Here is a 144179-nt window from a genome sequence, read left to right as displayed (position 1 = left end):
GCCTAATCTTTTCTGTGGAGCTATTAAAGATCAATTTGTAGCTGTTATAGGCTTCAGTACTTTTTATTACTCTGTAACTTTTCCATGCCTTCTTTCTCTGCTCATGTAATCTGGCAATTTCATTATTCATACAACTTGGAATCCTTCTCGTGGAGTAAGGTACATCTGTGATTAATGGTTTAAAGGTATTCATTCATCATCAGCCATTATCAATCCACTACAAGATGAAGGCATCTCCAGCAACTTTCCAGTTACTTCTGTTTTGTGCAATGGCCATCCATTTTCTACCCAGAAACTCATGAATTTCGTCTGTCCATCTCCGTCGTTGTCTTCTAGCTCCTCTTGGGTAACATTCCGTTATTCTCTTAGTCCATCTGTCATCATGTCTTCGAGCTATGTGTCCTGCCCAAGACCATTTTAGTTTTTTAGTTTTGATAAGAATGTCCTTTACTTGAGTTTGCTGCCTAATCCATGTGTTTCTCTCTTATCGAACAGTCTGATTCCCAATATAATTCGTTCCATTCTTCGCTGTGTCGTTCTCAGCTTCTCTTCCATTCTTTTGGTGAATGCCCAAGTTTCACTTCCATAAGTCATGGTGGGGAGTATACATTGGTTCATTATTTTACGTTTCAGACAAATTAGGATATTGCTCCTCAGTATGTGACTATATTTCTTGAATGCTATCCATCCAAAATTTATTCTTCCCTTGACTTCCAGCCATTTATCATTATTACAGCTGATGACTTGTCCCAGATAAGTATATGACTCCACCTTTTCAATTACTGCTCCTTCAATCATTATTTCCCTTTCTGTGGCATACTTGTTCATCATTACTTTTGTTTTAGCCATGTTCATCTTTAGTCCAAAATCCTTACTAACTCTGCATAACTGATTAAGATTTTCCTCTAATTCTTTGGAATCGTGGCTTATGACCACAATGTCATCTGCAAATCGTAAATGGTTTAGGTACTCTCCATTCACATTGACTCCTTTCTGCGACCAGTCTAATCTTCTGAAAGCTACCTCAAGGGCAGTAGTAAACAACTTTGGAGATATTGTGCATCCTTGTCGAACTCCTTTCTCAATTTTAAATTTGCTACTGTCTTTGTCTAGTCTAATAAAGGAGGTAGCGTGCTCATATATTTTCTTCAAAATCATAATATAGGGGTATCTGTGCCTTGTCTTTCCAGTGCCTGATGGTGTTTTGCCAGGCATAATGGTGTTTTATATTCATTTGCTTTCTCCATTAGCTGTGACATTACGTGAAGGTGATCAATAGTTGAGAATCCAGTCCTAAAGCCAGCTTGCTCTTTCGGTTGATTCTCATCAAGTGTTCTTTCTAATCTGTCAGAAATGACCCTTGTGAACAACTTGTAGATGTGGGATAACAAGCTAATTGGTCTATAATTTCCAATTTCTGATTTATCTCCTTTCTTTTGCAGCAAAAGAAAGCAGCAACCTGGTCCTTGAGGTTGTCACAGACATTCTCTCAGATATGCCAGACAAGCTGTACTTGCTACCTGGGAGTCTAAAACGCTGATGGAACTGATATTCGGGTGACACTCAAGTCAAGTGGATCCAATTTCGGCGAAGTCCGGACGGTCTGTGACAGCCAAATCCTCTGCTTGCACCTTCACGATGGTGGGACTGTTAGTAATCCTGGGTATAACCCCCATGCACAAGTACATGGTGGGTGACCACCCAGGTGTGAACCAACGTAAGCAGGGGTCGAGGTGTGGCGCCCACACCACATAGAGGAACGCCGCCCCTCTATTTTACCAGGCAGTACAAGGTGGAAGATGACTCTCATCAACCGGTGAAATACCACCACTTTGCTTATTGGAGGCTTGAAGTGGTGGAACCCATGTTTAGTCTCTAGAGCTAAGTTCCGGTCAACCCTTCCCTATCTCTTCCATCATGCAGTATGATTGATGACTTTTGAGGTTATGATGAACGTCGTGGCGAGATCCAATATTCCTTACATTTCGAGGGTACAGCTCTAAAACGGTGTTCGCAGGCTGGCCGCTAGTTAGTACACCGGACCGGACCTATTGGTAACTCTCTAGGAGGCTTCCGGATCAGCTAGTGTATAATCTTGCTACCTCTACTCTGCCAGATAGTGACTTTTTCATTCATTTTTTTCATTTATTTACACACCCAAATATTATGTACAATTTCAAGAAACATAAACAATAATCTATATACAATTTTATGTACATTTTCATTCTCATATATATAATTACCCTAGCATATATATATATATATATATATATATATATATATATATATATATATATATATATATATATATATATATATACTGTATATATATATATATTTTTTTGTTCACAATACAGTTGAGGAAACACAGTACAAAACACGTGTGTGTGTGTCCTGGTATCAAGGGTGGCCCCTAGGCATAGCCCATCTCCACCTAGTGGATCTGTATTGAATGTAGGACCTCTGCAAAGGAGCAGCCAATGCCTGTGCAGCTGCTGTCTGGTGCCTGTCCCCAGGCGCGAGTAGCCAGGCCTGGTTTTTTTTTTAAACCTTTTACATGCCAAAGTGCACGAAATCCCGCACCCACTGGAGGTAGTGCAATACCAGTGGGTGCCCGCTATCCCGCTCACAGGCTGCCCAGGCCTAGAGCCCGCAAAAAAAAAAAAAAAAAAAAAAAAAAGGCTGGAGCTCCAAAAACCCATTGAAGTCACACAGCCAAGACAAACATTTTTAAAGAGGCCTGCAGTTATCAGGAGCATTATGTATATCAGTTATCCTATTAAGTTTAGCATTAACAAGGAAATAAACTGTTAACATTGATTACACTATTTACATTACAGTGAGATTTACCAGTCTCTCTGTTGGACAGTTCTAGCAACAGAATTTGAGAATTATTTACAGTCGTTTATACAGCAATATTAGTTGTTACTTACCAATAGTTACATGTATTTCTGTTTTGTACAATTGTAAAGACTGTCCAGTAGTCTAACTGTTCAGGAAATATATAGTCTCATTTAATTTCTTCCCCGGTAGAATCTGAGTTTGTAGAGTAGGGCTATAGAAGTTCCTCAAGGCGATTTCCATGTAGATAGTTCACATAGTACTCCTGAGCTTTAGGCAGCAGAGGAAGTTCCCAGCATGCATTAAAGCACTCGCAGTAACACTAGCGTTCTTGCAGAAGGTTTTTCTATACGTGTAGCTATAAATTTTCTATACGTGTAGCATTACATCAGTCAGAGAGCAGAAATTGGAGTTTTTTGTGTTCAGTTGGCTTGATGGCATTTCAGATTATTGCAGGATTCATCCTATGGGGAGAAGATCTTATTTTATTATTATTTTTTTCTTTTTAAATAAGATTTCATGAGAGAGAAGCGTGTTGGGGTGCGCAGAAGTATGGGTATTCTTAACTGTACGTTAAGCAATTATTTACAATTCTTCGAGGTTAGCTTCCTAATAATTTAGGCCAGTTTATACACAAAGCTTCTTGGAATCCCATCCAGCATCACTTAGAGGAGAAAGGGGTCTACCTGTTATTTCCTGTTGCGTTGATGGCTATCTTCCTATATGTTCTTCCCAAAAGTGAGTTAATCTGGATCATTATGACACCACAGTAGAGTTTCTAACCGCAAGTCTTTTCTTGAAAACTGCCGCAGAGAACTGTTGAAATGTAGTGAAGACATCAGAATTTTCGATGAGCAAATGTACATTATTTTCTGAGAGATTATTTATTTTACTCAGCAGTACCTGTCTTTCATTCGAATAATCATTACATTCAAAGAGAACGTGCTGCCATGTCTCAGATGCTCCGCAGTGACAGAAAGGATCAGGCTCAAGGCTCCTTTCGAAAAGTTTAGCCCTGAGCGATCCGTGGCCAGTCATTAAATATGATGTAGTCATGCTAGGCACAAACCATTTTGAGACTGTGGGTAGTGATGCGAATTCAACATTTGAAATGTATCTTCGTGTAACCTCACCGTGTTCACTTTCAGTCCATCTTTGCTGCCAAACAGCGGTGAGTTCCTTCCAGAGTCTTCGTTTTTCCTCATTTATTCTGTTCGTAGGATCTGTTACAATGTTAAAAATATTTACAGAAATTCCTTTTTTGAGATTGTAGATCATACCCCTGTAGGAGATATAAAGGTCCAGAGGCAGGGTTCCTGCTAGAACGTGTAGGGCATTATTCGACACCGTCCGAGGAGCTTGTAGAAGTGTGAGCAACACCGAACGCTGTAATGAAAGAAGTTTAGTCCTGGTCTTAGTTTTTGAGACCCTCCAGAACCAAACACCTGCTGCGTACGCAGCAATTGGTAGGAAGATAGTCTTATAGTATAAAGACAACGTCTTTTTGCTGAGGCCCCATTCTTTTCTGGAAATCCTTGCAATTCCAGCCGTGAAGTTTTTAATTTTCTCAGAAATTTTGGATACGTGAGTATGAAAGTTTAGTTTGTCATCGATTGTAAGTCCCAAGTACTTGGTGCTGGATACGTAGGGGATTTGTGAGCCATTTAGGATAACTCTGGGAGGTCTGCCATAATTGAATTGCTTTCGAAAAACCATGAAATTAGTTTTTGTAGGGGAAATTTTGAGCTTATTTAGATTGGCCCAGTTTGGATAAATCATCCAATATTGTTTGGATCTTTTGTTCTAAGATTGTTCTCGACATTCCAGTAACGCCAACCGCCAAGTCGTCTGCATATGCAATTTTTTTGCAATCTCCATTTTTCTTTGTCAGCCATTGGTCTAAGACTGCATTCCAGAGGAGAGGCCCCAGGACTGAACCCTGCGGGCACCCTCTGGAAGCAGTCGTGCTGTAAGTCAGGTGTTTGGCACAAACCTTGATCTGTCTGTCTTGAAAGTATGATCTCATAATTTGGTAGATATGATTATCACACATGGCTGAACGTAGCGACCCGAGGGCGCTCTCCCACCAGAGGGAGTCGAATGCGCCCTCGGAGTCCACGAACACCACCAAGACATACTTACTGTGAGAATCCTGGATGTATTTCAAAAGAGAAAATATAGCATCTTCGGTCGAGTGACCCTTTTTGAATCCGTGTTGATGATCTGAGCATAATTGCTGGTCCGATAACATGCTTGCAATTCTGGGAGAAATTAATCTCTCAAAAAGTTTCCCTAAGTTAGCCAGGAGGGATATTGGTCTGTACGCCCTTGGGTTTGTTTTGACTTTTCCAGGTTTATATAAAATTTTCAGTAGAGCTAGTTTCCAGGGTTTGGGAAAAAGTCCTTCGAGGAAGCATTTATTGTACATATTCAGTAGTATATTGGGAAACAGTTTAAAAAATTTCACAATTACCAAATTCTCTAGCAAGTCAATGCCAGGGCATTTTTTCTTATTGAGTTTAGCAGTAGCAGCTCCTAGTTCCACGAGAGTGAAAAGGCAAACATCGGCAGATCCAACATAATTCTGGTTTTTCCTCTTGATCTCTGCCTGTTCTGGAGTATCACAGTGAGGTAGATCCTTTGGAAACAAATTATCAACGATCGTTCCGACAGTAGAGTGCCAGTCTGTTGTTTCTAGGTTATTACTAATTACAGTCTGATAGATATCTGCACTTATCAGTTTATTCCTCATTATTTTATATATGATCCCCCAGGGGTTGGTATTCCCAACATCTTTGACCAAGTTTTGCCAGCAGGTCCTCTTACTTTCAGATATGGCTCGATGGAATAATTTTCTTTTCTCTCTATAACTGTTTTTCAGCCTTTCAACGTCCTCGTTAGAAAGATGTCTACTACGCTCATATAAGCGTCTGGCTTGTTGAGTTTGAAGCCTCAAAGCAGAAAGCTGAGCGTTCCACCATGGCACTGAAGGCTTTCTTATATGTTTCCTTTTACTTGAGTTTGGCATAGCTATATATAGATGTTGCTGAACAGTGTCTACATATTCTGAAGCCGATAGTTGGTTTAATGCTGCAGCATCCTCTCCATTAAATACTGTATACAGATAATCCTCGAATTTTTTCCAGTTGACTTTATCCGTACGGTATCTTCTTAAGTCATGGACAGTCAAGTCATTGTGTTGGGAGTTCTTTGATATGTTGAACGTGATAGCCCTGTGATCGCTGTTCACCAAGGAGGGTTTCACGTCCCAGTTTCCAGTTTTTTCATCTATCCTTATGAAAGTAAGTGTGACGTCAATGTTTGATTCTTCGTTGGTAGTGGAGAAAGTAAATGGTTTATTTTGTACATTTTTAATACAAAGGCTGTGAGCCATAATTAAATTTTCAAATTGGGCTCCCCGAGGATCAGTGAAGCCACTGTTCCAGAACGTCGATTTGGCATTCAAGTCCGCCGCCACCACCAAGTTATTATTTGCGAATTTATCACAGATCTTGTCCAGTAGATGCAATGCTATATGCACATCATCTGAGGGGGGACAGTATAGTGAAGTTAGGTAGAAAGAGATGGAACTAGAGGATACGAGGATACAGGTAGCATTCGCTGAGCATTCTCCTGTAATCGCAGTAATAACTAGTTCGTTATTAAACACAACAATTGCAGTTTTGGGTGGAGGATCACAAGTTGCTGTGATTCTAGTGGAATTGGGGTAGCCCATGATTTTATGCGCTGTTCCACCTACTTGGGATGAATAATATGGTTCCTGTAGACAGACAATATCATAATTATGTTCTATGGCTACGTTTCTGATCTCATCAGCTGCGGCTCGAGAGCGCTGTGCGTTTATCTGTAAAATTCTAATTGTGTCTGTATTTTGAGAGTAGCCAAAGTTATTTCTGCTTGTAGTTGTATTATCCATCAACGATACGCTTATTTGCTAGTTCCATCGCTTTTAAAAACTCGGGGCACTTTCCATCCCTGACTGAGTGATTGGAGTCCTTGTTCTTGCGTTTACAATTTATGCATTTTGGTGATTCTTCTCTGTTGGGGCACTCTGCGAAGATGTGACCCCCATTGGCACAGTGACTACATGACACGGTTTTATGAGAGCAATTTTGAGCAGAGTGCCCGTAGGCCAGGCACCTGAAACATTTGTTAACTACGGTGAATTTTCTCAACTTATGCGATGTAAAGCCTAAATATATTCGATTGTTTTGAAGTAAACAGTGGAGAAGTTGAGGATTGAATCCAATCACCCACTTAGTAATACTATTTCCAGAACCTGAGCTGAACCTAAATGTTGTACCCTCGTTTACCTCCTGTTGTGAGAAGGAATAATCTTTTAAATTTTTATGATACAGGTCGTCCAAGATATCTGCCTTACTATAATCTTTTGGAACTCCATAGACTAGAATTGTTGGGTTTGACATTTTTGGCTTTTCTATTGAAAGTCCTGCATTCTTGAGTGCAGGCAAGGTACAGATTTTGGTGCCATCAGATGAGTTTGTAGTCTCTACTAACGAACCCTTGTTCCGGAGGAGTCTGATGCTCTTAACTTTCATTTCTTTATACTCGGTTTTGAGTGTGTTTGTCACCGCATTCCTAGTGACTGGAGGGAGTCTGAGCAGTGTGTATGCGGGGAGCATTGTCGAGGCCACGTTATGTCAAGGATCTGGGTATATTCTTACCACATGTACGCCATATCCAAAAATTTCATTACTTCATACAGCATGTCCCACCCACTTTTTCTTACTATTGAATACACCATTAATTGTCAAACTAATAGAGCAAGCTTATCTGCGAAAAGATCTAAACCTCCCAAGGACTTCCGAATTCATTTCACAAATATACGTGGTCTCAATTCTAATCTCAACGATGTCCATTTCCACTTGCAGTCTGCCAAACCTCATGTACTTTTTCTGACAGAATCTCAGTTATCGGTTGATTCAACTACTGCCCATCTCAGATGCCCAAATTATTCGCTGTATGATTCCTTTCGCCTCAAAGGTGGTACTTGTGCATATGTCCGTTCTGATATTCCCTGTCAGAGACTTGGCAATTTGGAATCTCCTCTCTTTGATCTTCTCTGGCTTAAAATCTCTCCACCTCATTGTGTCAAATTCATCCGTTGTCTCTACCGTTCTCCCAACTCGACTAATCACTTGGAGCTCTTTGACTTCCTCTCGTTGCAACTTGACTTTCTCCAGTCCAACTCTCCTAACAGTGAGGTAATTTTCCTTGGTGATTTTAATGTTCACAACCCCAGCTGGCTTCCGTTTTCTAGTCACACCGACCCAGCAGGTCGAGATGCTGAGGCTTTTGCAATTACTAATGACCTAGCACAGATTGTTCATTTACCTACAAGAATACCAGACAATCCTAATCATACAGCCAATACGCTTGATCTTTTTCTCACAAACAACCCTTCTAAGTACACGGTCGAAGTGAGAGCTCCTTTAGGCACTTCAGATCACAACTTGGTGATTGTCTCTTCTCCAATGGAACCTTTATCTCAAGGCTATTCTCAACCTCGTGTTGTTTGGCATTACAAGAATGCAAAATGGGATGACCTGCGAGACTTCTTTTCTTCTTTTCCTTGGTCGGATTACTGTTTCAAAAGTTCTGATGTCAACGTTTGCTCAGATCGTGTCAGTGAAATTATTCTTGCAGGAATGGAATCCTTTATCCCACACTCCACTTTAAAATCTCGTCCTTTATCTAAACCTTGGTTTTCCAATAAATGTGCTAAGGCTGTCCAAGAGAAGAATGTTGCATATCGTAATTGGCTTGTTTCTAATTCTTCAGTTTCATTTTCTGCCTACACCAAAGCTCGCAACAATTGTAAAGCAGTTATTAATCAGTCCAAACTAGAGTTTGAACATGCTAAGAGCAGAAAACTTGCTTCTTGCTCTAATGGTAGCCGGGCATTTTGGTCTCTTGCCAAAGCTATTGGCCGCAACTTTTGCCCATCTCTGCTCCCACCTCTGTCCAAACCAGATGGTTCTGTTGTCACTTCAGCCAAGGATAAAGCTGACCTGCTAGCATCCCATTTTTCTTCGAGCTCATGTATTAATGATCTTGGAAAAACACCTCCCACCATTCCCAACACACTCCATTCAATGCCTCCTGCGGTCTTCCGTCAAAAGGATATCAGAAGAATTTTGATGAATCTCGATGCTAAGAAAGCTCCAGGTCCTGATGGTATTTCTCCACATGTTCTCAAAACCTGTGCTCCTGAACTTACTCCTATTCTTTGCCGCCTTTTTTCACTTTCTTATTCTAAAGGTATTTTTCCTTCTGCTTGGAAATTTGCTCATATCCAGCCAGTTCCTAAAAAGGGTGACAAATCCCTCCCATCCAATTATCGTCCCATTGCAATTACTTCTACTCTTTCTAAAGTAATAGAGAAATCAATTAACCGCCAACTTTTAAACTACCTAGAAACCTTCCGTCTGATCAACGATCACCAGTATGGATTCCGTCAGTGTCGATCCACTGGTGATATTCTGGCTTATATTACCCATTTATGGACTAATTCAATGGAAAGGTTTGGTGAAACACAATAGTTGCTGTTGACATCTCAAAGGCTTTTGATCGTGTTTGGCATAAAGGTCTTCCTAACAAGCTTCCATCGTATGGTTTGCCAACTGTTTTTAGTAATTGGTTATCCAGTTTTCTTTCTGATCGCTCACTGAGGGTGATAGTTGATGGCTCTCTGTCTTCTAACTTCTCCACTAATGGAGGTGTCCCCCAAGGTTCAGTTCTTTTCCTCTTGTATATCAATGACCTTCTTCCATTGACTGGAAATCCTATCCATAGTTTTGCCGATGATAGCACATTGCATTCAACTTTCCATTTTGAGAAACCTTGTCCTGCTCAATCAGCTTTAACTTCTCGAAAATCTGCTACCAATTCCTTAAATGCCGATCTTCAGGTAATTCTCCAGTGGGGCAAAGACAACTTAGTTGATTTCAACCCTTCTAAAACTCAGTCTTGTCTTATATCTCGCAAAAAGGATTCTTCTGCTCCTATGCTTATCTTTAGTGACACTCCAATTTGTAGACAAAAGGATATATCTCTTTTGGGGATTACCCTGACTTCTTATCTCTCTTGGCACATTACAAATATTGCTTCCTCTGCATCTAAAAAACTTGGTTTTCTCTTTCGCTCTCGGCGTTACTTTTCTTCCAAACAGCTGCTCACTCTGTATAAATCGCAAATCCGCCCTGCCATGGAATATTGTTCCCACATCTGGGGTGGTGCCCCCAAAACCTCTCTCAGGCTTCTTGATTCCATTCAGAAGAGGGCAGTTAGGTTAATTAATGATTCATCTCTAACAGAATCTCTCCACTCGCTGTCTCATAGACGCACTGTTTCTGCTGCATGCCTCTTTTACAGATACTTCCATGGGCACTGTTCTTCTGAATTGGCTTCTATAATTCCCGCTCTCTCTCTTTCAAAACAGTCCGAACACGTGCCGCCACCAGCCAACATCCATTTACTGTCCAACTTCAAACCCACAGAACCAACTTTTCATCTTCCTCATTTATTCATTCAACTGCCGTTTTCTGGAACAACCTTCCTTCATACGTATTTCCTGAAAATTACAATCTACAGAAGTTCAAGTCCAATATCAACAAATATCTTCTTTCGTCTTCTCAATCTCCAACCCAAGCACGGTACTAAGTACTATAGGTTCTAATACCTCTCGTGTTTGGGGTTCACATAAAAAAAAAAAAAAAAAAAAGCAAAACTATGATTGCATTATTCCACTCCTTAGGCATCACACCTTTTCTAATGCATTTTGTGAAGAGTCTTGCCAGTTTTTGTGCCACGTCTCTTCCTCCCAATTTTAACATCTCTACAATAACTTCATCTTCCTTTGAGGCTTTCTGATTCTTCATTTTCTTCAGCGCATGTTCTACCTCATCAGGAAGGATATCGGGTATGTCGTATGTGTTACTAATTTGCGATCCGTCTTCCCCACTGCTGGGATCATTCCCTCGTTCCTTGTATAATTCTCTATAGTAGTCTTCTGCTATTTATAAGTACACTATCGCTATTCTTCAGTTTCAGTATCATTTGTGTTTCTGTATTACTGCTCATGGCTGCTGATTTAAGTCCTTTGTGTTCCCTTAATGCTTGTTCTACTTTTCTTATGTTAAATCTTCTTATGTCCTCTCTGAGTCTGTTTCTAATGGCTATGCGTAACTCAGTATACTCAATTTTCTCCTTGTCAATGTTTATCTTGCTCTTTATTTGTCGTCTTCGGTTCATCATGACAAATGTTTCTTGACAAATTTTTTCTTTGGATTTCTTTTTGCCTATAGGTTTCTTGGGCTTTATCACTTTCATAAAGTTGTAATATTCCTCATCGATATCTTGGTCCTGAGCCGTCTGTAGAAGCTCAAACTTGTTCTTAAGTTCCAGTACATACTGCTTTTTCTCTTCTTCTGTTATCTCAAAGACCTTCGTATTATTTACTCGAGTCAGTTTTTTCCTTTCTTTTCTTACGTCTGTATCAAGTGTGCATCTTACTATTCTGTGATCGATCACTTCCAACATTTACATTGTTGAGGACGGTAACATCATTCACAATATATCTTCTGTTAGTGACAATGAAGTCAATTTCATTAGTTGGTAATTCATTCAATTTCATTAGTTGGTAATTCATTTTGGCTCTTCCATGTTCACTTTCTGTTCACCCTTTTCTTGAAAAAAGTGTTCATTACTGACATTCCTCGAGATTCTGCAAATTCCACAAGTCTTTCGCTTCTTCATTTCTGCCGCCAATTCCAAAATTTCCAATAGTTCCCCTTTCTGCACTGTTTTGTCTCTTTCATGCTTAGCGTTGAAGTCCCCCATAATGATAGTGTAGTGGATTTTCTGCTCATCTAGAAGACTGTCAATTTCGGTGTACATTTGTTGAACCTCTTCATCATCATGGCTCGATGTTGGTGCCTAAATCATTATAAACTGTAGCTTGTACCTCTTAGAAATCCTGAGTAGTAGTCTTGACACCCTTGGTGATATACTTTTGAATTTCAAAATGTTGTTTTTTATATCTTTATGGAGGACCAGAAAGCCAACTCCACCTTCGTTCCTTTCACTGTTTCCATTGATGTGCAGCAGATTTCCACTTGATAAACTTATAAGTGATTCATTTCTTCTTCTTGTTTCAGCCAAACCGATGATATTCCAATTCACATTTTCTAATTCCTTTTCCAGCTCTAATATCCTGTCTTCACCGATGAGCGATCTTACGTTGTAACAGGCTAGTTTCCGTGCTTAACGGTATACCATAATTCAATTGTATTCGCTCTCTGTGAGATATCTACCCAGTTTATAGAGGCCATGTAGCACCTTAAGGCATCGTAATTTCCTTTCATGAAATTATAATCCATTCGTTTGCCTTTAACTACTGCTGCCTCTCTCTTCATCGTCCATAGAACTCCGTGATCATTTCCTGCTACTGGTTTCTGTACTATCAGCCCTATTGTGTCATCTGGTTCATGGGCGATAAGATCTAGAGCAGTGGTTTTCAACAGCATTCCAGGGTTGCCACGTAATTTGGGTTTAAGTTACTTAAACTTATTATTATTTGTTTAAATTTATATGTTTATTTCATTATAAAAAGGTGTACAGTATCTTTTTAATTTTGTGGTGATCTGTAATTGATGTTTACTTAGTGCCTCTATATAAAGAATAAAATTATATACTGTATATATATAAATTGTGTTATGAAATGTAAATTTTTATAATTATATTATTATAATAAATAACATATATATTTTTTAATATTATGTGTATATATACACACACAGAGAATCAGATCTAACAGGCAGAAAATTGAGTAGGGGTGCCGCAATATAAAATAACTTACTTGGGGGTGCCGTTATTAAAAAAAAAGTTGAAAACCACTGGTCTAGAGTATTGTTTTCCCTAGTACTTTCCCTGACATGTTGATACAAATAGCAATCATCTAGTTGATTTAAAAATTTTATTCCCCACGTCGAGTTTCCTTCCCATTTACTCCAATCAATTAGAGGCAAATTAAAATCACCCATAATAAGACATTGATACTTACTTGCCCATTCCATTTGCATGTAGAGGCTCTCATCATAATCTTCACAATCACCTGGCCTGTAGATTACTCCCACTCTCATACATTTTCTTCCAACTATTTCACACCATGCAGATTCTATAGTAGCATGCGAAACGTCTGAATCCGGGAAAGCTTTCGTTGCGCTCAGGCTACTTTTGATAAGAAGCATGACCCCACCGGACCTTCCTCAGTACATTATACATACAGTACTGAAACTCGTCATCCCCTATCTCTGGATGGCACCACTTTTTCGTAAGCCCAGTTATGTCAGCGTTGCTTGTCCTAACCAGCAGTTCGAATTCACTCATTTTATTGACGACACTTCTGACATTACTGTATAAACAATTAAGACTTAGTGTCCTTGTATAGTTAACTACCCTGACACAACCCGTAAAGTTATTTAAGCTCTCTTCCCTGGCATTAGCTACCCGCTCATTTGAAACGTTTCTGTCCTCAGAACACCTTGCTAATATGACCTTGTGCGGTAACAAACACGAACTCTTGAGGTACGTGCGTTACTTTGATATGTTACTTTGAAGAAGAACAGCTTCCCCCAAACCCTCAGATCATTTGAATAAGAGCCTAAAGGTGCTTTCAGCAAGAATGGAATGGTAGAGGAGATAGTAAATAAGTAAATTTTATTGTACGAGAGGATAAATACATCAATCCTTCACAGCGAGACTCCATGGGTTTTACATGATAAGATACATACATATATTGTCCAATTAAAACCTGGTAGCAAACGTGGCTCAGTGAGAACCGGTAAATGTGATACTGCAGTGCAGGCTCGTGGTATGCGGTCCATACGAATTACTTGATCGACATGGACAGGGGACGTGATCGAAAAATGGATGCTTGTTGAGCCAGTTGAAGAGTGGGAGTATTACGGAAACTGCGAACCTTTTGGGCTATTCGTGGTGTGTTGTAGTTAAGGTATTCCAAGGGTGGACGGATAGTGGAGAGCAGTAGTCGGCGGGAAAATGGCAGGCGCCCACACCTCATCGATGGACTTTGCGAACGTAGGCTGTCCCGCCTTGTGTGAGCCGGTAAACGGAAAATGGAATGGCTGACCACGGATTTGAAGATAAATTGAGGTGCGGTCATTGTGCAGGCGAAGAATATACATTTAAGGAATGTACAAAACAAGCGAGAGGCGCCTTTTTGTATTAACTGTAATCCTGACCATTCTGTGTTAAGTAAGGATTACCCAAAATATAAAAGATATGAGCTTTATAAAAAGAGAACGGTAGGTGTGTGGGTGTGTGGGTGTTATTATTTGGTTTTTAGGAGCATTAGCAACTAAGGCCATATTGCTCTGGGGATATGCGGTGATCATTCCCTGACATTTCCGCATCCTCCATATTTGGTGGTCACAGGCTCGAACCTTGCTGGAGGTAGTTTCAATATTATATATTTGGTGAGTCTCTAAGTCTCTATTGCCAATTTAGAGTTGCGATTAGCCCGTGCTTGGACCATTTAGAGAAAGGGAAAACTACGTTAAGAGGGAAAGCATTCTGATTGGCATGGACTCTAATACTAATTCCCCAACATGGGTAAGTATTTGTTCAGATGTGAGACAAGAGCAGTTGGAGGTGTTAATAGCAAATGGTCTGATATCTATATAAGACTCACCTCGTCTACATTAGGTGAGTTCTATATAGATATCACCGTGTGCAGTCAGTCTTTGCTTAATAGGACTATGAATTGGAAAGTCTGATAACTGGACCATTAGTGGTCATCGCTGTGTAGTGATCATTACAAAGAATAAGGTACAGAATGAGTCCAAGCAGGTTGACAGGTTTCTGTGCGAAACGCTAATTGGTAGACCTATAGGGGAAGTACAACAGCAAAAGCAGCGGTATGTACAGTATGTATACATGATAACAATGCAAAAAAGAAAATCTTGGCAAAGTTTCGTAGAAGTAAATGTGTCTAGAGATCCTTGGTGTTTGCTCTATTAGCTGTTGTTAGACAAACTTAAGCTTGATAGGATCTTGCGTACTGTTTTAAGATCTGGTGTTGAATCATCTGGGTTGTCTGAGACTATTGAAAGAAATACTGACTTCCCTGTTTCCAGAAGACTGGGACTTGAGACTAAAGCAAAGAAAAGTATAAAGAAAGACAATACATTACTACCAGTGCTTGGTAAGATATTTGAAAAAAACGTCTTTGATTAAAAGACTGGAGCATTATCAGGAGAATCATTTAAGTTAAAATAGGCAATATGGCTTCCGGAAGGGCAAATCTACAGCGCATGCCATGGCTTTTATGGTGGGGAGTGTACAGAATTCTCTTCTAAGTATGCCCTGGTAGTCTCTATAGACTTTACGGGTACGTTCGACAGGCTATGGTGGGAGATCTTACTACAAAAACTCACAGTAATGAAATGCCCTAATAATTTATATACAGTTATAAGGAGCTATTTTGATTAACGAAAAGTAATAGAAAGAAATAAATTCACTGAAATTGAAAAGGTTATCTCAGGACGAGTGCCGCAAGGATCAATTTTTGGTCCTTTTGAATGGACATATGTGATGGATGAACTTTTGATGGAGAAATGGGGGTGATACAGAGGTAATTGCGTGTTCAGATTTGATGATTATAATACTGTATATGGGGACTCTCGTCTGCAATTGGAACAGAAAGCAAGAGAAAAAAAAAAGAAAGAGAAGATTAAACACAAGAAAGACTTAACATTGACGTCAAAAACGTAAAGATTAAACTCTTTTAATTAAAGTGAAATGAAAAGTGTTTAATCCTGCTTGTGCAAAATTAGATCTTCAAGCTTTGACGAATTCGTGAAGAGTCCCATTCTCTCGGAAGCTTGAGAACGATATGAAGGAATTATATGATAGGAAGGGATTGTTTTGGACCGAATGATAAGTCCTTAATAATATTTGTGGTCTAGGTACGAAAAACTACCTAAAGAATGGCATTGAAAAATAATGGTCTAATCATACTAACCATTAGGTTAAAAGTGGCGTGATTTGTATTTCGAAGCCTGTTCATATTGAGGTAAAGAACAATGACCGCGTAGGAAATTTTCAAAGTAGATTACGATTAAAAATATTTCCAGAAGTAGTTTCTTTAAGACCAAAGTTCTCTGATTCACTGAAATTTCTAGGGATTAAGCCCATTACAGTGTAATGAAAAGTGTTTAAACTGACCTTTATCTGTTAATATAGAGAGCCGTAGTTTTTTAGCTGTCCTAACTTTGCTCGAGTGCTTTGGAAACTTTTGTGTGTTGATTGTTGTTCCTTAATGGTTCCTGGCTGTGTTTCTCATTGTAGGCCTGTATTGAACAATGCAAGAAGAAAAAATCAGAATTGCAACTTGGATGTGTTGATCCAATGATAATGGTTGGCGATGCTTGGAAATACTGTTCAGTAGGTAAGCAGTAGTAAACGTATAGAATAATTCACTTTTTCTTCTTTATATTTGTATATTCTGTTCAAAGCTTCTCAAACTGTTTATATATTATTAATACATTTAGATAGTTTTTAGTTGTATGGTGCAGTGATCATAATTAGAATAAATTCAAGGAGGATTTTAAGAAGTAACCCAAACTGGAAAAATTTATTTAGATGTTTATTTCTATTTTATTAATTTAATATAATAAATAATTTAAATTGTTTATATTCCGGGACGGAGTATATAAACAGAAAATTTATAAAATTTACACTACTGAATTACAGTCGTTTTGACTATGAGGCATATACAAATATGTAATGTACATATGTTGCATTCTAATTTTTAGCTCCTAGTCTTCTAAGGTTAGTTAAAAATTTATAATAAAGTACATGAATCGTACTTTAGTAGCCCAGAAGTTGCGGCAGATCCTGACGGATAGTGAAGTTAGCTGTTGCATAAAATTACTTCTTGAATTCGTCAGTTATCAGTTCTAGATCGCAATATATGCATAATTATGCCGTTAATCACCATATGGATTTATGGATTTGTTGGGAGAAATATTGAGGATGCCTAAACAGTGCAGTGAACTTTTATTCACCACAATAACTTGCACCATGCAGTTGCCATATTCATTAATTGTCATTTGCGCTCTCTCTCTCTCTCTCTCCCGTCCTAAATTTTTCAATTCTTGTATGAATGCGGAACTGAACCACCGAGTAGTCTCGACGCACTCTCGATAAAACATAAACATTTGATTGAGAGTACATCGTGTCTCTTGTGCGAACATCAGATACGCTCATCATCCTTGAAGGCTCTACCAACTTTAAGGATACCTAAGTATATTTTCAAATGAAGTTCTTCCCGAATTTTTTAAATTGCATCTAGATAGTAATGAAATGTTCCCAGAGGACAATGCCGCTGAACATACGGTATGGGTTATGCAGGGGTTGCTTGGAGGGTATATTTGATATATCCACATCAACTTTATCCTTCGGTTCCTGTATCCAAATCCAATTGAGAACATGAGTGTTGCATGAACAGGATATACAGCTGATTCCGACCATAGAATTGTTCTCGAAATGGGGGCAGATCAAATGCTTACACTTGACAAAGTGTTTAGTATAACTGTAATAGATGTTAAGCGTAGATAAGTACGCAAAGAAAACTTAATAAGCCTACTTACGTTTTCCTTACGAACAGCGAGTAAACTATGTGGATGCAATTTTTTATGAAATGGTCTCTAAAAACTGTTCAAGCTCATGGCCCTGAAAGTGCTAAATCTCCTTGCTAAACTTTTTGGACCATTTGGGCTGCCCGAAGGATGTGGGAAATATGGAGAGCATGGTCATACAACAATAAGCTACTCTCATCAAGGGATACTTGGGCACACTTCAGAATAAATACCAAAGAGACCTTCTGGAGCGCTGTCATTGCTGCAAAAAGAGAAAAACTCACTAAATGCGTTCTTCAATATTTTAGTGAGGCTGTGTATTAGAACTACACATTTAGAGGGAAAAATGTAATTATTCTAGAAGACTTTATTTTTATTTTTTTTTTAGGCGCATCAGCGACTAAAACCACATTGCACCGTATGTATTGTTCCTATAAATTGCGCGCAATCTGTGGTCGATTTTCTTTTTTTGCTGGACAAGTTTCCGTCAGAAAAACCATGCCACCCTCTTCTGAGATCGACTAACTCAGCCACTCAATGAAAAAGCCCATAAAATTCCCCCGTTATTGATGGATTCGAACTCGGTCTTTTTCATCCGGTATGGAGAGGATAGTAGAGGATTTATGCTCTGTAAAAGTGTATTGGAATGTAATTACTGTTAGAGTAATTAACAGAGGTGTTACTCTGAATTTCTATCGTTTATATTTATAGCTTACGATAACAAGACTGAAAAATTCTCTAAGGAGTGCTCCAGCCAGTGTCACGTGGCATGCCAGTAAGTTTCAGTTTCAGTTTCATTATTAATTTATTTTGATTTGATATATCAGTAACTTTATCAAAGGCAAAGTTACCAGCATAGAATTTTTTGTTATGTTCTCCACAACCGTGATATAGATTTAAGAACCAAATTTTTTCTCTCTCTCTCTCTCTCTCTCTCTCTCTCTCTCTCTCTCTCTCATCGTTGAGCTGCGTGTTTTTAGCCCAATTTTCGTCTGAGTATACTTTTAGTTCTAATATTAATGCACTATTAGTTCATTAATATTGGAACACTGTTCAGAATTATCTGCATTAAACAATATTTATTGTGGTACTGATGATGTTTACAATTTTCCGTGACGCCGACTTTCTAGTGAAGGTCATCAGCAGTTTCGGGAACTGAATAGTTTTGAATAGTAACTGAACTGCAACTGATCAGTTGTGAAATATGGGGAAATTTAAAAATGGACATTAGTATTTCACGATTATTTTCTGCAAATAAATACATATTAATTAAAAGCATTTTTGAATTAAAGGTAGTGTTATAAGACCTAGAATTTCTGACTTAATTTCCTCTAGGACGAAGTTTATATGTCACCCGTTAAAGATAATAACGAACTGTTACTGTTATCCGTAATGAAGTTACTTAGGGAATAAGAAATTGTAAGGTAGATTTTCAAATGAAATTACAACGAGAGTTAAGAGCAATAATAAAGAATTTTTGCTTATGTGCATATGCGAACACTAGATGGAAGAAAGCGAATTATACCGGTCCACAATAGGATAACTTTGGTAACATAGTGACAGATGATTCAAAGATGATGAGATAAATAAACTTTATCAAAGAAGCTTTTGATATTGTCTCAAGTGAATACCTCTTACATTAAATTGGAACAATGTGCGATTGGTAGCACGTTAGGTAAAAGGTTGGTTAAGTGATAAGACACGAAGGTAGCTATAAACGATTTGATCTGAGAAGATCAAAATCTCGAAAGGAGTTCCACAGATAGGGTTCTCAGTTGTTTTTGATATTTGTTAAGGACATTGATAAAGGCATAAGAGGTCTGATGTCAAAGTCTGCTGATGATACGAAAGTTAGGAGGACAGTAAACGACAATAAGTAAAATTCTTTGTTTCAACAAACCTCGATAAATTATTCCGGTGACTGACAGAATGATAATTAAGAAAAATATTGGGAAATATAAGGTTCTAAATTTGGGTAATAGAAATTCCAGATTTACTTGGGAAGCAGTAACTCCAAGTAGTTTAGTGATAATGACTCGAGAGCAATTGTTCCATACAACATGAATTTCTGTCCACAGTGTAAGCAGGCTGCTAGAACAACACGTGTTGTTTTCTCAGTGATTAACAGGAATTTTGGCAGTAAGGACAAAGCTAATTATGAGTTAAGTCACACCTTGAGTACTGTATACAGATTCAGAACCTCAGTTTCATGTAGAATGTGGACCTTCTGTGAAAAGTTGCAGCGAAGAACAATGTGGTTAGTGACTGATATAAAGGAGCATTTCTATTAAGAAAAATTTCAGTTTTGTGGTTTTCAAAGACTCAAAGATCACACCTATACATGCCGGTTTGATTATGATATTTAAAGGCTTTGATTAAATTATGTTGGGTGTGTGTGTTAAGCTCTAGAACAATTGAGCTATGGGGTGTCCGTATAGTGTGCTTGTAATTGCGTGTATTCTTCGGTCGTTCTATTCTTTCCTGGGATTAAAAACCCTAGTTTCTGCGAAAAAAACAATGCAACCCTGTCCGAGACCGACTAACTACTCAGCCATGAATTAGTTGTGAAACTCAATTGTGCAAAAAGAACGCAAAAATTCCTTGACGGTATTCGAATTCGGGCTCGTTAAAACTTTAATAGGTTTTAGTAAATTAAATAATTGCGTTTTTTTTCCCTTTTCTTTCTTTTTTCCTTTCGCAGTTAGCAAAAAAAATAGAGGATATGCACTTAAATTAATAAAGGTTAGTTGTACATCAGATGTAATTCTCTTTTAGCCTAAGAGTTAATAGCTATTTGTAGATTGCCACCTAATCATGTAGGACTGAAGCGCTGGATGGATACCTGTATGGAATCAGGCGACCTGATCCTTAGCCTAAATGTCATCCATTTAGGATCTTTTAGGCTACGGTTCTTTCTTTTGCGAAACTTCTCCCCTAGAAGGAATGTGTTTGTGGAATCCCGGATAAATCCCTTGAATATTCGTATCCAGTAGCGTATAAGCTGTCTTCCAAGAAATTTCTCAATCCACTGTAATCCCTTTTCTTGAAATTGCATCCGTTTTCCTTTTTGACAACAGAAATCTCTTTGGGTATTTTATGATATTGTGGTCACCACCCGCTACTGGTGATACAGCTTGGATCGCAACAACCAGGTTGAGGAAATTGGCGCCCCTTGTACTTTCTGTGACATGCTGAATAAATAACAGGCCATCTACACACTCTAGATCATTCTAAAACTTTCCTTCAAAATCTACTGGGTCCAAAAATCAATTTTCGACTGCCGATTTCTAATCAATAATATGAATGTTGAATTTACCATAATTTGAGCCCACTTGACTGCTAAATATGGTTAATGATCATTTTCTTGTTAAAATGACTGGTTGTAAAAGCCTTTGACGTATATATGCCATATTTCGTAGAGAAAAAAAGGAAGAGTATTTGAAAATGCATTCATTTTAACGAAATACAGTTAAAATCGATATAAAATTTTCTGCCAGATGATTCGTTATCAGTTTCATCTTCACTACATTTATAGAAAAATGGCAGTGGTTCGTCTCTTCTCTCTTCAATCGCATCACCTTTGACTCGACAATTATTTTCAAAATTTCTCATATGCCGTACACATTAATCACATCTATCAAATGCCACCTGATTTAAAGCTTCTTGCCATGCAGCACTTTGAATTGTTGTAAACTCCGTTTCTACCATTTTTTTTAATATAATTTTTCAAGAACCCAATGCAGCTCAATAAGATTAAATTTACAGTGTATGAAGATAATCTTAAAACTAAATGGCTTTGCTGTTATAAAAGTTCATCTATTAGGTAAAGTTTTGTTGCAAGTTTATTTCTTGCACGAGACTTAAAAGTTCCATTTCCAGTGCATTTGGTGGATAAGAAATGTTTTGATATAATCATAAGTTAATGGCACATTAATCCGTACACATTACTACCGTATTACTCACATCTATCAAATGCCACCTGATTTAAAGCTTCTTGCCATGCAGCACTTTGAATTGTTGTAAACTCCGTTTCTACCATTTTTTTTAATATAATTTTTCAAGAACCCAATGCAGCTCAATAAGATTAAATTTACAGTGTATGAAGATAATCTTAAAACTAAATGGCTTTGCTGTTATAAAAGTTCATCTATTAGGTAAAGTTTTGTTGCAAGTTTATTTCTTGCACGAGACTTAAAAGTTCCATTTCCAGTGCATTTGGTGGATAAGAAATGTTTTGATATAATCATAAGTTAATGGCACGTTTTTTTACATGCAGTTATTGAACCCCTGTTTATTTATTGCGAATGACAGGACGTGTTGTCGAAGGCGATTAGGCTTCTTTTTTGGAATTAGCATTAACATTTGTAAAGGCACATGATGCAAGAAAGCAAGCTTATACATTTTCAGCCAAAAAAAAAAACCTTCTTATTTCACCCATCCACTCACTCCAAATGTTTATCTAGTTCTGCCTTCAATCTATTTAAGCTGTCAACTTCTACAACTACAGATGGAAGTTTGTTCCAGCAATCAACAACCCGCTGGCTAAAGACAAACTTCCGCACATCTATCCTACAACTGTCTTTTCTCAATTTGAATTTATGCCCTCTCAGGCGACTATTCTGAGCAAGAGGAAGAATCCCATCAGCATTGAGCATGCTGAAACCATTCAAAGCCTTATACACCTCAACCAGATCACTTCGCAGGTGCCTAGTCTCCAGACACTGTAATTTGCAAAACTTAAGGCTTTCTTCGTAAGAGCAACCCTCTGTTCCGTTAATTAATCTTGTTGCCCTTCTCTGTATTCATTCTAACAGCTCTACATCCTTCTTAAAATGAGGCCTCCAGACCTGTTATTGTTATTGTTATTTTTGGTTTTTAGGAGCATTAGCAACTGAGGCCATATTGCTCCGGAAATATGCAGTGGTCATTCCCTGACCTTTCCGCATCCTCCGTATTTGGTGGTGACTCCAGACCTGTATATAGTACTCAAGGTGTGGCCTGACCATTGCCTTATACAAAGGGATAATCACCTCCTTATCCCTGCTAGAAAAATTCCTGTATATCATTGACAAGACACCATGAGCTACTCTTGCAGACCGTCTACACTGCTCAGAAAACTTCATATCTGCCTGCACAATTACCCCCAGGTCCTTTTCATTCTCTACCACTGTCAGTGTAGTACCACACAGTTGATACGTTTCTCTGGGGTTACTGCTTCCCATATGCAGTACTTTATATTTGTCAATGTTAAACTTCATTTGTCACCTCTCAGCCCATCTGCTCAACTTTTCTAGATCCTGTTGCAGTAGCATATTGTCATTAACAACCCTGCCGACCTTCGTATCGCCTGCAGACTTGGACATTAAGCCTGAAATACCATCATCAATATCATTAATAAATACAGAAATCAAAAATGGACCCACCACTGAACCCTGAGGGACTCCACTAATAACATTAGTCCACGATGAGCAGTGTCCATTGATTACCACTCTGTCTTCTCTCACTCAACCATTCCTTTATCCATATCAGCAATTTGCCTCCAATGCCACAATTCTCCAATTTGTACAGCAGTCTTCCATGTGCAACAGTATCAAAAGCCTTTCTAAGATCCAAATATATGATATCAAAATTATTCTTTGCATCCAGTTCCTTTGTGACCACATCATAGATTGCAGTCAAATTGGTCAGACAAGACTTCCCCTTAACAAACCCATGCTGTGTCCGAGCTCTAACTGAAGTCTTGTCTAGATGAATCTGCAGGGCTTCGTTAACCAGCGCCTCCATTAATTTCCCCGAAACAGAAGTTAAACTAATAGGTCTGTAATTACTTGTGTCACCCTTTGATTCTCCTTTGTGAATTGGTGTCACATTTGGTCATCTCCAGTCCATGGGTACCTCCCCTGAGTCCAAGGAAGCACTCATAATTATGGTTAAGGGTTTGCTTAGTTCCTTTGCTGCCTCCTTTAATATAACTGGATAGATCCCATTCACCCCAGGTGCCTTTTGACGTGAATACATCTTTAAATTCGGTCCGGAAAAGGGAGGCGTCTCTACGAAAACTCTAGCGACCAAAAAAATGGCAAGATTTGTCGCGCTTATATCTCGTAAACTATTAATGATAATCTTATGATTTAAAATTTATTGGATAGAGGGTTTATGTCCGTATCAAAAATAGTGGGTAGTGGGTGTGTGCAGCGGTGAGGGGGGAGGGGTAGCGCTTGCGCGTGAACACTGAAAATGGCGACGCCGCGCGGCGTTTTGGGCAGTGTAACTTTGGATTGCGAAGAGAGAGGACGTTGAAATTGGTGTCGATTTGTAGAGAATAACAGGATCTACAATATTATTTAGCAATAGTAACCGATAAAATAAAATTTGTAAAGTTATAAGACGATAAGTGTGCTGAGTTGAAGAAAATTTTCATAATGTCGAAAAAATTGGAAAGGAAATTGCAATTTTCCTTTTGAAATTGCAAAATTTGCAAAGAAAATTGCGATTCACGCCTTAAACTATTACGGTTATGTTTCCGTACACAACCCACCCCAATTTTTTATGTTTATCTTCAACAATTTCTCCTCTACTTTCCTCGCAGTTATTACAAAACCATGTAGCTCACTGCAAGAGTTTAGTTCACCTCTGGCATTCCCCTCCCTGAATAACTCCTCATGTGTGAATGTAGATGCAAAATATTAATTTAGTTTGTTAGCTACCTGAGCAGGATCATCAACAGTTGAACAATCGATATTAAGTGGACCAATCTGATTCATCCCCTTCCTTCTAGAGTTTACATAAGTAAAGAACTCTTTGCTGTTTTTCTTTGTATCCTTTGCCAAAGCTTTTTCGTGATCTGTTTTCGCCTGCCTAATCTCCTTTGTAACTTGGTTATAGACCAGCTTATATCTTTCATAGGCTTCTATATCACCTGTTAATATATATGCATCCCACGCATTTTCTTCTTTTCCACGAGTCTCATTGTGCTTCCTCCGTAGCCAGGTGGGAAGGAGCAGCAGTGCGTAGCACACGCTTCTTGATTAGACCGGGGTTCGAGCCCGTCACCACCAAATACGGAGCATGCGGAAAGGTCAGGGAATGACCACCGCACCGGAGCAATATGGCCTTAGTTGCTAATGCTCCTAAAAAAAAAAAACCAAATAACAACAACGAGTCTCATTAGTTCATCTGACATCCATTTAGGCCTAAACCTTGAACAGTATTTCTTAGTTGGTAGGAAAAACTTAGTAGCTTCCAAGATTAATTCTTTGAATGCTTCCCATTTTGAATTTGCTGTTGGTAACATCATCAGTTGGTCCCACCGTATAAAATTTAAATACTGCCTCAGACCTCAGTAGTGACCTTTATGAAAGCAAAACCCTTCCCTTTACCCTTGATGTTAGTTACCTCTTTGATTAAATTCCACTTGAGCACACTGTGATCACTGCCACCTAGTGGTTCCTTTATCTGCAGATTCTTAATGCATGAAGAATCATTACTGATAATCAAATCAAGAGTATTACTCCCTCTATTTGCCTCCCGAACATGCTGATTTAGAAAACAATCATCCAATAAATCCACAAAAGCCTTGCTAGTGTGTGACTGACCAACCCACAAATTCCAGTCAATAGGGAAATTAAAATCCCCCATTATAAGACACTGATTTACTGGCCCACTCTATTTCTCTGTACAATTTCTTATTATGCTCATCAGAGTCATTAGACCTATAACACACTCCTACTCTCAATTTTGCTTTCCCAGTGCTTATGTCACAACAATCTGACTCGACATTGCACTGTCCAGCCATGTCGACTGGCTGTACTTCCTTGGATTTTATGTGTTTCTTAACTAACAGCATAACCCCTCCTCCCTTCCTAACCTGTCTATCCTTTCTGTACACATTTTACTACCCAAATTCCAATTTTGAATTCCTTATATCTGTGTGACTCCACATCTCCCGTATCCCAACAATATCTGCCTTTGGGAAATTGGGAAAAAACTACTTTCTAAACCGTCACTGAAAATATTCAGCATTGATTGAATCGTGGTAATCAACCACCTTTTGTGAGCGAAATATCAAACTTGTACCTGTAATTCGACCATTTTCATTACCGGCATGCAGAACAATAACCGATGCACCATCACTACCATTACCATTTGCACACTTTTGAAATGACAGCACCCAGATTCACTTGCCAGCGCTTCAGCACATTACGTATTTAGACTACTGCCGTTACCATATAGGAAATAAAAATCGACTAACTGAAATAAATAAATTAATTATATAATTTATTAACCTAATTTATGAAAATTAACTAAAATTAAATAAACTCGATCAGTGAATCAGCCAAATTAATTAAACAGCGAAAACCTACTTTCAGCACTGGAAACCCTCAGCCCTTCGCGATGTTGGCCTGGTGCTGCTGTTTATGTTACGCAAAAATACCAAAGATATCCATCCCCAAAGACAAAAGCAGACTCCCAAATGAGAAATTAACTGAAGTCACAAAACCATAAAAAATAAAAGAATAGGTGTATCACAGGCATGATTTCTTCAGGGACGTACTCACACCTGCCGATACTCAGAAGGTATTCCTATGTTGAACTGTGTAAAAGTGTATTGATATCTAGGGGCACCAGGGGGTTCCCCCATCTCCGTGTTGCTTTCATTGTAGGTGTACCAGTTCACTTGAAAGGCCAGAGATTTAAGAGTGTGTGGGTTTTGTATATGTGTAGTGTTGTGTATCGTTGTTCATCTGGCCGTTTAGGCGCTGGATACCTACTGAGGCCCAACGTTGCCCACACTTGGCCTCGTGGAGGCAGGCCAAGTACACAGTAGTTTGAAATTTTACTCTGGCAGGCCCTGCCACCTAGTTTCCTGAGATTTCAGTGACTAGGGCCTAAAAAAAACTCGGTAAAGGTGAGCGCTGGAATTAGAAAAGCCAATTGCGGTTTAGTTTGGACGAAATTAAGTTTTTGCAGTTTGTGTGGGGTTATATGCTGGCGTATTAGGCAGAGTAGGGGGTGAGACCGAAGGCTGGGGGAAAGACAGAAGTATGGGGACGACAAAGAAGGCGACCCCAGGATGTTCAGTGAGGCAGGCGTGTGCCCCACCAGGAGACGAATAAGGGTTGGGACGGGAGGAGAGGAGACAATATTTTCTCCTCCTCCCCTCCAGGGGAAAGGGAGTAAAGGTATCAGGCAAGGGAGCCCGGTACAGATTGCCATCAGGCATTGGCAGTAGAGAGCACGTGAAGAGTCTAAGCAATCTGAACCGGATCAATGTAGGAATCAAATCCAGTCGTAAGGTCATACGTGAGGCAAGTCTCGTCCTATGGTTGGCCATGTAACCTGTTCAGGTCGCCCAGTGTGCATGTTATGATTATGCTGCCTCGGGTCCTGGTGATATCATTTTCTTAGTTCGTGCGTTGGCCATTTGGTTTAGCCATCCAGCTAATGGTCCAGTGCGAATAATTTGTATCCAGTTCATGTAAAGTCCTGTGTTCGTTTGTCTGGTTAAGACGTAGGTCTTCCTGGTTGTCAGTTTCCTGTGAACAAGGCTAGATGATGGTCATGTTCGTGGTTGTAGGTTATTTTTGTACAGTTTTCTTGTGTATTCCAGTTTTCTCCAGTCCTAGTTTTTTGATTCATCATCAGCTTCCGGGTGCTGTGCATGGTGGTTTGCTATAAGTGCTCTCCTAGCAAAGAGTTTCTGTGCAAAGATGGTATAAGGTATATTTGGGTCAAAAGGTACGTGGGGTTTCTCCCATCTCCGCGTATGCACATTGTATCGGAAACAGAACACTATGAAGCCAGAGATTTAAAAGTGTGTGGGTCGTGGATTGTGTAAGATATGCCCATTGTTCCTCTGGTTTGGGGATGACTCAACCCCTTGCGTTTGCTGACGATTTGGTTTTGGTGGTGCATGGTGACACAAGAGCTGATTTAGAGGAGAGAGCAAATTGTGCACTAACTAAGCTCCAGGATTGGACAGCCATTCACCGACTAAAGATCTCGGGAGAGAAAACCAAATCTATATTGCTCAAGGGAACGCTCCAACTACGAAGACCACCGGTTATCAAAATTGACAACACCTCCATAAAATTATACCCAGAAATCAATTATTTAGGAATCGTCTTAGATATGAAGCTAAATTTCCATCCTCACTTGAAATATATGTCACAGAAAAAAAAAATACTCGGCCATGATCATCCGTATAAGCCGTGCAGACTGGGGCCTAAAGCGCCGGGCTCTGGCCCTCATCTATAATGCCATATTTGTGCCAATAGCTTGCTATGGAGCCTCAGTATGGTGTACTAGGGCCTCCCTCGACCGAAATCGCCGTAAACTAGACTCCATACAGCGTTCTATGCTCCTTGCCGTAACAAAGGCGTGCCGTACAGTAAGCACCCCAGCTCTGCAGGTGCTAGCTGGATGTATACCCCTACACCTGGAGTTAATAAGAAGAGGATTATATCAACGATTGAAGAAGAGTATTCCCACCGAAACAGCAGGCATCACTCTTAACCTTGATAACAACCCCAAACAGGAAAGGAAGAGAATCTCTGAAATTATATACAGGACCTGGCAAGAGACATGGGACACCACAAACAAAGGATTGATAACCAAAACGTTCATTCCCTCTGTGAACCTTATCAGTCCAAAGCCTCCTCCCTGGTACTCACCAGGCCTCCATACTACATTTCTATTTACAGGCCACGGACCCTTTAAAGCGAAGCTAACATCCCTAGGCATAGAAGAAGATCCGCTGTGTCACTGCGGGGCTGAAGAAACGTGGGATCACGTGATGTATGATTGCCATGAATATAACGAGTTCCGGCTAAGGTTTGCCACTAAAATGCAAGGAAATCCCCGGAATTGTGAGCACCTGATTATAATGGACGAGCAGCGCTATGCCGCCTTTACAGAGTTTGCGCAGTCTGTCTTCACTGCTAGACGGGTTAGGCACCCAAACACCACCCATTGAAGATCAAAGTAAGAAACTTCCTGGATATGACAGTCCTCTCAGGAGAAGGAAAAAAAAAAAACACTCCTTCCTTCCTTCGTCCCAGGAGTGACAGAACCTACACCAGCACAGCTCAGCTGCTGCCTTTAGGCCTCCCTAGCCACGCTCCCTTGCGTGGTCCTTTGCCTTTACTCCCTGGCGGGAGGGGGAGTTCATCCCTGGTGTCCTCCCCCCCTCGCCACCGCTCTTTTTCACTCTGGTGGGGCATGGGCCTGCTCCACTGACTGGGGGTCATCTTCCCTATGGACCCCGTATCTCTGTCTTTTCCCCCCAGCCTTCAGTCTCCCTCCCCTTCTCTAACTTACAACTAGTGTCTGAATCAACTCCAAATTGTTTGAGCCCTACATCCAAAAACTTAACAACATCAAATCGCCCAACTAGCTCCCTTTGTTTTTGGCTGACCCCTATCTATAGCGTGTTTTTTTTTTTTTTTAGGTCCTTGCCACTGAAATCTCAGGAAATTAGGTGGCAGGACCTGCCAGAGTAAATAACTAAGTAGTGTACCTGGTCTGCCTCCACGGGGCGCAGTGGGACAACGTTGGGTCCCATTAGGGGCCCAGCGGCTAAATGACCAGATGAACAACGGTACACGACACTACACAAATACAAAATCCATATACCTTTAAACCTCTGGCATTGACAGTGTTCTGTTTTCACACCCACAATGTATAGCACGGCGAGATGGGGGAAACCCCTGGTGCCGTTTGACACTAAACACACTCTACACTCTACACTCTGTTCCTCTGGTTTATTGGCCGCCGGGCCCCTATTGGGAACCGACGTTGCCCATACCCCGCCAGGTGTTAACAGTAAGTGATATTCTGGAAGGTCCTGCCGCCTACTTTCCTGGGATTTCAGTGGCAAGGACCTAAAAAAAAAGGGGTTCCAGTCATCGCAGTTGATTTAGGTAAGATTGCAAAGATGGTAAGGGCTTTGTATTCATGTTCCGAGTCGAGAAGATGCTGTTCCATGTTCTGCGGGAAGTAGGTGATAGCAGTGGTGAGCATGCATCGCAGGTCCTCATAGTGGTCGCAGTCATACATGAGATGTTGTCATGTCTCCTCGCGGCCACAGAGGCAACGGGGATCCTCAATGATTCGGAAGCTAGACAGTTTTGCATTAAATGGCCCGTGCCCGGTGAGCAGAAAGGTGACGTGGAGCCCCTGTTGGAACAAACTCGGGGGTTTTGGAAAGACTGTTTACGCTCAGGAGGAACTTCTTGGTGATTTCCCCTTTAGTGGACTCTGTCCGCTGATCCTGCCATTCCTATTGGAGGTGGTCGAGCAGTTGGTTTTTTCAAACTCCCTGTTGTTGACGAGGTCAAACGTGTAGTTCAGGATAGTACACGGTATTTCGTTTGCCATATTATATTTCAGTGCGCATCTAATGATTTCCAAGTCCAGCGGGAGGACTCCCGCCAGAACCTGGAGTGCGAGCGTGCTGACTGTTGAGACAGCTCGTGTGATTGTCAGAATTATTGACCGCTGGATACTGTCTAAGGTTCTTCTATTTACCACTGTGGTTACCTTTTTGTACCAAACTGGTGAAGCATATGTGATGACCGGGATGAAGGTAGATTTGTAGTAGAGGGACAGGGTCCGCTTGTTTAGCCACCAGTCCTTCCGGGTCACTCTTGCGACCAATGCAGAATATTTCCGTATTTTTTGTTTAATGTACTTGAGTTGGGGCTGGAAAGACGGATTTTTGTCTATGATGATTTCGAGATATTTGATTTCTGTAGCAAGTTTTATCGTGGTGCCTTGAATTTTCACTTGCGGTGGTCTGGCAAGGTCGAGTTTGCCCTTCAGGAGTACTGAGCAGGTCTCACTTGGCGAAATCTGCAGGCAATGGATTGTAGCCCAGTTTTGCAAAATTCCTATCGCGTGGTTGGCTTTTTCTTCGATCTGCGCTCGTGAGTCAGCAGCAATAGTTAGTATCAAATCATCGGCAAAGGCCTGGGCGTCGACTTCGCCAATATCAAGGGCTAGGAATTCACCTAAAATCATATTCCATAACAGGGGTCCTAGGACAGAGCCCTGCGGGCACCCCCTGTGGATTTGTTTGGTTAGCTTCCTATACGGTGCATGTACTTCGATCGTTCTCTGTTTTAGGTAACTTCTGATTGTGTTATGCAGGTTTAGAGGCACTCCAGCCCGCCTAAGTCTGGCAAAGACGCTCGGCCACCATATGGCGTTAAACGCACCCGCGAAGTCGATGCTGATAACAAGAAAATATTTGGTAGTACAGGCTTCTACTTTATCCAGTAGTGTCTTGAGAGCTTCGATCGTGGATCGAAGTGCTATATTGAACTTTTTTTTTTATTTTATTTTATTTATTAATACACAACTGTATATACATTCTCAAGATATATTAATCAATTTATATACAATATTTATATACAGATTTTATATACATACTCTTATATATACTGCAGTCTTTCTGTACATTGATTGTGTGTGTGTCTTGATATGAAGGGTGGCTCCTAGACATAAGCCCATCTCCACCTTTGACTCCTGTGAAAGCTCAGAACGTCTTCAAAACAGGCCTGAAAAAAGAGTGTTATGTCAGGCCATTTCGCCACCAGGGACTAACCAACACCTGGATCAACCATTCTCTGTGTGTGCTGTAATGCACAAATCCCGCACCTACCGGAAGTAGTGCTATACTGGTAAGCGCCAGCAATCCCGCCCCCAAGGCTGCCCAAACTTGGAGGCCAGCGAAAAAAAAAATAAATAAAAAAAAAAAAATTCCAACTAAGAACAATGTATACTTGTTGAAACAAAAGCAACATTATACAATTATTTACATGTAAATAGCAAATACATACACTTAGAATGATATTAACTTAACAATAACACTTAGAAACATTAACATTAACACTTAGAAACATTTATTAACACTTAGATTAACATTATCTCCACTTAGAGTCCATCCACAAATGCAAGCCTGCTTTTTGGTATCCAGGAGCAGAAGATCATCTCGCACTGTAAACAGGAAACATCCTATAAAGATGACAGTACACGAAGTGTTCTGTCGTCAAATGTGCAGTACTTCCCTTAATTGGTATCCTGCAATAGATTTCTTAACTCCTGTCTTCTTTTAAAAACTTTGGCCGAGAATTCCTGAAGCAAAGCAAAGATGTCCCACCTCTGAACCAAGAGAGCTAAATTATTCTCCGTGAGGTTTGGTAACCTATTTAGTAATTCCTGCCTGTCTGAAGTATACAGTCCACATTCAAGGATGACATGTCTCCAAGATTCAACCTCACCGCACGAACAGTAGGGGTCAGGTTCTAATCCTCTTTCAAATAGTTTGGCCCTTAAGCCATGTCCAGTGATTAGGTTTGCGGCTGCTACCAAGGTTACAACTAAAGCCAAGCTTCTGTCCCTGCAACGTACACTGCTGCTTACAGTTATATGCGCTCCCAGGATAGTGTCGACAAATGCCTTACAGGTTATTGCAGGTACCATCCCCTTGGATTTACACATTATTTTCCGAGGTATTGTATATAACTTAAAGAAGGGAAGGGCGTTACAAATATTGAATATCACCTCTAATCCAAAAAACAACATAAAGGAGGAAAAACGTAGAATTTGGGGTGAGCTTGTGAATTGCTGGCAGCAACGTTGGGATTTGAGTGTGTATGGAACCATTACAAGAGGTTTCTTTCCAGCTGTAAGCTTTGCAATGGACAGGAGGGTGTCTTCTTGGTTTGCTCCCACCATTTTATTTATTTTATTTATGACCGCTGAAGAGCAGCCAACCGCTCCCTGGTGCTCCTATACGACCTACGATAGAACTAACCACGAGAACTAACTAATCTGTGGAAAACGCCAACTGAAATACTGCTAGCCCTCTTCAGCTAACTTCAGACACACGCTATGTAAATTTTTTTGTTTCTCTCCTATATGGTAACAATAAAATAAACGAACTTTCTACTTATACTCCGTAACGACCGCATGAGTGTCAGAAGAGTCCACAGGGCAGATTATGGGGGCTTGAACCATGGTCAATCAAAACTCATGCACTTTTGTACCCTCGCGATTGACCACGCGGCTGTGGAGGCCTACTATTAGTTACCTAAATATGTAATGTGCTGTAACTTCCACACTATTACTTTGAGATGGTTTAAGTTCTTTCCCTCACTCTTTTCCTCTTGTATATTAATGACCTTCATTTCATAGACAGGAAATCCTATCCATAGTTTTGCTGATGATAGCACATTGCATTCCACTTTCCAGTTTGAGAAACCTCGCCCAGCTCAATCAGCTTCAACTTCTCGAATATCCGCTACCAATTCCTTAAATGCCTACCTCCAGGTATTTCTTCAGTGGGGCAAAGACAACTTAGTTGACTTCAGTCCTTCTAAAACTTAGTCCTGTCTTATATCTCGCAAAAAGGATTCTTCCACTCCTGTGCTTATCTTTGGTGACACTCCGATTTATAGGCAAGATGATATATCTCTTTGGGGATTGCCTTGACTTCATATCTCTCTTGGCACAAGCGCATTACAAATATTGCTTTCTCTGCATCTAAAAATCTTGGTTTTCTCTTTCTCTCTCGGCGCTAGTTTTCTTCCAAACAGCTGTTCACTCTGTACAAATCGCAAATCCGCCCTACCATGGAATATTGTACCCACATCTGGGGCGTGCCCCCAAAACCTTTCTCAGGCTTCTAGGTTCCATTCAGAAGAGGACAATTAGGTTAATGAATGACTCCTCTCTAACAGAGTCTCTCCATTCGCTGTCTCATAGACGTACTGTTTCTGCTGCATGCGTTTTCTGCAGATACTTCCATGAGCACTGTTGTTTTTTGAATTGGCTTCTATAATTCCCGCCCTCTCTTTCAAAAAAGTCCGAATACGTGCTGTCACCAGCCAACATCCATTTACTGTCCAACTTCAAACTCATAGAACGAACTTTTTATCTTCCTCGTTTGTTCATTCAACTGCCGTTTTCTGGAACAACCTTCCTTCATACGTATTTCCTGAAAATTAGTCTACTGAAGTTCAAGTGTAATGTCAACAAATATCTTGTTTCGTCCTCTCAGCCACCAACCCATGCACGGTTCTAAGTACTATAGGGTTATACCTCTCGTGTTTTGGGCTTTCATAAAAAAGAAAAAAACGAATAATTCAATTAAACTGTTTATTTGGTTAATACTATGTAAGTTCTCTTTTTCTTTCTTTTTAAAAGAACCCTTCGTTGGTTTTGGATGCATAAATATCCATTTTTTGCCTAAGTAAATAACTGGATGAGGATTTTGTGACAAAAGATTGTTTTATTTGTCGCAGATATCTGCACCTTCTACTTAACGATTATGCTGCTTTCACTCAAATCCAAAATGTTCCACGATGCTGTGTAACGAACGAATCCCATCTCTTTGTCTTTAACCAAGTGCAGTAAATGTCTAATGATACATTATGACTATTAGCGTATTCGTTAAAAATCAGACGTCTTAAATAATCCTTACTGAAATTGTCCATTCTGGTAACACTTGCACGGCTTTTGAGCACTTCTTTTTCCTGACAGCAATGGCTGTTGCTCGTTCCTGCATATCTTGCAGCACTTGGTCGAGAAATTCTCAATGCCTGCGCTGCTTTTTCGTAAACGAATGCAACGTTTCGGAAAAAGAAAACGGAATCCTCCGTTTTCTTTTTCCTATAATAAATAGAATAGGACCACATTTTTCAACATAATTTGAGCAGTTCACTGTAAGTTTTTTCCCTTCAACGAAACACCTTAACCGTCTTAATCGTCCAATCAGGATCTTTGCTTGTAGCAATTTCATTTTAAAATAAAATATAGATAATTTACTTGGCCAAGCTTTCTTCGAAACAATTTCGTGTGTATTTCATGTTTACGAAATTTAGTGGCGTCTTTTTCACGTCAGTTGCCCACAATTCCCATCGTAATGCAGAATTATTTTCTGCGGAAGGACCGTCGAAAGTTTACTGAGCGGTATATACGGCTGTGAATTTTAAATTTTACGAATACAGGAAAGTGATTATCTCTTCTAATCTCAGTAAGCCGGGAAAGTTGGTAGGTATTTGGCATAAGTAAAAAGCTTGTTTAAAAAAGATTCAAATTTACCAATTTATTATTTAATTGTATAATTTGAAAGAAACGAATGAAATTTTTATTAATATTAATGTTTCCCACTACAAAAGTTGCTTCTCCTCTTCATTTTAGTGGTATTTTCTTTTGCAGTTCTGTGAGCTATGGCGCATTCGTTGAAGAAAGAGAGTGGCCAAATGGAGTGGTGAGTAATATGTACTTTTATAAACGTTTTCTTGAATTAAAATTTTCTGAACCATGCACATTGTAGTAATGTGTCAGATATTTTTCGCCAACCTTATTATTAATCTGGTGGCTTAGTCAATATTACATCCGTTTAGAAAAGTCTACATTCAACTATCTTCTCGAAGCGGAAGAATTTCTGATGATGGCCTTTTCTCTAAGATTTCAGTTAACCGGTCTCAAGCGGAGGTGCTGGCTTTTCTTCCCCTTGAATTATTACAGGGTTTCCCCTACCCCAAACCGGCTTTGAGACATATGCTGTTCTCGACCAACAGTCTCTAGTATACAAAACCACGGCTATGCAAACCGGCTTGGAAGCTTGTAAAAAAATTCCGAGAGTAAGAAGCTGCCTTCGTGCAAAACAATCAGCCTGATTTTTTGATTCTAAATTTAAGAGTGCTTCATTTTTACTGGGCGCGTTAGCATAAATGCATAATGCGCATATTGTCTTCACCATGCTTTTTGTCCGTCCGCATATAATAACTCGAATCCCTAGTGGACGGAGTTTCATGAAATTTTATATTTGAGGCTTTTAAAAATATTTGTCCAGCCATTCGAAGTTTCATTAAAATTGGACAAAGATATCTGGCAATTATTATTATTATTTTTTTTTTCATGCAATTTGTATGTACAAAAGAAATTCGTAGATTTAATATATTTTAATGCAGTATCGTTAGCTTTAGCAGTCCTAGGTATCGCTTGTGAAGAGATCGCTTGCTCGTGAATAAATAAAAATAATAAGTAAATAATTATATTAGTATTAGTATTAGTAACGGCCGCATGGTGCAAGAAAGCCTATGGCTTATGCTGCACCAGCCAAAAAAAAAAAAAAAAAAAATCCGAACAAAACAATGATAAAAACAAAAAATAAATAAAATAAATAACTAAATAATAATAATTAATAAATAAAAAAATAAATAAAATAAAATATAAATAAAAAGGAAATTAAACCTATCATCCTATGCACTTGCCTTACCCGAAAGTACTATCCAGATGACCTTTGAATTTCCCCAAACTGTCGGCCTCTACCACCCATGAAGGCAACTTATTCCAGTAATTTATAACTCGCTGGCTAAAATAAAACTTCCTGCAGTCCAATCTAAACATTTCCCCCCGTAACTTGAATTTATGTCCCCTATTTCTAGCATCATTTATAATCTTGAAAATTTTGTCCTCATTCATTTTACTTCTGCCTCTCAGAGCCTTAAACACCTCAATCAAATCTCCTCTAAGGTGTCTAGTTTCCAAACTCTGCAACCCACATATTCGAAGTCTTTCTTCATAAGGACGTCCTTTTGCCGATCTCACCAGGAGAGTTACCCTTCTTTGCACCCTTTCAAGAAGCTCGATGTCTTTCTTTAGGTGCGGTCTCCATACTTGAACACAGTATTCCAAGTGTGGTCTAACATAAGCCTTATATAATGGGATTATCACGTCCCTATCTCTACTTGCAAAAGTTCGATAGATCATCGATAGGACACCATGGGCCTTCCTTGCAACCTGTTTACAATGCTCAGAGAATTTCATGTCTGACCGTATCGTAACACCCAAGTCCCTTTCCTCCAGTACTGGGTTTAGTTGAACTCCACCAAGTGAATAAGTTTTTTGGGATTACTGTTTCCCAGGTGTAATACCTTACACTTTGTTGGATTAAAGCACAGCTGCCATTTTTCTGACCATTCTTAATATATACTCAATACTCAATATATTTATACATTATATGTAATATAGTGTATATATATAAAATTGTAAGTAAATTGAACGGCAAAGTTTAGAGAACGTAAAAGTATAGGTTTTTATTACGTGTTCTATAAAGTTATAATCCGATAATTAATTAATGAGAAGACAACTATATTTATTTTTCACTTCTATTAATCAGAGGAAAATCAAAAAATCAATTAATTTAAGAAAAAAAATCGAAGGCGCCTGAAATGTAACGCACTGCGTACATTATCTAATTTGTTTCCTTTTGTCACGCTTTGTATGTAGTGCATACGATGAATTTTATCATGTTCTTTATCGCATAGACCACCAGAGGTTCCCAAACTTTGTCGGTTCACAGCGCCCTTAGTGTCTCAGTAATTTTTTCACGGCTCCCCCAGGCCAAAAGAAATAGCTAACAGTTCCGTTTATTAAGTACTGTAGTTAGGTCCAAACAACTTAATAAGTAATGTGAAACTGTGAACTACCTCGAGCTAGTAGGTCGCGCGGTGTCCGACAGATGTCGAGTATCGCTGTGTTTCCCTCGAAAAATTAAAATATCCCGCGGCGCACAGTTTGGGAACCGCTGGCATAGACTGTAGATAGTTGGATAGCATAACTGTAGATAGTTGGTAGATAGTTGGATAGACGCAGTTGGATAGCCTCGGAAGATTCTTTCCAGCAAACACCATCCAGCTATTCAACACCCTCAATATCAATCCTGAAGAGCTCCTGAAAAGCTCTGCAATTGCAAATCCTACAGAAAGGAAGTTCTCAGAAACTCTTACTTGCAAATACAGATGTAAGGATACAGTTTCGGCACCTTGTTCGGCCAGGCACGAGCCACTGGGCTTTAGGAAACCCGACTTCATCAAGAAATAGGTGTCAGGATTGCCCTATTTACACAACTACCTACACAACTACCTACCTATTTACACAACTACCTATACGACTACCTACACAACTCTAATCCCCACAAAAGAAGACGACTGCTGGAAAATTGAACTTTCAAATTTTTATTTTGCTGTATCGCGTTCGTTCCTGTTGTTTCATATGTTGTACGTTGTTTGGCTGTAAATATTTGTGTTTATGTAAATATGGTGAACCTCCCACTTGTGTGTGTTTAAGCAGAAGGTATGCTTCAATTGTCACGGTATTATGTTCTTACCAGTTTACAGTAGTTCAATAGTAAAAGCCTTTGCGAGTAATTAATAACTCAATATTCTGTATTCCAGATAAAGTGTACTTGTAAATCAAATATTATGTATTTCATGTGTTTTATAATTGTAACATAGATGTATATTTTGTAACATAGTTGTATATGTATGATCACCCTCTAGCCAGTGGCTGTAACCGGGTGTTCTCCTAAGAGAAATAAACTGATGATAATAATAATAATAAAGATATAATTTTTGCATGCGAAATTTGTTGTGTTTTAACAGTAGACGTAATCTGTATTCACAGGGCCTGTGCAGTAACTACACAAAGGAAAAAGACACGTAAGAGATCCTATCTTGCATTTGCATTTTATTAATTCTGATAAATTTAATGTATCCAAACTTTGTGTTCGAAATGGTTATTAAACTTTATTTACTAACTTAGGTGTCCTTTTCTGGAAATATATTTTTCACTCCGACGAATGGAGATAACGGTGTACAAGTATAAAGCAAAGTTCGAGGTAAGAAACTCGCGTTTTCAGCAGTTATTTAGGTTATTCTTATAATAATAAGTTAATAAATAGTCGAATTATATGCATGATATATTTAGTTCTCTCTCTCTTTTTTTTGAAAAATAGACTACAGCTTTGTGGAGCCATTGTATTTTGATTGTTAACTGCTTGTATTATATAGTCGGTTTACCTGTTTCGCTAGATGAAAGACTCGAAGGTGCATACATCGCCCTCGACCGACTAACTCGACCAGGTTATGAAAAGTCCATAAATATTGTTTTCATCTGTACGAGATTCGAATGCAGTCCATTACCACACGGTTTGGAAGAACAGCAATCGTAACAATTGTGCTACTAGCGAAGGCAATTTGACTTTTTTTTTTTTTTATTTCATGTTAGGGTTACCTGAAAACAATGGGAACATAATAACGTTCCCATTGTTCTCAGGTCATTGTTCCCAAAAATGTCACGTTAGGGTTACCTGAGAACAATCCACCGATGTGTATTGTGTTCAATGGGAGTTATTGTGTTCACAAGGAGTGTTTGACACTCCTTCCGCAGAAAATAGTTCTGCATTACGATGGGAATTGTGGGCAACTGACGTGAAAAAGACGCCACTAAATTTCGTATATATGAAATACACACGAAATGTTCACTGGTCGGCTTGCCTGCCTTGTTGTGTGAAAATCCAGTGTTTCCGGGAGAGTTAGAAATTTAAAAAAAAAAAAAAAAAAAACTTTCTATCCTCGCCTGACACCTACTGAGAAAAGCCACGGAGTGAAAAAAAAGTCCATAAAAGTTCCTCGCATCATTGACAGGATTCGAACTGAGACCTTTACCACCTGATGGGATTACACTCGCTGTTCTACCGGCGAGTGCCGATAGGTCTGGCTTTAAAGTGATTGTTTTCCTCTGGTGACAGTTAAAGGACCGGACGGTTTCTTTTGTATGATTGTTAAATAACATGGTAAGGGCCCCTCCAGAATTTGAAATTAAAAAGTAAATTCAAAAGCAGGGAGGCCAGAAATATATTTCTTGTTTGATAGCGAAAATTAATATCTTTCTCAATATAGTATCGCATGGTTAAAAGAATAACCCTAAGTTGTATAATTAATGAGGTGTTTCTTTTGGAGGGTTGTGGGCAGAAATTTGGATTTATTGGATTTCCTTCTCCCTTTTCCAAGGAATCAACTACTACGTCAGAGAATTCCACATGCTGTTGTTGGGTTTTTTAGGAGCATAGGCGACTAAGGCCATGTTACTTCATGTATATTATCTGTAAATTGCGTGTGTTCTGAGATCAATTTTCTATTCGCTGGACGAAAAACCCGAGTTTCCGGGTCATGCTACCCTCGCTTGAGACCGACATGTCTATGCCTGGCTTTACGAAGGAAGAAATCAGATAGCGAAGGATAATGTATATACAATTCAGCGAGACTTCAGTGGGACAACAGCGCGACCGCCCAGAGACTTTTAGAGATATATGATAGCCGGCACTCACGTGCCGGTACAAGGGTCACGGACACTGCAGTCCTTCTAGCGTCTTCACGCAAAAAATGTCTACAGTGTAGCAAGAATGACCAACAACCAGACAACCAACATCTGGTCAATGCTAGTTTTAGGACAAAGACAGCTTGTTGATGTGAGAAGTTGATGGAGGAGGTATAGAATCCTGCTGCCTAACACACAGTCCGCAATGAGGAAAGGGCAGGGCAGGGCAATATAAATTATATGATAAGGAGTATATCGGGACGAATAATGCGTCGGATCCCTCATTGATAAGTCTAACAACAGACAAGCTCATGAGTTCCGGTCTTGTTAGTAAAAAACAAACAGCCACGAGTACAGCAGTTACAGGAACACCGACGCTGGACATATTGTTATTATTTCTTCCCGATGGAGAGGGGTTTCCACTCGTGACAGGTACTGGTACCAAGTGTACAGGGTGGTTGTTATGTCCAGTGTTACTGTTGGTCTAGGAACTCTCTGACTGTCCTGCAGGTGTTTAAGATTGCGACTTTTTGGAGTTCCATGTAGGTGTTCTCTGGGAGACCTGTTTGCTGCTAGGCTCTTATGTTGGGATGGTCGTTACTTGTCGCATATGCCACATCTTTTTAATCTCCTGTCTTAGGTGTCTGTACTTCCTGACCTTTCTCTCGTTGGTTTTCTGGAGGTTACCAGTGTTGGGCACCCCATATGTGGAACAGACAGGTATTGTCTTCTCCGTCATTATGGCGCTTTCCCAGTAGAGCTTGTGAGTTGGGGTTTCTAGTACAGCCTGGGGTTCGTAATTGAAATACGGTACATTTTCTTTGATCAGCTGGTATTTCCTCACTATCTTCTGTTGTATTGTCCAGGTTATCTGGTCGTGTCTACACGTTTACTCGACCTGGGCGATCATCCGGCAATGATGTGTTGAATAGTTTCTAAGGGCAGGTGGCATCGTCGACATGTGTCATCTATCACTCTGGGCTCCTTGGCGATGTATTTTTTACAGTTTCTGATGCTGATTAACTGGTCTTGGATGGCGAGCATAAATCCTTCAGTCTTGGGGAAGAGCGTCCCCTGGTGAGCCGTACATATCATTGCCTCTGTCTTTAGCCACGCTCAAAATCAAATTAAACAGCGTACCCCTACCTATGCAGAAGCGCTGAGGATCCCCAGAAATGCAGAACAAACAACTGAATCAGGAAAGTCAACCAAACGGAAAACTCTTCTACAAAAACCACATCTGGTCATTGTTAGACCTACTTCTATAGAAGATCCTCACACAAGTGAGGAAGTAAAAAATATAGTGGTCGCAAATTTAGCAGAAGACCTGAAAATGACAAAAATTAAATCTGTGCGGAAGACACGTAATATTGGTGTCATCATTGAAACTGAGACGAAAAAGGAAGAAAACAAAATGATTAGTAACCCCAAAATACAAACAATTGGCCTTAAGGCTGCACCCCCGAAAAGAAAGGGGCCCAGCATAATAATTTATGACACCGAAAAGGACCTAACCCCAGCAACACTCCAGGATGAACTACACAGAAGAAACCTCCAGCAGGACCACCCCGAAGTTGAACCAAACGACCCCGTTTTCCCGAAATTTCAAAAAATTCCAGGATGGGAAATTCTACCAACTGGGTAGTGGAGCTTTCCTCCGCAGCCTGAAGAACAATAAGTCAACAAAATAGAATGTTCATAAATTGGGGCAGTCACCGCTTCAAGGAGCATGTGGCTGTCCCCAAATGCTACAAGTGTTGTCGTTTTGGGCACACGACACACACACGTACCCAAGCTCAATCCACATTGGATACTGTGCTGAGAGAGGCCACGACTTTAACTCGTGCCCTAAAAAAGAATTCCCACCTACTCGCGCAAACTGTAAATCAATGAAAATGCAGGTAGATCATTCCATCCGGGACAATAAATGCCCGGTCTACACAAAAGCTAAGAGCACATGCCAACTAAGGCTCGATTATGGGGACTTATCTTAAACCATTTAATACTACCACTGTAAAATTTGCACAATTAATGCCCAATGAGCTAAAGCAGTTGCAACGCATCTGAGAAAAAAGACGGATGAGGAGAACCTCGATATCCTCTTTCTTCAAGAGCCATACTCGCATAGTAAAGCAGTTAGAGGGTATCCGTTGACTTATAAGATCGTTCAAGTGGACGGGGAGACCCCATGGGCGGCTATTCTAGTCAGGAACCCTGATCTCACTGTCACCAAAATACCACATTACTGCCTTCCCTGGGCAGCCTGTGCCCATATCATCACCCCTTTGCGAGAATTTTATGCAGTTTCCTTTTACTCTCGGCCGGGGGAAGACATTCTCCTGAATATTAGATACTTACAGAGCATCTCGCTAGAATTTCCAAATGCGAAAATAATCGTTGCCGCCGACGTAAACTGCAGATCGCCAGCGTGGTTCAATGAAATTCAAGATAGACGAGGCACAAAGACTGGAAGAATATCTCTCAAACAGTTGTTTCTCAATTCTCAACCAACCAAATAACTTACCGACCCTCTCTAGTACAATGTGGGAAGCCACAATTGATACCACCCTGGCCACAAGATCCGTTGCACGACACACACCTTTCATCCTGGACAGTTTGAGAAAGCTTGACCACCGTGTAATAACTTTCCAACTGCATCGATCAGTAAGTCGTCAACCAATTATAAGGCAAACTCTGCATAGGTTTGCAATTGACAAGACAAACTGGCAGCAATTTAGATTCACTGATTATGTCCGCTCGCCCTCTCAGCACAGTTGGACTGGACCCGGACCAGCACCAAAAGGCGACTATAAGCCTAGTCACTGAAACCTCAAATAACTCTATTAAAAGGAAAAAACCTTCTCTTGAGGCCGTACCCTGGTGGTGCCCAGAGCTCCCACAACTGCGACGGGAGGTGTACACCCGACGGAAAAATTTTCAACGCGCAAGACGGACATGGCCGGAAGCGGAAGTAGAGTATCTCAAGCAGCAGTACCGAACGGCAAGAAATGAATACACAGCCCTTATTAAACAAAGGAAGAAGCGTTCCTGGGAGCACCTAGTCTCTACATTTGGAAATTCTGCTCCATGGGGAGTGATCTACAGAGTGATCCAAACAAACTTCCCAGGGGAGAAGTCATCCCAGCCACAAAGACGCCACAAGGCATGTATACAAAGACATAGTCCGAATCTATAAACAATATCCTTGACGCCATGTTCCTTCAACACACACCACCAAACACCCCAGAGCAAATATTACTATGTGAGGAAAACAGCACATACACCACAGCTCAAGTGGAAGACGCCTTCACCAAGGAAAAACTATACACCGCTTCAGCAAAAATTAAAAAACAAGAAATCTCCAGGAGAAGATATGCTGGAGCCCGAGATCGTAAAGAAGGCTGTTGAAACCATCCCAAATGAGATCTTAAACCTCTTCAACCATTGCCTTGAAGCAGGCCATTTCCCAGCAGTATGGAGATCTGCAAAATTAAAGCATATTCTCAAGAATCCGACAAAGGGCAGGTACTCTGGTATTGCAGACATGACAACCCAGTTGTGAAAATAATCACACAATATGAGAGATGCCAAAAGGTTTATATGATAATATTTAAAATAACTAAATGCACAAGACATAATACGTTAAGAGTAAGAGTTTAATATCTATAAAATATCGGTGTAGATACACCATAGATAACTCTTAAAAAACTCTTTATTAAACTCTTACTCTTAACGTATTATGCCTTGTGCATTTAGTTATTTTAAATACTTGTAATATATATGTAAATTGCGTGTGTTCTTTGGTCGATCTGCTGTTTACTGGACGAAAAACTGTAGTTTCCGGGTGAAAAAACCATGCTACCCTCGCCTGAGACTTACTCAAGACACGTTGTGAAAAAGACTCATGAAAAATCCTCGCGTCATTCACGGGATTCGAATCTTACACCAAGTTTAAGGGCATTAATCCGGGTGATTAGTAACTTGTGGACAGCTTCATGACCGTGGTAACGGGTATCATGCAACATCCTGCGCAATGTATTGGTGCTGACATGTGTCCCAATCGTTTCACTGAGGGCCTGTGTGTGGGGCGACAATGCGATTGTTTAAGCATCAGTTTGCTTCCATATGCATATCACATCACCCATCGTTGATCTAGGCATCTTCAATGCCAAAACGTCAGGCCGATTGCTTATGTAGTGCCTTATTATTATTTCTCGCTGAAGTCTTAACTCCGTCTATCGCGACATCTTGCATTTGCAGTCGTATTGCTGTCGCTGTCTCCTTGAAGGCCTACGAAGATATATACAGTTGTGTTTGACAGTTGGTGCTCGGGTAGAACTTGACCAACTATCAAAGGAGGGCTCTCCGGATATTAATGGCAGGGCAGTGTATATTCTATAGAATTATACTTTCAGTAATGACGACTCTTATACCACGTGAATATTAAGGTAGTTTATTCAGTTAAAAACTAAATCCCTATACATTAAGGTGACGTTTCGGGAACCTTGCCGAAACCCATCATCAGACCATATATTGACTGTGCCAAATAATTATCCCGATCAATAGTATTTTAGCTAAATAAGCTTTCCTCTGGCAATTGAAAATTTACTAACTTTATTTCAGTTGTCAAGGGAATACTTCTTCTGACATCTGTTTACCATTTTATATCCATGATAAATTTGGCATGAAAGTTTTTTTTTTTTCTCTCTCTCTCTCTCTCCAGAGCCTCGAATTGTTCAGCTACATTGGTGGATTCATTGGCATCTGGCTGGGTATATCCTTAATGAACGTGTTTGATGTCTTTGAAAACGTTATTTTCATGACAATGATGAAGACAAAAGCAAAAAGAAAAACAAAGATTGTACGAGTTCATCCGCTGGCTTCGTAACGTGCTGCTGTAATAAAAAATAGCAGGAAATAGTTCCGAATGAGGACTTCAATCGATTGATTTCTCTACAAGAAATCGAGCTTAATTCGTTCTGCATTTTTTAATCTCTTCAGATTGATTTAACGAAAAACATTCTGTTCACCTTACCTTGCAACGTCAATCTGATATCATTGCGTGTACTTCACAAGCTGCACATGTATTGATAGTTATGGTAGTGAATAAAAGAGATAGAACATGACTTGAAGTCTCATAGCATTTTTCTAACATTTACAATACAGTACTAACATTTCAGTGCTCCGAAGTTTAACTTTGAAGAACTTGATGCACTGATACAGATGTACGTCAGTATGTTAGTAGAGGTTTAAAGTTTAGCTCTTCCTCTATTTTAGAGCTGCACAATACCAGCGTATTGTACAGCTTTTTTGCACATCATGTAGGACACTAATTTTACCCTTACGCGGTACGTCCAGTTTTCTGAAGATTATTTACAATACACGAGTTAATCACATAAACACTTGAGGGACAGAGAAGACCATACTACTGATATGCTCTGCTCTGTCTCACTTGTTCAACTTGTTTTGTTGCCTTACATCTTAACACATTTCGAATACTCTACTATACCTTAATTTACGAAGACCATCGTGCACCTGGTATAATTTAAAGGTATAATAAACAGGCTATAAATATTTATTATTATACGCAGGTTATTTATTGTGCAAGTAAAGAAGCGTGTGACAACAGTGAGAAAACACGTACCCCCTCCAGACATCCCTCTTTCTTCTCCAGGGTTCACAATCTCTTGTCTAGATAACCTGAATTCTGCGGTAAATGGTCGGAAAACAAATCAAGTTTACTACAGAATGAATCATTTTCATATGACGAGTTGTCTCAGACGTGCCCTCCGTAAAAATATACTACCTAAGGAAGATTATGTCATTGTTTATTTTAAATGTGTGCCGACTTTCTCCGCAATATGTGATAGATGCGTTTCTTAAAAAAAACTTAATTTGCTCTTAGCACTTGTACGCACTTGCGACTTTTCACATTCATGTACAATAACATTTTATTGTTCTTTCATTCCTGAAGCTTTTTCTTTAGAATAAAAAGAAAACATTAACGTCGATCCGCGTATTGATGAGGATCGATGTTAATGCATAACTATTTATATACAAGTAAGAAGTATTTGTAGTAGAATAAGGGAAATTACTTCAATATAATAAATGTAGAACACTTCCTAATGATATTCTCCAGCAAATAAGCGAAAATAAAATTAACGCAAATTAATACAGCAGTAAAATTAATTTACAAATTAAAACAAGTTCAATGCAAATTTTGAAAAAAAAAAAAAAAAGACTTCCCCTCCCTTAATTTTATTACTGTATTAATTTGCCTTAATTTTATTTTCGCTTATTTTCTGGAGAGTGTCATTAGGAAGTGTTCTAAGTATCATATTGAGGTAAATTTCTCGTAAATTCTTCTACAAATATTGGAACACAACGTAGAATGTATTGAGCATCGTAGCTCTGTCTTATACTAAACAAGAAAGAAGTGTACATCGGAAGAAAAAAGTAAGAGTCCAAGAGCCGACCTCTACAGTTTATTCCCCATTCGGAAAAAAAATTGGAAATATAATTTTCAGGCTCGTTAGCATATTTGCATATTGTTGTTTTCGTTTTTTAGGAGCATTAGCAGCTAAGGCCATATTGCTCCGGGATATGCAGTGGTCATTCCCTGACCTTTCCGCATTTTGCCGTATTTGGTGGTGACGGGCTCGAACCCCGGTCTAATCAAGAAGCATGTGCTACGCACTGCTGCTCCTTCCCACCTGGCTACGGAGGCGCATATTTGCATAAGCTATTGCCTTCACCATGCCCGCCCGTCTGCCTGCATGTAACAGAAGGGCTGCCACTGGACGGATTTATATTTTGTTTATATAAAAAGAGTTGTCGATCCATCCCAAATTTAATTAAAATTGGACGAATAGAAATCCGGAAATTATTATTTCTTTTTTCCATACAATTTGTATGGAAAAAGATTTATAGATTAAATGTAGTTTTAATGCAGTATAGTGCTTTAGAAAATTCCTACATGTTTCGCGTGTATTGTTTTGTAGACTCGTGAACGTGGTATCGTTTCTGAACCGATACCTATATATGTAGAGAGAAAGGCGCCTCCGTAGCCAGATGGGCAGGAGCAGCAGTGCGTAGCACACGCTTCTTGGTTAGACCGGGGTTCGAGCCCGTGACCACCAAATACGGAGGATGCGGAAAGGTCATGGAATGACCACCGCATATCCCCCGAGCAATATGGCCTTAGTTGCTAATGCTCCTAAAAACCAAATAACAACAACAGTAGAGAGAGAGAGAGAGACTTAAAAGTACATGCGAAAGAGCAGTAAATATTATACAGGTGTAATTAAACTGAAAAACCACGTTTCGAGAACGTCAAAACTATAAAAAGGTTTATTAAGTGTTCTGTAAAATTATAATCTTCGTAATTAATCGATACGAATATAACTGTATTTACTTTTTGCTTCAGTTAATCATACAAAAAAGCATAAAAAATTCAAATAATTTAAACAAAAAATAGAATGCGCCTGAAATATAATGCACGGCATACATTACTTAACTTATAATTGTAGTATGTTATTGGATGTCCAACATTACTTAATAAGAAAAAGTTTAATCGATATTACATTTTCAGCGTATGTTTCGTTATTCCCTGGAAAGCTATTAAGATCAATCATAGCCTCCCGACCACAGCAATCTATTCATAGAAATGAAACTATATTTCGCGTATTACTCTAGAACAAAAAGTCGGATCGAGGCCAAATATCCAACCCATATTCTTCTGTTGATCCGTGGGAGGATTTCAGATCCAGTTACAATATCACAGTCTTCGTCGTGCCACCTACGAAAATCGGTATTAAAGAAAGGATGTTCTCTCATTAACCGATGAGAAATATGCGGATTGCTACCAAATTGAACATATATTTCGTTGGCCACCCGGGATGATTGTAAGTTCGATTCCGCCTTCATACATTCACTCCCCAGTTCCCCCTACAGAAATGTTACTATATAATATCGGTGTAAATACACCATACTTTACCCATAAATTTAACTACGTAAGTAGTGTAACGGCATCGTTTGATTTTGTCTATCTCATATTGTGGCTACCTTCACAACGAGATAGCTGGTATTGCGCTACTTCGAATAAAGAACGCTTCTCTAGTAGAGGAGACTACTATTATTTATTCTCAGTGGGCACCACCACCCGGACGCGTTTCGGAGCTTGTTGGCCCACTCATCGGTGGGCGGGCAGGTACCCTGATAATGCAGACATGCCATCACGATTGTGAAGTTAATTCCACAATATGAGAGATGGTGAAGATAATGATAATCTTTTGAAGACTAAATGCACAAGGCATAATAAGTTATGGGTTAAAATTAACTATATAATATCGGTGTAAATACACCATAGTTTACCCAAAAATTTTATTATGAAGTTAATTTTAACCCATAACTTATTATGCCTTGTGTATTTAGTCTTCAAAGTATTATCATTATCTTCACCATTTGGCATCTCTCATATTGTGGAATTAACTTCACAACCATGATGGCATGTCTGCATTATCAGGGTACCTGCCCGCCCACCGATGAGTGAGCCAACAAGCTCCGAAACGCGTCTGGGTGGTGGTGCCCAATGAATAACAGTAGTCTCCTCTACTAGAGAAGCGTTATTTATTCGAAGTAGTGCAATACCTGGTATCCCGTTGTGAAGGTAGCCACAATATGAGATAAAATCAAACGATGCCGTTACACTACTTATTTAGTTAAATTTATGAGTAAATTATGGTGTATTTACACCGATATTATATAGTTAATTTTATAACCCATAACCTATGCATTTAGTCTTCAAAAAGAAATGTTACTATATATTTGAAACAGGAGATCTGATCCATTTCAAAATCTTAATGCTTAGTTCTATTTTATAATACAGTATTTTAGGAATCATTGTTTCTTTCTGCTAAGGCATTCAATGCTCTATTGTTTAAAATGCTCTCATTCTACAACAGAAAGTCGAATCTAATAGGTCCTTAATAACATTATTCTATGCACCCGAATTACGATATATGAAATTTCGATCTTCTGCAGTTCTGGAGATTATAGTGACTTTCAGCAGGCAATGAAAGAATTCGATTTTTTAAAGGCAATAATTACTGTGGATGGAAACTGCAGACTTATAAGTGCAGGAGTATAAGCAGAACAGTCAATACCAGCCAGAGTATCGAACGCTGGCCCTAACGCTGCATAATCTCTTTCATCACTTATTTAATGGTTTTTAATATCCGTGTGTAGCATGCTGAGATAGCACAATTGACTAACCCGGTGAATGTTTCAGATTTATCCAAAATTGTCTTACAGGATAATTTATTCAATCCGTAATAACGTATACTGAGACAATATCAAATTGATTACGGAAAACTCTTAATGATTTTATGAGTAGAAGTTCTTAAAATGAGTTTTCTTGATTATTGTATAGATAAAAGGATCATTGGTTACTTTATGGACTATTTCCACACAATTTCCAATGTTATAGCATACAAAGTTCAATAAGTGCGACAGAGAGAGAGAGAGAGAGAGAGAGAGAGAGAGAGAGAGAGAGAGAGAGAGAGCTGATTCATATTTTTTAATCATCGATTACGAAGCACAAATCGTTTTTACCCGTACCAATAACAGTTCGTATGTGAGAAATATCAAACAATAGCCAATCTTCTTTTGTTGATTTAAGATCCGAAGATGTCAAGGGCAAAGAATTGCCTGAATTTGCGTGTATTTTTATGGTCGGCTTGTCTGTTTTCGTAAAAAAAAAAAAAAAAAAAAAGCGTCCAGTCAATGTCCGAGGCCAACTAACTCGACCACGGTGAAAAAGCTGATAAACATTCTTTCTGTTTCGAAGGGAACCATTTCTCATAATCACAGGAATGAGGATATGTTATTGCAGCGATGTCCGGAGAAATTGGTCAGATGAGCTGAAAAGTGGCATTTGAGGTTTAACATTGATAAATGCAAGGAACTGCATATGGGTAGCAGTAACCCCAGAATAGGATACCAATTAGGTGGTACCACACTCAAAGTAGTATAGAACGAAAAAACCTGAGGGTAATTACACAGTCCTAATTGAAGTTCTCTCACCACACTGATAGAATCCCATAAGCTGTCCGAGCAGACGGGCTTCTAGGACAGCTTATGGGATTTTGCCATTTGGGATTATGAGATTATTACAGAATTTTGCCAGAAGGGACAAGGAAATAATTAACCTGTTGTATAAGGCAATGGTTATTCAGGTAAGCAGTATTCAAGATGCGGCAATGGTCGCATCTTGAATACTGCTTTCAGATCTGGAAGCCCCATTTAATGAAGGATGTAGATCTGTAGAACAGGCGCAGAGAAGAGCAACAAGGTAAATGAGGGTACAAAAACAGGTCAGGTTACTCTTACCAAGGACCTGAGTTCTGGAAATTAGGCACCTACGAGGAGATCGGATTGAAACGTTTAAGGCTTCAAATAGATCGAGTAAACTAAATGCATCCTCACTGATGGCATCCTTGCTCTTTCTTAGATGACACATAAAAGGGAATATAAATTTAAATTGAAAAACGACGGTTGCAAAATGGATGTCCAAAAATTTACTTCCTGCGAAAGAGTAATTGATTGTTGAAAGAAACTCCCATCCGGTGCTGTGGGTGTAGGTAGTTTGAATAAATAAAGGAAGGTCTTATGTTATGTTATTTGGTTTTTAGGAGCATTAGCAACTAAGGCCATATTGCTCCGGGGATATGCGGTGGTCATTCCCTGACCTTTCCGCATTCGGTGGGCACGGGCTCGAATCCCGGTCTAATCAAGAAGCGTGTGTTACGCACTGCTGCTCCTGCCGACCTGGCTACTGAGGCGCTTTAAGGAAGGATTAGACAATATTATTACAATGAATGTACGGGTGATGCTTATAGTTTTTAACTGATGTATAAGGTTGCTTTCTTGCATCAGTCGTCACTAGTAAAAAAAAAAGTTGTTATATAATTATAATTGTTGGTTTGCCTATTTTTTCTCCGGTTGAAAAACCCAATTTTCCGGGGGGGGGGGGGACTGCGAAATCTCCGTCCGAAACCGACTGAAAAAAAAAATCCAGGCCTTTTCCATACAATGGAAGGATAGCATTCGTAATCACTATTCTACCGCGGAGATTACCTGTCGGTCATGCGGAGTTTCTCATTCCGTACAACATGCTTTTTTTGATTTGGTAGTTGTTGGCGCATCGGGTTCTGTGGCCATATTGCACCTCCCAAGGTTTTTGCAGTACTTTGATCCAAGCCCGAGGCGGGAATCGAACCCGCGACCTTTGGGTTGCCGAGTGCAGATGTGGGAAACCACCGGTGGCGCCTGAACCTAAATACTACTACTACTTTGGGTTGCCGGGCATCGTGCAACATGCAGATCGGTCCGTGAATACGCATGTGTACAGCTAGCACATGCGTAATGAACCTTTGCATTATGGGAAAAGTAGTTGCTTCTTCAAAAACACTCTCCTTCCCCCGATCAACAAACAAACCTAGATCAGCCTTTGCAAAGTGTTTTGAGTGCGTTCTATTCCTTTCTGATTTGTGGTCAGTAAATAAGAACTAAGTTGTCATTACATAAATAAATTATTTATTTTTATAATCTTGCTAAAAGATGGGATTAGAAATACATGCCGTAATTCCCAAGAAAGTGTGAGCGTGCATAAAACTTGCATGCGAATATAAGCACACCCACATCTGGAATATCAGACTAGATAAACATTGGTGTAGGGAACAAAGGACATGCACTGCTAACACTGTACTGACAGGACGTGCGACGCCAGTACGACATCGTGGATAAAGAGAATATTTAACGGCATAATGGTAATAGTTACCGTATGAGATCATGGAGCTTTCTGGAGCGACTTCTGTCTTTTTTTATGCCTGTGTTTGTTTGCCAGTGACCGTAGGGAAAAGTCTTGTCGTTGGCTCGTACGGTAAGCAGATATCGCTATGTTGAGTCCATATATTTTGTTACAAAATATATAGACTTCAATATGAGTGTAATACGGACATCGCACCGTTTTTGTGAATGAATATTTAAGAAATAATGTTTTCGAACGAAATAATGCATTATGTTAATACAATCGATATATCGTAGCGAGATCAACAACACTTGCACTCACAACTTGATTATTTCCTCTGTTGATTTTAAACACTTTCCATTTGCTAAAATCATTTAAAGATAAAAGATTTTCATCGATCAGGATACGTTAGGTTTTTGACTGGCTCAGTAGCCAGAGTATGTAAACTGTTCCATTGTTTTTTAAATTTAAGATTGAATTTCCATTCTTTTTTTAAATTAAAGAGACCTATCAGCCAGTATCATCATGGCGCCTCAGTAGGCAGGTGGGCAGGAGCAGCAGTGCGTAGCACGCTTCTTGATTAGACCGGGGTTCGAGCCCGTGACCACCAAATACGGAGGATGTGGAAAGGTCAGGGAATGACCACCGCATATCCCCGGAGCAATATGGCCTTAGTTGCTAATGCTCCCAAAAACCAAATAACAACAGCAGTCAGTATCATTGGCGAAACTGGCTGATAGCACTTGATAAGTTTGGTTGTTTGGATTAGCGTCAAGGCATCTCAAATTACGAGGAATCAGTGCGTATCGTGCTTGAAAATGTGTATGCGCGCGCTCTACTGCCTTTGCTATACATAGAGCACACACATAATTTATTTATGGGATGAGAAAAGGGAGGGATCGAACACCATTAGTCATTGATGGTATTGGAACTGAACTCTTTCCATACGAATGACTAATAAATCCACTGAACCTTGAAGGTCGATTTTTTACCAGGAAATATAGCTACTGGAAACATTTCAAAGCTAGACGCTGCGTTGTTTTTATTAAACTGCACTGAAGTTCCTTAATGTTTTGATTAATTGCTTTTTATCAGGGGATTAAAAGAAACGAAGCTTCTATCTAGAATCATATCATAATCCAACCGTACTTAGAATCATATCAGGTAAATAAATGTGGTTATGAACTATCGCTTAATGTAATTTAAGCCATTTTAATCTGTTTTCTTCTACCAAAAGAATAATAAGGGTTATTATTGTTGAGATCTTTAAAATTTAAAATTTTATTATTTTTTGTCCGTATGAACGATGAATGTATATATATATTTTTTAATTTAAAACAGTACATAGCCTGCACACTGAAACCAAAAACAGTGTATACAACAGAGCTCTCTATCAAAATTGAGATCTATAATAGATAAAAAGTATGTATACAATTTCTAATTTTTAAATTTCTTATTTTAAAATGAAAATTTACTTACTGAGAAGGGGAAAAATTAAAACAGAGAACTTCCACATTTACAAAGTGAGACTTGCTCTTGAGGAGGATTGTTGAAGAAATCTATGTTAGATGAGTTGGCAACCCTGGGGCGCTTGTTTCATAATATTTTTAAGAAAAAAGATATGAAATGTGGTTATTTTTCAGACATTTATTGAGGGCACCTGGAAGTTTACTTTATTAAGAGTAATCTATGTTCAGGTTATTCTTTTCCAGAAGTTTGACGTCAGCTACTGTTCTTCTGACGAAGAGAGGTTTCAACCTGCTTTCATCAGAAGTGAAAGATACCAAATAGTCGCAGAGTGATTGTTTATATCTAGAATTGTGGTAAAGCGGGTAACTGAAAATGACAAAGTTCTTCTGCACTGCTTCCATTTTGTCAGAAAGCGTTTTCTGATAGGGATTCAAATCAGGGATAGAAAATTCAAGGATTGGCAGTATAGTGGTCGTAACGAGTATACCTGTAATCACTCAACCTGAATATGTCGGAGATTAACAATTTGTTGCATCCGTAGCTAGTTGTTAATCTGGGACACATTCAGGTTGAAAACGCCCACAGTATTACAAAGATATCTAGATGAGTGACTTGATCGTTCTTGTGTGGTGGAGGATGGACATGGAATGTAACACACTAAAGAAGACTCGGAAGAGAAGAATCAGATACTGTCATTTTGGTGGATTTGTAGAGAGTCCATTGAGCTGAATCCAAAGGGAGAATTTGTTTTGTTTCGAGTTGTTGTTTAATCAACAACGCGAAAAAAAAAAAAACGTGTCGAAAAGTGACACGAGGAATTTTGGGCCGATCATGTAGCAAAACTGTCCTCAATTCTTGTGGTGTTTGAAGCCTTCCTCGTTATTTTTAAATCACTCATTCACAGATTTGGCGTTGCGGAAGGTTATATTGTCATCTTGAAATTATCCCTGTCCATAGGGATAAACAAGAAGTATTTATGGGTTTACCTGATCCTCAACGATGTTCAGGTAGGCAGAGGTTGGCAGAGATTTGTTAATAAGAGTACTGGTAGTGTGCTACTGCAACATGATCTAGAAAAGTTGGGCAGATAGGCTGAGCAGTGGCAACTGAAGTTTAACATTGACAATTGCAAAGTGTTTTTTTTTTATTATTATTATTTGTTTAGTTGTTGGCGCATTGGCTTCTGTGGCCATAATGTACCTCCAAAAGTTTTTTTTGCATTTTTACTCTGATCCAAGCCCGAGGCGGGATTCGAACACTCGACCTTTGGGTTACCAGGCAGGCACTTTACCCACCTGGCTAGCCAGGCCAGCAATTGCAAAGTACTGCATATAGGTAGCAGTAACCCCAGAGTAATGTACCAACTGTGCAGTACTACACTCAGGGTAGTGGAGAATGAAAAAGACCTGGGAGTAATTATGCAATCAGATATGAAGTTTTCCTAGCAGTGCAGACAAGCTGCCAAAGCAACTTATGCGATCTTGATAATGATATACAGGAATTTTGCTAGCACGGATAAGGAGGTGATTATCCCTTTGTATAAGGCAATGGTCAGGCTACACCGTGCGTACTGCATACAGGTCTGGAGGCCTCATTTTAGGATGTAAAGTTGCTTGAGCGTGTACAGAGAAGGGTAACAAGATTGGTGAGGGGAACGAAGGAGTCCTCTTACCAAGAAAGGCTTAAGTTCTGCAAACTGCAGCGGCTGGAACCTGCAAGGTGATCTGATTGAGGTGTATAAGGCCTTTAATGGGTTGAGCACGCTGAACTCTTATGGGATTCTTCCTCTTGCTCAGATTACAAATCTGAGGGGTCATAAATTCAAATTGAGGAAAGACAGTTGTAGAATAGATGTGCGAAAATTTGCCTTTAGCCAGCAGGTAGTTGATTGCTGGAACAAACTTCCATCTGTCGTTGTGGAAGTTGATAGCTTAAATAAATTAACTTTTAGAGGAAATGGATGTGTGTAATTGTTTTTTTTTTTTTTTTTGGCCGATGCTGTATAAGCTCATATGCTTGCTTTCTTGCATCACATGCCTCTACTAGTACTATTACTACCTTTAAATTACAGTAAGGAATTTGAAAGTAAGCCAAATTCCAACAGATTGATTCCAGTATATAGCGAACAAGTTCCAGCATATAGCGATTTTAGTACTATCTCCTGATTAAGAATCCCAAACGTCACTTATTCTCTAAGATATTTGAAACGTGTCCAAGTTTTATGATACTACCTTGAAAGCATGCCATCTCACCCTAAGGCTCACGAAGCAAAAGATAATAAAACGAATTAATAAGTATAATTAACATGAATTAATTAAATCACGTTATAACATAGTAATTTTTTTTGCAGATAGAGAGAGAGAGACTTATAGTTAGGTTACCGTTAGTAAATTAAAATTCCCACACAGTATCCTCGCATAACAACTGGCGACAATTCTGGATATAGTGTTCAATCCTGTCATCAGGCCCAATCAATAAATAAGGAGAGAAACTGGGTATGTGACGTGCCTTTATTGTAACTTCATCTCTCAGATTCAAACACAGCTGCACAGAATCCTTTCGCCACAGGCGAAATTATAAATTGCAAGTCCCACCAGGATAGTTCCGAAAGGCCCCCGCGTGATGTTAAACAACCATACAAAACCACCCGTAGGGTCCCCGGCCTGGCTGACCTGGCAGCATGGTATTTTCGCCACTGTCTTCTGTTCTCCATAACTTAACAACTGGTTCGGCAATATTTTCAAATTCTAACGGCAGGCGCACTACCTCGTAGTAACATAATCCAGCGTGCCAGCAACACGTCGCGCGCCATAGTTGGCGCACAACATATTGTGCGCCAGCTATGGGATTTCACTATAATTTCACTTTCACCACATTATGGTGATGCAGAAAAGGGGGGGAACCCCTGGTGCCGTCAGACAACTAACACACTTTCCACTTTACTTTGCACCATATATGCATATTCTGTTTACTGATGTAGCAGCTAAGGTGGAAGTACATTTTTTGGCGAACCACGTCTGGTGAATAACAGTTGCTTTGTCTTTCTGACGTTGATGAAATTCATTATGTTGGTCAAGTCCTACAAATTTCGTTTTTCATAAATTAAACTTAAGCTTATTATAATTAAATAATATAATGATTGCAACTGTCTGCTAATGTATATTGTAATGATAAAATTAAAAAAAAAAAAAAAAACTATTTGTTTAAAGTGCTTTATTGAATAAAACGTCTCCTTAGCCGAGTGGTCAGGGGCGGGAAGTACAATAACACATGCTCGTTGAGTAGACCGCGGTTCAAGCCCCTGACTGCTAACTTACCCTGGACCAGCGTGGTCTAGGCACATTGTGGTCCATTCCCTAAATAACTTGTTGAGGAGACCTCCATCCTACAGTGGATTAAGCAGAAAAAGGCAAATTAAATTTGATCGGTTTTATCCACCTCTTAACATAATAAACTGAAGTACTAATTAGCCTATTTCTAGTCAATCTAATGACACTGATTTATCTCTTTGCTGGCGAAATATATGTAACAGCAAGCCTACCATGTAATCCGAAACAAATATACTGCATTTGCCTCACTAAAATTCCAATTTAGTGAATGTACGCAGTGCGTTATAATTCAGACGCCTTAGATTTTTATTTCTTAAATTAATTTTTATTTTTCAATTAAATTAAATCAATTGATTTTTATTTTTCTGGGGATTGATTAATAGAAGTGAAAAGTAAATATTTTTTGCCATTTAATTACTAATTCATTAACTAATAATATTAGTAAAATAATAAGAGGAGTTTACCTCAATATAGTGCGTAGAACACTTCCGTATGATACCCTCCAGAAATTAAAACGGAAAAAACGAAAAAAACGACAACTTACCGGTACATTAGAGTAAAATATAAATAATTAAATTATCAATTTAACACAATTCAAATCAATTTAAAACAATTAAAAATCAAATTAACGCAATTAAAAGAATCTAACGAAAATATTCAAAACGATTTTCCTTCCTGAAGCTGACAACGCTTTTCGACCGTATGTCGTGATCACAGGAATGAAAATTACCGAATCGGGTTAAACCTGATACTTAAATAGAGATTATTTGTCTTCGCGCATGCGCGTAAAGGTCCACGAATCGGAGATCAAATATGGCCACCGAACATTAACAGAATTCTCGTGTAATTTGATTTCAACGGTTTCTGCATTTAATAGTCGCGTATAATTACGTTGAACCTTAAGTATTTTGGCTTCGTTAAATAAAAAAGTATGTTTTTCGTTAATGGCATGAAAGGCTAATTCTGACGCTGCTGAACGAGAAGCACGAACTGAGGCTTCATGTTGATTTACACGAATATTAAGAGAAAATCGGGTCGAACCCTGATAAGACGAGTCGCAATCACAGTAAAGAAATGTATACAAGATCATTAATTTGTGTGCCATCTCTGACATTAAGCCTGAGTGGCTTAATGTCAGAGATCTATCTCTCAACGATTGAGCAGATACATTTGACACCTTTTCGAACCCTCCACATACTATGGGAGGTATTTAGATGATGTTCTAGTTATTACCGATAGTAATACTATCCAAGACATTTTACATTCGTTTAATGATATTCATTCTAGACTCAAATTTACATTGGAAAGGGAGGATACGGATACTAAGTCATTAAACTTTCTAAATTTCACGCTTACCCGGGACTCGAATAAAATACAATTTAGCATCTATCGAAAACCCACAGACACCGGTATGCTTCTACATTATAATAGCTATCACCCGTTCACCTACAAAAGATCGATTATCTTTAATCAATTTCTTAATGCCTATAAATATTCAACGACGGAATCTGCTTTGGACTCAGAAATACAAATATTAACTAGCAGATTCTTAAACAGAGGTTATTCCATTACCACAATAAACCGAATTAGGGTACAAGCTATGGATAGGATACAAAATACTACACCAATCAACAATAGTAATATCAAAAAATAGTTTATTTCTGTCCCATATGTTGAACAGTGGCACAAACAGCTTAACAGATTCTTTAAAGATACTGAATTTAAAATTGTAGCTAGGCCAATACGGAAGTTACACACTATACTGAACAATCGCTCGGTTCTTTCAGCGTTCGCAACACAAATTAATGATCTGGTATACATTTCTTGCGGTGATTGCGACTCGTCTTATCAGGGTTCGACCCGATTTTCTCTTTTTTTTCAGGCCATTTTTGTTCAAATTATTGCAGATTGGTTGCACAAATGATCTGAAAATTGGCAACCGAAGTTTAATGCTTCCAAATATAAGGTTTTGCACCTGAGAAAAAGAAAGCCAGAAATTACTTGCTAGGTGGGGGAGGGGATTTAAAAGCAGTTCATAATGAAAAAGATTTAGAAGTTATGATACAATCAGATATGAAATTTACCGTGCGTTGTAACCAGACTGCTAGGAAGACACGCTGTCCTGTCTGTGACATATAGGACCTTCGCAAGTAAGGAAATTTCCCTATTATATTCGAGAGGCATTAAAAAAATAAGTTACACCTGCCGCCATCTCTGGGTATAATTGCGCAACAAATGTGGTGCCTGCGCGGAATGGAGTTCATATCGTGCCCCCACTCCCGCTGTTAGGTGAGTTTCGTTGACGTAGCGGTAACGGTTGTGTAGGGGCAAGCGTTCATAATGGCACATCAGCTAGAATGTTACTCCAAGTTCGAGGTACGCGGAACAGTACGATTTTTGTGGGCGAAACGTCTGAATTGTTCCGAGATTCATCGTGAAATAACGGCAGAGTATGGGGAAAAGGCAATGTCGCGTCCAGCCATAGCGAAGTGGTGCCAGCAGTTTGAAAGTGGTCACACAGAATTGACGGATGCTGATCGAAAAAGAAGTTCATCAACGTCGACCACTGCAGACGATGTGATGCAGGTTGATGAAATGATTCGCAATAGTCGAAGAGTGATAGTCGCAGAAATGACAAAGTAGTTGGATATTTCGATAGGCAGTGTTCATTCCATCATCCGTGAACATCTTGACTATCGCAAATTGTGTGCACGATGCGGGTTCCTCGTTCACTGACAGACGAACACAAAGGTCAACATTTTTTGTCTTCTCTAGCCTTCCTTCAACGATATTCTGTGGAAGGCCATGACTTCTTACGCTGCATCACCACTGGCGATGAAACGTAGGTGCACCATTTCGCCCCAAAAACGAAAAGAGCGTCTGTGGAATGGAGACATACAACATCGCCTGTGCGGAAGAAATTCATAGTTGCACTATCTACAGGAAAAGTCATGGCCACTGTGTTTTTCGACTGTGAAGGAGTTGCTTATATGTAATTTATGGCAATAGGCACAACAATTAATACTGTGTCATACTGCCAAGCATTATGGTCTTTGTCAACAGCCATGAAAAACAAGAGGCCTTGAAAGTTAAACAAATGTGTTGTTTTCATTCAGGACAACGCCACGGCACACAATGCACCCACAACACGACACTTACTCCAAAGTTTGGATGGGAGGTATGGCAACATCCGCCGTACAAGCCCGATCTTTCGCCTTGTGACTATCACATCTTCGGCAAGCTGAAAGAACATCCAAGGGGACAACGATTTGCAAACGATGAGGGTGCAAACAGCAGTTCGACGGTGGCTGAATGACCAAGGAGTGGATTTCTATCATCAGGGAATCGAACGTTTAGTCTCACGTTCCGAGAAGTGTGTGCTTTATATTGCATAATGCTACTTACCTCTATAAATGTCTCTTGGGCTACAATTGTCAAGTGTAACTTAACTATGTCAAGTGTAGCTTCGTTTTTGTTTTTTTTTCTCTCTCAGATTACTGCTTTTAGACAATACACACAAAATTATTTAGACTAATGAATTATAGCTCTCTGGAAAAAACCAGTTAAACCGACCCCCAACTAAAGGAAGAGCACCCACTCTACTTCCGTTAACGAAAAATATGGAAATGCAGAATTAATTTCAAACGAAACGCCAAAACATAAGTCTGTTTAAACCATAAAATAGTAATTTGAATTACGTCGCATTTTAAGGAAAAAGCCTTAAGTTGTGTTGTGAGTTAACATGCTTGCAAGTTAGTGCAAATGCATCAGATCTGCTCGCAGCTACTCGCAACTGTCTTGCTATCATTGCAACACCAGGGTGCCTGCCCACCCACCGAAGAGGAGCCAGTCAGCTCCGAAACGGTGCCGTCTGGGTGGTGGCATCCGCTGAGTAACAATAGTCTTCTCCTATGGCGAAGAGTTACTTATTCGAGGTAGTGCAGTATCATGGCAACTCGTGAAGGTATTCACAATATGAGATATACATAATGATGCCAATCTTATAACTATTTAGTAGTTATCTGCGAGCAGATCTGATGCATTTGCACTAGCATGTAAATATAAAATAGCTTAGCTCGAAGGTAAATGAAAGCAAGTTTATATTTAAATTATCTACTTCAAGGTGCACTGGACCTCGTTGTCCTTTTATTAAATATTTTCCCTTTATTTAAGGCGACTTCTAGGCTGCGTATTGAATATTGTGTTCAGATCTGGAGGCTATACTGAAGAAATACAGAGCTGATAGAAAGGGTTCAAAGAAGGGCAACCAGGTTGCTGAGGTAGTGCTAATCGATGTCTATATCAGCGGTTTTTAAACTGAAACTGTGCGCCGCAGCAAACTCACAGGGGCCGCCCCAAATTTTGAAGGTAGATAGGGTTTTGTTATTGAGAACAAATAAAACAAAATGATATTTTACTTTGGTGGTCCGGCGGTGAAACCAGAAATCAAAAGAGATATGTCGCTGAAAACATTCACGTGCCACTGGTCTTGACACTATTCCAAATATTTATCTGTGATTCAATGTTTCGCACAAACAGGGATTCCAAAGTGAGGCATTCTAATTATTAAAATGTTGTGTATTAAGTTTTGGGGTGAGCAAATTGCAATAACAAGTAGTCTACGTTAAGTTCAAGAAATTGAACGTTTTATCAATTTTATGTTAAAATGCAGAAGGTTAGAAGCAGTGTAACTTATTCTTTGCAGCAGTAGAGTACAGAATTAAAAGATTTGTTTGCCGTCGATTCCAAATTGATTTTTTTTTTGTTTTTTTTTTGGCGTCCTGGCTACAATCGATCGATTTTTGTGGAAAATCGATCGATCGTTGATTCCTAAGTTACAAAAAGTTATAAAACAAGCATATCAAAGAGAGGAATTTCATCACTGATAAATCAGTCATTCGGAACGTCCAGTGTACAGACCTCTTTTTCCAGATGCATCGAATTTAAAGAAAGTATTACCCAATTGCTACGAAGAATCAATGATTAAAATGGTGGAACTCTACTAAAATAACGACATCTGGGCAACATCAGATTAAAGCGGAAAAAAGTCAGAATCATTCTTTCTGATATTAGAAAAAAAAAAAAAAAAAGAGACACCAACTTAAGCGCTTAACTTATAACATTTTAAGAAATTTTACAGCGAATCTTTCGACGTGTGCTTTTCAATGAACTTATAATAATATGGCAATATGCGGAGTTGAGTTCAACACTGCGTATTTTCCCCTTTTAACTGACAACATACACCAAGAAAGCAGCATTCTTTCGGAATAAGCTCATCAACCGTTTATGAGTGGAGTGAAGATGCCAGAAGAAATTAAGAAATGTTGCTCTTGTGGTGTTGAGTTATCCAAAATGATATTCATTATATCATTATGTCATTTCTACATAATTCCTTCTATAATGGCTTCTATAATTCCTGCTCTCTCTCTCTCTCTCTCTTTCAAAACAGTCCGAACACGTGCTGCCACCAGCGAATATCCATTTACTGTCCAACTTCAAACTCACAGAACGAACTTTTCATTTTCCTCGTTTATTCATTCAACTTCCGTTTTCTGTAAGAACATTCCTGCATACGATTTCCTGAAAATTAGAGTGTACAGAAGTTAAAGTGTAATGTCAACAAATATCTTCTTTCGTCTTCTCAACCTCTAACCCATGCGCGGTACTAAGTACAGTACTATATGTTCTAATACCTCTCGTGTTTGAGGTTTTCAAAAAAAACAAAATACACTCAGTGATCACTGAATTATGACCACCTACCTAATATCGTGTTGGGCCATCGTTCACACGAATAACAGCTGCCATTCTGCTAGCTATTGACCACACTATATGTCTGAAAACGTCCGTAGGGATCTGCAGTCTGCTGCCTGCAAGACCTTCCACAGTGTCAGAATAGATGACGGCTGGGTGTTCTTACGCCTCACTTCCCATTTCAAAACATCCCACAGGTGTTCAATTGGATTGAGATCAGGGGAATTTGGAGGCCAATCAAGATGGGTAATATCTTCCTTCTGTTCCTCGAACCACTCGTGCACAGTGCGGGCCCGATGACACTGTCCAACCAGCTTGTCATTAACACCAACACCATTCGCCGTCGACGATGATTAGCGACGAGGAGAGGGTGTCTCTTGGGTCGTCTGCTGTGGACCCCACACGTCTGAGTGTACAGCATACCGTCATTTGGGATATTGTTCTTGCATGTTACGACCTCCAGCAGACTTCGTGGGATGGGTGCTTGCTACAGATGATCCTGAAATTGCGACGAACGTCTTTGAGCATATCCTAAATAGTTATGAAAAATGCGTGTCATATATCAGGAGCCCATCCAATAAAAAGATCCCAGGCCAAGAGGAAAATTATGTCCGTTCATCTCCAACAAAATTCGTAACATGTTAAAGAAAAGGGACAAACTCGCAAGAATTGCTAGAGCAACACGAATTGAGGCAGATAAAAATATATACACAACGTACAGAAACAAAGTCACCGACAGTATTCGGTCAGAGAAAATAAAATACTATGGTTCCCAACTTAAAGGCATCATTACAAGCAAGGAAAAGTGGACAGTTTTGGACAAGCTACTACCTGGAAGAAAACCGAAATCACAGAGCTAAGTTGGAGATGTGGTTGAGAACGAGGTACTCGTTTTAGATGACCAGGAAAAAGCCTCAGCCTTCTGTAGCCACTTCATCACAAGTGTGAATAACCTTTTTCAAGTCGAATTTGATTCCGGGGACAATGAAACGAGAGAATCTGCGAAGTACCCAATCAGGAGCTCTTTTTTTTCTCGCTCCTCTCTCAGATCAAGAGATTTTAGAAGTAGTACATCAATAGAAAGGAAAGGGAACCCCTGGTTTTAATGAAATATCTCCTGCTCTGCTGCAAAAGGTCCTTAACTCAGTTCTTACACCACTAAAGTATATTTACAATCTCTCCTTTCAATCTGATAAATTCAGTCATTGTTCCTGTTTCAAAGGGAAAATACTGCAATTCTATCAACAACCTTCGTCCAATAGCTCCACCTCTCAATTTTTGCAAAATTCTTCGAAAAAAAATTCTTCATAGCAGACTCGTGCTTTCTGGAAGTCAATCAGCTTATCCATTAACAACAGTATGCCTATCGTACAAAAAGATCCACTGACACTCTAGGATCACGGATTGTCTTGAAAAGGGTCACTACTCAATAGAACTGTTTCTAGACATATCTAAAGCTTTCGACAGCATAAATCATAAAATTCTGCTCAACAATCTTGGCTTGAGAGGGAAAATTAACACCTTCTCCTTGAGGATTACCTTACTGGTCGTCCGTTTGTCGTTAAACCAAATCAATCTTATTCAGACATTTGTTATTTCTCCCGGGGAGTACCTCAAGGCTCACTTCTTGGACCTACTCTATTTGTTCTCTCTCTCTCTCTCTCTCTCTCTCTCTCTCTCTCTCTCTCTCTCTCTCTCATCTTCCCACCTAGTAGCGTATGCCGATGATTTTTCCATTCTGATTAGAGATCAAGACCCCAACCAGTTTCAGTTCAACATCTCTGCCTTGCTCTCTGTAATGCATAGTTGGCTTCTAAAGAATCAGCTTACGTTAAATCCAGAAAAATCCAAATATATGGTATTTAGAACGAAAAATAAACCACTAAATATAGATTCGAAATAACATACAAAAGAAAACAACTCGAAAGGGTGAATGATACCAAGTTTATAGGAATCTGGCTTGACGATAAACTGAGTTGGGATAAACAGGTGATCACCTTACGAAAGAAGACTTCGTCACTAGCGGGAATACTCGCCCGAGCGTCTGCCTGGGTGTCTCCTTCCCTTCTCAGACTAGTATTCCTTTCCTTAATTCAGCCTCACCTCACCTATGGAATCATCTCATGCGGTACCACCTCTCAAGAAAACCGTGCGAGAATTAACTCCATTCTCAATCGATGCGTTCGTTCAATTTTAGACCTTCCCTGGAATGCATCGGTGAGTTAGAGATACAAGGAAGCAAAAAAACATCACCAGGGATGTCTGATTCAAATCACCTTCCACTCAACTCTTGAACTGTAAAAACATAGAGGAATTGCGTTACTAATTTTGGAAATTATGTAAATAAGTTAAAGGAATAGTTATCAAAAAAGCTTGTAATACTGTATGCAGTCATTTCATCATTTTTTATTTCATAATCCTAATTGTAAATGCTCCCAATGTAATGATAAGTACTGTTGTAAACCAATTATACGTAACACATGTGGTTGGTTTTCGAAGGCCTCCATAATGAAATGTACAAATATGGGCGATTTACAGGGGCGGGCTGTCCCGAAGATTCCAGGGGTTCAGTACACCCGGACGAAAACGTTCAAGAGGCACCTGAAAACCTGAAACTTACATACACATATGAAGAAAATTTTAAAGAGGGGCGCCAAATTGCAATTTGCACTCTGCGCCACATTCCCTAGGAACTCTCCTGCCGTTTTATTTATGATTTATCTGTAAAATAATACCTGTACAATTTCAGAACTGTATGCTTTTATTATTATGCATATCTTTTTTCAAAGGGAACACCCACTGAAAAGCCTTTGGCTTATGTGTTTTCCCCTCTCCCCTTTGCTGTTATCTCCAAAGAAGTGTAACATGAAATAGGGAAAAATAAAGTATCTCTCTATACATTAAAAAAATTTTTCCTCTTAGTGATATTTATTCCAGCCAATCGAAGAAGAGGGCGGGGAAATTACGCCACTTATTCGAGCCATAACAGCCTCCATAACGTTCACCAACCTCGCGCACGTGGTTCACTGACTAATACATGACCACGCCCGGCATCAAATGATGTTCCATTGTAATGTTAGCTGATGAAGGAACCCGATATAGTTCGTATATTTGTAAATAGTATAGTATTTCGTAAATATTTTAAATATTTCTTTGGTTTGTAAATATTTTAAATATTTGTATTGTTTGTAAATATTTTAAATAATTGTCTGAGAAACAAAATAAATTTTCGTAATGAATCCAGAGCACGTAGGCCTTTTTTACTAGTTTGTAAATATTTTAAATATTTGTATAGTTTGTAAATATTTAAAATATTTGTATTGTTTGTAAATATTTTAAATATTTGTATAGTTTGTAAATATTTTAGTCCTGCTCTTTCGGATGCAACAATATTGCTCATGCATTACATAAGTCATTTCCTGATTAGATATCGATCAGTGCTTTTCGACAGGTGTGTCTCAAATCTGTGATGTTTGATTTGCTGATTATACGTACTAACGTAGTAATTACACAATGCCGCGACCTAGATTGGCAATCACCGATTCCGAGAGAAAACGACGCCGCCATGAGTCTTCACAGAAATATAGAGAAACATACCGATTACGAACTAATCATAAAATAAATTCAATGACGATGGAGCAAGTGGAATATCAACGCTACAGGAAGCGGGTAGCTAATATGGACGAAAAACAGGCCGAAGCGCAGCGAACCGTTAAACGGCTCAGACGTAACGTAAGATCTTCACAAAATCCTGATAACGAAGAAACCACTGGAGCATCATATTGGGATTTAGGTGATATGGTAGATGAATGTCAACATTGCGACGGATTATCTTTTCACGGCGACCTCAGAAGAGCCGCACATACGTTGTTGTTATTTGATTTTTTAGGAGCATTAGCAACTAAGGCCATATTGCTCCAGGGATATGCGGTGGTCATTCCCTGACCTTTCCGCATCCTCTGTATTTGGTGGTCACGGGCGCGAACCCCGGTCTAATCAAGAAGCGTGTACTACGCACTGCTGCTCCTGCCCACCTGGCTACGGAGGCACCTCGCACATACGTGTTGTCACCGAGGGAAGGTATGCTTGCCAACGGCAGATACCTGTCCAGACGGTCACCTACATCGACCTGGAAGCTGCTTTCGACTCCATCAGTATCCCCTCACTTGTTCACCTCCTAGAAAACTACTTCTACATAAAAGGTGACATGTTGTGGTTTATCACAGCCCTGCTCTCTGACAGAACCATTCTTCTTAAAGCGGATCAACACACAATCCGGAGAAAGATCACTGCGGGAGTTCCCCAAGGCGGAGTTCTCTCCGGAGCATTATTCACCGCAGTTATTATTCCGTTTGTGCAACAGAGAGAAGACACACTCTGCTATGCCGATGATATTAAAATATATACTCAAATTAACCCCGGCGAACATCTCTCAAACATCAATAAAAAGATCTGCGAAAAGTTACACGACTTAGGATCCTATCTCCATCAATTTGGCCTCCTCATTAACCCTGCCAAATCAGCCCAAATTGTCTTTTCTCTGAAGCGCCAACCCACTGAAATCCAAGCTTCTCTAGACGGCATTCCCTTCCCAGTGGTCAAGATGCATACAGACTTGGGAGTCGTCTTCGACTATAAACGTAGCTTCAACCCCCACATTGACAAGCTCATAGCAAAATTCTGTCAAATGCGCTGGACCACAAAACAACAACTGCTCCACGTTAGGGATCTGGATGTGACTCGACGGTACATACACACCTCAGTATACTCCGTCGTACTGTATGCCTCGGAAATTTGGGGGTCCGCGGCCCCTACCAACATCAAGCGCGTGTACTCCGCCGAATACTGGCTCCTTCGTTGGATCACGCAAAAACATCGTCGTCCACCCCAACAAAGGACAACTGCGATGGCGACGTCACTTCATTTTGCCCGACTTCCAGATCTTGTATTTGAAAAACGCCTTGTTCTCACTGTCAAGATGACAACCGGAATGGTCTCGGAGCCAAGCATCTGGGAACTGTGTGGCTGGAGGATCCCTCTACCCAGACTGAGGTCAGCTCCCACGCTCACAGCTCACTATAACAGACTAGCACTCAGTGACCGCTTTCTCCCCAGGGAGATGATCTCCACAATCCGTTCAATTGACGGCGACCTCTGTAGGTTTGTGAAGGATCGGAGGTACCGAAAACAGATCCTTAAGAGCCTGACCTCGGCTAGGCAAAGTGCACATTGATAAGGGCAACATAATAATGCCCAATATATTGTAAATAATGTTCAAAGCACGATGTCTTTATGGATATGTTGTAAATAAAGTCAAGAATCTCTTTATGAATATAAATATTAATATAACATAATTTAAATATGAATATCTTTATTATTGTATATACTGTCAAAAGCATATATCCTGTAAATAATCTGACACTGATTCTATTTTATTGTTGGCTCTGGGGGATGAGCCCGAACTTCGATGTGGGCCCCGTCTCCCAAAGGCTATTATTGTCCACCAGCCAATGTAAAACCCCTGGCATTGCTGCTGTGAAGGGTCTATTGTATATACCACGTTTATATACAATAAAGATTATATATATATATATATATATATATATAAAGACTGTTGTTTGACAACACAGAAAAAGGGAGACACTTCCGAGAAAACGTTCGAGTCTACAACAATCTTTACGCCTTCGCGTCTTCTAATGCCAAAAACACGGACTTTCAAGTTGGCGGCGGCCCTTATACGATGTGAATACGAGGAGGTGCCATGGTGAAAGGAACGACGAGTTTAATGTCCGTTAGAGACATTCCACAATTCGGCCAAATCTACATTTATGACGACGGAGAAGCATTGATGAAACGAGCTAAAAGAGTGAAAAGGACTGATGTAGACTCGAACGTTTTGTTGTTCGAGTCTACATCAGCAGGGGTTGGTGACCGAAGCCCCCAGTTATTATTATTATTACTCCGACCTGCCGTTGAATCCGTACGACGCACTGCACCCTTCGCTCACGACGAACATCCACCTTACGTAATCTTTTACAGTTCCAACGGTGGGAAGTATTTTGACCATTCGACACCATTCTTTTTACATATAAATCTCTACTTTATTACTTTGACTTGCACGAAAAGATGCAGAATAATCACTGCTCTATTAATTTAGCGTACGAAGGTTTCTGTTTTTTTAACTGCGATCTATGCGGCATAGTCCATTATGAATGGTGTGGTGACAATTCAGCGATCACTGAGTGTATATAGATACCTATCATTTTTAAAAAAAATTGTGAAATCCTCAGTAAGAAAGTCTAATAATGACGATATTTTACCACAAACTGAACAATTAGACCCAAACAGTACCAATAAATAAATTCGAATTTGTATGTTGAAGTTCGTCTTTTGGGATGGATTGAGGTTTTTTGGGGGAAGTCTATAACTTTTTCACAAAAGAGATAAAACTGTACGGTATCGTTTTATCTGACCTCAGTCATAGTTCCAAGACAACGTGCATCGAGTCACAAAAGTGTTGAAAAGAAAGACGAGGAACACCGACTCATTCATTAAAAAAAGCCGTGCCGAGGGACGTAGGCAGGGATTTTTTGCTGATGAACACGCTTCTTCAGTTCATCCCTCATCTGCTCAGGGGATTGAGATCCGCGGATTAGGCTGTCCATGGCAGATGCTTGAAGTCTTTCTCAAATCTTCAAACTCACCCTGTTCATTGGTGTAATCTATGTGCACCGATTTGGAACTAATGCAGCTCCCCCCCCCCCGATTCCGTGGAGGTCTCCTAATCCAGAATTGCATTCTTTGTAGGGTGGTGCAGAAATCGAGATCAATGGTTTCCGTTGAGGTCTGCACATCCAGTAGTACATTCTTTGTAGGCGTCTTCATATGGTGCACAAACTGATGCCTTGCGATGTTCCTACCGTAAGTGCAGGAGCTCCATTGTTTGGTGACCCTTACACTTGATTAATCCGCTCCAGGCTTTGAGAATTTCTCTCTGTCACCTTGCCGAACAATGAGAAAATAAACACTTCAACCTGCGTAGAGCGTAATCTATCTTTAATTTCTTAAAGGACTACAGATTATTCTGAGATGTTTTGTGGTACAGGAAGTACTATGAAACATCTGCGAAAAATCTGTAGTCCTTTAAGAAATTAAAGACAGATTATATTCTACAAGCATGAAGTTGGTTGGTTGTAGTAGGTTTTTTTAGGAGCATCAGCAACTTAGTCCATATTGTGCGGTATACAATATGTCTGTAAATTGCATGTGTTCTCGTCTGATTGCTGGATGAAAAATCCGAATTTCCGGAAGAAAAACCATTCGACCATCGCCTGGGACTGACTATCTCAGCCACATTATAAAAAAAAAAGGAAAAAAAAAAGGCCTCTAAAAATTTCTGACGTCGTTGATCGGATTTGAATTGCGTTCTTTTCTAGCCGGTGTGGGACGGATGATTATACCAACACGAGTGCAGGAGCATGAAGTGCTTATTAGTATTAGGCACATAGTGCAAGGAAGCTATCGGCTTTTCTGAGCTGGCCAAAAAAAAAAAATAATAATAAAATAAATAAATAATCATAATTAATACATAAAAAAGAAGAAAATAAATAACCCATATGTTTCTGTCTTCGAGCCGGTATCTATTCAACTGACCTTTGGATTTCCTAAGCTTCAACTATCCCGGGAGGTAACTTATTCCAATAATTAAAAACATTCTAGCTAAAACTTTTGAAATCCAATCTAAATGACTTTTTCTGTAATTTTAATTCATGGTCTTTACTTCTGGAATCATTAACAGCAGGAAAATTTCTCCTTCCTCCATTCTACTGTCTCTTAATTTCGCCTTCTTTTAATTTAATTTCTCCTTCATCCACTCTACTGTCCCCTCTTAAGAGGGGACAGTAGAATGAATGAAGGAGAAATTAAAGCATTATAGACCTCGATTGGTTGCCAAGCTCTGTAGTCGAAGTCTTTCCTCATTATTGTAGGGTTTATGTGCTTTAGCAACTTATGTCATATTGCGCGGTATACAGGGTGTTTCAAAAAATGATGGTCAATAATTTAAAGGTGAAAAGTACAAACTAAAATAAGCAAAAAAGTCCCAGTGAACATCACGCTGCAAATGAACCGTTTTCGAGATAATGCACATTTTCTGTTAAGATCCGCCACTGACTAAGGAAGCACTGGTTTAGCAAAAAGCTGTGAATCCTTTGCTAAGGGTGGTTTTTATTAAACATAAGATGATGCATTTTTAATTTTTGATTTCAACACCACAAGATTTTACAGATGCTACATGTTACAGGATGTTCTTTCTAACACCCTTTCCTCAACATCAGGTGTTATGCTTCTGGGCTTACTTGATCGTACTACATGTGCGAAACGCCCATGTTCTATAAGGCGTTGATGTACCCTGTTGAATGTGCACCTGTTGGGCTGCCTTCGGCGGGGAAATGCTTCTTGGTACAAACGTGCAGCCTGGAGTGCACTGCCGTTGGCTTTACCATATATGAAGTACATGTCCGCATACTCTTCTTTGCTCTTTCAATATAATAAATTCACTACCTGACAAGTCCACCCTAGGAATTGACGCAATACTTCTTTTTAGTCTAAAATTTGCTTCTTATTTCATCAGCAAAGAGCTCACTCAACTCTGCAACAAAGTACTCAAATTTGCACAGGTGCCTTCAAGCTGGTTATCATACAGAGTCGTGGCAGTTCCGAAGAAGCCTCGTGCGATTAGACCGGCTGACTTCAGGCCACTATCAATTGCCTCTCCCTTCCTGAAATGCCTCGAGAAGTGCATCTATAATGATGTAGCACTCGCAATCGTTGCGCATAGGCCAGAACATATCCATTATGCCATGCTTAATAGATCTACAGTAACCTGCCTATAGTCCTTATCACAGAAAATACTTCACGCCTGGAACGACAACGAAGATCGTCACACTATTTTTCTGGACATGAAATCTGCTTTCGACTCAGTCCAAATCAAACCCTTTTTGCCTTACTTGAAATATTCTACGGGATATCCGGAAATATGCTCGAGATCCTCAATAATCTGCTATCTAGGAGAATGCTTCACTTCACAGGTGTTTACAGACTGGCGCTTTTACAGACTGTAATGTCAGAATGTATTACTAAATACATACTGACAAGTCAGATGACTTCTGCTAATACTGCATCTTCTCTACTTCCGGAATTATTCTGACTCCCACAGACAGTGTCAAATTCCTGGAGTAATCCTTGATAAGAACCTCACCTATAAACAATAAATTCAAGCTCAGTATTCCAAAGCCTTGAGCGCCTTCTGGGGAATGAAAATAGATCTGTGCCAAACTCACAATAAACAAATAATCAGGAAATACCTCGCAACTTACTTCAGTTGACAACAGACGCACTTGAGTAGTGTGCTCTCCTATGCCGTGGAGGTTTGGACTGCCGCACCACGACCAGCCCCAGGAAACTATGGGACCTCGAATTCTGGGTTCTGAAGTGGGCCAATTTGTGGTCTCACCAAATTTACGCATCTAAATCTGCGCTCTGCTCCAACCTACAATACACGCCCACAATCCACAGAGCCCATGTGCTAAAAATAAAGGCTATATAGTACTTTAACCTGTGCTCTTCAAAGCACGATCACATCAACATCTGGAACACGACTGGTTGGCGTTTGCCAGGAAGACATCTCCGCAGTATCCCCTCCTTGTGCTCAAGGCTCCAAAGGTTACAGAATTTCAACACATTTCCCAAATGTGACTCTGAACACACTCAACATCGACATTGGCCTGTGGTCTGTTGACAAGGCATATCGCGATGGCATCTTGGCCAATCTTTTTCATCTTTTTATTTGTAAAGGACAATTGTGTAAGTGCCGGTTCTAGTTAGCTGATGTCATTTTATGTTCTGCTCAACTTGTAGTCCTTTTTCGTTTTAATTACTATTACTCTTTTTAAAAATCTTTATTCGTTATTTTATGTAACTTCTCAATGCAGCTTAACTCTGCATTTGTTCACTTGTATAAACAATGCATTGTAAGAGTCCTCTGGCTTTCTATGTAAGGAATCACTAATGTATACGATTTATGTTAATAAAGAATCTTATTATTATTATATTGAATTAAGAGCAACCAAAACTTTTGCGCCATTGGTGCTATGCCGCATTTTAAGCGGCTGCGTACGAATTTGAATTCGCAACCGCCTTACTTGTGGCATCTCGCACTACAGTCAAGATAAAATTAACAAGCTGTTCAATGTAATTCGTAAAATTGACTGCTGAAAGTAAGCATTACTGTTTTTAGAACGACAGTTTGTTGACGAGAAGGGGGTGGCATTGTTGGAACATCAGCGTGACACGGAGAAGCTAGTGAAAGGACCTTGAACAGTATTTCTTTATTATTATTATTTTTTTTTTCCCTAAATAATCACAGGACCACATTGGCCCTCAAGACCTCATAAGGCAGCTTTCCAGTTTTGGAAAATACAGTATATGTAAATTTTAGGTTTTTGTGAAATTCCTTAGGAAATTGTTAAAAGTCTGTATTGTCTCGGCATATTTAATTAATCAGAAGCAAAAATATCACAAAGAAAACTATTTAACTATTTGCATTTTTGAAAAGACCAAAGAATATAAAACTATGTGCAGAATTTTACCAGCATGCTTGGAAGTGAAAAAGTAGTCACTTTGCAAGGTATATACAATACTATTATATTAGGGTCAACCTGGAAAGATACTTTCAACTGCTCATGTGTATTGTGTCTGTAAATTGCGTGTGTTCTCTGGTCGATTTGCCTGCTTTTCTGGAGGAAGAACCCCAGTTTTTCCTGGGGAGAAAACCTCGTTATCTACGCCTGAGACCGACTAACTCAGCCACGGAGTGAAAAAAGACCATAAAAGTTTTTCGCTTTACCGACAGGATTCGAACCCGGCCCTTTTCCACGCGGTGTGGGGAAGATGGCGACGATACCACTCTGCTAACCGCCCTGACACTTTGCCAGTTTAAATCAGTGATACAAGCAAGGTTTCCGTGTCACTGGCATGATTTTAGTAAGGGGCATCAGCTGCTTAAGCCATATTACGCCATTTATATTATTTCTCTATGAGTGCGCCGATTTGCGTGTTCTAGGAGTTGAAAACCGTACTCCATTTGCCTGAGATCGCCAAGTAAATTTCTAAAATCATCTTCAACCTCCGTTGAAGAGGATTTTAGAAAATTTTCCGGTCATCGCTGGGAAGCGAACTCAAGTTTCTCCAAACGAGTGACAAGTGTACTGTGACTCGTTCGGAGTGGCAGTACACCTGTCACTTATACTGTTGTGGAGGTTAGTTTTTTCTTATATTTTATATGTCTTCTATTTGACTTGATAATATTTTAATAATTTTATCTATCCTTTTTGGTTAGTTCCCCTTTTAAATAAACTCCCCACTTGCTCACCTGACTAGTATCTACTCAGAAAATTTCAGGTTCGGGGAACCACTCTTTAGATGTATTTAATTCTCTTCGGATAGGCTGGTGTTCAGAACAACGAAAATACACAAAAGTTGTGTATAAAAATTAGTTTATTGTATATATTTACATAAATACATCAAAACCAAAATGATTAAACTCAAACACATGACAAGATAATCTAATCTCATCTACTTATATATCTCATAATCAAAATTCTCCTTTCAAGAACTGATAATGTTTCTTCCTCCTTATACCTGAGCTGAAATAACTTTCAAAAATCTGTTAACATTCTCTTTCCATTACAAAATCAATTTCTTACTCCAAAATTATATTAAACTTCTATACTCTTAATTTCTGGATAAATTGTTACCCTCTTTTCTAACAGATTATAATTTACAACTTTCTTCAATACAAGTAATTGCCACTGCCAATTTCTACAAATAACTACTTGAACATTTGATGGCTACCGTCGTTTTTCTTATTCCCTCTAATTCCTTTCCAAAATTTATTTATATATCTATTTACTTATTAAATTGATTATTAACAGGTATCGATCACTTCTAATTCCCATCCAAAATACAATTAATCGTTGTCTATCAAACAATTATAAACAAGGCACCAATTACTCCGAATAAACAAAAGACTTCTATATACTTATTAAAATGCTCTGGTTATTGTCCTTCAGCACATATCCTACAATAACCTACCCTTACAACTGAGTAATTCTTATACATATTTCACAGTGTTCTGTTAAAAGTTCTACCCATTCGGCTATCGGGGTATCTACAGTCTTTTGTGTGATGGTGAGAATACTTCAGTAAACTAATCACTTACTTAGTTATCTTGACGGGCTCTGCGGCATGTCTTTTATCTTTCTTGTGGTGAATAGTAGGTCTATTCCATTTGGAACGCATCTCACAAACCCTTGGAGAGTTCGACAGAAGTTATCGGGTTTGCTTCTTGGGTTTCGGGTACCTTTTCTCCTTAAAAGCGATTCATTTCATCTGGTTAGAACGGTTGTTCTCACTTTTGTTTGTCTCCGGACTTTATGGGCTTCAGCACCATTTATCTCCTGGGTATCAGACATCTCGTTACTTGATTTGATTTCTTCTCATCCTTTGTGAGAGATCCTGCAATGAACTAATTTTTACCGTATTCTGCCTCCTACTATCCCTACTAAGTTCGACCCCGCATAAATCTTAATTCGTCTGTTTGTGCTTGGACCTATGCTGCTTTACAGTAGTTTTCTTCGTTTATTCCCCGAGTATGACGATGTTAATGGCTCTGACCTTGCCTTTATTTCTTACCCCTCATTAAATTTATATTTCATACTGAATAATTCTTATTATTGAAATCAGACGATATTACTATCTTATTCAACTAGCAACAAGAATTCATATTCCTTAATTAATAAAACCAACTTCTTATTACTTTTATTCTGTAAGATTTTGTATCTTACACTGTCAACCAGTATGCTATTACGGAGGACACATTGTTCACTATGATATCAATTCATTACCAATTTTCCTCCTGTGAGATATCAAGATTTTTTTAAATTTTGCTCTATTAGTGATTGTTTACCAAGTACTGCTATTCATCACATTTTAAAGTAAGTCAATACCACCAGAACAAATAATTTCCCAATTTTAGCATCAAAACATCCGTTCCATAGTTATTAACCTTCTCACCCCTTCTATCAATTTAGGTTTTACTATAATTACTTTATACTTATACCATGTTACTTTTGCACGCTGATTTTTTTAAATCTCTTACAGACACCAAGAATGACCACCTACGTTATAATGGATCACAGATTAATCCGACCTCACCTAAAGTGATCCTGATGACCAAAGGAGCTTTACGAAAGTTAAAAATTAAGAATCTTTTTACAGACACCATTTTAAGGTCGTGTAAGTTATTTGAATAGTGAAAATTTAATTTTAAGGAATTCAATTCAACATAAATGCAGCTGATAAATTATCTTATTATTGCAAAATAGCAAGTGCCGTTATGGTCTTGCCATATTTTTCGAGATTTCGTTAAACTGTGTAGGTTTACTTTTTTTTTAGGTGTTTCCAGCAGCGACGTCATCCAATTACTTCACAGACTCGGAATAGAAACGGTTGTACTCACCCATTTCAGGTCTAAGACTTTGAGGCAATTGAAATTTGTGTACCCACCTCTTACAGTAATGGCTGTACTCTCCTCTCTCGAAAGAAACAACTTCTCGGACAAGGTCAGGTATTGGAACTGTATTCATTCTTTTCAATATCACTCTTGAGAGAGAGAGAGATTTCATTATGTTTCTATGGCTTATAACTATGGCTAATCAATGTAACGACATTTGTTTGTTTATTTATTTATTTATTTACTTGGCATCCACTGAGAATAAGTAACGATAGTCTTCTCCTATGGTGAAGCGTTACTTATTCGAGGTAGTACAATATCATGGCAACCTCGTTGTGAATGTATTCGCAATATGAGATATACTTAATGATGCCAATTTATAACTGCTTAAGTAGTTGGCTACGTACAGAAATGATGGAATTGCACTAATTTGTACGCGAGTTAACTGCATGCGTAACCTGAGACTCTAGCCCTAAACTATTTTGTAATCTAAATTACTTCACCCCAATCCAAATTAATGTAAATTATTGTGGAGTTATACTTCGCAACTGGGTTGTCATCGTTGCAACACCAAGGTACCCGCCCACTCACTGATGAAGAGCCAATAAGCTCCGAAAGGTGCCGTATTTGTGAGGTATCCGCTGAGAATAAGTAACAATAGTCTTTTCCTATGGTGAAGCGTTACTTATTCGATGTAGTGCAATATCATGGCAACTCGTTGTGAAGGTATTCCCAATATGAGATATACTTAATGATGCCAATTTATAACTACTTAGGTAGTTTACTACGTACAGAAACGATGCAATTGCACTAACTTGTAAGTTAGTTTATTTATTTACTCAATTTGAAGTGTGCAACGTCACCTCGGTACGTGAAGTAAAAAAAACAAGTAATAACTCAAGTATAAAATGTACATAGCAGAGTACAAAGTATACGCGAGCGCTTCAAGAATTTTATTTTCACTTAAAACATATACATGTGCATTCATTTAGATAAAATCAGTAATTTTCATCTGTTTAGAAATGCGAATTTTTGAATTATAGTCGCTCCACTTTTTTATTTTATTTTTTTTATATAAACATTATATCTTTGACTTTTGAATCTGGCTGTTTTTAATATTAATATTAAATTAATATTAATTGTTAATTAATATTAAAGTAATGCAAAGCTGCGTTGAGGACGTTTTTAGCTGCTGTATTAAATGTTTTGCCTTGTTTTTAATTTAACCGCTTCATGTTTAGGTCCATTGGTTTCCTTCATGATATGTATGATTTCTTGCATCGCCACAATTTCATTTATAAGAAATCAGTTATGGAATCCATCATTTCTGGTTGTAAATATTTGGAACCTTCAGTTTTCCTGAAATAAATAAATAAACTATGTTCTTCATTAACTACAATTAAAGACCTTATCCACAACTTCTTGTAGCTGAGTACTTTCATTAGCATTATCAACCAAAGTTTTCTTTGGCTTTCTTTAGTTGTTTTCTCCAAAACTTAGTAATTGTTGAACTTTGTATTTCGTTCTACGATAGTGCCATATTAAAAACACGTCTTTGATGTTGATGACTTTTAACGATTCTATAAAACCTATATTCGTGTCTTCTATTTTTTCCAAAATTGAACTCAAAACTTTCTCCTATGTTGTCTCCTCAGATGCTCTAGAATCTCTTGATCCACATGCTGGATCAAGAATGTTACATTCGATGCTATAAATATGGCCTTTATGTCTCCTTCCTTGAGTTCCTCACAATTGTGATGTGAAGGAGCGTTATCCAGAAAGAGAGCCTTTTTCAATAAGTTAATTATTGTTCAGGTTGTTGTTTAAGTTATTGTTTAATAAGTTGTTTTATTAAGTTGTTGTTTAATAAGTTAATTATTGTTCAGGTTGTCAGAAACAACCTTCAAGTTGTTTCTTTACAAAATGAAAAAAAAAAAATCATGAAAAAACCATTCTTTGAATAATTCAGTCTATTCATTGAACTTTGAATTTTTACGCTGTAGTAAACTGGTAAAGATGAACAATTCATATTTTTAAAGGCCATGGGATTAGCTGATTCACAACGCGAGTTCAGGTAACATTGCTGCGAGTGGAAATGCACTTAATATATGAATATTTTTTATAACTTCCAAGCCAACCGTGATTTGCTGTAAAACTTTTTTGCACTATTAATCTTCTGAGATAAGGCCAAAGCCTTTCTTTTGATGCTGCATTTATGGAGTTCCGTGTTGTTTTTCTGCTAATACATAGCCGTAATGCATTACATATTTACTCTAATTCTGGTTTGTCCAAATTGGAGCGAGAATTTGACCGCCCTTCTGAAACAAACTGAATGCAAAATCCTTCTAGATTTCTTTATGATTTTTTTCCAGCCTTTTACAGTCGTCTTGCCCACGCCTAATTCAACAGCAATTTTTTTAGTGGTTCACATTTATCGATTCTTTCTAGAACATCTAACTTTGTGCTCATGGAATCAACCACACTCTTTCTCACCCATACTGCATTAATTTACATAATGTTTAATTAAATTACATACTGTTATTAAAATAACAAATAAATTTACTAGTGCAATAACAATTTGGAAAAAATGCACACCTGACCTTATGTGAAGCATACAACCCAACAGACGGGCCTGGTGTACTATACTAGTTGCAAGTATACCGGACAATGCCCACGGCACCTTGCCGTGTGCCATGAGCATCAAACAGGGCATGACATAGTAGGGTTCCGTCTTGCTGTTAGAGAAAGATAGCAGTCTGTTCTGGTTGACGTAGCCCTCGGGCGACCTTAGCCAGCTGTCCTTGTAATGTTTCCTGTCTACTGAAACTGCTTCCATAGTGCCGAGACGATACTGCATGACACATTAAGCCAACGTGCCACCTCCCCCTGCGACTGCCCTCCATCTCAAAGATTCATCTAACTGACGATGACTTGCCATCCTGAGTATCGGAGATATGGCTGTCCCACTGAGCAAACCAAAGAATGGGAATGAAATGATGTGGTCGTAACCAGTGTTTTCATAGGCATGAATAACTTGCATAGTGTGCGGCTCTGTCATGTGATAAATCGATTTATATTGGATACTCGGAATTTGCATGTCAGGATGCCAATTATATCAAATATTCTCCTTCGGCGACACTGTTCACAATAAACTATTCAATGAAAAAAAATTATTTTCTGTTAATTTTGCTGAGCCGTGTAGAGCACAGATGCGAGAACCGAACCCTGTTAAGGTGCGCATGAGAGGATCTATTATGAATGGACTGCAGATTTTAGTATGAATAGAGGAAATCTATCGAGTTCGACAGCGTATTTGCTTGGCATGCCGTTTGTTGTGCAGAAAAGATACAGTCTGGTTAGGTTGATGAAGGAAATCGGAGTTTTATTAGTCACTAAGATAAAGTCACTATCATAACAGCGGGGAAAATCAAAGATCAATTCTGGAAAGATGCGATCTGCCCAATCAAGGAGCGTATGTCAATCCAGAAAGCAGTTATTACCTGACATAGGAAAAATTCCCTTTGAGCTGGTAAGCCTCTCCATAAAAGTATGTCAATGGGTTTGTCTCTTGGCACGCGTGGCGACTGTTCCTGCTGCTTTGTATTTCACGGAATCATCCAGAGCCTGTGATTTCCTTAAGATCTGAAGGCTTGTTGCTTAGCTGTGAAAAATGGGTTAAAGTTTTCTGAGAACCAAGATTTGGTCCACTGAGAGGCTTGATCTATTTCGAAGTATTCGTTAGCGCAATTGTTCTGAGATGTTGTGAGATACATTTTAATGTTCGGAGCCTTAGGAGATCGTCCTAACGTTTTAACATTTTTATAATCGTATCAGTGTTAAGAATTTTGTGGAGAAGGCAGTGTTCGAGAAAATTTGGTTGGTTTGTTTTTCCTTACTGTTGCCGGAGTTTCCAAGGATATTTAGGATTCTGGGAAATTAATCGGAAGTGAACTAACCAAAATTAATATTTGAAGAAAGATTTTATCCATATTGTGGAAGATTAAGTCAAAGTTTCTTGTTCCTTTCATGGAGGAATGTCGAGTGCGATCATTCCGAGGAACAACAGGAAGCGCTGAAACTCGTCCTTGTCTTCCTTTCAGTAAGGTACTAGTACGTTGAAGTCTTCTGTTATTACGGTGGGAGTGAATGCTTCATATATAGTGATATCCAGCATGAAAGCTCGATTCTAGTTTCCTATATGTGCTGCGCCCGGAGACAGACAAGCACAATTTAGATTTGGTTATATGAACACACGATATTCAAAGCTTTTCGACCTGTACAAAAATTCTTGGTCAGCTGCAAAAAATTCTTAAAAACCTATTTTCGTTGCCGATATTGCTCCGAAAGAATATACACTTCTCTAATAAATGTTTAGAGAATGGTTGCTATCACGATGACAGTAGCAATCTTACTTGGCGTTGATTCTATGTGTATAGCGATGTTTCAGGTGAAACTAGCCAATTGCTATAACAACGTCCGGTCTGTCTCTGTTTCCTATAGTATTATGCGATTGTGGGGGTAGGACGGGGTATTTTAATGCAGAAATTGAAAGCAAAATTCATTTTCCCTATAATTTATTCATATATTTTACATATTTGGTTTCAAATTTTGCATTGAGCTATATCCCTGAAATCCTATAGTATTGTACTGCCTAGGCCAAACTCAGGCCACTTCTAGGAATTAAAGAAACTCATAACGATTGTTATATGTATAAAAGGAAGTTTTACTTCCAAACATCTCTTCGCTGTTTACTTACACTTTTTTTTTTTTCTTAGCACAACCTTTTGTGGTGACAAAATAAAAGAGATATCTGTCTCTGACGTTTATAAATGACTTTGCTAGTACTAGTAAGCGAGATTAAGAAAATGATGTAAATATCCGCCTTAAAAAGGCGGATGTTTACGTCATTTTATTAATCTCGCTTACTAGTAGTAGCAAAGTGGGCGGCTAAGAAAAAAAAAAAAAAAAAAAAAAACTCATTTCGTCAGTTAATAACAGAAAAGTTAGGACTATCTATCTTGGCAACACGCAATATGAGTCTTCGCGAATATTATGTTGACTGTGTCCTGTTTTGTACTAAAGGCTTCTTTCGACAGAGGCAGATGGAAATATCGACTGTTCATAACATTAACAATAATATAAACTAACGGATACATTCCGAATCGTTGTCAGCAAAACTACGAAAAAGAATCGACCTTGCTATTGTTCATTCTGTACACTTTAACGAAAATATCAGGAGAAATCGATTAAATATTAGAATTCGTTTTATAAACGAATTTAATATTTATTTGATTTATTAAAAATCCGACATTTTCTTTTTTAATCTGCAACTTGATTTACGCCATTATATCTTTCCCACAGACCGAAGAACTTCAACAGCTGGTTAGAAGCAGCGTTTGCAGACTGTTCAACAAAGCGCTATCATTTCAAGTGTTTCCCGTTGATAGAGATATAGATCAAGTAATGTTTAACCATTCAAAGTTGCATGTGAGTAATGATCTGTTTATATAATTTTCGTCTTTACCTGTATATATGTGATCTGCTAAGTAAACTTTTTTTAATAAAAAGACGAACTCGGTCTAAAAAATAATATATTTACAGATTAGACTTATTTCTAACATCTGTAGGACTGTCAAAGTTACTGACATGACTGGCATGAAGTTAAAAGTATCTATAGTTCTGGTAAGTACGTATTCATTTCTCCATGCTGTAATCAGTTTAGTAGCAACTCAGTAAATTAACAACCATAACGTCTATTGATCGATCCATGTTATTCTAACCAGGTTAATCAGCTTCATGTACCTAATCCAGAGAGTCTCGCAACCGACAGTCCTACTATTCACTTCGAAAAACAGTTGCTCGACACACTGAAGGAACGCCTTCGCTTCACGTAAGTCATCAGAATCAAATCATCTTTTTCACTGCGAATTAGCGCATATCTCTTCAACTGCGAATTGGCGCATATCTCTTCCATCCACATAACGTAAAGAAATTACTGCCGAATAAATTGATTGACCTTGCGTTTACTCAGTCGATAAAATTGTAAGAACAGTTTTTGGTTTCCCATGGTTTTTCCGTTTATTCCTCCTTAAAAAATCTGTATCTGGGTTATACTAAATAGACAAATGCGAAACCAGCAATGTCTCCTCGGAGAATATTGCTGTGGCAGTGATAAGCAGAAAATGTCTGGTCTGAAAGTGAACCAAGTTTCAAAGATCAGTACCTTCGCGAACGGTTGTTCAAGGAATAAGCAAAGTGATGTAATATCTTTGACCATACTCGGGGGCTCACCTAAGGACAGTGAGCTATCAGACATTAGCTCCCCCTACACAAATAGGCTCGTTCGAACAACTTGGAAAAAAAATAAACACTGAATAACATAATATGACAATTAAATTTTTAAATAGTTTTCTGTATATTCTGGCGTACGTCGATCTTTGAAGGACAGAATGTTCTAAAATTTTAAGGTCAACTTGTACGCCAAGTATAAAATCCTAAAGCGTGAATTAAAGGCATGTGCTTACGGTTAGAAAAACAGGCATTAATATCAGTAATCACATATATACATTTATATAAATATATGTGTTGCTCACCTTTTTAAACCGAAGAATTTGTTCATTATCTTAGTCAGACGAAATCAGCTCATGGAGTTCGTCGGGAATTATATTCTCGAGTTCTTGAAGAGTAAATCCCAACTATTCTTCTATATTGAAGCACTGTTTACGGTGGAATCAATTTGAAATATAGCATTAAACAGGCAGCATTAATTAGCTCGGTTACAGAATTAAAGCTTCCGATGTACACATTCAGGTATAGCATCAATAAGAACGATGACACGTCGCCACGGGCTTCTGTAGGTTTAGTTTCGTAACTGACCATACTCAGGGAGAGCTTTATATGCTTTCTGCTTTTAACATGTGATATGCTTTCACAATGTAAACTTTTAACAAGAAAGCAGAAATAACTGAATTAAAAGCAAGCAGAAATAACTGAATTAAAAGCAAGCAGGGGTTCTTAATGCAGTTTCCACTGTAATACGCTAATACGCTGTAAGATTGCTGTAAAAAGAGTCGACTTAGAAGGTGAATATATGATTAAACACAAATCATATAAGGGAATAATCATAAGGCAATAAAAAATAAATAATAATAATAAGAGGTTGACTTATGCACCGGAATATACAGTACATCGTGAGACTGATAATCTGATCACATGGTCAAACAGTGAGAGAAGAAACTTGATCACAGATGTTGCAATATAGTGTATAGTGTGTTTAGGGTCTAACGGCACCAGGGGTTTCCCCCATCTCCGCGTAGTATACATTGTGGTGTGATACAGAACACTGTAGAGGCCAGAGGTTTAAAAGTGTATGGATATTGTGGTGTGTAATGTTTTTACCTTTGTTCATCTGGTCTTTTAGCCGTTGGGTCTCAAATGAGACCCACCGTTGCCCAGACCATACCTCGTGGAGGCAGACCTGGTACACCAGTATTTTGGAGATTTACTATTTACTCTGGCAGGTCCTGCCACCTAATTTCCTGAGATTTCAGTGGCTAGGACCTAAAAAAAAAATAAAAAATAAGGGGGGGGGGAAAGGAGAGAAACGCTAGAAATTGGGTCAGGCCGAAAGAGATATAAGTTATGCGGGTTAGAGTTCATTCTTTTTTTTTTTTTAGTGTGGGGCTTGTGTATAGTTTTGACAAGGGTCAAACGCTAGTCGCAAGATAGCTAGAGAGGGAAGGGTGATTGAAGACTGGGGGGTGAAAGACAGAAATATGGGGTCAGTAGTGAAGATAACTCCAAAAGTCGGTGGGGCAGGCCCATGCCTCACCCCGTAACAGCACACCATACTTTAAGAATTGCGTCCGCTACGTCTTCCCAAGGACCGGTGCTGGAGGAGAAAAACTTTTGCAAGATGCGCAGACACCGTTCGTGTCAATATCTCATATGGACCCACGATAAACGAAAGAGTGAATCCATACTAGATGGTACTTCAGGTAAAGGCATGGGTCCTTTCACACTTTTGGTGCGATGGAGAGTTGCACTGACCTCTTAAAAAGTATCCCTGTCCACAGAAGTTAGCGTTCAACATTGTCGAGTGTACCTGATCCGCACCGATGTTCTGATATGCTTCGGGTGTTCGTGGTGCCCTCATGTAGGATTAGAGAACCGAGGATATGCAACGAAATCAAGCTCCACAATCGTTACACCTCCTCCACTGTGCGATGCGATACGGTTTTCTCGTTGTGTGCACTTTTCTTCGGTGTTGAAAAGCGTAAATCAGTATTCATCAGACTACATGAGTTGCCTCTAGTCCTTCCGTATCCTTCCTTTGCATCCATGTCGCCAACGCAGCAGCATTTTCTCTTAGTGTCCAAGATCAGTGTCTTTCGTGATGGTCTCCTACTCCGGTAACGCTTTGTAGCGTTCTCCGTATATTGCGCTACTGATCCCATGTGATGCTCCCCCAAAAATGCAAAGGTTAACTTTTCAGTCGTTTGGTGAATAATCCGCTCCAGACATCGAGTGCCTCGCTCCGTTGCTCTTTACATTTGGCCACAATTGTGCCTGTTCGCTGATGTTTTCCGGGAGAAATATTTAATACGGTAATTGCAAACAAGAAAAAGTGTCTCAATTGGTCTGATACAACAAATACAATTTTAGATAGGCTGTTCCCGAAGACAATATTTATCAAGATTCTTCCTACCATCTAAATGTTAGACTACAAAATGACCAGTAGGTCTTCTATTCCTGTCCATCCGTTTACTATGGAGGAGTTGCAGAGCGTTGTTTCGTCTGTTAAGAACAATAAATATCCTGGGGATAATCTCCTGGAAGCATTTTCATTAAGAGATTATCTCTCTGTCCAAATCACCTTTTAAATTTATTTAATAAATGTTCGAGTTAAGCATCTTTCCACAAATTTGGAAATTATCACTCCGAAAGATAATACCACAACCAGACAAACCCCTAAATTACCCAAAATCCTATAATGCGATTTCATTATTGTCACAGCTGGGAAAGCTGCTTGAACCTCTCATGGGGAAATCTACTAATTATAGAATCTAATACATTTCATCCCTCCAATTTGATTTTCGTCCCTGAAGAGGCTGCAAGAATGCTCTTTTTTACTCAAGAAGAGAATTGACAACTCAACCTTTAAATACCATTTGGTGCTTTTTGTGGACTTTTTTTTATGGCATCCTCTAGTCTGGCACTCTGCCAGTGGATGCGGATAGATTTTTTTATTTTATTTATTTATTATTATTTTTATTTTATTTTATTATTTTATTTTTTGGTCTATGGTAGCCAAATGTTCTTCCACGTCTTCGAAAAGTTCACTGTCCTTATAATCGCTTTCAGCTTCTTTGAAGTTATTTTACCGTTAGGTTTGTAACTGTTCAAACATCTCATCGGTCGGTTTCTCGGAGTATGCACAAAGGTTCCCTCCCTCCCTAGAGATTTATACTTGGATCCCTGGTGTGGAACCTAGTCCTTGAGCCCTTGCGGGTATGTCCGTGTTGGATTTCCTGGGTACGAAATTGCTGAAATCTACTAATCTGGCACTCTGCCATTGTATGCGGATTTATTTTATTTTTTTCTGAATGATCCCAAACTAGTTTTGGGCATTTCTGTACGGGATAGTTGGGGTCTACCACGAATTACGTTTAGTTGTGGCCCACCTCCTCGTGGTGTAGACAGGCACTGGACAGGCTTTCCGGGTGATCCCCTTCCTGGTGGCAACGTGGTCAGAAACAACTAAACAATACACATACACAATGCATAAACATACAGTACCCACACATTTCTGGCCATTTTACATTACAGAGTTCTGTTTCATCACAGTATTGTGCTATAGCGTAGTTGAACTAAAGTTTCGCCTGACATAAGATACTATACATGTGTACATGATGTTTTCAGGGCTTTTTTTCAATTCTTTAAAGACTCAAATGATAGCAGTATTTAAATTGCTATACTAATCTTCGACAAATGCAGCCATTCCTCTCTGCTATACACACACTAACATCATCATCATCTGTCATCGTTCCGCTATTCCACGTGTCGACATATGAAGCCTAGCCACCATTCCCTGTCCGTGTACTGCTCTCCGTCGTTGATTTCACTCCAGTTTCCTCCTCTCTTAATGACATCGGTCTTTATCATGTCTTGCCATCTCATTCCTGGTGTTCCCCTTGGTCTTTTGTCCCTTAATTGTAAATCAAACATTCTTCTTGGCAAGCGCCTCTCGTTCATCCTCTTAACATTGTCCAAACCATTTCAAACGGGACCTTTCAATCCTATTCTGGAGTTTTTCAACCTGAATTCTCTCCCTAATTATAGAATCAACCTGAATTCTCTCCCTAATTATTCACATCATTCCTGATTTTGTCGTGTCTTGTCATTCCGGCTATGCTCTTCACAAATCTCATTTCTGTCCCATGCATTCTGCTTTCATCCTTTTTCCTTATAGTCCAAATTTTCAGATGCATACGTCAGAATTGGTACGTAATAGGCCTGATATATAGCCTTCTTACACTTCAGTGGTATGTTCCTGTTCCAGATCAGATCTCTTGTCTGCTTATAGAAATTCCCGCCCGCTTGTACCCTTCTACTTATTTCCTCGTCTATCACTCCAGTCTTTGTAATGGTTCTTCCTAGATACTTGAAGTTGTTAACCATTTTTAGCTCTTTCCCTTCCAGTGTAATGTATCCGTCAAGCTCGCCATTCCTCTTTAGAACCATTACTTCACTCTTCTCTTGACTGAAAACCAGTCCAAATTCATTGGCCATACTAGCCCATATATCAATTGCCTTTGCACTTGTTCCCTGCTCTCTCCCCATATGCAGAGGTCATCTGTGAAGAACATGGCTTTCATCTGCACACTAACAATCATACCAAAAGATGATATCCTGTTCCGTTCCCCATTGTGGGTGAACTTATTTGGGACCTATTTGGGGCACATAGCCCTTTCATGCACGCGTCCTCTTCGAATTCCCTACTTTTGCGCTGAATATTGCATATAGCATAAACCCACGTGGTCCTAATAAAGTGGCCAAATTACGAAATCTGGAAAACAGATTTTTAAATGATAATATTTAAAAATCTTTACACTTAAACAGATATCATTTCACTTAATCTGTTGAAATAGCTTTTTTAAGTGAAATGATATTGTAAATAGGGATTATCACTGTAATGCATTTATAAATTAAATATTTACAGTATAATAAACTGACTCTTCTACCAAAAGTATGGGCCATTACTTTTAGTAAAAGGGTCATACTGATTCAAGCTCTTCGTTCTAATCACTCCTTTCATATAAGGGTTGAAGTTCGAATCAGAACTTTTCTTTATCTATAACTTGGCTGTTACTCCCTTTGCATGGGATAAAGCGCATTCTAGTACGATCAACTAACCTAATATTCTCGGCCATGTTTTATAAAGGTAGAGCACGGTAATTCCTATATTTTCTGACAGAACTTAGCCCTTTAAGTTTCCTTGCGACCAATGTGAAAGGCAAATTATTATTCCTTTCACATTGGCCACTCATTTCTTTTCTTTCCTTTCCAATCCTCTCCTACCCCCAAGCCTGTCTCTTGTTATTAATTTTATTTGCATTGTGTGCTCAGATACGAAATAAGAAATCCGTCTGATGGAGAATGGGGAAGACAGCTGGAGAATGGTTCCTGGTCAGGCATGGTGGGAACTGTAGCAAGAGGGGTAAGTAACTCGCTCTCTTTTTCACAATAATAACAATAATTTACAATCTTTAAAAATTTACAATAAATAACAGTTCTGTTTACCATTTAACCTTAAGATTGAATGAAAGTTTAGGGATCTGTGCATTTTTGTGTTGTGTACTGACTGTTTACTGCTGATAGCTGCTGCTGTAAAGCTCATTTTATTTGTGCGTATCTTAGATGAACATCTGCAACGTAAATGAAACAGTGAATTACGATTATCTTTGTCTCTTAGGAATCGGACATTGCTTTAGGCATTCTTACCATCAGCTATGGTAGATCTAAGGTGGTCGACTTTTCCTTACCTTATTATGGAGAAAAGATAACCTTCGTTACCAAAGCTCCTGAGCAGAGGTCAAAAACTACAGTAGTTGCGTACCCTTTTTCGCCTGCAGTAAGTATGCACTAAAATTAATTAAACTGGAGTATTCCATAATTTTAGAATAACCGATATATGGGATTTGAGCATGAGTTTCGGCGATTCCCTTTTTCCAACGTTCTGTGCGTATTTTCCAGGTGTGGTTGCTGTTAGGTTTATCGTTTCTTCTGAGTATAGCTGTTTCCATAGCGTTCAGTCACATATCAAGTAATTTCGCCGCCACACGTCCACCATGTTTCTACACAGTTTTGTGGTATTTGATTAGTACACTGGCAGGAAAAAGTAAGTAGTGTCGATCAAGTTATATTTACTCTCTCTTTCTCTCTCTCTCTCGACATTGAATAAATTAATTGGCTGCTGGCTTTCTAGAATAAAGTGAGCATATAAAAGTGTTATATAACTAACTCATCTATGTTATAGAACTAACTCATCTGCCCACGTGTAATATGTTCATAAACTTCATGTCTCTGATCGATTTTCCTGTTTTGCTGAACTAAAAACACGAGTTTCCGGGGAGAAAACCTTGTTGACCACGTCCGAGAACGACTAACTCAGCCACGTAGTGGACAAAGCCCGTAAAAGTTCCCCGTGTAACTGATGGGATTCGAATCCGGGCGTTTTCCACCCCGTAAATACAACCACTGTGCTACCGCTTTTTTTTTTTTTTTTTTTTTTTTTTTGATTTGATAGTTGTTGGCGCATCGGCTTCTGTGGCCATATTGCACCTCCCAAGGTTTTTGCAGTACTTTGATCCAAGCCCGAGGCGGGAATCGAACCCGCGACCTTTGGGTTGCCGGGCAGGTACTTTACCCACTCGGCTAGCCCGGTCGGCTACTGTGCTACCGCGCGAACAAGTGAGCACGTTAAGTGAAAAATTCAGAAGTGCGTCAAGTACGGATTACTTTTCTGCATTAATAATCGTCATAAAATACGAGGATTATTCAAAAGATTCCTCCATTTTATAAGTATGAAAGATAGATTCAGATGTGGTTTTTTTTTTTTTTTTTTTTTCATTTTTTTTTTGAACTTCATCCCAATAATTGAAATGCATTTGGCCAAATATTTTGCCGAAGATTGTTTTAAGTTTGAGTAAAAAAAAATGCAATGATCCCACCAATCACAGCAGAAGTTATGCCCTGGTCATCGCTTACGGTGTATAAAAACTAATACAGTGAGTGCGCATTTAGACTTGTGAGTTGGCAGATTTCTGACCTCTGTCGAGCTACTTTCTTAATAATAACAATGAAAGTTCTTATTAAAATAATAAAATAAGTACAGTAATATCCATGTTGAAACCATTTAAAAGCGTTTATTTATAAGCACTTAATTTGAAATATGAATTATGACCATTCAATTAACATTTAATAATATTATTTATTATATAATTAATATTAATTAATTATATAATAAATGCAAAATGATAGGCACTTCTTATACATAACTAATAAAGGAAGTTTATTATAGGAATAAAGGAAGCTTTTCTAACCCATAGTTCGTAGCCAGCGGCGGGATACCATAAAAGTAATCTAATAATTTGAAATGATTTTCTGATCGCTGGTTACCCCTTTTTCCCAAAGATTTTTTTTTTTTTTTTTTTTCTGTCTTCAGGTGGAAAGGTTTCCTCCTTCCGTACCTGCAGCGTGAGGATTTATTTGAGTTGCTGGTGGATATTCATTGTCGTCATGCTTTCGTCGTACGGGGGAACTCTGAAGTCACATATGAGCTATCCTGGCTTCAAAACAGTCGTACGGAACTTCGAACAATTGCAGAAAGCCATCAACAAAGGCCGATTGTCGTGTGGTACCATAAAGGAGATATATCCGTATCAAGTATTAGTGGTAAGTAGCTGCGTACCATTTTTCGCCTGCAGTATGCACTAAAATTAAGTAAAGACTTAAAATTAGTGGATTGGATTATTACAACAAGCTTTTCTAACCCATAGTTCGTAGCCAGCGGCGGGATACTATAAAATTGCCCGCAAGGCATTTATACATATCGTGCTCTACAACCGGCTTGGGCAAATTTTGCTTGGAAAGAGCTACTTCCGATTTTCCCAGAGCTCCGCGGGGTTAACTGAAAATACAGTATGCTTGCTACAGAAGTCTCGCCCTGCTTTGCATACAGACATCCGACAAAAAAATTTTTTTCGGGTGAAAAAAAAAAATTGATATAAACTATTTAAAGGATTTAGTTTTCCAACGAACATTCCTGAAGTGGTTCGTGCTATAGGGGCGTTACACATTAATAGAAAAATTACATAAGTGGCCAAATTTTTGTCCCGTGTGTGTGTCTTCCAATGTTTGCGATATAATAGTCGAAAAACAGCGTTTTTCGACTATTATACCACAGCCATTATTAAAATACTTCATGTTCATTAATTGTATAATAACGACATTTATTTTAAATTAAAATAAAGATAATGAATACAAGGATATTTTTCTTTGTATTCAGTTTGGTGTAAAGTGTAGTGGACTCTTAGTAATAACGAACCACAAAAGTTACAGGATAAACTATCCTTTTCATAGTTGGTCCCAACATGAAGAGAACAACAGTATCAATGAAATGATGAGAATAGTTGATGCTTTCATGGAGAAATCAATTACTTGGATGATTCAGTCCGCAGAGGTATATTTCTTCCCTATTTCCTTTTTTTTTTCCTTCGAAAGAGTAAATGATGGACTGAATTTTTGTAATCAATATCTAATGAACTCTAACGTGGACAAAACATATAACAATAAATATAGGTGAACTTGAATCAGGGTGTCTACCTGAGAACGAAAATTAATGTAACAAACAGATTGTAAATTAAGGAGTTTAAAGAGGAAATTATTGTTCGTGTGGGAACGGGAACTGTCAACATTAATTGCACACAACGTGAAAAACTGTTGAAAAAAAAGACAAAAAAAAAAAAAGACAATATATAGGACCATGTTGAAAAAATGCCGCCAGAATGCATTTCGTTGCATGTTGAAAGCACTGCCCTGCCTTTCCCGAAGCTCTACAGAGTCGGATCTCGACTCAGCAAGGCTTTAAGCGATAGTTTTTATAAGCGTGACCCTACCTAATAGGTAGTATCCTATGTTGTAGAGAAGGAATACATTTAAACAAAGGTGTTTTAGAGCAGTGTCAATATCACTGAGAAGACTTTAAGAGTTCAGGGGTAATGTAAATACGTGTTTATGTGATGCGATCAATGTAACACTGGTTACATTTCAAGAGTCCTTGTAGGAAGGAGGCAGCAGAAGCCAAAGATCCTTCTGATATTGGAAGATGTGCCAACGATGTTTTGAATGAGTAGGAAGATAATTCTGGGAAAACAAGCTTAAATAACTTAAATAAGTGATGTGTCTGCATAGTAAATAATACAAGAACATTTAGTCTGAACTGTGTCTATAGCAATGTCAGGAGTGTTGTCAATGAAATGAGTGAATTCAAACTTCTGGTTAGGACCACTAACGCTGACATAAGGCTAACAGAAGTCCTGACAGTATATTGGATTTTCCATTTGTCATTCATTTGGAGAAGCTAGTTCGAGTCCTGCTATAGACTGTAAAATTTTTCAAATCGGGGCTGTAGTTAGCCGAACTCAGTCGGAGGGAGTAGGTTTCCCACCCGTGAGTTATTCCTAGTTTTTCAGCTCACACAACATGCAAATCGACCGGTGAATATACACCTATACAGACGTATAAGTTGCTGTTGCGCTTAAAACCCCCAAAAAAAAAAAAAAAAACTAATAGAAACTTATCACCGACAAATAGAAGATGATGATAAAGGTAGGTGAACTGGAATCAGGGTGTCTGCCTGAATATGGTGGTTGTAATATATTTAAGAATGATAGGCAACATAGGAGGGATGGGAGGTAATTCTTCTGATTACAAGCAGCCTGAGGAATAAAATCAAAAATTTTCTCCCTCAGATGGAATTGGGGAAGTAAATGCCTTATTGTGCATGATTTCAATTTTTGTGTTATGGACTGGAGCATATGGGAAGGGGAACTCACCACCGAAAATAATTTTTTTTTTATATAAACTAGACAAGGAAATTCTTAAATAGATTATAATAAGGATTGTAATAGTCTATGAAATAATTATTTTCATTGGTTATTGTTATCGATCTCTTATTACATTCCAATTCTATGATAAGGGGCATCCATTTTATGTAACTAAAAATATAGAAATCAGTTTAAAATGGATATCAGTTATTGGAACTAACTGGGGATTTTCCACTTCAGATAATCGATTTTATAATCAAATTTTAAAATTTATTCTTAAATTTTATTGTTCGAAATTGTTGATTTCGATCTTCGGTTGTCAAACCTAGTACCATCCACACCCTTTAATTTTCCAATGGTAATAATTTTGTTGCTTATTTATGTTTCATAGACAAGCGAGTGGTACGGGTTTTTGTTTCACAAACATTTTCGAATGCAATGGACAGTGGGACGAGATGCAGTTCACTCGGCCATAGGTGTAAATAACACACTACAGTAGAAGGTTGTTGTTGTAGGGTTTTAGGAGCATCAGCGATTGAGACCATATTGCTACGTGTATATTGTGTGTAAATTGCGTGTTCTGAGGTCAATTTTCTGTTGGCTGGACGATAAACCCGAATTTTTTCTGGGAGAAAAAAAATTTATGATAACTCAGCCACGTTGTGAAAAAGGCTCATAAAAATTCCTCCCGTTATTAACGAGACTCGAACTCAGGTCTTTTCCACCTGGTGTGGGGAGGATGACGATCCTACCAACTGTGCTACCCACGAAGATGCAGTAGAAGGTGGTCCTCTACAAGAATATAAACGTAACTATCTTCCTTCACATTAATGATTGTTTAAATCGTAAGAAAATCCTTCTGGGAACGACAGCAAAACTCTTACGGTGATGGTTTCGCACAAACAGAATTCCGAGCATCAGTAAACACGTTTTCGCACCATAAATAAATCAGAATATAACAGCAGAAACTGCAAACTTCCCTACAGAATTTAATTACGCTACTGGTCTTAAAAGAGAATAAACACACCTCGTTATGTTTTGGTATCTGATATCGGTAAATAAAATCATGACAGGCCTTATCATTAGCCTTAAGCTAAATTTGTCTCCTTGTTGAAATAAGTTAATTGATGTAAACTTCGACGGAAGGTGGAATCGTCTACCTATTCCTTGAATGATGCAAATGATCGACGTCCCACTGTGAATTAAAAAAAAAACATCAAAAATTATGTAAATATTCGTATATAAAGAATAATAAAGATCGACACTTTTCAATTTCTCTTCATTTTCTGGTTTTCAATTCCAAACAAATTAGATGAACTACCCAAAAAGATAATGAACCCAAATCTGCTAAGTGCGTTAAAATTTATTTCACCAAGTTTTGGCTTTCTTCACTATTCATTATGTAGATCTCACTTTTCTGAATTAAGTTAACGTTTACATTACACGATTTGTAATGTAATGTACTTTCTCATTTCATACAACTGTTCTTTGGGAGTTAAATATTAACCTTTATTATAGAAATCTACCGAAGGATTGCTCAGAGATCTAGCAAAACCAATGTTGGAAGACTCTAATAATGCAGTGAACTCGGACATCCAAGGGTTTGTTCGTTCGTTAAAAGGAGATTATGCCTTTATTTATTCCCGCTCACAGCTGGAAGAGATAGGCCTACAGCGAAATCCTGGAATGTTTTTTATATCAGAAGATAATCTCTATACTTCATATACGGGTATGGTACTTAAGAAGGGATGTTCATATCGTTGGATTTTTAATAAAATGTAAGTTACTCCGCCATCTACATAGTATTGTCGTTTGCTCCTCAGTTGTTTATGGACATATTTCATTCTCTGTTTCGTTCTTTCAGAATTGGAAAAGTTTTCGAAGGAGGGTTCGTAGATAAGTGGTGGGAAGAGAAGATGTACCTGTTGCAGTACCGTGCCAAAAACAAGGAAATGTTTCTAAATGATTATGCTCCATTAACTGTCGAAGATTTCCAAGGAATACTGTACGCACTGATGATTAGTTACTTTGCTGCTGGGATGGTGTTATGCGCAGAACTGGCCATCCACAGACTAATGCGATTTAAATGGAAATATTCACGCCGTTAGGATCATATTCTCGATTTAGTACATGATTGTAAAGAATAGATTTAAAATCAGGATGGTCTTAATTTAATGTGCAGAAATTATTAATGTAAAGAGGAATAAAAATAAATATTTTATTTTCCAGATATCTATTTTATTGTCCAGTGCAAAAACCACGTGAATTAATTTTAGGTAAAGTTAATTTTAAGTGAAGAAATTAATAGGAAGGATAATCGCACTAAACAAATAACATCTGCGATCATAGTGTACATAAAGGAAATTGAAACTGTTAATTGAATTATCACAATTATTATTATATTTAATAACGGTATTTATCGAATTAAATCAGATTGCTGCGAAATTCTTTAAAGGCTTGTAGATAGGAGTTTAGGAAGTCTGGTATACCATTTGGATGTATTATTAATAATGATATTTAATCACTATAATTAATTTTGTAATTTAAACATACATCGCAGGTCAAACATTACTTGCAATGAGTAGTAAAATAAACAGAACACAGTGGTTGCAGCCAAAATCGCAAACTAATTTCATTTTTTCATAGCTTTCTATGTTCCCACCTTAGCACAGCAGTTTCGATTACTGTTTTCCCACATAAAGAAAAGGCCTAGGTTAGGTTCCTGTTAGACGGGAGGAATTTTTATGGGTTATTTACATGCCGTGATCAAGTTCGTTAGTTTAGGGTATATAAAGCAGGCAAACTTTCCATAGAATACACAGTTGACAAACACGATATAGTGATGCCCCATAGCCTTAGTTGCTTCTGTATATATTCTAAGAACCACAACGCACAACTCAGCTTTGAATTAAAATGCCAGACAAATTAACAAAAGCGCTCTTTTCGGCCTTTTTTTTTTTTTTTTTTTTTTTGCTTAAAAATAAAATATTTGCTGAAGAACATATAGATTTCAGCGGGGGAAAAGAATCACACACATTATTAATGGTCAAAATATCATTCATCGTAGGAAGCAGTTTTGTTTCCAAGAGCGATCCTGTATTTTTTGCTGTTGTATGGATTTAGCTCTTTTAAAGTAGTGAAGATGAGGAAAATTGAGTATTATTCCCAGGAAAGCTACTAAAATTAAAACTAAAGTAAGTGAAAACCAACACATATGTCACTGAACTTGTATCATTATACATAACGCAACAGTCGGGTGGCTATTTCAAAAATGATGTAAATTGGAAGAGGCTCAAAATGAAAAAGTAGCTAAATGTGGAAGAAAACTCGTGTCAACTTCAAGTGCAATTGCCTTCTTCGTATCTGCGCTTGAGACCTGTTTCGTTGGACGAAAAACCACTGTCCGTGAGAAAAAGTACAACCCGCGCACGAGATCGACTAACTCGGCGATGGTGTGGAAAAAGCCTATAAAAGTTCCTCGCATCATTAACGGAATTCAAACCCAAGATTTTACCAGACGGTGTTTATAACCGCCGTGCTACCTACAAGAGCAGTCCTGCCAAATAATAAAGTGTATTCGTGTGTAAAGTGTATTCGTGTCAAACGGCACCAGGGGTTTCCCCCATCTCCTCGTAGTATACATTGTCATGTGAAACAGCACACTGTTGAGGCCAGAGATTTAAGTATATGGATTTTGTACATGTGTACTGTCGTGTACCGTTGTTCATCTGGTCATTTAGCCGCTGGACCCATACTGAGGCCCAAACACACTCGGCCCCGTGGAGGCAGACCAGGTACACCAGTATTGCAATTATTTACTCTGGCAGGCTCTGCCACCTAATTTCCTGAGATTTCAGTGGCTAGGGCCTATGTTGTAAAAAAAAAAAAAAAAAAGGGTAGACGCTAGAGGTTTAGATAAGGCCGAGATAGGTTTCAAATGAAGGTTAGGTTAATTTTTCACATTGAAGTTTAGCAGTTTGCAGTTGGGACATTCACGGTCGGTCTGTAAAGGTTGAGTGGGGGAAGACTGAAAATTGGGGGCAACAGGTAGTAGTATGGGAACGAAAGAGAAGGCGATCCCAGAGTTGTCAGTGGAGCAAGCCCCACCAGGGGAAGAAGGGGGAGGCAGGGGACGGATTAGACAGAGGGTTAAATGGATTAGACAGAGGCCCGTCTCTTCCCACTCCCTGCCTAGGGATTGGGGTTTTAAAAGTGAACGTGGGTAAGGGTGCCCAGTTCAGAACGCCAGGCAGCGTGCTGCAGCAGAGCTGCTGTGGTCATATCCAGTCGTTGCGTCGCACATGGGAGAATTTGTTGTTTTGGTTTTTGGGAGCATTAGCAACTAAGGCCATATTGTTCCGGGGATATGCGGTGGTCATTCCCTGACCTTTCCGCATCCTCCGTATTTGGTATTCACGGGCTCGAACTCCGGTCTAATCAATAAGCGTGTGCTACGCACTGCTGCTCCTGCCCACTTGGCTACGGAGGCGCCACACGTGGGAGAAACAGTCCCGTCCAGAGGGATCATTGTCTAGTAGGAGTCCGCATAGATGGTGATGGATCGTCTATCATTTGTGATTGATCGTCTATCATTTGCGATGGATATTCAATCCTGGGAGAGAGAGAGTGAGGTCCCACCATAACGGTCATAGTCTGGTTCAGTTTGGATGCTCATGTGCAGGGAGCCCTGGGCTAACGGCGTGCATCATTAATCGCAATTTGTGTTCTCCTTCTTGCAAATAAGTCTTGTGCCAATTTGGCGAGCGCACTATACTCATCGAAGCTGTCCAGGAGATGGTGTTCCCGGTCCTGAGGTAAGTAAGTTGGTCTGGTGATTAGGATTTCACTTAGGTCGTCGTACAGTGGGCATTGGTGCATCAAATGTTGCCAGCTCTCGCATTCCCCACATGGACTATGTGGGCCCTCCACGAGCAGAAAGGCTGCAAGTTTTTCATTGAAAGGTCCGTGACCCGTCAGGGGGTAAGTGGAGTGCAGACCTGGGTGGAGCCAAGGCGGTGATTTAGGGTAAACTTTGTGTATGTCCCGAAGAAATTTCCTTGTCACTTCTCCTTTGGTGTTGTTTGTCCAGCAGGTTTGCCATTCTTGCTTCAGATGCCCCAATAGCCGGGTGGGTAAAGTGCCTTCCTGGCAACCCAAAGGTCGCGGGTTCGAATCCCGCCTCGGGCATGGATCAGAGGCGAAAATGCAAAAACCATGGGAGGTGCAATATGGCCACAGAAGTCGATGCGCCAACAACTAACAAAAAAAAAATGCCCCAATAATCGGGTCTTTCTGTCATTTGTAGGTTCGATGGTGTAACCCATGAATGTGACGGGCATCCCTTTAGATAGGTAGTATGACAGGCCACACCTGACAATCTTCAGGTCCAGCGGAAGAACCCCCGCCAGCACCTAGAACGCCTGCGTACTGACAGTCCTGCATGCGCGGCTTATTGTTAGAAAGACTGATCTCTGGATTGAATCAAAAATTCTTTTATTTACGGCCATGGCTGTCTTGTGGAACCAGATTGGAGCCGCATATGAGATTGCTGGTATAAATGTAGTCCTGCCAAATAGTGGGAAGAAATAACGAATACGTAGAACTTGTAAGGAGAACATTGGAGGAAATGTGCCCGCAATCATATCGTCCAATTAAGAAGCCAGTGCTCGCTAAACAGCGACAAGCAAGCGTTTATGTAGGTTTTTTTTTTAATGGTGGAAACCCCAAACACGGTAGGTATTAGAATCTATAGTACTTAGTATCGTGCTTGAGTTGGAGGTTGAGAAGACGAAAGAAGATATTTGTTGACATTACACTTGAACTTCTAAGGACTGTAATTTTCAGGAAATACACATGAAGGAAAGTTGTCGCAGAATACGACAGTTGAATGAATACACGAGGACGATGAAAAGTTGCTTCTGTGAGTTTCAAGTTGGACAGTAAGTGGATGTTGGCTGGTAGCGGTTCGTGTTCGGACTGTTTTGAAAGAGAGAGAGTATTATAGAAGCCAATTCAGAAGAACTGTGTTCACGGAAGTATCTGTTAGGCAGAAACCTAAGTTCCCCACTTCAATTTGGCTTTACACGTGGAAGGTCTTCTGTTGATGCTGTTTGTCAGGTTTTGTGTTCTGTTCAAAATTCCAATTCTAAATATGTGCTTGGTCTCTTTGTTGATTTCAAGGGGGCATTCGACACTGTTTGGTGGCCGAGTGCCCTGGCGAGGTCCAGAGAGGACGGGGTCTCTGCTTCTATTTACCATTTCCTTTCGAATTACTTTGATTCTCGCACCATCACAGTTTCCTCAGGATTCTGCTCTGTCTCCAGATCTGTTTCTAGGGGCTACTCTCAGGGCTCTGTTCTTGGCCCTGTGTGCTGGAACATGGTCCTTGATGGGTAGCTCTCGGTTGATCGAGACGACATCCTTCAGATAGCTTACGCAGACGACCTTGGTATTCTGATTTTTGGTAATTCCCGCCGAGAGCTAGAGTGCAGAGCAAATGAAGTTCTAGAGGGCTTGAATATCTGGTGTCAAACACATAAACTTCAAATCTTGACTAATAAAACAAAACAAATGTTGCTAAAGGGCTCTCTTGATGTGAATAGACCACCTGTTATTAAGTTGAATGGAGAAATGATTAGGAGTACTCGGCAGCATAAATACTTAGGAATTTATTTTTATGACCGTCTTAATTTTAATTACTATGCAAAATATGTACTTCAGAAAATAAAAGCTATGACCTATAAAATTATTAAGATTACCAGGAGTACTTTTGGTGTAAAGAAATCTTCCATTAAATTATATTACTCTTGTATATTTATACCAATTGTGTGTTATGCGGCTGGGGGCCTGGGGATGCAGAATCGGTAACTCCCTTGTTCAAAAATATCTTACTCAAGCACAAAGATTCTTTCTTCTCGCTGTAAGTAGATCTTGTCGAACTGTGTCTATAGCTGCTCTCCAGGTCCTCAGTCATCGACTGCCAATCCAATATGAAGTAATGTTACACTATCTTTTATATTGTAGAAGAAAAAACTTTCCTGCAATTGTAAATGGTATAACGTATAATGCTGACTTGCAAGAAAACGTAGACATTAAAAGAATGAGAAATGAATGTTGTAGAGCGTGGCAAAATACCTGGTCTACCTCTACTTTGGGTAGGGAGACCTTTTAAGTTTTTTCACGAGGTTGTTGATTACGACAAGAAAATGGACTAGTTCAATCCTGGCTTATACGTTACGTTTTTATATACCGGTCATGGCAGTCTTAACTTTAAATTGTTCTCACTAGGATTAAGTAACACTCCTCTCTGTAGTTGTGGTGCTCAAGAAACTGTTGAGCACCTCGTCTTTCATTATCCCCTGTACGATGATTTAAGATTGGACTTTCAACTTCTCACAAATGTATTTGACTGCTCCGAACTGTCAAGATTGGTTAATTGTTCTGAATATTATACTGCCTTCTCCACCTATGCAGAGAAATTATTTAAACAGAGAAAAAGAATTTACTCCTGAGGTTCAGTAAAATGCTGGACTGTTTCTTTGGATTACTCTTACCTGATGTATTAATCAGTCTGCTGGACTCTGAAGCCCAGTATTTATTTATGTATCATCATTGTATATGGTCTTTTTATGTACCATTATTGTATATAGTCTTTTTTTGTAGACATGTATAGTATCTTATGTAGGACGGCACCTGAACGTCAATTCATCTCCGCCTTTGTACATTGTGATGATTACAGAAAGCACAGTAAAAGGCCAGAAATGTGTGTAACGTTATGTTCGTACAGTGTGTGTGTGTTGTGTTGTTTAGTTGTTTCTGGCCGTTTTGTCACCAGGCAGGCGATCACCTGGAAAGCCTGCTCAGTGTCCGTCTACACCACGGGGAGGTAGGCCACAACTACGCATGTATCGCGACCTCCCTGGTTTACAAGCTCTTACTGCCCTAATATCAGAGCAAAAAAAAAAAAGAAAAAAAAAAGAAAAAAAAAAGAAAGAAAAATATTTAAAAAAATAAATAATAATAATAATAAAAAAAAAAAAAATATATATATATATATATATATATATATATATGTACCTATCTAAGAAAATAATAAAAACTAGATAATAAAATCCTGTCCATCGGGCAGCCCAAACCCAGGGAACCAGCAAAAATGAATAAATAAATAAATAAATACAAATTAAACGTGAAAAAGGAAAAAAAAGTAATAATAAAATAAAATTAAATTAAGAAAAAAAATAAATAATAAAATAAAATTAAATTAAGAAAAAAAATAAATAATAAAATAAAAATAAATAAATAAATAGATAAAAATAAAAGTAAATAAATAAAATATAAAATTGAAGATAAAAAAAAAATATATATATATATATATATATCTGATCCCGCATTGGCCAAAAGCCAATGCCAGCAGGGGTCTCCACTAGGAAGGCTAGGAGGTATTCCGTAGTTAGAGAGAGAGAGAGAGAGAGAGAATCTTTTATTACCCTTCACGGCCATAAAGCCAGGGGCTTACAGTTTCCCAAACTTGCGAAAATTGAACAATTATTTACAAAAAGGTAATTTTACAAAGAAAACATTATAATACAAAGGAGAGAACTCCTTACGAGAGTTAAATCTGCTTGAGCTGGCTTAACATCGAGATAAGAGCACCAGCTCAATCAGACAGGAACAGGTGCAAGGTATACATCAGTCATTGCTGATTAGTCCTACTCGTCATAATTTTTTTCCGGTAAGTCCGGTCAGCAGCGAATTTGTTCAGGTCGGCGTCCAGTGCCTGGGTTTGCTTCAACATCTGCTGAGGAAGGAACCTGTCCGAGAGATGGAGTCGTGCTGAATGCGAGTAGAGCTCGGGATTGGCCCTAAGGGCAGCAGGGGAGATCCTCCAGCCACAGGTATCCCAGAATGAAGGTGTTGCCATTATGCCTGTTATCATCTTGACTGTTGCTAGGAGGCGTTGGTCATCGATTAAGGTGGGAAGCCGTGGAATTCCGAGAGAGTTGGCAAGCTGTGTGGTACGAATCAGAGCTGGAAGGTTGTGCTTCCTGTTGGCCCACTTTAGGAGCCAGAATTCTGTGGCAAAGAGTGGTTTCTTTATTGACGGTGCCGCTGACGCCCAAATTTCAGCAGCATAGAGTAAAGGTGGAAAGATAACTGTTCTTATGTACCTCACGGTTATCTTTTTATCTGTGATATGAAGGAGATGCTGTTTTGCTGTCCACCGGAGTCTTGAAGCACGTGTGAGGAGCATATCTATGTGGGCGTTGAATCGAAGTTTTGGGTCGAATACAACGCCCAGATCACGATGGCTGAACACAATTGGGATGAGGGTGTTGCCAACCGAAGGCTGGAGAGAAGAAGGAGTTTGCTTCAATGAATACACCATGAATTCGGACTTAGCAGGATTGATCTTGAGCCCAAACTGGCAGAGGTAAGATGTGACTGTGGTGAGAGTGTTGTTAAATTCCACTTTTACCAGATCTAGGTCTTGACCGGGAATGATGGGAGTGAGTATCTTGATATCTTCCGCATAGCTCAGTAGACTTCGAGAATGTGCAACCAGTAGGAAGATAATGGATGAAAACAGAAGGCCCGAAAGGACCCCTCCTTGTGGGACTTCTGCGGTGACGGATCTAGTAAGGGTGCGATCTCCTGTATGAAGCTTTATAACTCTGTTATTCAGAAGAGAGGAGAGAAAGCATAATATGTTCCCTGTGATCTGGAAGTGGCATTCCAGGAGAGTGAGAAGTTGGTTTACTTGGACGGCATCAAATGCAGCCTCAATGTCTAAGTAAGTCACAGCTAGTTCCTGCCTATTCTCCAATGCTGACAAGATAGTATTCGTGGTGGCTAACAGATTGGTGATCGTTGATCTATACTATAATAATTAATGATAGACACCAGCCAGGAATTAAACTAAAAATTTACTATACAATGAAATAATATACAATGAAATATGATGCAAATAAAATAAAACACTGATTAAATTATAGTTAAAATATAGTTAAAAACAATAAAATTAATTAAAATAAACTAGGTTAAAAGCGATAAAACATACAATCTGGAGCTTTCGGAGAACTGCCGTCTCCTTCTTCAGCATACTACCAGTGCTACAACACATCCTTAAGTAGCCGGTCCATGGCACTCATGCACGTGATCATCAGACACATGATCTACATTCTCCATGCGCGTATCGGAAATGGAAGTGGCTCGGGAGCGTGTCAAACAGAAACGGTCATCCCTTCTGAGGACAACTGCCTCAAACAGGGGGTGTAAACGGATCCCCCTGTCCCTATTAATAGTATTGTGACTGGATGAACCGATTCGCAAGCTCTCGAGCCACTTGCGTTCCCAAAATCCATGGGCGCGGTCGGTAATGACCGCATCTTCAGGGGAGATCCGATGCTGCTTTTCCCAGAAATGCTCTGCCACAGCAGACCTCGCATAGTTAGCAGTCTTGATAGCGGTCGTGTGTTCCCCCAGACGGTCCTTTAAACGTCGGCCCGTTTCCCCCACATAACACTCCTCACAATCCGGGCACTTAATCTCGTAGACCACATTGCTAGTATGGTCCTGGGCTACGGGATCTTTAACTTGGGATATCACTGTGTGCAACCTCCGACCCGGAAGTTGCACACAGCGAGTCTGGCACTCCCGCAATGCCCGTACAATACGTTCTGAAAGGCCCGGATAGTAAGGAATGTATGCAGTAGCCACAGGGGCAGGCCACTCCCTACGATTGGACTCAACCCTATGAATAATCTAGATTAAAAACAACGATCTATAGAAAGCCTATGTGCCGTGGCCAATTTGTTCATTATAGCTCAGCACAGGCTTGTCATCATAAGAACAGTGTAGCCAGGGCATTGTTGAATAGGGTGGGGACCTACTGTAGTACCCCTGAAGAAAAGGAAATAGAAATTTGCAAAGTCACGGCAGACCTCAGGAAATGTGGATACCCCCAGAGGGTCTTGGACAAATATATTCATAGGGTTGAGTCCAATCGTAGGGAGTGGCCTGCCCCTGTGGCTACTGCATACATTCCTTACTATCCGGGCCTTTCAGAACGTATTGTACGGGCATTGCGGGAGTGCCAGACTCGCTGTGTGCAACATCCGGGTCGGAGGTTGCACACAGTGATATCCCAAGTTAAAGATCCCGTAGCCCAGGACCATACTAGCAATGTGGTCTACGAGATTAAGTGCCCGGATTGTGAGGAGTGTTATGTGGGGGAAACGGGCCGACGTTTAAAGGACCGTCTGGGGGAACACACGACCGCTATCAAGACTGCTAACTATGCGAGGTCTGCTGTGGCAGAGCATTTCTGGGAAAAGCAGCATCGGATCTCCCCTGAAGATGCGGTCATTACCGACCGCGCCCATGGATTTTGGGAACGCAAGTGGCTCGAGAGCTTGCGAATCGGTTCATCCAGTCACAATACTATTAATAGGGACAGGGGGATCCGTTTACACCCCCTGTTTGAGGCAGTTGTCCTCAGAAGGGATGACCGTTTCTGTTTGACACGCTCCCGAGCCACTTCCATTTCCGATACGCGCATGGAGAATGTAGATCATGTGTCTGATGATCACGTGCATGAGTGCCATGGACCGGCTACTTAAGGATGTGTTGTAGCACTGGTAGTATGCTGAAGAAGGAGACGGCAGTTCTCCGAAAGCTCCAGATTGTATGTTTTATCGCTTTTAACCTAGTTTATTTTAATTAATTTTATTGTTTTTAACTATATTTTAACTATAATTTAATCAGTGTTTTATTTTATTTGCATCATATTTCATTGTATATTATTTCATTGTATAGTAAATTTTTAGTTTAATTCCTGGCTGGTGTCTATCATTAATTATTATAGTATGGAAATTCCCAGCCCCATAGGCCTGTTTCAAGATATAGATCGTTGATCTGTTTGGAAGGGAGTAGTGAATTTGGACTGGATTACTGGGCAAGATCTGCTTAGTGAGGATGGGGAGTAAGGCCTTCTCCAGGAGCTTCAGCAGGCTGGAGGAGTTGGAGATGGGTCGGAAGTGTTTAGGTTTTGATGGCGACTGAACTTTGGCTAAAGGTTTGATGAGATAGTTTTTCCACTGCTGTGGGAAAATTTTGTTCGAGAGTAACTGGTTGAAGATAATTAAAAGTGGCTGAATAATGTACAGACTTAGGCATTTGAGCATGAATTGGGGAACTCCATCATCACCGGTGGTAGACGAGGCAGGTAGAGAATTGATGGCTACGATCAGCTGTTGTTTTGTAATCTGAATGTTGTTCAACACTTCTTGCTGGATGGGCTTTGTTAGTAGAGCTAGATCTGAGTTTGGCATAGGAATACGGTTAAATCTTGTGACGAAATCGAGCCACAATTCAGGATCAAGTTGTAAAGGAAAATGAGGGTTCACTTTCTTGTATGGAATTTTTCCTTTAGCCAGCTCACGGTTAACATATAATTTGATTGCCTCAGATTTCAGGCGATTAAAATGAGCCCGTGCCCTTGAATAAACGATACGATCATTGACATTTTGAGATTGTTTCCATGTGCGATGGAGCTGTTGCTTCAGCTGGAAACTCATTTTGAGTTCAGAATTCCACCAAAGTCTTGTATATGGACTGATTGTGATCTTTTTAGAAGCAGCATATTTGGCAACCGTGTTGATCCAGTTTGTGAGAATGTTTACAGCTAGTTCTGGGTCACAAGTCTCTAAGGCCACCCAGGGAATGAGAGAGGCGGCTCTGATGCACTTATCTACGTCAAGTAAGTTGGGGCTAGTAATGTCAACCTTTGTTGTTGTCCTTCTGGCTTCTAATTTGGGGGCTGGCAGATATGCGGTTACATGCATCGGGACATGATCAGAGTCAAATGACGTTTCTGTAATGTAATCAAGGGTGCAAGGGAAAGAGGCTAGAACTAGATCTAAGAGGTTATTCCTCCTGGTTGGAGCTTCATTAATAAGTTGTAGGTCAGCACATCTCAAGTGTGTCAGAAAATCCTTTTTCAGATTAGATAGCTGAGGAGGTAAATTGAAATCACCACAAACTAAGTGAGAAGCTGTGGGATGCAGCTGATTGATTAACCAGTTGGAAACTTCAAGGATGATTTGCTGGGACGGCTTTGGGGGTATATACAGCACACAGACGTCAAACGTCACGAAGTTGTATCCTAACGTAACGAAGATTGCTTCATAGTTAGGAGAGTTACTGGATTTATTATCCAATAGCTTGAAAGCGGATTTCTTGTAGAATAATGCGACGCCTCCACCCTTGCGTGCAATCCGAGATGTGAATACGACCCCATAATCAGCTGGGGCAGCTGCTGCTAGGAATTCTTAATCATCGTTCAGCCAGGTTTCGGTGATGGCGAGCAGGTCAAAATGTTCGGAGAGCAGAATTTGCTCCATAGTATCAAGCTTGTTCCTAAGACTACGCACATTCTGATAAAAGATGGTGCAGGCAGGTACTCTGGGTACTTTGATACGGACAGGTGGTCTCTGACATGGCACTACTCGATTCAGCGGGGTGTCTCTAGGACTGATGAGCACAGGGATCGGCATATTGGTGTTCTGTGTCTGTGATTCTGGTTGCGGTAACAAGATCTGTGATTGCTATGAATCAGGGTACCATTGGTGGGAGTCTTTCCCATTACTTCTATATCGCTGCCCGAGATATGGCATAACAAGAGCTCCAGCAGGCCAGATTTCAGGATTGAAGAGTGCTTCAAAATCTGCATCAGCTACATCGATCTTAAAGGAGGCGTAGGTGGGATATTTCGTGGACAGCTTAGTGACTCTACCATTCATTTTGAATGCAGCAAGAAGGTTTTGCACATCATCGGCTGAGGTAGCAGGGGAGAGCCTACTAATGAAGACATTACGCATCCGCTTGTCCCTCATTCTAGTGTTCGCAATTTGCATCTTGCTGAAGTGCAAATTGGTTCCAATAACTTTAAGATTGGGGCGCAGTTCTTTAAGAGTTGGATTACGGGTCAGTGGTTGTTCTTTTGTTCGTTGGCTTGCAATCATTGCATACGTTGTAGTGTCTCTATGGGTCTGTACATTAGATACAATCGTAGTCCCTGTATAATGGTTACCCCTCACGTTGTTTGAGGTGGAGCCACAATTGCTATGTACTTCTGCAGCCAGAGCATTATCCAGTCTCGAGCGCGAGGACCCCATATGTGAGCTTTGTGATCGCGAAAAGGGGCAATTTGGCAGGTTTTGCTCCTGATGACTTCTTTGGATCTTCTGGGAGGCAGTATTTCCAGAGTATTCGCTGGCATCTGCTGTGATTTCAGGGCACACAACTTCAGACTCACAATTTGTAAGAATGGGGGATGGAGAGGAGTCATGTGATAATAAAGATGGGGTGGTTTGGGTAGGAGCTCTCGGTTTCGCATGAACGTGTCCGTCCGGAGGATGCTGCTCATGATGGTTATTTTGAACAGCAAGATCACAAACAGAGTGCTTCAGGTCATCAAAGTTTTTTCCCAACACCTCCAATGTTTTATGCATGCATTCATTTTGTTCTCGTAGTCGCTTGTTTTCAAGCAGTAGGTCTGCGAGGATATTATGAATTGGGGATAGCTTCATGCATAAAGTTGTCTCGATATTTGTGAGGAGCGAGACAAAGAGTGGACTGTGTTCGAGTGATGCTTGATTAACTATTGCTGAGATCTCTGTTGATAGGATGTTATCCTGTTGGGAACTACTTGATTTTTGCATGATGAGATTTTGTTCTGCCAGTAATGAGTCAGGGGTCAATTCCACATGTGAATCTGACGATCTCAGTTTTTCCGTGTCTACTTCAGGTGCGGGTGGGGTCCTGTGCTCAAGTGAATCCGAAATTTGGTTAACGTCGTTGTTAGAAGTTCACCAGTTGTTCCTAGTGACTGCATATAATTTTCTCCCTTACAGGGGGGACACTGCCATACTTTCCGTCGCTGCTTCCCGAGCCTCTTTAGGTCCAACGCGAGACATTCGCTTCCGTATGTCTTGAGACAGGAAGTACATTCTATAGCTACGTCCGGAACAATGCCACAAATTACGCAGCTTTCATTATTTGGGTGATCTTGCTTTAAAGGCATTTTCAGATTTTAGGGGCAGATAAAAGGATTACGAGTGGGTTGAAAAAGAGATTACAATTGTGTTTAGTAGTCAAAGTAAAAGTGGTCTGTTGAGAGCGTTGTCCAGGCAAAAGCTGACAATTTCCAAAACTTCGTTGCCAGGCAAATAGCAAATCAAAACAGCACAAATTATTAACTTTAATCGGAGCTCATTCGCAGGCTGCCACACACTATACGCGCACGAACTTTCTCCAATTCAAAACTTTATGTATCGTATTCCCAGGATTATCCACTAGGCCTAACTGTCAACAATGCGTGTGTTACTACAGCAAAGCGTTAGCAGAATACTAAGCCTAAAGGGATTTGGTGGATGACGAGAGAGTACAGACCAGATAACCCTCGTAATAACAAAATTTTTTCACTCACTTAATCCACTTGCGAAGTTCTTTTAGCTGGTACACTTTTCCAGTGGAAGAAAACACTTTAAACACATTAAAATAACTGAAACATTCAGGAGCTCCAGAACACGTGGCTACACTGAATGACGGCCATTACATGTTTGATAAAGATGCCCTCATGAAGGTTGAGGCCCGGACAACCAGAGTTGTTAATTTTTAGGACAGCTGTGTCCACCTCCAGCTGCGTAAATGGCTGAGATTCAGAAGTTGAGTGTGAAGACGTCTCCGGCGATCAAAAGCATGACGAGCAAACTTGCAGGGACTGGAAGTTTTCTGTGGTGCTCAGGAAGTCCGGCTCATTTCCGGGGACAGTGATACTGGTGGAGAGAAGAAGGTTCTGTCGAAGATCTTGGTATTGATGGCAGTGGTATAAAATATGTTCCCAGTCTTCTGGGTCACCACAAGAACAGAGAGGTGATTCAGCAAGGTTGAAAGTTGCAAGTTTGGCATTAAGGGAGCCATTACCAGAGACTAAGTAGAGAGTGTACAGACCAGGACGAAACCATTTTTGAGTGGACTCTAACATGGCAAAGGTGACGTTAGGGATGAACTTTAAAGTAACAAGACCCTTAGAGGTAGCAGACCATCTATCTTGCCAGCTCTGCATCAAAATATTCCAACAGCGTCTTTTCTCTGCCTTGGGATCCACAGTGACATCGATGGTAATGCCAAGAAAGGTGACAGGGACAGCGTGCCTAATGTAGAAGCACAGGCCTCAATACATAAGAAAGAGATCGAGGGGCAGACAGCCGGCCGTTAAGGACCTGCAAATGAGGAGTAGACACAGTCCTACAGGCCTTGCACATTGCTAAAAGCATTTTACGTTGAATGCTGTGAAGTTTATTCCGTACTGAAACCTTCCGTTCCGTTCTGAGAAGAAACCATGGAAAGTGATTTGTTTTGAAGTTTTACAACGGGTGGCCGTGAAATATTAAGCGAACCCTTAACCAGCATCATTTTAGTTTTCGATGAGGATATGGATAACTTATTTGTGGTGGACCATTGAGAGAGATCTGACGTGACTAAGTTGGCAGTGCTTTCAAGGAAGGCACGGGAATTCCCCTGGATCAGCAGGGTGAGATCGTCTGCATAGGCCAATTTGGAAGTATAAGGAATAGTTTTAAGGAGCCATTCGTCAAGAACGATGTTCTAGACAAGTGGTCCAAGAACAGAGCCTTGGGGACAGCCCCTAGTGACAGAGCGGGAGATAGAGTTAGATCCAGAAATAACAGAAACTGTATGGTTTTCAAAATAACTTCTTAAAAGGTTATAGAGAGGAAGAGGACAATCGGCAGCACCTAAGCGAGCAAACAAACTAGACCACCATAAGAGATCAAACGCCGCAGAAAAATCAGCAAAAATAGCAAGAACGTATTTAGAATTTGCAGAGTTAACTCGAGAAAGGAATTCAACGACAGCTTCTTCAGCTCTTCGTCCAGTTCGGAAACCATATTGATCGTCTGATACAAGAGAGGTGTTCGTGAACAGTGAAGTGAGTCTTATAGCAATCAGCCTTTCAAGTGTTTTGGCCAAATGCCATAACAGAGCAATAGGACGGAAGGACTTGCCACTTTGGATGTTTGAAGGTTTAGGAATTAGTTTAAGAAGAGCTGTCTTCCAGATAACAGGGAATGTGCTTTCATTCAGACATTTGTTGAATAGAGTCGGAAGAACCGTTGGACGTAGCTTGTGGAATTGTTTGATAAAGATGCCCTCATGAAGGTTGAGGCCCGGACAACCAGAGTTGTTAATTTTTAGGACAGCTGTGTCCACCTCCAGCTGCGTAAATGGCTGAGATTCAGAAGTAGTAGTGTAGGAATTATTCAGCTGTCTTATTTGTTGATGAGTAGTCAAGTCGTCCTCTGGGCGATCAGAAGGAAGCAGATTGTCCAAGATAGTGTTGATGGTGTCCTTCCAAGTGAGAGTTTGGGTGCCGTTTGCTGGTACCGACCAATAAACAGTAGGGGGATAGGATTTGTTCCTCGTAAGCCGATAAACAAGGCCCCATGGGTCCCGATTGCCAGTAGAAGTAACTAAGTTCTGCCAAGATTTTATTTTACTGCTAGTGATGGTTTTGACGTATTGTCTTTTGAGAACTTGATATTGTGTTTTAAGACTTTCGACGTCGGAGATGGCCAGTTCCTGCGATGTCGTTGGTAAGCGCGTCTAGCCCGATGCACTTGCTGACGAAGCAGAGTAAGTTTTCGGTTCCACCATGGAGTGGAATGGGAGGACTGAATTTTCTTTTTGGCTGCTTTATAACAGGCGTGGCTGAGAGCATCATTAACATAGGAAGCTAATTCAGAAGCTGTAAAGTGATGGATGAAGTTTATGGTTTCAATTGGGAAATCAATGTTGATTGAGTCATTAAACCGGTTCCACATGATGCGTCGCAAAGAAAATCTTCTAAGGTCCTGTAGTGGAGGATTATATGATTGTGCAGAGCAAGTCACGGAGAAGGTGATCGCACGATGGTCACTTGAGCAAATATTAGTATTTACTGTCCAGTCATTAATGTTTGAACAAACGGTGTAAGAAGTAGCAGTGATGTCTATATTTAGAAGAAGAAGAAGAAGAAGAAATCTTTATTGCATACAAAATGCATATGCCGTACACAATACCCTTCACGGCTACAAGCCAGGGGTTTACAGTAAAGGTAAAAGTCTAATATTTGATTCGGCATTTAGAGAGCTAAAGGTATAAGGTGAGCCAGGTTTATTTAGAACCGTCAGCTCATGTGAAAGGAGAAAGTCTTCTTTGAGTGAACCCTTGTTATCAGTATGGTCGGAGTGCCATAGACTGGATTTGGCGTTAACATCTGACATAAATTTGGCAGTACCTACCAAAGAAATAACTTGATCGAGGTAGGCAAGATGAAGTGTAATGTCGGAAGTTGGTGGGCAGTATAGTGAAACTAGAAAGTAAGAGCCATGAGGAGTAGACATACTTATGCAGACAGCATGTTGATTAGTAAGACTAATTATCTTGACTACGTCCAATTTAGAATTAACTATGACGAAGGCCGTACGTGGTTCAGCATGTGCTGTCTGAATAACCCTAAAAGAGATAGGGTATCCATTTATTTTACCGCGGAAATGGTATGGTTCTTCTAAGGCTATAAAATCGTATTTAATTTCGCCGGTTGCCTTTCGGACTTCATCGGCCACCAATCGTGACCGCTGAGCATTCAGTTGAAGCAGGCTAAGTTCCGAGACTGATTCATCTGCAGATGAAGAACTGGTAATAGACAATTGTTCCATAGTTAGTCCGTTGTCTTACAAGATCTATGATATGCAAAAGTTCTGGGCATTTGTAGTCACGAATTGCCTCATTCGTCAGTGGTCCTTAATCGTGCAATTTCTAGAGCTCTTTTATATTCAGGACAGTTAGAATCGCGGATGGAGTGCCGAAAGTCTCTTTTACGCCTCTTGCAATTTATGCAGCAGGCAGGCTCATCCTTATGAGGGCATTCTGCATGCACATGACCACTACAGGCGCAATGTCCACAGGATGGGGAGTTATGGGTACAGTATTTTGTTGTGTGCCCATATCCCAAGCACAAAAAGCACTTAGTAACTATTGTAAATGGCCTATGCCTATGTGAGCTACAGGCAAGAAATATTCTGTCTATTGATGAAATACACCTGTAAATTTTTGGGGAGAAACTGATTACCCAGTGTACCAATGACAAGGACCTTGACTTAGTTGTGAATCTGAACGAGGTCTCTTTCTTAATCTCCTCCATTGTGAAATCATAGTCAGCTAGATTTTTATTATACAGTTCTTCTAATATGTCCTCCTTACTTAGATCCTTGGGCAGGTCGTAGATAATTATGGACGGGTTACTTTTTTTAGGAACTCCCGTAGAGATGGTCTTTTTATGTATAATAAATAACTATAATAACTATATTAGTGTTACCCGTAAATGATTACATTAACCCGTATTCGTGTCTGTAAATTGCGTGTGTTCTCTGGTCGATTTGCCTGTTTTGCTGGACGAAAAAAACCCAGTTTCCCTGGGAAAAAACCTTGCTATCTACGCCTGAGACCAACTAACTCAGCCACGGAGTGGCTGAGTTAGTTGGTCTCAGGAGAACACACGCAATCCAGAGAACACACGCAATCCTGTAAATTGCGTGTGTTCTCTGGTCGATTTGCCTGTTTTGCTGGACGAAAAAAACCCAGTTTCCCTGGGAAAAAACCTTGCTATCTACGCCTGAGACCAACTAACTCAGCCACGGAGTGAAAAAAGCCCACTAAAGTTCCTCGCATCATCGACGGGATTCGAACCCGGGCCTTTTCCACCGGGTGTGGGGAGGACGGTGACGATACCACTGTGCTACCCACGCAGACTCTTTTATGTATAATTATTATTATATTAGGGTTACCCGTAATTAAATACATTAACCCGTATTTGTGTCTGTTCTATGGTTGATTTGCGGGACGAAAAAAACCCAGTTTCCCTGGGAAAAAACCTTGCTATCTACGCCTGAGACCAACTAACTCAGCCACGGAGTGAAAAAGCCCATTAAAGTTCCTCGCGTCATCGACGGGATTCGAACCCAGGCCTTTTCCACCCGGTGTGGGGAGGACGGTGACGATACCACTGTGCTACCCGCGCAGACTCTTTTATGTATAATTAATCATTGTACACAGTTGTTATAACTTGTACACAATGTATAGAGTACTTTCAGCGGCGAATAGGGGAAACCCTGGAGCCCTCCAAAAAATAATAAAATACTTTGACTTGACTTGAAAAAGTATCTGTAGAAGTCTGCGCGGTAGCACAGTGGTATCGTCACCGTCCTCCCAACACTGGGTGGAAAAGGCTAGGGTCCGAATCCCGTCGATGACGAGAGGAACTTTAATGGGCTTTTTTCACTCCGTGGCTGAGTTAGTCGGTCTCAGGCGTAGATAGCAAGGTTTTTTTTCCCCAGAAACTGGGGTTTTTCGTCCAGCAAACAGAAAATCGACTATAGAACACACGCAATTAACAGACATAACACACAGCAGGGCAGATGAATTTAATTATTCGGGTGGCCTAAATATAATAGTTTGGTTTTTTTAGTATCTGTAGAAAAGGCATGCAGCAGAAACAGTACGAATATGAGACAGCAAGTGGAGAGACTCTGTTAGAGATGAGTCATTAATTAACCGAAGTGCCCTCTTCTGAATGGAATATAGAAGCCTGAGAGAGGTTTTGGGGGCAACACCCCAGATGTGGGAATAATATTCCATGGTAGGGCGCATTTGCTATTTGTACAGAGTGAACAGCTGTTTCGAAGAAAAGTAACGCCGAGAGCTAAAGAGAAAACCAAGTGTTTTAGATGAAGAGGAAGCAATATTTGTAATGTGCGTGTGCCAAGAAAGATTAAAAGTCAGGGTAATCCCGAAAAGAGATATATCATTTTGCCTAGAAATCGGAGTGTCACAAAAGATAAGCATAGGAGCAGAATAATCCTTTTTGTGAGATAAAAGACAAGACTGAGTTTTAGGATTGAAATTAACTAAGTTGTCTTGGCTCCACTGGAAAATTACCTGGAGATCGGCAGTTAAGCAATTGGTAGCGGATATTCAAGAAGTTGAAGCTGATTGAGCAGGACAAGGTTTCTCAAAATGGAAAGTGGAATGCAATGTGCTATCATCGGCAAAACTATGGATAGGATTTCCAGTCAATGGAAGAAGGTCATTAATATACAAGAGGAAAAGAGTGGGGGGAAAGAACTGAACTTTGGGGGACACTAGCATTAGTGGAGACAGAGACCATTTACCATCATCCTCAGTGAACGATCAGAGAGAAAACCAATTACAAAAAAATAGTTGGCAAGCCATAAGATGGAAGCTTGTTTAAAAAGCCTTTATGCCAGACGCGATCAAATGCCTTTGAGATGTCAAGAGCAACTGCTTGTGTTTCACTGAACTTTTTCATTGAATTTTCCATAAATGGGTAACATAAGCTAGAATATCACCAGTGGATCGACACTGACTGAATCCATACTGGCGATCGTTGATTAGACAGAAGGTTTCAAGGTAGTTTAAGAGTTGGCGGTTAATTGATTTCTCCAGTACTTTAGAAAGAGTAGAAGTAATTGCAATAGGACAATAATTGGATGGGAGGGATTTGTCAACCTTTTTAGGAACTGGCTGGATATAAGCAAATTTCAAAGCAGAACGAAAAACACCTTTAGAATGCAAAATTGAAAAAAGGCGGCAAAGAACAGGAGTAACTTCTCCACTTGTTCTCAAAACATGTGCGGTATCAAGATAGTACCGCACAAGTATCAAGATTCGTCAAAATCCTTCTGACATCCTTTTGACGGAAGACCACAGGAAGCATTGAAAGGAGCATGTTGGGAATGGTGGGAGGTGTTTTATCAAGATCATTAATACATGAGTTGGAAGAAAAATGTGATGCTAGTAGGCCCGCTTTATCCTTGGCTGAAGTGACAACAGAACCATCTGGTTTTGACAGAGGTGGGAGCAGAGATGGGCAAAAGGTGCTGCTAATTGCTTTGGCAAGAGACTAGAATGCTCGGCTACCATTAGGGCAAGAAGCAAGTTTTCTACTCTTAGCCTGGTCAAAATCTAGTTTGGACTGATTATAACTGCTTTACAATTTTTTGCTGCGAGCTTTGGTGTAGGCAGAAAATGTAACTGAAGAATTGGAAACAAGCCAATTACGATATGCAACATCCTCTTGAACAGCCTTAACACATTTATTGGAAAACCAAGGTTTAGATAAAGGTCAAGATTTTAAAGTGGAGTGTGGGATAAAGGTGTCCATTCCTACAAGAATAATTTCACTGACACGATCTGAGCAAACGTTGACATCAGAAGTTTTGAAACAGTAGTCGGCGGACCAAGGAAAAGAAGAAAAGAAATCTCGCAGGTCATCCCATTTTGCATTCTTGTAACGCCAAACAATACGAAGCTGGGAATTGCCATGAGATAAAGGCTCCATTGAAGAAGAGACAATCACCAAGTTGTGATCTGAGGTGCCCAAAGGACCGCTCACTTCGACTGTGTACTTAGAAGGGTTTTTTATGAGAAAAAGATCAAGCGTGTTGGCTGTATGGTTAGGATTGTCCGGTATTCTTGTAGGTAAATGAACAATCTATGCGAGGTCATTATTAATTGCAGAAGCCACAGCATCTCGACCAGCTGGGTCGGTGTTACTAGAAAATGGAAGCCAGCTGGAGTTGTAAACATTAAAATCACCACGGAAAATTACCTCACTGTTAGGAAAGTTGGACCGGAGAAAGTAAAGTTGCAAAGAGAGGAAGTCAAAGAGCTCCAAGTGATTAATGGAGTTGGGAAAACGGTAGAGAAACAGATGAATTTGACAGAATGAGGTAGAGAGATTTTAAGCCAGAGAAGATCGAAAAGAGGAGATTCCAAATTACCAAGTCTCTGACAGTCTCTGAATATCGGAACGGACATATGCACAAGTACCACCTTCGAGGCGAAAGGAATCATAAAGTGAATAATTTGGGCAACTGAGATGAGCAGTAGTTGAATCAACCGATAACTGAGATTCTGTTAGAAAAAGTACATGGGGTTTGGCAGACTGCAAGTGGAAATGGACATCGTTGAGATTAGAACTGAGACCACGTATATTTGTGAAATGAATTAGGAAGTGCTTGGGAGGTTTAGATCTTTTCGCAGATAAGCTTGTTCTATTAGTTTGACAATTCATGGTGTATTCAATAGGAAGAAAAAATTGGGGGGACATGCTGTATGAAGTATTAACAGACATAAGACACACAGCACGGCAGATGAATTTAATTATTCGGATGGCCTATAATAGTTTGTATTATAGTAAATATAATAGTTTGTATGAAGTAATGAAATTTTTGGATATGGCGTACACATGGTAAGAATATACCCAGATCCCTGACATAACGTGGCCTCAACAATGCCCCCCGCATACATACTACTCGGGTTCCCTCCAGTCAGTATCTGGCAGAGTAGAGGTAGCAAGATTATACACTAGCTGATACGGAAGCCTCCTAAAGAGTTACCAATAGGTTCGGTCCGGTGTACTAACTAGCGGCCGGCCTGCGAACACCGTTTTAGAGCTGTACCCTCGAAATGTAAGGAAGATTGGATCTCTCCATGATGTCCATCATAACTTCAAAAGTCATCAGTCATACTGCATGATGGAAGAGATGAGGAAGGGTTGACCGGAACTTAGCTCTGGAGACTAAACATCGGTTCCACCATTTCAAGCCTCCACTAAGCAAATTGGTGGTATTGCACCGGTTGATGAGAGTCATCTACCTGGTAACACAGAAAGGCGGCATTTATCCATGTGGTGTTGGCGCCACACTTCGACCCTTGCTTACGTTGGTTCACACCTGGGTGGTCCCCCACAGTGTGCTTGTGCATGGGGGTTATACCCAGTATTACTACAGTCCCACCATCTTGAAAGTGCATGCAGAGGATTTGGCTGTCACAGACCGTCCGGACTTCGCCGAAAATGGGTCCACTTGACTTGAGTGTCTCCTGAACATCAGTAGGTTAAACAGTCTGAACATTGGCACGAAGAAGAATGGCGGAAAGGTTTTGTTTACTGGTGAAACAAAAATTAATTTGAGTGGAAGTAACTGCTGTGAAATTTAAGAAATCGTGGCAATCTCCGCATGCTTTATTTATGATCAAGACCATGAAGTTTCCGACAAGTGTAAGGTGGTTTGGAGATGTTTTTCAGCCAATAAGGGAAGATTAAAGTTCTTTGATAGCATTGTGAATGTGCTGTCAAATATGCAAAGGACTAAAAATGAATTCTTATTGCACTAAAATTAATTTCATACGCTACACTTTCTGCGGTCATTGCTAAAGGAAAACGTGATATCATCCAGTTTCCGCAAATGTATTTCAAAACACCTAGTGGTGATGTAAATCGTTTGATCCGTTAACCTCCAATCACTAAGTTTTAACTGCATTGCTTTCGATATCAAAGTAAGTAAGTTTGCCTCAGTGGCGTAGCTACCATATAGGCAGAGAAGACAATTGCTTCCGTCTTTAGCTGTCTCCTCTTTTTGCAATTTTCATTAATTAAGTAGGGTCCCGAACATATTCTTTGCCTTCGGGACCGAAAAAAGGTAACTACGCAAACGTAAATTTAGTTTTGAGACGTCTGACCAGTTTTCTCCTTCTCACTACCTTAAGCTCCTCTTCAGAGTTGCTTTGCTGTTTTAATGAACATTCAATTAACATTTAATGAATATTATTTATTATTCATAGAATAATAAATAGCTTCTTTAATAATAAGAATAATATAAAATATCTTTATATATAAAAAATATAAAGAATAATAAATCTTTATAAGCATAAGGAAGGTTTGAAACACAAAAAGAAATTTAATGTAATATTCAGTTGAAAATAAATCCAGCAGATGGCAGCACAAGACAGGTTAAAGGAAGTGTTAGGATTCCATAACTGATGAAAATGACTACAGTTCTCTATGCGTTACCGCAGGGAAGAAAAAACGGAAATTTCTGCGACTAAAATTTACATTATTTAATGTCTTTTCTGGCATTAATAGTAACAGAAATTCTAGAATTCACACGCCACATGCTGTATTATGCAAAGTATGTGTAATACCATCGCAACAACGTTGAACTTGAGCTTCGTTTGCTTTCATACCTGAACGTTGATGAAGACGAATAAAATGGCTTGGATAGTTTTTCAATGTAATGTCATCTGTTTCGACAGCGTATACAGAATACTAAAACAGGGCAGGCTGCGAGACTAAGTGCACTTTCTTGGCTGTAGATTCTACACAGGTAGAGAGTGCTTAGCTGTGACGTCAGCACTACGAACGAAATACGAGAACATCTCTCAAATGGCTATCCACCATCAAGAACAGTTCGAGCTCTGTGTAAGCTCTGTGTAAGCAGTATTACTGTGAACGCGTGTCACTCTTTCAATAATATTAAGGAACATTAACTTCATTAATTCAAGATAATGCAGAGCATACTTGCGTCTATTAGATATATTCCTGAATTTTTCCTCACAAATTCAGAGGGGCTCAAGGAATCCCTTCCACGTAATGAGCGATATTAGAAGCAGAACTCATTTGACTTCCCGACCTATATTTAGTAAAGAAACTACCCGGACGTATCGTCTTGTATTATATTATGCACGGCTACAGAAACAACTACGAACAGATTTATTTCAAACAGTTAAAATATTTTTAATGAAAACAGAATTTACTCACGGGTAGTTTAGAAACTGCTTAAAGCGCGAAATTTTTAAGAGTCAAATAAGTTTTGCTTCTGATGATTTTATTGTTACTGCATGTACTAGCTTGTTTCCTTGGAATTTGGTTCTGCACTTTTTTTTTTTATTTTATTTTTTTTATTATTTTTACATTATGACTGTTGTAAGATGGGAATGAATTGTTACATACGCATACTGTAAGAAATTAATTTGCGAGTACTATATATAGTTTAACCAGGAGTGGATTAAGGTCGGTTGAGGCCCCGGGCGCAGAAGAAAATATTGGGCCCCTTAAAAAAGAGAGAGAGACAGGGAAAATAAAAATACGTGTTAACCATTTTTTAAAATAAATAAAAAATATTATGTACTATTAATGTTTTATTTCCAAAAAAATTGAATATAATATATGTATAATATAATTAATAATAGCATAATAATAATCACAAAGTTTTGAACTAATAGTTGAACATATTAGTTCAACTATTAGTTCAAATCCCAACAAATAATTTGTTGGGGTTTTGCGTATAAAGTTGGGGTTTTGCGTGGGCCCTTCAGAAGTCGGGGCCCAGGGCGCGCGCCCGGTGCGCCCGCCGTTAAATCCGCCTCTGAGTTTAACGGTCTTCTAATCCACTACGGTAGTGCTTTTTAATTCATTCGCCATCAGCGCCAAAATGTTAAAAAAAAAACTTTGAAAGGAAACAGAAAGTGCGCGCGCGCACTGACAGTTAAAATATATTTTAAAATTTTCCAGATTTTCATTAATTTTAGTGTAAATTTTCATGGTTAAATTATTTCATACGAGTGAGAAGTAAGCAAAGATTTTATTTAAATTGCATATGTTTGTCGTAGGAGCGATTTTTCTCTTCTTTTTTTTTTTTTTTTTTTGTTTTTAAGATCGGGACGTTTCCTTGCTAGGCCTTTTGTTAAAGTAATTTTTTTGGGAAACGATATCTTCAGCCTACCTCACTCGATTTTGACCATCACAATCCAGCAGGTTTTTCATCTTTATGATTCTAATGGATTGGTATTGAACAACTGCACTTCGTTTTCCCGTTTTATAACAGTTCTTCTAATAAATATTTTTTAAATAACAAATAACTGCCATAAACGACTGTAAATATTACTAATTAATACTATTTATTTATATTTCAAGATATTTATTTAAAAATGTAAAAATTAATAAATATTTATAAGGGGTGTGTGGTAGAGAGAGAAAAAGACTTGTCTCCACCTGAAACGAAGTAAACACACCATGTTAGGATGCTGCTCATGCTGACCACTTTACTAATGATAATTCCCATACAACTGTGTTCGTAATAGTGTAAGTGTAAATGTGTTTAGGGTTAAGCGGCACCAGGGGTTTCCCCCATCTCCGCGTAGTTTACATCGTGGTGTGTTACAGTACGCTGTAAATGCCAGAGATTTAAAAGTGTGTGGGCCTTGGATCGTTTAGTGTCATGTACCGTTGTTCTTCTGGTCGTTTAGCCGCTAAACCCCAATTGGGGCCCAACGTTGCCCCACTTACGCCCCGTGGAGGCAGACCAGGAACCCAGTAGCTTATATGCAGTCTGGCAGGTCCTGCCACCTAATTTCCAGGTACCAGGCAATCATGCGATAAAAACGTTTGTGATTATTTTAATGCACTTTGGGTGAATGTTTTTGATTTGTTTGTAATGATGTCAAACTTATGAAGCGCCTACCTATGAAGTGAGAAAATATTTCGGCTCAAGCCGTAGGAGTCGGTTATCCCCATTTCTCATTGAGGGAGTTCATGTGAAAAACACTCCTGGAACTAGGGCCTAAAGCGCTAGTTCCATGAGTGTTTTTCACAAGAACTCTTTTTTAAAATTTTTTTTAATGCAAATCATTAGTACTGTATACACGAAAATACTTTTTTTTTTTTTTTTTTTTTTTCCCTTCGGTATGTAGATGAAGTGAGAAAATATTTCGGCTCAAGCCGTAGGAGTCGGTTATCCCCATTTCTCATTGAGGGAGTTCATGTGAAAAACACTCCTGGAACTAGGGCCTAAAGCGCTAGTTCCATGAGTGTTTTTCACAAGAACTCTTTTTTAAAATTTTTTTTAATGCAAATCATTAGTACTGTATACACGAAAATACTTTTTTTTTTTTTTTTTTTTTTTTTCCTTCGGTATGTAGTTGTTGGCGCATCGGCTTCTGTGGCCATATTGCACCTCCCAAGGTTTTTGCAGTACTTTGATCCAAGCCCGAGGCGGGATTCGAACCCGCGACCTTTGGGTTGCTAGGCAAGTACTTTGCGCAACCGGCTAGCCCGGTCGGTTACACGAGAATACATTGAGTTATATAAATAATGAAACCGCTAGAATAAATATCACTGAAATTATGAGTAATTCCACTAAAATGCGGAACAAAACACCAGACGAGATAAAACAACTGATTAATTCAAAATTACAGTGGCTTCCTGTTGAGACAATAAAATAAAACTACAGTACTTTACACCGATGAAAGCAGCGCCCACAGAAATACAGAACTATTTTCGCTATTAACACAGGAAAAATGTATACTCTAAAAAAATACTAATATGATAAAAATATTTAAAGTTTACAATTAGATAACAGTAACAGGAAAATCCTTTGTTTTCCTTACCTTTCGATATCCATGAGGGATGTGTGCTAGAGCGAGAGTGAGAGAGAAATGTCTCCACCTGCAACGAAATGAATACACCAGATTAGAATGCTGCTCGTGCCGACCACTTTACTAAATGCAGGAAGTTTGTTTTATTTTCTAAGTGACATACGATTGGATTTCTTCCGTTTGTTTCAAGTACTGAATCTATTCGCAGCTACAGTACTGAGGATCTCTGCGCCACTGTTCATTAGCAGATGGGTTGTCATTAAAGGGAAAAAAGGAACATTAAAGCCCAATAGATCCTAACGAGATCTCCATAAAATTCAGTCAGTTCAGTCCACAGAGACCCATTACGAAATAAGAATGACACAGGGAGGAGATCCAAGTTCGTAGTTCCTCTATGAATGACAGTCAGCACACAAGGTTTTAAATGCGATGTATTTCTTGACTTCAACCGATAGCTGCTTTCTTTGTGGTATTATCAATTATGAGAAGCATTGTACTGTATACATGCAATCGTACTGTCACATATGGGCGATTAAGCTTTTAATATTGGTTAGAGAAATTAGAGCTGAAACTGACTGGTTAATGTCATTTAACTGATTCCGGTGCCCTCTTTTGACAGCTAAACGTAACAATTGCTATTTTATTAAGAAATTAAACGACAAGTAAACCATAAGTAAGAAAGCAAAGTAAAAAATAAATATTAATAGATAATAAAAAGTGGAAAAACAGGAAACAAAATAAAAAATAAAAAAAGAAGCATGAAGTTGACCAGGACGCCACCTACACAAAGTTACGATACGAAACGGAACCTCCGATCTCCAGTGAAAAGTGTTCGCAATTGTTGCTTAAAGAAATGGCATTTACTTCAGAAGGATCATCCCTAAAAAATAATGTTGGGACGGTCTCGTCGTGCGCGTCCCCTGACAGCTATTACAACAACGCCTTCACTATATAAGGCACGCATGAGTAAGGAATAGTTGTGGTGATCTTCAGAATAATAAGGATCTGGAATGGCGGTGAGTGCTCCACGTGTCCTTACTTGGGAGTTTACGTTCACGCTGATATAAAGTTTATAGTTCCGATTTTTCCCATAGCATTCCTCTCTCGTCCAACTCCGTGAGCGTAACTTCACGAGGCAATAAAGAGTGTCGAGATGTTGTTAGGCTGACATGATCGCGTGCGTGAATTGTATCAGAGATCAGCACTCCGCATTGCCCCATCAGCTATAGGACTAAAGGGCGCATTTCGTAGATAGAACCTTTTATCTTAGCTTATCCTTCCCTCCTCCTCCTCCCAAGACCCTCTCGCTCTCTCTGTCTTTGCAGTAAATATAGGCTGAAAAGAAATTCGGTTATTGCGTATTCTTCCACTAAATTCCTGTACTTCTTGAGACGGGTGTCTGATGACTATGACTCAGCATGGCCGCATACGTTCAATTATGATCTTTCCTTGTTTCCCCTTTTCATTCCGTTTTCATGTTTATGCGTTTCTGCTCTCTGTAGTTCTAACAACTAATTTGAATATTTGTTCAGAATCATGAACGTTGCCATACACTTTCTAGTGTTTGGAGGGAGGAGGAACCGACATTGCGAAAGATAGTATTTCCCCATTTGGTCATCTGGTGAAATACTCGTATAGTAGAAATACTGATAAAGCGCTCGCAAAATGTAAAACGCAAAAGTTATTTAGAATCCGCAAAAGCCGGGGGAATCCTTGAAATGAATGTCAGAAGATATTCATTTCCAGGACTCCAAAAATTCAGACTTCGACAAGAACCATTCACAATACATAATAATTCAAAAGTAGTTTAATACATTTAATGCTGAGTATTTTATTTTTTATTTTGTTGTTGTTTTTATTTTTAGCTTTCAAGACAAAACTCAGTACAGTGCCTTCTACCTGAAGTCTCTGCCCTGGCATGCATCAGTTGCAGTGTTACGGACACTCCGCAACAGAAAAAATCAAAATGGCGACCTTCACTTCTGTGGAAAGAGCTGTGTTTATGTTTAAAGTCCAAATACGTGACACAAGCTCACCATAAATCTAAGACATATACGATAATTCTGTGCCTGAGTGACACAAAATTTGTTGTGGCAGGTTATTTTTAAAGCACAAGAAAGAAAATGGCAGACCAAATGTCGGTAAAAAAAACGCTCTATGGAAATATTTGTCTTCAAACAGTACACACCACAAATATTATTGAAAGCCAATGAAAATGTAGGGTGTTTCATCAGTCATTCTATACGCACGTCTTTCAATCTGAAGAAGATGAACCTTCCGTCTGAAGGTTTGGAGGCTTAAATTCTTCATATCTTGTTCAGGAGCATGTTCGTAATAGTTCTAAAGTCAACACGTTTTTCCAGAGAGCAGAAGCAAATTTTGTAGTCTTTCTTTTGTTGAAAACATTTTTTGGGACACTATGTACCTTCATACACTGGAGAACTTTCTGTTTCTCCGAATCCATGAAGGACTATACAAGAGGAAATTAAGTACACCAGGAAGTTAGAATGCCTCCTCATTTTTCAGAACAAGAAGACTGAATGAATACTTTTTTTTTTTTTTTTTTTCAGTTCAGTGCATTGACTTAAATAGACTAATTAGTTGACCTCGGCGAAACCATCATACCGCTAGGTCTGCACGGTGGTGAGGGAATAATATAGTATTGGCCTTCTCCTTTTCTGGACCTCATATTAAACGACTTCAATTTTATGGGATCTCCTTTGTAAAAGATGCAATATTTTTTTAGTGTTCGTTTGCGAAGAAGCAAATCAACACTAAAAACTAGTTTTCGAGTGTTGGTTTGCAAAGATGTACTATATATAAAGTTTTACTATAATTTAATACCATTCATATACCAGTCGGCTATTTAAATTAGGGCGCTGATACTGGATGTGAACGGCTGATTTTGGCAATTTCGGCAGAAATTATAATTGTGCCACTTGATATAAATAATATTGCAAGCACTGGTGTAACTTAATACCATTATAATGACCATATGGATGTCATCCCAGGGCAAATAGCACGTGACTTAACAGCACGTAAATCCTATTGGTGGTAACTGTTCTTGTGTAGCACTTCTTAAGTTGATTCACCTACTAACTTGCAGTGGGAGACTGTCTCGCCACTCGCTCATCCGGAGTGAACTCGCCAATTCGTATCTGCTCAAAATGGAGGGTAAATCGAGGAAATCGGCTGTAAACACAACCCTGCCAGTGACCGACAACCCTAAAATAGCAGAGCAACACGAAGAACATGAGGGATCTCAAACTGAACCCCCCATTAAGAACAAAAAATCAATCGGTACCAAATTTGATCGAAAAACCAGGTCAAAATCTCAAAACAGAGGGACCATGGAACCCCCCCCCCCTCTCCCAAACCGAGTACACAGATATGAGACAACCTGACCTCCCCCTTGACCCCAGCATGCCTGAGGGGACAGTTATCCAACAATCGCTACAACTCAAAGTAGCACTGGAGAACGTGCTCAAAGAGCCAACTAACAGAATTACAACACTTCTTAGGGCAGAAATCGTCACCCTATGGAATAAGCTAGAATCGCTGCTTATCCAGACTCACCTGGAAAGCGAAAAGGCAACTGCAAAATTGGAAGCCTACACTGACTGTGGAGTAAAACAAATGCGACAGCGCGACTCCACATATGCCCAGACGCTGAGGAAGTCACCACCGGACTTTATTCCCGAATCTCAGGAACTGAGCTACGAGACAAACAATTCAGGTACCAACCTACGGACTACACTGAAGAAAACGCTATCACCCAGACCTAACTTTGTGGTACTTAAACCCCTTACCAATGAAGGTCGTATGTCCAGTGAGGAGGTCAAGAAGACCATCATGGATTCCTTGACAGATGACTTAAAGAACACTAAAATCAAGTCAATTCGCAAAACGCGAAATACAGGAGTAATTATAGAAACAGCCACAAAAGAGGATGCTGAACTGATTGTTAAGAATCCTAAATTACCATCTCTGGGACTCCTGGCCGAGCCCCCTAGACAAAAGGGCCCTTGCATACTGGTACTAGATGTGGACAAGGATCTCCTTCCAGAGGAATTGCAAAGCGAAATTTTCCACAGAAACTTGAAACAGGAACTCCCAGATGAAGAACCAACTTCTCACGTAATCCCTAAATTCCAAACAAAACCCAGAGCTGGGCACACCATTAACTGGGTCTTTGAGCTATCACCCAAGGCCTGGAAGATCCTCTCCCAACAAACAAGAATTTACATCAACTGGGGCAGCCACCGCTTTAGGGAGCATGTAGCCGTCCCCAAATGTTTCAGGTGCTGCCGTTTCGGCCACACCACGCACACGTGCAGGCAAAATCTTCCCACCTGTGGCCACTGTGCCGAAATGGGGCATGAATACGCTACATGTCCCAAAACGTCTCAACCTCCCACATGTGCCAATTGCAAGGCCCTAAAAATGCCAGCCAACCATTCGCTCCGTGACAGCAGTTGCCCAGTTTATCTCAAAGCCAGAAGTGCTCAACAATCAAGAATAGAATATGGGGAGTAACAGACCAAACCTAAATACCCACACTGTGAAAATAGCACAACATAACGCTCAGAGGGCCAAGGCTGTTGCTGCACAACTGGTCAAAAAGGCAGATGAAGAGAACTTAGATGTGCTGCTGCTTCAGGAGCCATACACTTATAACAAGGAGGTAAAAGGCTACCCCTTAAGATTTAAAGTGGTCCAGGTTGATGGTGACACACCCTGGGCCGCGATCGTCGTTCGCAGTCCCGAACTGACTGTCACCAAAATCACTGATCTGTGTACTAGCTGGGCTGTGTGCGCCCATGTAATTTCACCATTGGGGCAATTCTACTTAGTTTCGATATACTGTCGACCGGGGGAAGATATTCTTCCTGCCACCCGATATCTACAGACCATCCAGCTACAAATGCCAAATGCTAAACTCATTATAGGGGCTGATGTTAACTGCAGGTCCCCAGCCTGGCACAGCCGAACTCAAAATCACAGAGGAAATAGAAATGGCCAACGTCTTGAGGACTACTTGTCTAACAGCAACCTGGTCATTCTAAACAAACCTAACTGCCTGCCAACTTTCTCCAGTACCCTGTGGGAAGCTACAATAGATATCACCTTAGCCTCAAGCTCCATTGCTCAGCACCTTGCTTCCTGGACAGTCCGTGAGGACTGGACCACCTCTGACCACAGGGTACTAACCTTCCAACTACACCGTTCACTAGTCACACAACCAACCAACCGAACTCAACAAAGAAGATATGCCCTGAATAAGGCTGACTGGAACCTTTTTAAGGAGAAATTGACCAGTGCAGCCGGCCGCTTCAATCCTAGCGGCCTCAGCCCAGACCAGCATCAATGTGCAATTACACAGCTCGTCAGTAATGCTGCAAACAAGGCTATCAAAAAGAAGAGATTCACACCTGGTGCTGTCCCCTGGTGGTCACCTGAACTCCAGGCTCTTAGACGCGAAGTCATTTACCGACGAAAACGCTATCAACGTGCAAGAAGAACATGGCCTCCAGAAGAAACAGAGGCTTTACTGCAGCAATATCGAGTGACCAGGAACCAGTATACCACAACAATAAAACAGCGCAAAAGGCGCTCATGGGAAGCCCTGGTAAGCACTGAAGGGAACGCCGATCCCTGGGGGATTGTGTACAAAGTGACCACTAACAAGCTTCCCAGAGGCGAGGTCGTATCAACCACAAAATTACCGAACGGACTGTATACCAGATCGTGGCAAGATACTATCAATAATATTTTAGACGCTACATTTCAGCAGCCTGCTGACCCACACACACCGGAACAGCTACAGCTCTGCATGGAAAATGAAACATATCACACAACTGCAATTGAAGAACCCTTCACCACAACCGAGCTCAACTTAGCTGCATCTAGAATCAGAAACAAGAAGGCTCCGGGCAGAGACATGCTCGATCCAGAAATCGTCCAGAAGGCCATTGAACTTATTCCCACTACAATACTCAACCTGTTAAACCACTGTCTCCACCAAGGATTCTTCCCCACACAATGGAGGACTGCAATCCTTAGACTTATATTGAAGAATGCAACCAAACCACATGATCTGCCACAATCTTACCGGCCCATTGCACTGCTGCCAGTCTTCAGCAAACTTCTCGAAAGGATGATCTCCCATAGAATAGAAGCCCACTACAATGACGCTGGTCTCTCCTCACCTAAGCAGTACGGTTTCCGGAAAGGACGCTCCACGATTGATGCACTGGAAACAATCATTGAAGCTGCTACCAACTGCAACTCCAAATACTTTCTACTAATCTCCTTTGACTTTGCTGGTGCCTTCGATTCCCTCTGGTGGCCCAGCGTCCTGGGCAGACTCCGAAGAGCGCATGTCCCAGAAAACTTATATAGATGCATCAAGACCTATCTCCAGGACCGGCGAGTTGTCGTGTCTGCTCCCCACTGCAGTGTCTCCAGACCAGTCTTCAGGGGATGCCCTCAAGGATCTGTCCTGGGGCCTCTCCTCTGGAATCTGGTGCTGGATGATTTCCTGAACACCAAACTCAACAATGTACAAACCCAGGCCTATGCAGATGACCTGGTCATGCTCTTTTCTGCCAATAACAGAACCCAACTAGAAGCAACTGCCAACCAGGCCATCTCCACCCTTCAAGCTTGGGCAGAGCATAACAACCTAAAGATCTCCCCAGAGAAAACCAATTCGATCCTACTAAAAGGCACCCTTGATTTGAGAAGACCACCCCAAATCAAGGTCAATGGTGTTACAGTAAAACTAAAAACAGAGCTTAAATATCTAGGTTTGATCTTAGACAAAAACCTTTCCTTCACTCCTCATCTAGACCAACTCAGGATTAAGATCAGGAAGTATGCTGCCCAAGTCTCAAGAGTTGCCCGGAAGGACTGGGGCTTAAAGAAGAGAACGCTGTCACTCTTCTATAAGGCAGTTTTCATCCCGGTTATCACCTATGCTTCTGGAGTCTGGTACAAGAAGGCCAATACCGTAGTAAACAGATCGCGCCTAGGAACTATCCAGCGCTCTCTTCTCCTTCTGTCCTCGCGTGCTTGTCGCACTGTCAGCACCCATGCGCTACAGGTCCTCACTGGATCTCTTCCACTGGACCTGGAGATTGTTCGTCATGGGTTGCTCTACCAAATAGCCAATGGAAGAGCAGTTACTTGTGCAGGTTTCACCACTGACCCAGCAAATAATAGAAACGCTGAAAAGATGAGACTTAATGAACATCTAACAGACACCTGGCAAGAAAGATGGCAGACATCAACTAAAGGCGCTGTCACCAAAAGATTCCTCCCTGATGTCAGGGCCTTCTACCCCCTCACACCTGTCTGGTTTTCACCAGGACTCTATGCTACCTACCTCCTCACTGGACATGGCTCCTTCCAGAAAAAACTACATGACTTCAGAATTTCAGACTCACCCCGCTGCCACTGTGGAGAGGATCAGACGTGGGAGCACCTTGCCCACAGCTGTGAAATCTACGAGGACTTCAGGAGGATCCTAATAACAAAACTACGCTTCAACTACCAAAATCAAGAACACCTCACCCTACAGAATGAAGAAACTTACCGAGCTCTGACTCAATTTGCAATGGACTTATTTACCAGGCAGAAAGCACTACCACCACCTTAGTATCCGAATCAATAGGTCATAACAACCATGACTGCCAATTGTTGCTATTCATCATTGAGCCATGAATGCTAATGCCTTGGACCAACTTGCACAAGACTTGACCAGCAGTGCAATCAAAGACAGGGTCCACACATACTTTGACAAATTCCTCATCATTGATTCCTGGACAAACTTTTCTCGACCAGACGTGACACATCTCATCAAGAAGAGGCCTAGCATCGATCCCTGGACTTGACCATTAATCTTGGACTCCCGGTTTTGACCACCCCCACTGTTCGTTCTGATGGACTACTGGACCAGCCTTCAGTCTGGATGCGACAAAGACTCACCAAATGGAGTCCCAATGACGGCACCTGAACTAGACCTTACTGAACATGACCCATCCACCATAGCAGCACTCACACTGCTGGATTTCCAGCAAGTTGTCGGCTGCAACTGACTGGCCGTGCTAGCTGTACCTACCCTGAACTTGCGGGGTATATCTCTCTCTCATTTTTTTTTTTTTTTTTTTTTTCCGGCTTTCTTCTGTTTCCTGCCATCCGTTCTTTACTCCCCCCCCCCCTATTTTTCTCTTACAGAATGATTTTTTTTTTTTTTTTTTTATTTATTATTATTATTTTTTATTTTTATTTATTTTTTTTTTGTGGGGAGGTGGTTTTCGTCCACCCGCCACCCCACTCTTCTCTCTGGTGAGGCGTTGGGCATGCCACACTGTCATCAGGGGCCATCTTCTCTATTGGCCCCTTTCTTCTGTTTCCTACCCTCCAGTCTTTTTGCCTTCCTCCCTTACTTTTCTCTTGCACAACGTTTTTTTTTTTTTTTTTTTTAGTTTATATATATATATATATTTGTGTGTGGGTGTGTATGTATATACATTTTTATATACACACACACTCATGCCCCCACAGGTCTAAATCTAAAAACATCAAAATTACTGCCCGACCTATTTGGCCCTAGAACAAGTTATCAGCGAACAACCCTACGCTCTGTTAAAATTACAACCGTTGCTCAAGAAACAGCGATCATCTCATTCTTAAATCTGGTCCTAGCCACTGAAATCCCAGGAAAGTAGGTGGCAGGACCCGCCAGAGTACTCTAGCTACAGTGGTACACCCGGTCAGCCTCCCCGTGGCATGGTGTGGTAACGTCGGGTCCCACTAGGGGCTCGGCGGCTAATAGACCGGAGGAACAAAGGGCACAACACAATACACAGCACATGACCCCCACACACTTCAAATCTCTGGCCCCGATACAATGTACACCCGCGGAGATGGGAGAAATCCCAGGAGCCGTTAGACACTAACATACCTTATACCAGTGTTTCCCAACGTGGGTCCCACGCCCCACATGGGGGCAATTTGATTGTTCAGGGGGGCAATTCAAAAATTGCTCGTCTAGAGTTTAAAACAACCGCCTACTATGATTTAACTTGTACAAAAGAAGAATTGTTGGTATCTCAATTTGAAATAAGCATTCGTTAAATGTTGTACTTTCTATAGAGCTGCACTTGAAAGTTTGGAGTAATATCAACTACAGTTTGCTCGGAGAGTATTGCTTACTATGCCTAGTGAAGGAATAGTACATACTGTATTGGACGATTGCTTATGGCATATGCAATGTGCAAGCAAAGTGGTTGTCTACTGTAGCCTACCGCAAACTCAGCATGTTATATGAAATAGGTAATTCCTTTCATACAAACGCTCGTTTGGGCATCGTGACTGTACATTTGGATAGGTTTGACGATCTCAGATTAAAATAAAAATTACTTTGTCCACGCACAGAATTATTATTAATGAAGAACCGTGATATACAATGGTATGTATTTGTCATATATGTATTTCTGTGGTCTCAGTAAATAAGCAAATAAGTCCAAAAACTCGAATTTGCAGGAGAGGAAAAATAAACTTCACACTCTCATATAAACACGCATATATTCGAATATACAAATATTTATTACTCACGCTAAAACTACAATAACGAAGATAGCTGCGTGTCACATAATAGTAAATAATAAATACTTTATTATAGTGCACTTATCTCATTTTTGACAAATTAGACTTATCTGCTTGTTCACAGAGACCACAGATTTAATAGCCCGAATTCAGTAATTCGTGTGATTTATTCATTCAAAAAGCGTACTAATAATTAATTTTGATATATTAAAATAAAATTAAATTAACTTTAATGCATAGTTTATTTTTAGTTTTTGATTTATCTTATATTTATTTCTTTCAGTTGCGCAGTAAAATGAGTAGTGCAAGTAAAAAAAAAGTTCGTCAGTATTCAGAGGAATACTTAAAATTTGGTTTCATACCCGCTATCCACGATCAAAGGTCACCTTTTTGTCTTTTATGCCAACAATGCTTGACCAACGAATCAATGAAGCGAGGTCGTCTTGAGGCGCATTTGAAGGCGAAACATAATGCTCATGTAAATTCAGATTTAGATTACTTTCAAACTTTAAAGAAGAATTTTGAAAAAAGAGCAACATTAAAGTCTCTGTTTATTGCTCATACTGCAACTGTCAATCGTACTCTTGAGGCTAGTTATGAAATTTCTTTACTCATTGCTAAATCTGGGAAAAATCATACTATAGGAGAGAATTTAATCAAACCATCAATATCAGCATTTCTTAAAACAGTTCTGGAAAAAGATGACAAAGACGTGAAAGCTATGCCACTCAATAACAATACTGTTAGCAGAAGAATAGATGAAATGAGTGAAGATATTGAAATACAACTTGTTGGAAAGCTGAAAACAAGAAAATTCTCAGTGCAAATGGATGAATCAACTTTGAGAGACAGTGAAGCCGTACTGATAACTTATGTGAGATATATTGATAAAGGTAATTTTGCTGAAGAAATGTTATTCTGTAAATCATTAGAGAGCACCACTACCTCCAAAGATATATATAATAAGCTAAAAAATTACTTAGATGACAATAATATACCAATGAAAAATATAACATCTTGCGCTTCAGATGGTGCTCCTAATATGATGGGCAAGAAAAATGGCTGCTTAAAATTGATGAAAGATGAGAATCCAGAAATGCTTCTTGTGCATTGTGTTATTCATAGGGAAAACTTGGTAGCTAAAAATATTTCGCCTGTTCTTCATGAAGTACTAAAATCAGTTATAAAATGTGTCAATGCTATTAAAGCTAATGCCAAATGTGAACGTCTCTTCAAGCTTTTTTGTGAAGAACAAAATGGAGACCATGTGAGACTTTTACTTCACACTGAAGTAAGGTGGCTCTCGAAAGGGAACTGCTTGAAAAGATTCATGGAACTATTTGATACTATTAGTGACTTTTTAAGTGACAAACCTGAAATGAAGCATCTGTTAACGGTCGATGGTAAAGCATTTGTGAGTTATTTAGCCGATATCTTTGAAAAACTAAATATATTAAATAAACAACTTCAAGGAACAAATAAAACTCTCGTCGATGCAAAAGCGAAGATATTTGGTTTCATTACATTTATTGAATTATGTCAAAAATATATTTGTAACAAAAATTTTGAACAGTTTCGTTGGCTGCAAAAATGTGAAGTGACTGATACCGCTGTACTTGTTATTGTCGATCATCTGAAAATTCTGTCCGCTGATTTAAAAGAAAGGTTTTCTGATTTAAAACAAATTGATTTTCCAACCTGGATGATGCAACCAATGTTAGTGGATTTGTCTGATGTATCAATGCAGTACCAAGAAGAACTCTCAGAAATGCAAAATGATGAGTCAGTTAAAACTTTATTCAATATAAAAGGAGCGATGGCATGGCTTTGTGATGAAACAGAAATTAAATACCCAAATTCAACCAACTTTGCAAGAGAGCTATTGTTACCGTTTCCATCTTCATATTTAGCTGAATGTGGATTTAGTGCCATAAATGATTTGTTCCTAAAGAAAAGAAATCGACTGGATATCACAAAACGGGGAGACTTGAGACTGAAGCTGACTAAATTGGAGCCCAATATAAAATCTCTCTGCGGCAAGCATCAAGCACAAGGGTCTCACTAAATTTAGTGCACTCATCTAGAAGTGACTTCACATGGAATGTTGAAATTATTAAACAATTAAATAATAATTACTAAAAATTAAAATATTATAAAAAAATCTTTCATATAAATTATTTTGTACTTGAATTTTAGTTGTCCATTATATGTTTTGAAAATTTACTTACTGTTTTTTTCTTAATAATTTCCTAATGATTTCTTCCTAAAACCTAAGTTTTGTGTCCTGAACAAGTTGTAATTAGGCTTCATTTAGGAAATAATTCAATTTTTGAATATAAAAAATATGTATATGGTGTTTCCCAACGTTACATAGGGGGCATCAGAATTTTAGAAAGACTTAGGTGGGGCATGGTAAAAAAAAGGTTGGGAAACACTGCCTTATACCTTATACCATTCATATACCATGTGAAATTAATAATAATTTCACATAGTATATGAGCGGTATTAATTATAGTAATATTAATGGAAAACAACCATGTAGCTTCCTTCCCTAATTATATTAGTGCCATTTTATTATTTTGTCACTTATGTTATATAAACCAACACTAGAAAATTTATGGACCTTAAAACCAAGACCAAAAATCGATTGTAAGGATGTTATCATATCACCTATAGGAGTCACACAGAGATGCAATAATTTCCAACATATAGCATAATAATGCAATGGTCTAGAACAGTGTTTCCCAACCTTTTTTTCAGACATGGACCCTTTTCATTTTTGATGTGGAAGCCATGGACCACAAAATATTAAACTATGCATGCAAATATATCAATAACTATCTTTTAGATACAATAATATGTACTCATACTTAGCATATGTAATATACATTATGTATACATTATGTTGCTGTAGGCATACCCGTATCTCCTATCACTGTTAATGGGATTGTTGCCTACTGCAAAAAAAGAGCTTGTTATTTTTGTGAAGTCCCGCCAACCACAATTGAGACACGTTGGTCTAGAGGACAATCTTATAGCATCAGAATACACGTAGTTCACAGATACAATAATACTGACGCCTCATAACCTTAGTTGCTTTGGCGCAAAAACAAGCAAAACACAAAAAATAATAAATTCGATAAACCTTGTTTTTTCACCGAATGGTGAAATAATTCATTTCAAACAATAATAACGAACGATGAAATTTAATATGACAATTTAGATACATATTATGGAGTAATTATAATTAGAGTATTATATAATGAAATATTACAGATTGATTAATAGACTTTTATGTACTGCATCTTATACACAAGCAATGTGAAGACCCGTATGCTTATTCGCAAAATTAATGCGCAAAACTTTGTGATAAAATAAACGAAACCAACGCTGTCTATAAATTCTTAGTTTTCTCATTTCGCGCATCACACATTATGTTCACAATAAATGTAAAACTGAACTTCACATAGTTGGATAAAATCTATTAATATATACATGATTTTGTCTAACTGAGTAAACTCTGTGTTTCTACATTTTGGTGATTTTTGGAAATATGTTTTGTTTCGTTAGTACGTTTAATACAAGATAAGATTTATATAAAAAAACGATGTTTTCTGTCTTTCCTGAATTTATTTATGAGAATGTTGACTTTACATCTAGTATTTTTTTATCTAAATCCGCCACTGGGCATTAATTATATTGTAATTATTATATGGCGATTAAAAAATTATTATGTTTTGAAAAAAATATATAATATCAGTGTAAATAAGCCATAGTTTACCCATAAATTTAAGTACATAAGTAGTGTAACGGCATAGTTTGATTTTATTTCATATGGGTAAACTAGAGTGTATTTACACCGATATTATATAGTTAATTTAACCCATAACATATTATGCCTCGTGCATTTCGTCTTCAAAGTTTTGAAAAATATATAAAAAAAATGGATAAATTCCATAAGAGACCGACAGATGGAGCCACACGAGCACATATATTTTTAAGCTGTTACGCAATTAATGGAAATTATATAACTGATATTCTTGTTGAAGTTTAGCTATATATAATTAAATTTTGTTATTCTGTGATTATAAACTGACTACTTTTAATAAAAAAGCAGAAATGCACATCTCATTTAACAAAAAAAAAGAAACAAGTACCGTAATTGTAAGTTGCAAACTGTTATTATTGAGAACTGTGTACTTGCTGTCAATTTGCTAAAATAAAGGAAGAAATACCGAAGTAAATTAGAAAAAATATATTTAGCGTCGGAAGTAAATTCCATCTAACAACCGACTTGCTGATTAAAGGGAGCTTTTTTCTTCAGAAAGTCAGTTGTTATCAAACAGTACAAATTTTAATGTGTCATTTTACTATAATTTAATACCATTCATATACCATGTGAAATTAATAATAATTTCACATGATAATAATAATTTCAATTAATAATAATTTCACATGATAATAATAATTTCAATTAATAATAATTTCACATTTCCATTAGATGTTCGGACATGCACTCACTAATTTCACACATGCATATATTCTTGTTTAATAAATGTGCTGAGCAAAGGATGTTATGAGGAATATACAAACTTTAATATGGAACGAAAGAGGACACTATTTTCTAGATAAGAAAGTTTAGTTTAATTTGTACTGTTATCAAACATACGAGTATATTACTTTATATTTGGATTTGGTACAGTAACTTTCTAAACCAATTAGATAGGCTACGTTTCTGGATCAATTGCAAATTCTCCTCATCGGGCAAAAAATGGAATATAATTCAGTTACAGCTAAGCAGGACTTCACACATTGAGACAGCAACTGAAACATTTTCTTTCTTTATCTTTACTCATTTTTCTGCATTCCAGTCGCCATGTTATCTTTAATTTGGTTAACTGCTCGAGGTCTGTATAATAAACATCCATCCATCCCCACAACAAGAAATCGAGGGGGAGACAAATCAAAGATTGAGGTGTTCAACTCAATAGTGTTTTATCTGTTGTCTTATCGAAGAGTTCATTTCACCTGATGCCATAGTGATCAACTGGACTAAAATTTGGTGACTGGAGAGGGAGGCCCCTGCAGTAGGCTGAATTTACTGCCATGTTCCTGGAACCAGTTCTATACAGTTTTGGCCGTGACACAGTGAATCTGTGCGTGTAGCACAGTGGTATCATCACCGTCCTCACCACACTGGGTGGAAAAGGCCCGGGTTCGAATCCCGTCGATGACGTGAGGAACTTTAATGGGCTATTTTCATTCCGTGGCTGAGTTACTCTGTCTCAGGCGTAGATAGTAAGGTTTTCCCCTAGAAACTGGGGTTTTTCGTCCAGCAAAACAGACAAATCGACCATAGAAAACACGCAATTAACAGATATAAGACAGAGCAAGGCAGATGAATTTGATTATTCGGGTGGCCTAAAAATAATAGTTTAATTTAGTAGTCTTGTTGGAAAAACGTTAAGTTCCTCACTGAAATAGAGAACAATCCACGAAACAATGAGCGCTCTCTCCTATTAGAAGAAAGTTTCTACAAAGCGCTTGGAACTTATGCACACAGAAAGTTTTTGCCCTAGGAAGAGCCAGAATAGCAGAACTCAGCACGACGTTGAGCACTACGCCCTTGGAACCAAATCAAACTTGAGCAAAAAAATTCCAAACCTCTGACAACACTGAATTCAAGAAAACCCATTTAGGGAGGATATCTAGCTGGCATCCTAGGTGAGGGACTGCTGGTAACCCTCGGAGTGCGGGATTCTCAAAGCTCACGCTAACCCATTATGGGTAGGATTCTCTGCTGGCACCATCGTTGGTGTGGGACTGCTGGCACTCCTCAGAGTGCGGGATTCGCATAAAAAAGTTCAGGCTGACCCAACATGGGTAGACTGCTGGCACCATCCATGGTGCGGGATTGCTGGCACTCCTCGGAGTGCAGGATTTGCATATCTCAGGGACAATGGTACTCACACAGGAGCATTTGCTCCTGTGACTTTTCAACCCTCATTTCCCGTAAACTTGGGTGGATTAACTCTTACTTGTCTGTTCACCCACACTCTACTCTTGTCCCTTCAATCCCTTCTTCTTCTATACCCCATTCTTAATTTTTTCCTTCTTTTTTTTTTTTTTTAACTTGGTCTCCGTCAGGAAGCTCAGGAGACCCTGGCGGAGGCTAGTCAGAGTTTGAAGGGCAGCCTGGCTCATCTCCCAGTGGTGATGGTGGCGGGCAATGCTGGGCCCCACTAGGAGCCCTGCGGCTTTCAGAGCGATCGATCATCGTAAAATCTAAATACCAACAGATCCATAGGCCTGTTTACCGGGGGTGTCCACAGGGGTCAGTACTGGGACCCCTGGTCTGGAATATGGTGCTTAAAAACTGGTTACACAAATCATTTGAACATACTAAAGTCATTGCATTTGCCGATGATTTGACTATCATCATCTCAGGTCATGCAAGATCGGTCCTTGAACTGAGAGCGCAGAAAGTCCTTGACAGTCTCACCTCCTGGGTGGCAACCAACAAACTTCAGATTAATCCCACCAAAACAAAGATGATGATTTTCAAAACCAAACTTGACATAAGAAGGCCCCCCCAGGTCAAAATTAATGGTATCCAGCTACCCCTGGTCGTCCAGGCCAGGGTCTTGGGCGTGATCATAGACCACAGGCTTTCATTCCTACCTCATCTACAACACCTTCGTGAAAAAACCAGGAAGTTTACAGCCGCCATCATTAGAATTTCAAGAAATGAGTGGGGCCTGTCTAGGAGGACCCTGCTACTTTACTATAAAGTGGTATTCCTTCCCATAGTCTCATTCGCGGCCGGAGCTTGGTTCCACAGAGTGGTAATCGTTAAAATGAAGCAAAAACTCAACTCAATCCAGAGGGCTATGCTACTAGCAACACATCGAATCTGCCGAACGGTGTCCACTGCGGCAATCCAGGTTATTGCTGGGACTCTGCCTTTAGACCTATACGTAATATTTAGAGGATTATGCTTCAGGCTCAAAAAAGGAATACCTACCTCCATCATGGATATAGACCTATCGCTGAACGATGATAATAAAAGGGAAAAAGCTCGATGCTTTAAAGAGCTAATAAATGTCTGGCAAACAAGGTGGGACAATTCAACTGTTGGCACTGTAACCAGAAATTTCCTACCGGATGTCTCCTTTGTGATGTCGAAGAAGGTTAGCTCATGGTTCACAATTAGTCTGGAAACATCCTATCTCATTACTGGGCATGGATCCCTTAACGAAAAACTCCACCAGCTAGGCCTGTTAAACACTGACCTCTGTTTCTGTGGAGCAAAAGAAAACTGGCAACATCTTCTCCACGAATGTGCCTGCTATGAAGACATTAGGAATGAGCTGCGAAGTGAAGTCCCATCCTTCAGCATAAATCGAGTTGACCAACTTGTTCTGACCCCACATCACTTGTCTGCACTCCAGGCTTTTGCAGCTGCTGTCTTTGCCAGAAGGAAAGATATGCTTCCAACTAATGCTGTAGCAACATAACCTCAAGCTCCTATCAAAGATCAACCTATTGACCTTTTGAGGCAGATTATTATTCTATTTTATTTTTATTTTCTATTTATAATTTTTCCTTTCCTCATCTCTTTTTTTTTTCTTCAATTTCCCACTTTTCTTTTCTTTTCCCTTTTTTTTTTTTTTTCTTCCTTTTTAATATCTATATTTTTTTCTTTATTTTATTTAATTTATTTATTATATATTCTTTATTTATTTATTATTTATTTTCTTTTATTATTATTATTATTTTTTTTATCAAAACCTGCACCACGGGTGAATGTTTTTTTTTTTTTTTTTTTTTTTTGCTGAAGTCCCTCTGGAATGGGCCCCCAGAGGATCCTGGCCCACCTGCTGGCAACACCAGGTGAGTCAGAGTCTCTTTCGAGACGTTACGTGATATACTGGAACTGGCCCACCTTCCCGTGGTGTGGACGAGTACCCAGAATCATCTGTCCAGGTGACTGATGCTTCTGGGTAGCCAAGCGGCCAGAACAGAACAACAGAACACACACATAATACACACAAACCGACGTCACACACATCTGGCCCATCTGTAGTGATACAGTTCTTCACAGAGATACGAGGCGGAGTTGAACGAATGTTCTAGGTGCCGCCCTTTACATATACACATGTCCACATGCGGCCAAGAAGCCAGAGACACAACAACAAAACATAACACTACTCTGACAGAAACCAGACATTACACTTTTTCTGGCTTTCACAGTGTTTCTGTACTTCTTCACAAAGTACCTTGGCACAGATGTGGGAAACTACAGGTGGCACCTTCCACAAAACACTATGCTACTATATTGGAAGAACGTTTTAAGCTATTACAGGAATTTTCTAGGAGCATATTCCTTAAAAGGAAGCAGTTATCTATTTCGATTAATGTAGATTAGGTTTTTAGTATGACTGAATGACTGTCTTTTGGCGGTAGGAGGGAGATTTTTTTTTTTTGATGTTCCACTTGGATACACGAATATAGGTCGAGATGAACATCAGTCTGGGAGCCACCAGAGACAGTTATACATAAAATGAAAACGATAAACGAATTTTGGAAGAACTTATCATTTATTTATTTATTTTTAACCTGAACCAAGGGTGATTTTTTTCCCTCTGGAATGGGCCCCCAAGCGGATCCTGGCCCACCTTCTGGCAACACCACTTGGGTCACAGTCTCTTTTGAGACGACTCGTGCTTTACTGGGACGAGTCTACCTTCCCTTTTTGTTGACGAGTGCTCAGAATCATCTCTCCTGATGACTTTTTTGATGCGTCTGGGTAGCCAAATGTCCAGAACACAACAACCGAACATGTGCACTTCTCATACAAACCCACACCAATCATATTTCTGGTAATTTTACAGTGATTCTGTTCTTCAGAGCGACACGAGGCGGAGTTGAACAGACGTTCCAAGTGCCGCCCTTTACATATACACATGTCCACACGTTGGAATAACCCATTCGCAGACGAATACACTGCAGCCGTGAAGGGATGCGCCTAGTCGAAACAGCTTCAGATAACGTACGGTATCCAAATATTGCTCTACTGCTATAAAGGGGAACGTGTTCCACGAAAACGCTCTCTACACCATTACTCCGCCACCGCCAGCTTTCAATGTCGACACAGGGTAGGATGGGTCCATGAACTCATGCCTTTCATTGTGGTCTTCCCATCGCGCGAAACAGCAGGGACCAAGGATTCGTCAGACCAGGCAACGTTTTTTCAACGCTCCGCTGTTGAGTGTTGGTTTTTCTAAACGCACTATAACGGTGCCTTATTTTTTTTTTTCACGATACCCCATCAGCGACAGGGTACCACATTTCATGCATTCTGAATTCCTTTTTGGTTGCCATTGTTATACTGAGTTGTTATTTGACTTACTATAGCCTTTCTCTTATCCCGCATGCCTTGTTAACCTTCGTTGCCCTCTCGCATCAACGAGTTGTTTCCAACTATAGGACAGCCATTGCCTGGAGGTTATTTGGGTATAGCACCCTATCCCACCAACTCGATATACCCATGACTCAGTAATACGTGAAAACTCCTGTTGGGTTGCAGTCATCGAGATACTCATACCTGCTTGTCTTGGGCAGACCGTCATGCCACGTTCAGAGTCACTTAAATCTTTCATCTTGTCCATTCTCATACTGAATTGCACGCATAGAGTATTTCTACGCATTTGCTTACCTATTTTATATCTCATGATACAAAAAAGTGATGCTGTTACTGAAAGAGCATTCCATTTCATGAAAAGGACAGGTGTACCTAATAAGTTGCTACTCAGTGTACGGTACAGACTTATTGTCTGTACCGTACACTTAAAACAACCATAAGCTGTAACTTATAACTCATAATAATATAAATTGTTTAGGACTTTGGTGCGAGTAGCAAATATGTACAAATACTTCCAAGACATTTTTTATTTATGCTTTTACTAATATAAATAAACAAGGGCGCCTCCGTAGCCAGGTAGGCAGGAGCAGTAGTGCATAGCACACGCTTCTTGATTAGACAGGGGTTCGAGCCCGTGCCCGCCAAATACGGAGGATGCGGTAGGTCAGGGAATAACCACCGCATATTTCCACCCCGGATAAAGGGTGAGGGTTGGCATCAGGAAGGGCATCCGGCCGTAAAAATTGCATGCCAAAACAATAAAAAAAAAAAAAAAACGCTGACCCCCATATAATAATGGGAAAAGGCGAGGACAAAAAAAAAAAAAACTAATATAAATAAACATCTTAGGAGAAAGGATTCGATCAGTTAGTCAACTCCTCCACAAACTGTTATCTTTATGTTTCGGCATCTACCACAAAGATCACAAGAGATTACAACTAATAATTTTGACACGAGTAGTGTATTTACCGCTTATAGCAGTCACATGAACTTGAACCATGGTAAACTTAAATTTATTGACCATTCTGCTAGATTAGGCGATCACATATCTTTTCAGGTACGAATAATTGCTGCATTTTTACTTTAATCTCAACGGTTTCACATATGAAAATTCTTCCCGACGTCCATCATAGCGAAGTTGCTGTGGTTTGTATTCTTCAGTTTCATATGGTTTAAATAATAAATGGGAAGTTCTTGTAATTCGTCATTTGTCAGATGAACAATTTTCTAAACTTATTTTTACACATGTTTAACCCTAACGATAGAAACATCAAATCTTTTTGAAGGTTTAAATTAGGAGCGTCTGTTATTGCTTAGTAGGTGTAGTGAAAGACCTCAAGAATATGAACTTCGAGTTTCATCCGGATCAAGAATGGAGTTACCAATGTGGAGTGGCTCAGTTGCTCCAGAGCCCCAGGTCGCATGGGAGCGGCCAAATAAAATCATTTTTACATTTTGTTTTCAATTTTTAATAATATTTCATTTACTGTAATTATTGCTCTTTTCGTTTGCTGCTTTTAAATCTATATGTTTCTGTTCGCTATTCTTTCATATCCCATTCATATTAATACATTCTGGATGGCTGTGCGTATGGCAAACATTAGAAAGGGCCTTTAAATATTTTAAATATATGCGCGCCAGGTCCCCAGATTCGCGTTCCTATTTACTAGACATTTTTGTGAAGAAAGGTACAGGAAATAGCAACTTACAGCAAGGCGGGGGGGGGGGAATTCTTTGATTCGTAGATTCAGCGAAACCCTCTTTTTCAAGAGGTTTTCGCTGAATAAGTTGCATAACTTCAACAACTAACAAATTTAGTTAAGTAAAACACCCGAGCTTCATTTAACAACGACTTCCTTTTCAGATAAATGTTAAAGTAAGTTTTTTGGAAAGATAACGGAAGATGAAGTGTCACACGATGACCCCACCCACCTCTTTCAAAACGCGTTGGCGTGTGAACCAAACAAATACACAGGAACTCCTGCCATACACAAAGCACTTCTTCTCGTAGAAACGAAAGTAAGCATTGGATTTATGCATTCATCCATCTGTGTGTCCCTCCGCTCGAACTTGGAGTAATGTATTTCTGTTAACCATTCAACTCTCCTCACAAAACACCCGGACACGAGAGAACATACAAAGCAGCTAAGACGACAACGATGTCGCTCTGCCTTTTCACAGTAGGTCTTATCGAATTGCAAAAGGTGCGAAGACCACGGTAACCTCGTTTTTTGTTAAAGTTCGGCACCTTTTTATCACTGCATCGAATGGGACGACATCTTGCAGGCATCAATTCCCAATCTTATTTTGACCTCAGTTAAGGTTTCATTGGTTACAGCTGGGATCGTCGACGAAAGGCATTTGTTAAAGGAGTTGATCGGCGCGATTCTAAAGCACACGATAAAAGGGCGCACTACAACTTATTTAATAATATTTGTAAGGGACAGTTGATGTGGGTGTGATGTCGGTGTAAATCTGACGCGTACAATGAACACAAAAGGACCGATAAATACAATAAAACGGTCTGTTCGTTGGTTCAAATTTCTAAACATGCGCAATTGACTTTAGAAAATAATTTTTACTGTACGTAATCATGACAGCTTATACATCCGGAGTCTTATACGGTATACTGTTTTATTATTCGCATATTTATTATTTCTTAGCCCAAAGTAGCCCAATAACCAGCGCCGTTCAGTTCATGTTAACACGTTTTCTTTTCTGCTTTTTCTCTTTTGATGCGCAGTCTTCCTTAAGTGTAGACAAAACAGATAGAAACAGCACGCTGATGGGCGTATATCACAGTCTATAATATAATCCAGATAATTCCACACTCACGACGAGCAGACACTGCACACTGTGCTTGTGAACAGCCTAGACACGAACCAAAGGACACTGGGAGAGCCATCAAAACTTCTCCTTTATTACTTGTGCAGCAGGCGATGCCATTCGTCCGTTATATCCTGTCCTTGTCTCGACGGTGGTGACACGGCAATAACCTTAATTGCTTTCGGGTGCAATATGCAGCCACAGAACGCTAGCTGGGTGTGTAACACCAACACGAGAGAGAGAGAGAGAGAGAGAGAGAGAGAGAGAGAGAGGCAGCTGTGGTTGGTGACCATTCAAATGGCAAAGTTCTGAAAGTAGTGCCATGGAGAGTACGAAGTGGCTTACTTTGGTATTATCATAGTCCGAGACACAGGTGTTGCTCAACTGTTATCATCCGCATGAATGAGGTTTTTCCCCCCTTTCTTATTGTACTTCTTCAGTTATGTTTTCCCCAGTTATTCTACTCACCACGTAACGGCAACTGCAAATAGGCAATGTGGGAAATGAAGTTTATCTGTTGGCAGAGAAGTTGAGTATATTATTTTAGCCGTCGGTAAATTTACAGAAACTGGAATAATCTTGATTTTTTTTGTTTAGTGCTTGTATTTTTTTTTATTGCATCTAATTGTATAAGTTGGTTGCAGAGATTATTATTACTCAGTTGGCTCTTACGTACTCTAATATATATGATGAATAACGTCATTTTATTAAATGGTTAATTTTTTTTTCTTTTTTCACTACAAAAATTGTCTAAAATTTCGATTCACTTTTGAGCGTATTCGGTTGGATGTACAAACTGAGCAGCAAAGTATTTTTTACTTGATTTTATTTGCATTTTCGTGATACAGTGTATGTTTTTATGTTTATGAAAATAATACATTCAAAGCATCTGTTTTTTTTTTTTTTTGTATTCTTAAAAATGAAATAACGTTCTCGTTATTCAGATTTGAAAAATCCTAATGAATCTGGAAAACGAACTGCTTTATTAAAACATGGTATAAAGACTGCCATGCGTTGACCCTTAACTTCATATCAATACTTCATACCCTTAACTAGATATCAAGTGTCGCCCTTTCAATATTCTACAATTCCTTCATCTTTCCAGATATGAGCTATTATAACAATTTATACATCACGATAGAAATGTTTATTAAAATAGAAGACAAATATAAGAAGTGTTTATAAAAATTGTTTATTTTTTATGGATATCACCCGCAAAGAAAATATTTCATTTACGAATATGATTAAACTCTTTTATACTTATTTAAAAGCACTCCAGGTGATATAAAAAGCGTCATATTAGGGCACTCGACAGCCAACTAATTTTCCCATGTATATTGTGTCCGTAAATGGTGTGTTCTCCCTTCAATTTTTTGCCTATTTTGCTGACGAAAAAACTAGAGTTTCCGCTGTGGGGTACCCGTGCCACCACTCCTTATACCCACGAGCTCAGCCACGGAGTGAAAAAAAGCCCATAAAAGTTCCTCTCGACTCCACGTCATATAAAAACATTTTTGCGTTACCAACCATCTGATGAGATACTACTTATCATAACGATCGAGAGTTGATCAGAAATACAAAATAAAGGGTGCCAACAGAAATGTATATACTCGCAGAGGGAGTCTTCTATACAGCGAGTCAAGTATGTAAGAAATACCATCTTCTTGGACATCTATGCACATTTGCTGTGCTATAAGCTATGCAATTGTTTCAGATGGCAGATGAAAGATATATTAACGTTCGTCGTCAAACGTTAATATATCTTTTATGATGTCTCAGCCATAGGATATCGGAAACAGAGAGAAATAAAGTAACCTTGAAGACAAAGAAAGCACGACAGCTTCACATGATGTTGTATTTGAGCAGGCACTTGCTGGGACTGGTGCCTGGAGTATGAATGGTGGAAGCATAAGTCTCATAATGAACATAATGGACTTGGGGTGCCAAGCAACAGCAGCTCCACACCACTCCACACAACGACCCACACCTGGTAAAACGTACTCATATCAAATCTATACCCGACAGTACTATATGTTTCAGAGATATGGGCCTTGGCTGCCGAATCCAACCTTAAAAGAATATTTATTTGCTGCCGAATTCTGGCTGTTAAAATGGGCCAACACCAAACTCCACCGTTCCCCAGCCCTCAGAACAACACAGTTAGCAGATGCCCTTCAACTGCACAGGCTTCGATCTTACAT

Source organism: Mastigoproctus giganteus, chromosome 2, assembly GCF_048544385.1.
Source record: "Mastigoproctus giganteus isolate SK-2022 chromosome 2, ASM4854438v1, whole genome shotgun sequence".
NCBI lineage: Eukaryota > Metazoa > Arthropoda > Arachnida > Uropygi > Thelyphonidae > Mastigoproctus > Mastigoproctus giganteus.
Note: the sequence above shows the minus strand (reverse complement) of the source record.